The sequence below is a fragment of the Pituophis catenifer genome, unplaced genomic scaffold, assembly GCF_029215685.1.
Source record: "Pituophis catenifer annectens isolate HBS135680 unplaced genomic scaffold, rPitCat1.0.hap2 SCAF_2, whole genome shotgun sequence".
Taxonomy (NCBI): domain Eukaryota; kingdom Metazoa; phylum Chordata; class Lepidosauria; order Squamata; family Colubridae; genus Pituophis; species Pituophis catenifer.
In genome coordinates this window covers 247,330,843-247,475,021 of record NW_027256882.1, presented here as the reverse complement: position 1 = coordinate 247,475,021, position 144,179 = coordinate 247,330,843, and the positions used below count along the sequence as shown (strand labels likewise).

The following is a 144,179-nucleotide window of genomic DNA, read 5'->3' as shown; positions in this document are numbered from 1 at the left end:
GTATTGAAATGGAAGTGATTGCCACATGACTGTCAGTTTGGTCTGTCTAGTAAGAAAGGGAATGATTCTGCATACTAATGCAGAATCAATATTCAGTGCGTAGCCTCCCTTTCATTGGAAATATGGACCAATATGGAAAAACATGGCATGAACCAAATCCAAAACACACAAAAAGTACAGAGGGTGAAACCATCACACAGAACAGATTCTGCCCGTACCATTAAAAAACTGCAGTGGAGACATTGTGAGCTCATAGAGCAGGGTATAATATGCCATCTGTTGTGTAGGTGGGTAAGTGGGTAGGGAGCCTCTCCAACTAAAAATCCTTTTAACTCTGGGAGTTACCCGTTAACTTGGTGCTTGCAATTTTATGCACAGCTTGCAGTAGCTTCACAGAATTGTTGCTTCTGTTGAAAAAGTAATCAGAAGCTTATAATATTCTTCACATTCATTGTGTGTGAACAAAGAGTTTGTAGAAAGAAGAACAAACATTAATTAGTTTTTGGAAAACAAGCCAGCATGCTATAATGGATGGTGCAAAAGCTCTATATGCTGGCATATTTATACAGCGATTCCATTTTCTTTGCCAAAGAAAAATGACTAATTTGTGTTGTCATTTCTTATTTGTGGTCCTTCTTAGCTTTGTAACACAGTTCAAGAGTCCCTTGAATTCTTGATAAAGCCAAAGGCAGTTATTTCGTTTAATAGTTTTAATGCTCAAACTAGTTTCAGCAAATCAGGTTTTATTTCTTTATCTGCAAGCTTCAAAAATGGATGGAATTAAAATAAACATGAAGAAAGAATAGCTAACAGTATTTCTTGGCATGACTACTCAGAGGACTTCCTACTGAATTAAGCGGGGCTTTCTCATAAATAAATGCATATGGAGTATTATTATTTAGCCCATTGGAAGATACTTTATTGAAACCTATTCCTCTTTCAGAACCTCAGATCAGTCTAAATAGCTAAACGTGATTTCAGTCAACTGAAACCTAAGCCAGAATTGTATCCAATAAATTATGCATCTAACATCTTGCATTGAATACTCAATACAATAGTCATAATGTGTGGTTATCAAATTATATTCATGGGGAAAAGTACATTCTATCATACAGTATTGAATTTGCAAAGAACTCTTCTGGTGTTGAAACATCTGAAAAGCTGTAATATTTTACCTGTGTTGATTCAGTGCAATATAATTTTGTTACCCAAAAGAATGCTGTCATGGCTAAGCATATAAGAATATATGTTTCATGGGTTTGTTTACTTCCCATTAACAAACCCTATTATCTGTCATGGTTGGTTCCTAGTCTGATATAGAGAACTGATCCAAATAGCAAATTGCAAGTTTTCTCCATTATGAATAAAAAGAACTGCTTCTCCACTGGAAGAAATAAACAACATTTCCCCTATAGTACATAGGAATGTATTGGTTCTAAATGAGAAATAGTGAGGTTTCATCATATCATTTTGTGGTACCGAAATGCGGACTGTTCTATAGCTCTGAGAATAAAATTGAAAGCTGAATTGAACATGATGGAAACAAGAGAAATAATTTACCATAGAACGAACAAAAATAATGGGTACATTCCATACACTGTTTTTAAAGTATGAGAATGTGCTTGGATCCCAAATAACTAAAGATACGGTGTTTTAAGAGAAAACATTATATGCTGTCAAAATTGGAACTACTAGCAGTATTCACAGCCCGATTTTCAAGATGGGTCCATTAGTTGGGTTTTGGCAAGTACCATTGGAAAAACAAAGAACATGTTTATGTAAGTTTAGTTGGTAAACATTTGGAGCATATTGCTTGGGTTGGCCCTGGAAGTGTTTTGTCACACCATGCAAAAGCAGATGGAAAGCACTGTAGGGATTAAATATACACTTATATCAATCTCTACAGAACAACACAATCATTGATTAAAACTAATAGTAGGAAAAGTAAGATCCTTATAATTCAACAAAAACAAATCTTTCAAAGTTCAAGAAATGCAGTGTCTTGGAAAAATATTAATGAAATGTACTAAAAGTAAAACGATAGCAGTTCAGAGGAAATTAGGAATGATAAATTATGTCTCAGAATTGATCTCCAACCTGACGGTCTATGCCACTAATCTGAGGCCATTACTGTGCAGAGTCACAGTCTGGCACTGGACTGTAGAACATGACAAGAAGTTAAATTACATTAAAAATACTCAGTAAAGCAACCAGTGTACAGTGTTTTGTTCCACCTAAAAGAAGTAGACCATCTTCAGATGCATCCCCTAACAACTTGTATTCTATTTTATTTCAGGAACATGACCTATTTTGGGTGCCAGGTGCATATACAGCATGTGCATTATCCCTCACAGAGTAAATTTGCAGAGTTAGAAAAGGAAATTATAGTATAATTGTTGAAAACAATGTTGAAAGGGGGATACTTCACAGAAGGAAAGCTGGATAATTAGAAGCACTTTAATCCTGAACGTTGCGTAAATGCCATGAAGCTAAGCCATTCCAAGAGTCATTCCATGAGGAAAAAAAAAAGACTTGCTGGGGTTACTGCTTTAAATCTGTGAACAATTGTTCTTTGTTGGTATAAATATGTGTACAATCAGAATTACAGAATGCAAGAGTTGAAAAAGCTGTAGAAAGTCATTCTACATGTAAGCATATACAGTATAGAATGCTTGGGAGAAATGCATCTTTTTATGATTTTGTAGATATAAATATTGTAGATCATCATCACTGGATAAATAGAAATGCCAAGGAATAATGCATTCATAGCTTTTAATGTATCTTCCATTGATATTTTACCCTTATCAGTACATATTGCTTGATTGCTATGTAATGAATGTAATCTTTTTCAAAGATGTACATCTCTTGCTACATTTCAAGGTTTGGAATATTAGAATAATAAAAAAAACAATATGAATGATAAAGAACAAAAGCCGATGGGGGTATCTTTGCTTTTTAAAAAAATTCTGATTACCAAACTTGTTGGTGAATAACGTAGTGGCCTAGTGGTGAAGATGCTTGCTTCCCACTCAGAAGGTTGAGAGTTCAATCCTACATAGCGGCAGATGTTTCTCTCCTAGGGTACTAAGAAAAAGAATCTTCTGCAAACTCCACATAGGCATCAAGAAGGGCATCCAGTCAGTAAACGCTCAGCCCCATCCAGTTGTTTCTAGTTGCCTCTACCCCAAAAATAGGGACTACAGGGTCATTAAAAGGGAGTGTTAAGGATTTTTAAAAATCAAACTTCTTGGCAGAGGAACTATTATATTAGTGAAATGTGTCCTAAATATATCATAGTATTTTTATCAATATTTTGGAACAGTGAGCTGGCTTTAAACTTAAATAGATTGCTCCCTTTTAAGTATATATTACATCAGTTGTGAATTCCAGAGTTAACTTTCATCCCTCTCCCTATGCACTTAGCCATTCTGTCCTAAAATACGTGAGAATCAAAATGGGTTGAGGATTGAAAATATTGAAGAGAGTTGAGGTCATCAAGCAGGTCATTCCTAAAAAGGGCATCACCTGCTGAGATGAAGTAATGCAAGGTTGCAAGATCATACTTATTCCACTGAGTTACCAATGGCAGAATTACAATAGAATGCAGCATGCCAACTTTTATTTCTGAGTTTTGTGCTCTTGTCCTCTTTTGGAAACAGTGTTCTTGGCATCTGGCTGCATCCCATGACGGGAGTCCAGAAGGTCAATGGACATGTGGTGAAAAGACCAAGAATTGAATAAAGTGGAGAAGGCAATAAACTGTCAAGAGTTGAGTTAGTATAAATAGCTTTCTTGGAAAAAAGGGAAAGATACTAAAGCCAGTATTTTATTGCTAACTTTTTGATTTAGGTTCGTATTTTTATATGTAGACAAAACTTTAAAACAGCCTGAAATCCTTTCAGTGGAGAATTAGGACTTAGAAGTCCATTGCCAAGCAATGGGAGTGCTTGCAGGAAATATCACTCTCCATGTTAAACATGAATCTCAATTATTGCATACACATAAAGTGAGATGGGGCTTCAATCATTACTTGCTCCTGCCATTTTGAAGCTGGCTGCTTCAAAGTGTGCCTCTGATAGGAACCAGACCTTAAATCCCCCTTTCAACCATTATAATGTATTCTTTCAGGTTTCTGTTTTATTGACTCTTTCATCCCTACAGAAATCTGGATTGATGGGAATCATCTACATGTACTGTATTTCTCCAAAAAGATGACCCACCTTGAAAAGAAGCCCTATCATGTTTTTGAGTGCATGTGATCAAATTAAGCCCTACCCACAAAATTAGCCCTAATTAAGACCCCACCCACCCCGTGGTGCAGGGGATGGGGCGAGGCACACAGGTAAAAAATGAGCTAGGTGGGGATGCCCTACTTACCAGGTCTCGCAGACCCCGACACCTGTTACATCGGCTACAGAAGGCTTTCCGGAAGGTATCTGAAGGAGAAACGGAGGCTGGGGCAATGCATGCGAGTGGCAGCAAGCGGCTGCAGAAGAAGTGGGCTAGCAGCGGGCTCCTGCTGGGTGGGGCTGTCAGTGCCACTGCTGCAAGGTGAGTCAATAATCAGAACCCTCCAAAAAGAAGGTCTAGCTGTTTTTTCTGGGGTCAAAAGAAAATAAGACCAGGCCTTCTTTTGGGAGAAACACGGTATAGTTTGCAAACTTCTAAAATAGCCTCCTTTTCTTGGCAATGCACTTGGAGTTGTGATAAAACAAAGAAATATTGGGGCCAGATTTTTGTCTTAGAATCATCAAATCATAAGCCTGGAAGAGAACTTGGAGGTCTTCTAGTTTTCTCAAGTATCTTATACTATCCCAGACAAATGGTTATCCAGTCTGTCCTTGAAAACCTCCAGCTATGGAGCACCCACAACTCTAGAAAACAACCATTGACTAATTGTTCTCATTGCCAGGAAATTTCTCCTTAGTTCTCTCTTTAATGAGCTTCTACCCATTGCTTCTTGTCCTGCCCTCAGGTGCTTTGGAGATTAAGTCAACCCACTCTTCTCCATGACAGTCCCTCAAGTATTGGAAGACAGCTACCAATCCTTCTCTTTGATAGGCTAGACATACTTAGATCCCTTAACTGTTCATCATATATCTATGGAGATACTCAGTCATCCAGGTCATGGTTGTCCCATGAGGCAACCATGACCAAGAGGCAACTGGACTTTCTGGTTTTTCTTTGAAGACATTTTGTTTATCATACACAAAGCTTCTTCAGCTTCACGATGAGAAGCAAAACATCTTCAAAGAAAAACTAGAAAATCCAGTTGCCTCTTGAAAAAGCACCTTTGGGATGTTCAGCATATGGTTTAGCCTCCAGACCTTCAGCCTTATTATCTTTGTTGCTCTTCTCTGCACACTTTCTAGGGTTTCAGCAGGAAATGGGTTGTATCTATTAGAAATGTAAAGCAAAACTTGAGGTTGCAGTTATATTTATATTATACTACACCAAAAACATTTAGAAGTCAATTTCCTTTTTCTTTTGCATTCTTTTCCTCTTTCTGATCTTTATTGCCATTTGTACAATAAACTCTAATAAAACCTTTTTTCAAAATTGCTAATACACTGGCCAATTTTATGACATATTTTAATAAGTGTTCATATGTTTCTTTCTAGGTCAATAAAACCCCAGTGAGTATAATTTTAACCCCATCTGCAATTTCCTAACACACATACACTCTGTCAGTCTCCCCAGAATTGTCATAGGAAGGCTGAGAAGGATTGGAAACTAAATCCTGTTCCCTTCTCAGTTGGTACTTTGGTTGAAATCCCCTCTCCCTCTCCCACATGGAAATTAGCTGCTCTCCCCAGTATGAGACATTTTTTAAAAAATTTGAATTGCTTGAATGTTGGGAATGATGCCATGAGAGTAAATATTGACTGGAGGTCATTTATGGCCAATTCCGAATTAAAAGAAGGCTGCTCAGTTGTTCTTAAGTCATTAGATGCCTAGTGTGGTTGAGGTCAGCTCCATGTTACTATCTTGTTTTTCAAGAATATATGATTGTCTTCTGCTGTGGGTCTGTGTGTATGTAACCATTTGAGTATATTTTAATATAAAATACAGAATGGTGTTTTCAATTTGAAAAAAAAAATCATATAATAGAAACTTTTCATTTTTCCATAAACTATAGCTAAAGTTTGAGATTTTAAAAAGACTCTTCTTCCTTTATCTGGCAATCATGAAAGCAATCTGATAGTTGATCCCATCTGCTATAAAGAAGCTTGACAAGAATGATACCAATTATGACTAATCATGTCAAAAAGCTAACTGGAGGGAGGAAAGAATATGAGAAGTGATTAGATTTTATAACAAGACTGTAATAGTTGTAAAGACTATAACAATGACTGCAATATGGCAATTTTGGGAGAGGCTGGTGATAAAGAGATTATGTGCTCAGTGTTTAGCTATGATAGCTATAATTCCCTGTGATGGAGAGCTCTGAGACCATTTAATAGCCTCTGGCCCAGCCAAAGTTCCTACAGCAAATGCAGAGAAAGGCTGAATGTTGATGGCATACATTGTTTGACTATGCAGGGGAAAAAAATAGGAGAGAGGTCATAGCATTCCTTTCTCTGATTCTCCCAAGTTCTACCAGAATAAAAGTCATTGTAGAAAATAAATGCTGGTGTAATTGTGAATATTATGCATATTAATTTATAAAATTATTTTTTTTTATTTCAGGACACAATTCCATAATTCACTCTATTGTTTGCATTGTGTATTATCTTGCTACATGATACATTATTATTGTACGTGACAGAATAGAGGAGCAAAGCACTTTGTACCATCCTGTCATGTAGTTTCCCAAACAGACCTGTACATGTAGTTGATATGCTTGGTCTAGGAAAATATTAGGGATGTCTGTGGTTTTCACAGAGAAAGAACTTCTCATGTTGGGTGTATAAAAAGCTGAAATGTGTCAAAGATCTAGCAAAGAAATAGAACTGCCATTAAGACTTCTTGAGAAAGTTAGATTTAACAGTTTGGGTTGCTGAAGAATTGCCTATTCCACAGTAGACCGAAGGCCACTGATGAATTCTGGAGTGATGGAAAAAATACCAGAGATGAAGGATCATGCCTATCCTTCCTCTAGAGAGGAAGAAGATCAAAGCAAGACTCAAGAAAATCTGCTAACTATGAGAGATTCCCAGATAAGGATAATGTCCTGTCCCAGGTATGACACACACTCACAGATCCACAAAGGAGTATATTTCAAAGGCTTTACTTGATTTGAATCATTACAGTAGCATGTAGATTCCAAACAGTTCCAAATCCTTTGAAAACTTTCAAGCAAGGTCCCAGTAAGCCAGGGGTGTCAAACCAGTGATCTGCGGGTTGAATGCAGGTCACACCCACCCTAGCTCCGCAAAGGCAAAAAAGTCACAATATGTCACATGACATTACATGACGTGATCGAGTTTGACACCAGTGCAGTAAGCAAAAGTTCCAAAAAGCAGGTAGAAGCATCATTAGTCTAGCGATTGTAGAGTCATTGTATGTCATCAGCTAATCCAGGTTCAAAATCACTGAGTTTTCACAGGCAGATTTTTCAGGGCACAAAGAAACAGCATATCCAGCAAGCAGATTAATTGTTCCTAACAAGGTAATCTGAGGTAACATACTGATCCTTCAATTCTTCAGAGTGAGAGCTAGCTGTGACAGATAATTAATATGCGTGATCAAACTCTTAGATGGAAATTTGTCCATAGCCACACCTGTGCTGTTTTATAAAGTAAATAAATTGACATGGTAGTAAAACATTACTTCTGTAGAAAGAGAGAGACTTTAAGCTAGGAAGGAAATCAATCTATAAATCAAGTTGGGTCATTCCAACCTCTATTTTGAAGTCTTGGCTGGCTGGAAGGGAAATGTACTAATTTGCTTAAGGTACTTATTTGAATTGCACTCTCCTGTTTTTGAGTTAAGTCATGAATAATAACAATTTCATATGAAGGGCAAACATACTAGTGAATGGAGACAGAACTCGGACATTTCAGATCCAAAGAGGAGTCAGGCAGGGATGTCCCCTATCCCCCTTACTTTACATTCTAGCACTAGAGGTCCTACTTAGAAAGATTAGAGCAAATGAAGATATCAAAGGCTTAAAGATTAGGAAGGAATCATTTAAAACCCAGGCTTTTGCGGACGACGTCGCCTTTATAATTGAAGACCCATTAGACACCGGCTCAAAATTAATGCAGGAAGTTCAGAACTATGGAGAAGTCGCGGGCCTTAAACTTAATAAGAACAAAACTAAAATAATCGTGAAAAATATGACAAACCTACAAACGAAAGAATTAGAAGATCTACTAGGCCTCCAGGTAGTTAAGAAAACAAAATATCTGGGAATATGGATTACCGCAAGACTATCTTCATTAAAAGATGATAATTATATTCCCTTATTGCAGAAAACCAATCAAGACCTCGATAGGTGGAGGAGACTTAAATTGTCCCTGACCGGGAAAATTGCAGCGATCAAAATGAATATTCTACCGAAATTTCTATTTTTATTTCAAAACATACCGGTATCACTGGATAAAAATTTTTTCCTGGATTTGAATAAATATATCAGGAATTTCTTGTGGGAGGGTAAGAAATCAAGGATATCTCTTAAGACACTTCAAGGGAAAAGAAATTTGGGAGGGTTTGGGCTCCCTGATTGGGAATTATACCAAAAGGCGGCAAAAATAATTTGGATAAAGGAGTGGATTAAATTAAAAGAAGGGAGAACTCTGACACTAGAAGGACATGACCTCCACGAAGGATGGCATGCTTACCTCTGGGATATAAAGGATAGGAGGAAAACGTATTTTCATAAACATAAAATAAGAGAGACATTGATTTGTACGTGGCGGGAAATTAGACAGAAGATATATACCAAGGTTCCTAGCTGGTTGTCGATTATGGAAGCTCTAGTGGTCCCAAATAGGAGAGGAAACTATAAAATGGGCACATATAAGGATATCTTGGACGAAGAAGGGAAGCTCAAACCTTTGGAAGCATTGAGGGACCAGGGGTTCAACCTGGATTGGTGGAACTATCTCCAAATTAAGTCTAGATTTCAAGAAGATAGAGATAGAAGGGGTATTGAAATGAAATATGGATATTTTGATAAAATTATTTGGGGCCCAGATAAGAAAATGCTATCCAAAATTTATAACTTTATATTAGATGAGGATAGAGCGGAGATGATAGCTAAAAAACAGTTAAGCATTTGGGAGAAAAACTTAGGATATGGCCTTAATTTCAATGACTGGGAGACAGCTTGGAATAGGAATCTCAAAATAACAAAATCATCAACATTCAGGGAAAATCACTACAAAATGTTGCATAGGTGGTATCTAGCCCCGGACAGGCTGGCTAAAATATTCCCAAACTCTTCTGCTTTATGCTGGAAATGTGGAAAAACGGTCGGCACCTTTTATCATCTTTGGTGGACTTGTCCCGAGACCAAAAAGTTTTGGTTAAAGATCCGACTCTGGCTCTCTGAAATAATGGGACAGGAGATAGTCCTGGCCCCGGAATTCTTTCTCTTAGGTATGACGGAAGATGGTCTCAACAATAATAAAACCCATTTGGCAATTCAAATTATTACTGCGGCTAGAATAGCCTTTGCGAAACTTTGGAAATCTAAATCTACCCCCTCTGAGGAAACATTAATAAATAAAATCCTAGAGTGCGCAGAGATGGCTAAACTGACAAACGAGCTAAAAAATGAAGAAAATTCTAAGCACTATGAAGTATGGGGAATTTGGTATAATTGGTTAAAGAATAGGATAAAAGTATGATAATAGGCTATAGTTGCTTAAACACCAGAAATGGACTCAATTGTATAGAAATGTAGAGGAATATATAGTATTGTATAATATAATGTATAGTGATAGTTATGGATGGAATCCATCCAATATTTGACTTATGAAATGTGTAAACACCGTACCCCGGATCAAGATTGAGATTGTATTTTGTCTTTTTAAATATTGGAAAACTCAATAAAGTATTTAAAAAAAAAAAAAAAAAAAAAAAAAACAATTTCATATGAAGGGCTTTGTTTGCTAGAGTTGGTGTGGTTGAATTCTGAAGATTCGGTTGCTGGGCATGTTACAGTTACAGATGAGAGCTGAGCACTGGGTAGCAAACAAAGGTGAATAAGCAGCCCTAAAAAGGGCACAGCAGGTCCTTCAATCAAAAGTACCAACTCTCCCTGAACAGAAAAAGCCACAACACAAGGCATTTGGAAAGTCAAACTATGATGAATTATCACCTAATGGATTAGTGTCCACTTATAATCATCTAACTAGGCTGCGGAAAACAAAAGTAGATGGAGAAAAGGATATATGTGCTTTGAAGGGGGGGGGGAAACCTCTCAAAAAGTGTTTTGTACTATGTACTATTAAATTCTGAGAATAGACAATGAAAAATAGGCATCAGAGGTGACAAACAAACTTGCAGAACCCCAACCAAAACATGCTTGTGTTGTGCAATATTAAAAATATCTGATCACGTTGCTTTTGAAGGTTATATATATTATTTTACATAAGTTGGCTTTCTTCCCACGTCCTTTTTCAAGATATTTATTGTTGCTTCTTGTATTCCCATATAACAGCTTTCTCTGCTATCCTCCAGATATATTAGACTTCTATTTCAATGAGCCAGCATGAATGATACTTTAGGGAGTCACTAACGGGTACATTTTTATCTGGAAGCAAAGGGCCCTCAATATGATTTCAAAGCAATATGTGAAAAATGTTTATGTTTTCCTATGCTGTACTTCCAGTATATGAAATTTATCAACAAATGAAGGAATTCTGCATAGCAGGGCAGCTAAGAAAATTATGATACAGGCTTGTTCTGAAGTGTTGCTATAGATTTTTTGTTAAGGGTTGAACTGATTTGTTTAACAGTAAGTAAAAGAGGACTTCCAAGCCACTTGGTCAAATTTTTTTGGGGATGCATTCATCTATAACTGGGGCTTATGCAGCCACCCCAAATTAAATAAAATAATTAGAGGCCAGTGCAACATTATTTGGTCACATGGTCAGTCCAGGAACTCTGTAAGAAGGGTTCAAACAATATATGTCTCTAACTTTGTATTTAAATTTATATGTATTTATATTCTTACAAATTACAATTCTTAAAAAATTGATATATGTAGCAGTGGTAAAATGTAAAATTTGTTACTATGGGTTCTGTGACCGTGGCTTGGTGGGGAGGGTAATATGACTGAGTGGGCATGGCCAACTTTTTTTTTTTTTTTTACTTTTAAAACCATTTTTTCTACAACCTCTTCAAGAGGTTGAAAAGGTTGTAAAACAAACGCTTTTAAAGCCTCTGATGATCCCAGCTGATTTGCCTGATCGTCAGAGGCTTTTTTTCCCCTTTAAAACCATTTTTTCTATAACCTCTTCGGCCGAAGAGGTTGTAGAAAAAATGCTTTTAAAAGCCTCTGACGATCCCAGCTGAGCCGCGCGATCATCAGAGGCTTTTTTTTTTACTTTTAAAAGTATTTTTTTGGCCAAAGAGGCTGTAGAAAAAATGTTTTCAAAAATAAAAAAAAAGCCTCTGATGATTGCGTGGCTCAGCGGGGCAATGGGGGGGAAGGAATTTTGTTACCAGTTCTCCGAACCACCCGCCTCCATCGCTACCAGATCAAGCAATCCGGTCCAAACCAGCAGCATTTCACCCCTGATATGTAGTTAAATTATTAGCAACTGCTCCTTATCTGTTAGAAGTGCCAATTTTAAAGAGATATGGAGAGTACAGGTAGTCCTCGACTTACCACAGTTCATTTAGTGACTGTTTAAAGTTACAATGGCACTGAAAAAAGTGACTTATGGCTGTTTTTCACACTGACGATCTTTGTATCATCCCCATGGTCACATGATCAAAGTTCAGATGCTTGGCAACTGACTCATATTTATAGTGGCTACACTGACTTGGGGTCATGTGATCACTTTCTGCAAACTTCTGACAAGCCCAATTAATGGGGAAACCAGATTCACTTAACAACCATGTTATTAACATAACAAGTGCAATGTTTCACTTAACAACTGTGGCAAGAAAGGTCATAAAACTCACTTAACCATGGTTTCACTTAGCAACAGAAATTTTGAGATCAGTTGTGGTTGTAAATTGAGGACTGTATCAGGCAGTGGCACACAAACATAACCAAGATACATCTTGACAACATTTATCAGAGGGGGTAAAAATCTGCAAGATGGTAGGTTTGGTGCCATAGTCCAAGTACCATCCCTTTTGTATTTGCATGTATATGGAAGTTAAAAGCTGAGAAATCTAAGAAAGGAAAATAGCAGGAAGAGGGGAGAAAGTTAAGCTGTAAAATGTCTGAGAGGAGAGAAAATGGAAGGAGGAGGAACAAGAGGGAGTCACATCTCACTCTGAGGAGAGGAGGAAACATGCAATATTCCATGGATTCTTTCTTTCCATTGGATTTCTTCAGACTAGACCAGTATTTTTCACACTTGGCAACTTTCAGATGAGTGGACCAACTTCTAGAATTCTCCAGTCTGTAGAAGGAATTCTGGGAATTGAAGTCCAGCCATCTTAAAGTTGCCAAGTTTGAAAAACACTAGACTAGCAAATGAGAAAACTAAAGCTACCATCAGTCCCTGGCCAAGTAGATATCTAGACTACAAATGACTTACTGTTCAAAGCTTTGCCTTTTCTGGAAATGAGCTCTTCTGTCCATCTGATTATAATAAATGGAAATCCCTCTTACTTAAATAGCTAAGCAGAAGGAGAAGTGGAAATGATCAGGAAGCCAATGTTAACTTGTGAAGTTGAATAGGAGCCTAATTTTCTATATACATTGGCTACACATATTGCCTATAAAGCGATAGGTACAGTATTATCTAAGAATACCTAAGGGCCTTTGTGGGGCAGTTACGTTCTTTGAAATAAAAAAAAATAACCCAAAGGCTGGCACTTTGCATTGCAGTATGCCAAAAGTACCGGGTTATTAATTTAATTAAAAAGGTTTTAACAAACAGAATAATGTGGAACAGGAAAGTTGGCAGATGTTGTGAAGTCTCAAGGGCTCATTTAAATAACCTCAGGATGGGGACATGTGAATCTCAGGAAATATCATTCCGATGATGATTTACAGTATTAAATTTGTATCCCAACCAACTCTCACCAGCTCAGGGGCTATGGGGGAGAAGGCCTGCTTCATTCAATCTCATTATTCCAAGTGCCATGTAAATAACTAATAACAATGTTATTAATATTCTTCCGCTTTCTATAAATGAGTTATTGGCTAGGAGCCATAGCTCATGCCTCCAAAACTTAAAAACATATGGAACTTTTCTGTTGCTGTTCCTACCCTTTGGAGCATCTCAGTCCCCTGAGATTCAGTTAACTCCAATGCTGTCTCCTTTTTGGAAGGCATTAAAGACTTTTTTTTTCCTCCCCCCAGCACTGGGTCTGAAAATGGTCTGATGTGCTGGAGGAGGATATGTATGTATGTGCTTATTTGTGATGTTTATGTGTTTTTATGTTGCTCCTTTTGATTCTGTTTTTAATATTTTATTTCATTATGTCGTTTTTCTTTATTATTCCATTATTGATGCCACCCTGGGTTGTATAATAAGTAGGGCAGCTATATAAATTGATTAAATAAATGGTAAATAAACTCTGAGAAAAGCAATAACCTTGGATTATACAAACTGAATAGCAAATGCATGAGTTGAAAGCCAGGAAGCATAATTGGATGAATCAGGTTCATTTTATAATATTTTGCAAATATTTTTAAAGAACTTTCTCAGAATTTTTTTTAACTCAGTTAAAGAAACTCAGTTCATCCAAACTATGAAGCTACCAGCTACATTAAACCAGTGGTGGGTTGCCCCCGGTTTGGACCGGTTCTTGTAAACTGGTAGTAAAACCAGCGGGAGGCCACGTCCACTGCCCCAAATGTTGTCATCGGCTATCTGCACATGCGCAGATGTAAGGCACATGTGCGAGCGATGCAAGCACGCGAATCTGATCCCGTTGCAAACTGGTAGTAAAGGTAAGTAGAACCCACCTCTGATTAAAGCTGGATAAACAGACCAAAACTATACTGAATATGCAATCCAATATTTCTCAAAATTACCTTGGCATTGTCCACATAGTAAGTTTCATCCCCACACAATAAAGGATCTCAATACTTGTCAAGATTTCAATATTAACTCTTAAGTGCAAAGATTACCATAACTGAATTCTGAAGTTCCTTATTTTACCCAATGACTGTAGCTGTAATAAAGGCCTAATTATACGTCTAAAAGTATGAAAAGTTAAACTCAACTTTTCCATCTTTGGCAATTTTTGCAATTCAAAAGCCACAGGCGATTTTGCTGAATAATTGTTTTCAGTATTCTATATGTGATGGAATAAACAAAGCAGCGAAGGGTAATCACTTTTCCGTTCTTACCGCATTGGCAGATAATCGCCCAGCTGCCTTGTTTAGGGTGACCCGCTCCCTTCTCCATCTGGAAGCGCAGGAAGACCCCTTGCAAGGACGTGCTGAGGATTTTGTGCATTATCTGCATGATAAAGTCGCTCAAATTCGGGAAGGCTTGGACTCTGACTGGGTGGGTACAGGCGGGTTGTCCGAGGTGTGTCTTGAGAATGTTATCTGGGATGAGTTTGACCCTGTGACCCCCAAGGACGTGGACAGGATGCTGGGGAGGTTAAACGCAACCATATGTTTATTGGACCCATGTCCCTCCTGGTTGGTGCTGGCTACCCAGGAGCTTACACAAGGCTGGCTCCAGAGGATTATAAACGCTTCCTTGAGTGAGGGTTTCTTGCCTCCCGCCTTGAAAGAGGTGGTGGTGAGGCCCCTCCTCAAGAAGCCCTCTCTGGACCCAGCTGTTATGGCAAACTATCATCCAGTTTCCAACCTTCGCTTTCTGGCGAAGGTTGTTAAGAGTGTGGTGGCGCGACAGCTCCCGCAGTACCTAGATGAAACCATCTATCTGGATCCGTTCTAGTCCAGCTTCAGGCCCGGGTACTTCATGGAAACGGCATTGGTCGCGTTGGTCGATGATCTCTGGAGGGCTCGGGACAGGGGTTGCTCCTCTATTCTGGCCCTATTAGACCTCTCAGCGGCTTTTGATACCATCGACCATGGTATCATGCTGCGCCGGCTGGAGGAGTTGGGAGTGGGAGGCACTTGTTTACGGTGGTTCTCTTCCTATCTCTCTGACCGGTCGCAGTCCGTATTGGCTGGAGGGCAGAGGTCGACCTCAAGGCACTTGGTTTGTGGGGTGCCACAAGGGTCGGTCCTCTCGTCTCTTCTGTTCAACATTTATGTGAAGCCGCTGGGCGAGATCATCCGTGGTTTTGGGGTGCAGTGCCATCTGTACCCTGATGACACTCATCTGTACATCTCCACCCCAGACCACCCCAACGATGCCCTTGAAGTGATGTCCCGGTGCCTGGAGGCCGTGCAGGTCTGGATGGGGAAGAACAGGCTCCGACTCAACCCCTCCAAGACTGAGTGGCTGTGGTTGCCGGCGTCCCGATATAGTCAGCTGGTGCCATCGCTGACTATTGGGGGCGAGACATTGGCCCCCACGGAGAGGGCGCGTAACTTGGGTGTCCTCCTGGATGCACGGCTGTCTTTAGAAGAGCATATGACGGCCGTGGCCAGGGGGGCTTTCTATCAGGTTCGCCTGATACGCCAGTTGCGCCCCTTTCTGGATCGGGACTCCTTATGCACGGTCACTCATGCCCTCGTTACTTCCCGCCTGGACTACTGCAACGCTCTCTACATGGGGCTCCCCTTGAGGAGCACTCGGAGGCTCCAACTGGTGCAGAATGCAGCCGCGCGGGTACTTATGGGGGCGACATGGCGCTCCCACGTGACACCTCTCCTGCATGAGCTGCATTGGCTTTTAGTGGTCTTCTGGGTGCGCTTCAAGGTATTGGTTCTCATCTTCAAAGCGCTCCATGGCTTAGGGCTCGGTTATTTACGAGACCACCTTCTGCCACCGATAACCTCCCACCGGCCAATACGTTCCCACAGAGAGGGCCTCCTCAGGGTGCCATCGGTCAGGCAATGTCGGCTGGCGACCCCCTGGGGAAGAGCCTCCTCTGTGGGGGCACCTGCCCTCTGGAATGAGCTACCCCCAGGGATACGACTGATCCTGGACCTCCTTATCTTCCGCCGGGCTCTGAAGACTTTTTTATTTCAGCAAGCTGGGCTGGGTTAAAAATTTTTAATTGGTGAATTTTATGGGTAAGGGGTTTTAAATTGGGGGAAGCCAAAGATAAATTTAATTTTGTTTTATAGTATTTTAATGTTTATATTGTATGTTTTTTAATTTTGGTTGTTCACCGCCCCGAGTCCTTCGGGAGAGGGGGCGGTATAATAAATAAATAAATAAATATATAAATAAATAAATAAATAAATAAATAAATAAATAAATAAATAAATAAAGGAAGATCTCTCAAAATGTTAGCAAAATTTAAAATTAAATTCAACTTAACCTCATTTATCTTATCACATTACTCAAAGGAATTCTGACAATCTGTCTACATTTTCTTTCATTTACATCAGCATGGGATAAGTTTAGAATTACCAATTAAGAAAGCTGTCTGGGAATTCTCATACCAAGATGAACAATTCTCATAGCCTCACATCAAGATAAATAAAGAACATAGTCTAACTTCCCAATCCTTAATATATCCCTAAACTGTTGCCATGCTTCAGTGGTTTTGAATCTGATTTATTTCAATTTATAGAATAACAATGTAGGATACCAAACTTATGCATTAATGAAATGGAAAAGAGGAATAAAAATCTCTGGTCTATCTCTAAACATACAATATTAATGACATAGAATAAATTTATGCTCTGTCTTCTCCATTGTAATTCCATTCATGTTTTCAGAATTTCTAATTATACACCAAGAGGTTCTAAAGCCACATTAAAAAGAATGGAAGAAATGGGCCATTCTTGGTATGATTTGGACATAAATATTAGCAAGGACGAAGAGCACTGTTAATAAATCACCTGTGATGTAGGTGTTGATTGGAACCTATTAATCAAAAATATAAAAGATTAGGAAAAATCAAAATAAGCCAAAACCTACTCACAAAACTTTACACCTTCTCCCCCCAAAAATTCAAAAACTTTCTGAAAGAAATGATGGGTGCTGAATACCATATTTTGTGTTAGAGCAAGAACATCATTTAAAAATCTTATACTATCAGATTTTTGGCACTCCTCTTTAAATTCAGTTGTAACTGAATGCACAACAGTTGGAAGAACAAACTGTAATCTATGGTCCAAAGTACTCTTAAAAACATTTTCATTTCTGAAAGAAACAGGTCTGTAATCAAAATACTTTCCCAGTTCATAAATGATATAAAAGTTGCTCCATTAAAACTAAAAAGAGAGTATCTGAAAAAGTATCATTGTGAACCTAGGTGGCAGCAAACAGGAGACTTTGTCTGAATTCAGAGCTAAGCAGGATGGGTTTGACTAGTACTCGGATGAGAGATAACTAGGCTTTACCAGAGAAGACTGAAAAGTTGAAACACATCTGGGATGAAGGCAATGGCAAACCACTTCCATGCTATTGATAAGAAAATGGTCTTAAAATGTTCATGGAACAACTAAAATTGAAGCTAAAATTGAAGAACAAATAGCAAAGCAGCCCTATACACACGCACGCATGGGGGGAGAGAGAGAGAGAGAGAGAGAGAATACCTAATGTACTAATTCATTGGAAAACAATCAGTATGGAAAACTATGTTCCCCCCAACCTCATAGTTTTAATAGAATAGAACTGAATAGAATTTTTATTGTCCAAGTGTGATTGGGCACACAAGGAATTTGTCTTTGGTGCATATGCTCTCAGTGTACATAAAAGGGAAAAAAAGGAAAAAGGAAAGAAATATATTCATCAAGAATCATAAAATACAACACAGTGATAGTCATAGGTTACTAATAAGCAATCAAATCATACTAGGAAACAAAAAGAACAATATAAATCGTAAAAATACAAGCAACATGGTTATAGTCATGAGTGGAAGGAGATAGGTCAGTGTTGCAATCAACCATAGTATGCTTCTTGGTCATCTCTGGGAATTGGAGATGGGCAACATGGACTTATGCTTGTTCTCCTCCTTCCTCCACAGCTGGTCCCTGTTGGTATTGATGTGGGGAAAGGTCCAGCTGGTGACTCCTCTTTTATGGAATGCCACAGGGCGGAGTAACCTCTCCCCTCTTGTTGCCTTGGCCTAGAACTCCAACTCTGAAGGAGACACTCCAACTGAATCAGTAGAATGTCAGCTTCAGGATACACCAAACTAAGAATCACCTGAGACTAATCAAACATAGACATTATCAGAAGAACTGGAGCATTCAGATGATGATGTCTGACTGCCAAGCAAGCCCTTGGATTCAGCAAGTAGAGAGTGGAGGTCAGAGCAAAGACACTCACTGAAGCTCCTTGCCAAGCAAGAGAGAAGCAGTCTTAATTGAAGATAGCTGGCTACACCCAGATTTAAAATGCAGTCCTGACCCATGATTCTCTGTTGGAAACAGCGGGTGGTGGGATTCAAGTAATTTAACACCCGGTTCTCTGCCCTAATGATTTCTTCCAACAACCAATTTGCCAAACTGCTCAGAAAGTTAACAATCGGTTCTCCCAAAGTGGTGAGAACTGGCTGAATTCCACCACTGGAAACAGCTGTATTTGCTTTAGAAAATTAGTCATTAGTAGGACAATATGAGATGTTGGTCACCAAATTGGGTAAGTGTTTAAAAGCAGCCTTTTCTATCTGATACAACTTCTTCAACAATATATTAAATCATCTAAGTAACAGTAGATTTTCTAAATACTGTAGCATAAAAACACATCCCTGTATTGTAACAAAGGCCAGTAAAATACTCAGCTGTCTTATTAAACTTGATGATGAATTGAGATGACCTTCTCTTTTATATCCCCCTATTCATGGAAAGTGCAGATTATAAATGTACATCTTCTTTTATCTTCCCTTGCCTTTTTTGATGATGGCTTTCTCTTTTTCAATGCATCAGTGACCACCCTAAAAGTCAACCAGAGTAGTAAACATTCTCTCTTAGCACAGCAAATTAACATGATGAACAATAGCCTCATTCTAAAGTTGTTACTGTGATAGACAGAAAGATTACATATTTTCAAAGAGATAGAGTTTAATTATCTAGCAAAGCTTTCAAAGAGAAAGTGTTTACAACATTTTATCTTTTATGCAAGGGATTTATTAGAGTCACATGATTAAAACGATCTGAACCCATTATTTTATTTCTACTGTCACTAGTGATATTATTTAGATGGATGCCTAAAGAGTAAGAATATGTGTGTGAACATTTGCAGCTCAATTCTAAATATATTTATGCTCACTCAAAACTAACTTTCACTATTTTTAGTGCAATTTTACTGGTAACTGTGCACACATAATAGATAACAGAGTTTCAAACAGAGCTTCAGACAGTAAGACAAAAGTCTGAGGCATTAATTTTTATGTGTCCTTGATCAAAGCAGTAAATGAGAACTCATAAACTCAAGTGTTCCCTTATATAGTAGAGCAAGAAATTTATTAAATAAGTTTAAATTTATTAAACAATGCATCCAGCAATATATTTAAATGTTGCATATGGTTATGCTTAAATAACATATTCTATTACATGTTTCAGTAGAAGCAACTATGCACTTTGAAATGAAAGAAAATAAAATATGTCTTCAATTTGGTTGAGAGCAGTTATGTAAGAATTAATTTGATGGGCACTTATCTGGAAGTAAGCCTACTGAACTAAATAGGCTCAGGGTGTGCTTATCAGATATGTGATTATAATGGCATTCCTGCTTAGTTAATGAAAGCCCAGTTAACTGAAAGAATAATTTCTTGGCCCTTTCCCATTCTGCAAATGATTAGCTTGTTCCATCTCTTTCCAGAGGCTTGAAAGAGGTAGGTTCGTATGTTCATATAATGGAAACCTCAAGTTGTGTAGCATTTCTGGATATATTTTGAACACTTGGCTCAATAGCAGGAGAGATTACAAAGACAGGGCAGCGTTTGTTTCCAACTTGTATTAAAAAAAAGGATGAGAAGCCAGTGTTTGAAATCTCAATCTGAGACCTTATTATGTTTACCCAGAAGTTTAATCTTTTGCCTAAACTGGATTCCATTCTCCCTCCTATTCAACACTTGTAGCAGATGGAGCATAGCAGGTTGGGTGTTGCAATAATATTACTTTCAAGTATGCTACTGTGCTTATGCACTTGAATTATGAATTGGATTTGCATACCAATGTCGGCACTGATACAATAAGAGACTGGAGACTTGAGATCTCCTTTCCCAGGGCCTTCTTTCCCGGCCCTACCTTCTGCTCTGGGATAGTTCCCATCGATATCGTTTGATATATATCACTTGATATCAGATTGATATCACTAATGTGGAACTCTCCCATTGATAGTGTTAAATTTATGTTTTACCGACAAAGAAATAAAGGGAGACTAGTATTATGGGACAGAGCATACGGCTTCCATTTTGGAAGTGGAAGCGGAAGCAATATGCTCCATCCCATAATTGGGTAAACCAGGTTGCCCTGATAGACCAGTCCCACCAGAGAAAAAACACTTTTTCCCATTGATAGTTCTGATTGATATCACTAGTGTATAAGAGAGATAAGAAGGTCAGATAGTATGGAAGGAAGGAAAATTGATTATGTGGTGCAAAGGCTTGTGATTAGATCTGTGGTTCTCAGATTGTGTCATAGCATCCCAGAGTGTTACTGTAAACTTTCAGGGATACTGCAGTTTAACATAGTGATACTGGACATTTGTTGGACACTGAATGAATTGCAAGACTAGGGATTTCATGAAAAAATTCCAGAGCTGCCCAGATTATAATAAACCGTATGCTTTCAGACAAAAACAAACAAACAATGTTACAAATGACCTGCTTTGGTCTCAAAGACATATAAAAATGGGTTTGATGATAGAACATTTTCTTTTTCCCCCACCGCCCACATTCATTGATGGAATTATGTAAGAACGGACCTGTCTTTTTTGTCAAGTAAAATTGACAGAAAGTCTTCCCTTTCCCCCTTTTTAGCCCATGTGATAGGAAAATGATAAAGCTGTGAGCTTTTTTAAAATTTTGCTTTATCATTCCAGGACTGGTAAAGGGATGGGGGAACGTACCTATTTAGGAGCCTTGGGAAACACGTTTGGACAGACCATCAAATCATTGTAGCCAAAATGAAGAAAAGGGTTTTCAGCCTCTAGCTGGAAACAAGTAGTTGAAGGCTCAGTAGCAGAATGTACACACATATTGTTTTGTATGGGACTACAGTCTTGGCCAGCCTATTTCTTTTCTTTTCTCCTTCAAATCTGTAAGATGGAACGGGACCATATGACTGGGGAGGGCTGTTTAAAGGTAGGCTCCTCTCTAAGATATGTTTATTATTGTTGCTACTGTGTTTATTATTATTATTATTATTCATTAAACATAACATCCCAGGTCTTATAATTTACATTTCTGAACTGTGAATAAATCAGAATGTACTAATCAGTAGGTCAGAACAAGGTGGATTTCTAGAACTAGGGGTCAAATTATGAAACAGGTCACATTCTTACATAGTCCTAGTTCCTATATCTAAGGAATGAGGTGTGGAGAAGTGTGGACTATTTAGATAAAAACAGCATAAAATGCATAGAATAGTATTCATATGATTGCATTTCAAATGGCCGCTATGCTTCACAAATGTCCTTCAGCTGAGTACAGATTGTGCTCTTAAAGATTATTCTAGATTTGCACATAATTAAATCATGCTTTGACTGGCCATTATGTTGTCCAATAAATTACACGCTAAACAACTGGACTTTTCCACAATAAGTTTGTGTTAAAGCACTACAGTCAGCAAATATATTTTAGCGGAACACTTCAAGGGTTTTCTAATATAACAGAAAGCTGTTGAATATTCTTTTTAATCTGTATTGTGCCAAACTGACACCCAAGTTTACTGTCTTCAGTAAATAGTTTAGAAAATAAATGATTACTTAGCCATAACTTTCTTTAAGGAAATAGTGCTATGTTTGAGTAGGATTTTATAAGGTTTTGTTGCCATATATTAAACATCCTTAAGAAATAGTTAGATAGGCAGAATAGAATCACAGAATCAGAGACTTGGATGGGGCCATTTACACTAACTCCCCCCAGGTCCACTCAATGTAGGAGTCTAAATTAAAAATTCCCTGATAAATGATTGTCTGTCTCTTGCCTAAATGTGTCCAATGAAGGGGAACCTATTACTTTTCTGGGTATCTGATTCCACTATAGAAAAGCCTTTTTTTCTTTGGAAGGAATGTTTCAGTAACATTCATTCTTGCAATTCACCTTCCTATAACTTAAATCCACAATTTGTCCTGCACTTTGGAACAAAGTGGAAAGCTGCTCTTCATCTTTATTTTTGTGAATAAATATAACTCATATATTCTTTTCACAAATCATTTTCAGGGTATCAAAGGGTAAGAGCTATGGTGGTGCAGTGGTTAGAATGCAGTATTGCAGGCTGATTCTGCTGACTGCCAATTGCCAGCAGTTCAGCACTTCGATTCTCAGCAGCTCAAGGTTGACTCACTCAGCCTTCCATCCTTCCAAAGTCGGTAAAATAAGGACCCAGATTAGATTGTTGTGGGCAATATGCTGACTCTGTAAACCTCTTAGAGAGGGCTGTAAAGCACTGTAAAGCGGTATATAAGTCTAAATGCTATTGCTATTGAAGTTAGACTGACTGGTCTACAGCAGTTTGGATCCTTCTTTTCCCCTATTTTAAAAGATAGGGACAACATTTGCCATCTTCAAATTGATTGGTATTGTTTCTGTTCCAGTATCCACTGTACTCAATTAACTGAATATAAATATTCAAACAGATTAATCTTCAGTATCCTAAGGAGAAGTTAATCTAACCCTGGTGTTTTATACCAATCGCATCACAATTCTGTCAGAGGCACCGAGGCCCTTGTGGGTTGAAAGGATTAGCCAGTGACATCACATTGCCCAGGAGATAATCCAGTTGGGGGCTCCTTTCAGGTTCCCAGCAGCAACTGGAGTGAAGCACAAAAGATCAACCTGCCCCATAGTAGCATTTGGGACTGGAACATGAGCTTGTTGCTTATCCAGCCAGCATCCTAACCACATGAGCCACTATGCTCCTATTTTATACTGATTCAAAATAAGACCTGACCATGTTTCTATCAATCTCAAGCTTTTAATGCTGCCTTTAATGTTACTTTTCAATATTTCCTAAAAGAACAATTTCTATCACTAATCTTGGAAGTGGAAAGTCAAAACAATGATTGAGTAAAAATGCATTGAATAAGAATATACAATCTTCATTGAGCAGTATTTATTTATTAAACAGCCACCTTGTTCTGAAATAGGACAAGTCTATTACAATTTATACAGACAGAGAGAGACACACAGAGTAACTGTTTGCTATTAATGCAATCATTTAATAAAACTTCAACAGTCTATAAACTGAAATATTAGCTCACCATGAGAAAGCACAGTTTAAATTTGAATTTAAATTCCAAAGGAGTTTTTTCATGGGACCTACAAAAAAGTATAAAACAATCTCTTCCCTTTGATTTTAATAGATTTTATAGAAATTTTTTTGGTAGGCTATAGCCATATTTTATTAAACTAGGTTTAAAGGAGGGTAAATGTACATGACATTTTCTAAAGTTGTTTGTGAAGATAGTGAGTGTTCTTCACTAAGATTAAGATCCTTAGATGCTTTAGTGAACTACTATCTCCAGGGTTCTATAGTTGAGCTCTTCAATGATTAAACTGTCATGAACACAGAATAAATGTGCAGTAGAGATTCACTTTTTTCTGTGAATCTTGTTCTTCCGCAACATTTAAAAAACTCTGTGAATGTGCCATGGAAATGGTACAGTGGGAAGCACTAACTCTTAAAATGAGCTGCTAAGCTAAAAAGCTAGTATTTTATAAAACTGTCAAAATGGGGACTTCATGACCTCAAAAGGTTAGGCTATATTACTGTTGACAGCACAATGTAGCCAATAGGAATTTGCAGTAGTTTTGCGCCTGCGGTGTGGATTAAAATGAAATCTATTAGGAAAGTAAAACAGTTTACCATATTTTTCAGAGTATAAAATGCACTGGAGTATAAGACGCAGCTTAGTTTCTGGGGAGGAAAATACGGGGAAAAAATCTGCCTACCAGGTATTCATCTGGCTAGCATCCTTAGTTTGGTCAGCTTCCCCTGCTTGGGGATAAAAAACAGATTCTAAGGCACAGCTGAGAGGAAGCAGTAATGAGAAAAGCAGGCAAACACAGGGAGATCACTTCACTCGGCTAGCAACTGGTTCGGGCTGAAAAAAAGCTAAAGAACAGCTGAGAGTTAGAGCAAAGCATGGAGATCGCTTCATTCACTAGAGCCTCATTAAAGTGCAGCGGAGAGTTCAGGGAGCAGGCAAAGCTGGGAAGATCAGTCGCTAGCACCTCGTTAGCGCCTCATTAGGGCTGAAAAAAAGCTTTGAAAAAGCTACATTCGGAGTATAAGATGCACCCAAATTTTCAGCCTCTTTTAGGGGGGAAAAAGGTGTGTCTTATATTCCGAAAAAATACAGTAGTTCAATAATTACACAGGATCCCTGCAAATAAGCCTAACAAGATTTTGAAAACAGTGAATATAAGTTACAGGAAGGTGAATTGCAACATTAATTTCTCCTTTGCTTAGTTTTACACAGAGACTTCAATTTCAAAGTTTACACTAGAAATTGGATTGAGTGTGGGAAGATGCTGGGGAATAAATAAGTACTGAAAACCAGGCAGGAGTGTGTGATGAAGACATGCATTGCATTGAGCCCCAGACAAAAGTATTCCTGCATCTTCATGTGCAGTAAGAAACTTACATACTCAGTTCTGACCTGTGGTGGAATTCAATTTTTTTTACTAACGGTTCTGTGGGCGTGGCTTGGTGGGCGTGGCAGGGGAAGGATACTGCAAAATCCCCATTCCCTCCCCACTCCTGGGAGAAGGATATTGCAAAATCTCCATTCCAACCCCACTCTGGAGCCAGCCAGAGGTGGTATTTGCTGGTTCTCTGAACTACTCAAAATTTCCACTACCGGTTCTCCAGAACTTATCAGAACCTGCTGAATAGCAGTCCTGGTTCAGACTAACTGGCAGATTCCCGTTGCATCTAATCATAGAAAGTGTTGGGAAGCAGTTCTAGGGATTACTAACTGTGAACAGGTTTCTTAAAGGAAGACAAAAAAGTGCATGACCCTGAATTGTGCAGTCAATAATCATATGGGACAGTTTATTGGTTTTTGAATATGGCCACTGTTATCCAGGCTTCACACTTTAAGAAAGAACAGTACAACTACCAAGTCTTCTGACGCATGGAAAGCAAAAGCCTTATGTGTTGATAATTATGAGAAAATTAAAGCATGTTGAAATGTCAGTTCTTTGAGGTATGCCAGGTCAGGAAATAGACACAAGAATTAGACTCTATTGTCACAGAATATACATTCATTCATTCTTTCTCGTTTTTTCTCCCTCTCTGTTGCACAAAAGAGAATGAAGTTCGAGCAGTCTTGAGCTTCTAGGCTAAGCTGATGTTTTTGTAATGGTTCTTGAGAACTTTCTTCAAGCCATCACTATCGTCCTCTACAATTGCAATGAACAGAATACCTTTCTGTAAGCAGCTGGGCTTTTCCAGAATTTTGGGATAACTCTTTTGAAGACTTTCTCAGGACATCTTCTACATTTTACCAGTCATAGCAAAAGGAATCACGTACTACTTGCCAGCAACCTGGAAAATCCTTTAAAACAGCTATGCTCAGCCTTCTGGATAATGTATCTGCCTTAGTGCTTATGCAGGGAACATTTTGTTCATGTCAAAGCCCTTTCAAAAGTCCCCCTTTGAATGCACCTCACAGTCCTCTTAGAAAGTATTTTGAACAGATTAAGTAGCCAAGTATCTTATTATATAGCACCTAGCATGAGTATGCAATTTACAATAAACCATGCTGTAGGTCAGGGGTGAAATCTATTTTTTTTTTTGCTACCAGTTCTGTGGGCGGGGCTTAATTAGTGGGCGGGGCTTGGTGGTAAGGTGACTGGGTAAGCGTGGCCAAGTCAATGTCACTTCTTTTCCCTTTTTTAACCTACAAAACACAACACAACACAACTGGCTCACCCACAATGTAAAAGCAGCTCTGCTAGACCCAAAATGGCCCCTGCAACAAGCAGGAACCTCACACAGCCATAAAAAGCCCCCAAAAAACAACTTTCACACTTTACACACACAAAATTCCACATACAGCTTTGTGAGATTTTGTGTGTTTGTGTAGTTAGAGTGAAACACTACAGAAATACACTAAATCTCAGAAAGCTGCAGAAATATTATTTTATTTTATTTTATTTTTATTTTTATATAAAAGCAGCTAAATTTAAAACTTCCTAAACTTTAAATGGTTAAGTCTAAAAAAAGAACAACTAAAAAAAACCCAATTAACTATTTTTTTTAAGCTCCCAAAGGGGAAAAAAACTTACCCTATAGAACAGGGGTCTCCAACCTTGGCAACTTTAAGACTTGTGAACTTCAACTCCCAGAATTCCTCAGCCAGCTTTGCTGGGAGTTGAAGTCCACAAGTCTTAAAGTTGCAGATAGAGCTGCTCACCGATGAGCTTGATTGCAGGCAGGGAGATTCAGTTGCTTGCAGATGCAATGGATTGCAGGTATTACAGCAAGCAAAGCAAGACAGGGGTTGTGACCAGCACCTAAGGTAAGCAAGCTGGAGGCTGTGGGGGGGGGAGAGAAAAAGAAACTTTTTTTTCTTTTAAATGAGTCTGACAATCCAAGCTGAGTTGCCTGATTAGCAGACAACTCAGCTGGGATCGTCAGAGCCATTTAAAAGGAAAAAAAGGCTCTGATGATTGCGCGGCTCAGCTGGGCATGGGGGGTGGGGGCAGGGATTTTTGCTACTGGTTCTCCGAACTACCTGCCGCCATCACTACCTACTCGCCCGAGCTGGTCCGAACCAGGAGCATTTCACCCCTGCTGTAGGTGTTTGCAGGAAGGAGTAGTTCAGCAAAATGTGGTGAGCCCAAACCCTCACTCTGGTTTAAAATAACCAAACATGCAAACTGTGTAGGAGATGAGAGGAAGAGGAAGTGGTGTGGTGATTTAAAAAGCATACTTAGCTGAGTGCTCAAAGTGCACACGTACCTGCGAATGCACACGTGCATGTCCAAACCCTCCAAATGCAATGCGAATACTGCCCGTGCATGCGTCCTGGCCCCTGTGCCCTGTTTTGGCTTCCTGGTTGGTGCAGGAGGCTCTCCAGACCCAAAACGGGGCTCGAAAGGGCCTGTGCCTATGCCTCATTTTGGGCCTGGAAAGCTTCCTGCACTAACCTGGAAGCCAAAACACGGTGGGCGGCTACTTCTGGCCCTTATTGGTGTAGCTGGGCACGACTCCACCCCGAGACACTGACCTGTTACCGCAGCTGCCTCCTTGCTGGTGCGAACGGCCTACACTCCAGCCTCTTTGCCAGCGTAAATGGCCTGCCACTGCAGCCTCTTTGCCAGCGCAAACAGTCTGCCGCTGCAGCCTCTTTGCCGGTGCGAACGGCCTGCACCCAGCCTCTTTGCGGCATGAATGGTCTGCCACTGCAGCCTCTTTGCTGGCACAAACAGCCTGCCACTGCAGCCTCTTTGCTGGTGTGAGGGGCCCCCTGTGCCTTGTTTTGGGCCTGGAAAGCTTCTGAACCAACTGGAAACCAAAATGGGGTGCGGGTGTGCCTCTCACAGTGCCCTTGTGCTCAATTTTTGCTTCCAGGTTGGTGCAGGAGGCCTTCCAGGCTCAAAACAGGGCACAGGGTGGTGCACATGCATGCGAACCCCCAAAATGCAATGTGTGCACGACCCTTGCATGTGCCCCACTCCCCATACATAAGCCCCACCCCCATGCATGGGAGTGCATCTCCTGTATGCGCCCTGCTTCCCACACATGCGCAGCAGAGACCCAAAGACCAGCTGGCCGGCGGGAGGTGCGCACACATGTGCGGTGGATCTGGGCTGGGGATTGGCTGGCATGCCCGCAGACAAGGCTCTGCATGCCATCTGTGACACACGTGCCATAAATTCACCATCATGGCTCTAGACTGATTCTGCCTACTCACCTAACAAGCCTAACCAGATTAGGTGAAAAATGAAAACTGAGATCATATATATAACCAACTTTGCTCAGACTGAAGAAGTTGCTTGGATAAGCAATAAAATGTTTCGAACCAACAAAAACAAATTCCAGTTGCAATGACTCAACTTCCAGACAACTTTATTTGGATGACTGATAATCTTCATTGACATGTAGACTGTGGATATTATTTTATGTATATAAATTTTAATCAATGCCCAATTTTTAATTATTTGGAAGTTATATAAATGTTTTATAGACATTAACAATATTTCATCACAGCAAATGGAAATTAGTCTCCTTCACAAATTTAGGAGACATTTTTGGTAATGTTACTTCTTTAAGTTTTACAATGTCTCTAATATCTTCAACAATATTCATAACTTGAGAGAAAATCAGTGCAAAATGCCAGTCTGTTGAATCTTACAGAGTAGCTCAAATCAATCTAGATGATACAATCAAATTGAATAAAATCAATATTAATTTTTCCTCAGGTAATAGCAAAAGAATTTGGAAGATAATGCAGCATTCTTCTTGAAAACAAAATCTGAACTTGTTTGTTTTTCATCCAATCCACCATTTTCATTCCATTACAGCAAGTTACAAAGGTTTTTAGTTAACAATTGTTTATAGGAAACACTATCCAGTTAAAGTGAGTGCTTAATGAAAGCTGTTAGTTATATATTTCTCTACTGAAATGAATCATTCTCTTTTTAGAATCAGCCATTCCAAAGGTTTTGTTATATTAAATTGGTACTATGTATAATTTGGCAGTTTAGTTTATAATGCAGGCTCATTACCATACTCATTATTGTGAATTATAGAAGTTGCTTGGTTTGCCTTCATTAACCATCTGGTAACTAAACACTGAAGTGTTTTGTATTTTTAAAAAGAAGTTAATTTTAGGGAACCATCTGAATATATACCAAAAATGCTGATCTCATTTACTTTATCATATTTTGGGAGATAAGGTATAAGAAGCGTTCTTCAATCACTTTATCCCAAAATTACATGGTCTTTTTGTCTCACCTTCCTTTATTTCAAAGAATAAACTCAATATATTATCATAGAAAGGTAAAATACTGGGGGAGGGGTGGGGAGCAGCTCCTTCTTACTCAAATTTTCCCGTGACATAAAAATAATCAGTTTCATATAGGTGATCATTCATTGATCAACAAAATGTGTCAAGACTGCTGGAATTGCCCCAATTTGATTTCATTTGAAACCTGATTCTCAGAAGTTTACAGGTACATTGTAATACTGATATTTAGTAATGTACCAATTCCAGCTGATGTCTCCAAGTTTATGATTCTATATCAGATTTCTTTGAAAATTTCAAAGGAATTCAAGAGTGCTTTCAGAACCAATTTATCTTTCTCTCTTTTTAATGTGCCTTTATTCAAACCATAATCAAATAGATTTTTAGCATTATGATGCCAAATCAATGTCAAACTTTCTTTTCTCTCTCTCTCTAAAACTGTTCTTTCCTTTTCAGAAGTTTTGTTATAACTGGTAATGAAAGCTATCAATTAAGTGTACCTAACAAAAAGAAGGAACTGGTCACTTAGGAACAAGCTCTAAGCTCTGATCTGATATGCCTCAGATAATTTAGTAAGATACAAAAACCCAATCACAAAAATCTTAAACTTGGGAATGATTCAATTAAAAGATACTCAAAAGGTAAAGTGACTTCTCAACATAATTTGGATGGTCTTGTTGTAAACTAATTGCAGCGCCTTCCCTTTTATTCACATGGCAGAAAAATGGCTTGGATGTAAAATTAGTGGACATTAGCCAAAATGTACTGCTATTCATGTAATATATTCCTCAAAATTTTCTTTAGTTCTTGACCCAATTTATTCTTATGCCATTTTATGGGAGTGAATAAAAATCTGCTTTATACTTCTTTGAATCAAAAGATGCATTATTTTATATCTCTATATCTATGAATTACTAATTAATTACATCTACATTTCATCCTTTTAACAGTTGAAGATTTTCAGTCATAACAGCAAGAAAAACACCAAATGTTCATTACTGGTGTGAAATATATTCTATTTTAAACAAGTTACAGATATGTTTTGCATTCTGTATAACAATGTGCTCAACTTACTTAGAATGCCACTCATATAATATTGCTGATTCTTTATTGTTAATGTATTAATCTTTGGCACAGCCTTGTTTCCTTGACAGGATCAGGAAAAAAAACCAATTTTCATTTGCTTGTTAGCAACATTTAGTCAGCAGATTGAGTCATAACAGGTCACTGTGTTATTATACACATGAGCACTGAAGCAATCTATCCACTGGTTTTTCTTTCTATGCTACTTGCTATTGAAAAATGTAAAGTCTACGGAAGACATAAGAATAGTCTTCTTAGAAAAAGGCTCTTATGCTGCCTTCATGCCCTCCTGTTTGAGTCTTCTCCCCAATCTCAGCAGGGCAGAGTTGCTAACAAGGCTCAAACCTTGAAAGAGGCAGGAGAATTGAAGAGATATGTGTTTTTGGAAGCTCTGCAACCAACAGCAAAAAAAGGTAAAGCTGCTGAGTTTTTTTTTTTCCTGGTGGTAAATGGTCTGAAGGAAAAGAAGTATAAAGGCATAGCAAGGAAAAAAGTACAAATATACTGTAAAAGCATAACCTGCAAAGTTGCAAGTATTATACATACAGTTCAGTAAGAGAGAAGAAAAAAAAATTCTGAAATTCCGGAGAGAGGTATTAAGGCAGAACAGTGGTTGTATTAAAAAAAATATTGTGTTATGTTAGTATTATTATAGAGCGCTGTATTGTACTTGACTAGTAATACAATAAGCGTAATTGTTATAGTAATTAGTGTAGTAATATATATTAATAATTGTAATAAGAATAGAAGCAGTAGAAAATGCATATAGACTTGTAAGTTTATATTCTTTTTTTGCATCTTGTTTTTTCTTAAAAATAAAACATTGCCCAAAGTTTATAGGGAGGTATAAAAAAAACACCTGTCCAGGGTGTGGCTGTTTTGAGTCCCATTGTACTGAAAAATAGTGTTGAAGCACTATAGGCCCTGCCACCAGAGGTGGGTTGCAGCAGGTTCTGGAGAACCGGTAGTGAAAATTTTGAGTAGTTCGGAGAACCGGTAGTAAAAATTCTGACTGGCCCCACCCCCATCTATTCTCTGCCTCCCAAGTCCCAGCTGATCGGGAGGAAATGGGGATTTTGTAGTAACCTTCCCCTGGAGTGGGAAGGGAATGGTGATTTTGCAGTATCCTTCTCCTGCCACGCCCATCAAGCCACGCCCATCAAGCCATGCCACGCCCACAAAGCCACACCCACAGAACCGGTAGTAAAAAAATTTGAAACCCACCACTGTCTGCCACTACCCCCAGGCTGATGCTGTGTATCTGAGTTATATATTTGTGATGGAGGAACCCCCGCCAGGTAAGGTAAGCTAGGGTTAGGAAACTCTGGGGACTCAGGGATGGGTTTTTGCATCCTAGTGGTGATGGCAAGGGATGTTTCAATGGGAGACAGAGGGCAGGCTGCACCAGGAAAGATGCCCCCAATGTCTAATATTAGTGGTGTGTTCCATCCATCTGTGTTCACACCCAAGGTGCTGGTCTGCAGACCAATGGGGTCCAGGATTTTTGACTGTTGCTACTTAATGCCAGATTGATCAATAACAAGGGTCCTCTTATTAGACCTAGCTGGACTCAGGAAGGAGGGACTGCCCTCTCAGAAATATGCTCAGTTTCTTTTGCAAGTGTAAATATATTTTCATCTCTGTATAGAAAAACATATTGTTAATTAATTTGTATATTAAGTAATCACCTTTAATGATTTGCTTGTAGTATTCTCCTGTTTTTCCACCTTGCTCAACACTGATTATTTCTGTAATTGGTATTGTAATGATTTTTGCTATTTGTTGCTGTCAAGGGCCAGCAATTCCCATGCAAAAATAAAACGTTTGAGATTTGAGCAGCTTTATTTTCAACTATCAACAATTAGTTTATACCTTTCAGACAGGAAACATTTGAAATCTACTTACAAAAGTTCTGTAAATGGCACATTGTGCCTTGGCTTTCTCATTTTTTCTAGGTCAAATGACTGGGTCAACTTTGTAACTTTATATATGCTTTCACATATACATTATTATCTAGGGATACTGTTCATTAATGCTGTCAGCATTGTATGTCTGACATAGTTTTATTTTTTCATGTTACAATATCTGCCTTTTGGCAACTAGTGCTGCTTCTTTGAATCAAAATTTTACACTCCATGTATTTGGGATATGTCAACATTTTAATGACTACTTTCAGAAATGCTTAGAACTAAATTAATATATTTAGATTAGCCAGTCTCACCCAAATTGGCAGATGTTTTTATACTAAACTAAATTTTCTAAATTAGAAAGTGTTAATGCTATGAAAGGACAGGTCTAGTCAATTCAATAACAGCACTCAGAACTAACTTTCTCCCAATACTTCAGCAGTCCTAATCAACAATGTATATTTCATTAAAATAAGAGTCACTGCTTTGAAAGTTTTAAAAAAAATGCTGGACACTTACCAATAAATGCATTTAAACATCTTTAGGGCAGCATAGATTTTACCATTTACAGACAGTATAAAATTATGTCCTACTAAGTCTCATTTTATAGTGAATGTGGTTTCATTTGAACCTCTTTTGTAAGTTTACAGCATGCCATTTTTATATATTAATTTAAGTAAAATTGGAACTCCAATAAAATTAACATACAGTAGCTTCTGGTTCAGCTGAAAAGAATACTGTATATCAGCATATTCCAATCCTACATACATTCACACATGCGATTACACTTATATTGCAATTTATTCATGGTAAAAATCTATGTGCAAAAAATGTCTACAATTTTGGATCTTGCAATGAAAACCCGGTAAAACCTAATTTGTTGTATATGTTTGAATTTAAGTTATGTGAATGTGGTATAGAAATGAGATCCCAGCTCATATCAATACAGTTGATAATTTATAAAATTAAATTTTGTGCATGCAAAATGCAATGCAAATTCAGTATCACAGTCACATATACAATATTCGTAAAATAATTGTTCTTATCCTTCACAGAACTGTGCTTTCTCAATAAATAACGGTTGCTACTCACAATCCTCCTATTTAGCTATTCTAACTCCCCTGATTACTCTAAAGTATGCTACCTAGCTTACCTTTGGTTTATTTTCTCTGATAATTGATTACATTTCCAAACAACCAGTACATTTCAGCCACTTACCCACCTTTCAGTTCTTTGTGATTTGGCAAATGTCTTTCTCATGCTGAACTAAATAAGGGATAGTTCTGAGACTTTCTGCATGCAAATCAAGCACTCTATCACCGAGCCATAATTTTTCCCCTTCAACAAGGAAAGGGAAACCTGTATTTAAGTCCCACTGGACAAAGTTAATCAAAGCTTTCTTTCCATATTTGTATACGGTAGTAACTAATGTAGGAAGCCCCCCCCCCAGATAATGAAATATTTTGGGGGATATTAAAAGAGGTGGAATATTATATTTCCCCAAAGGAGAAATGGAGAAAAATATTAACAAAGGCAGAAAGCAGTCCCAGTCTTCTTGCCATAGCCTTAAGTCTTTAGAGATGCATATTTTGTACCTATTAAGAAAGACTGGGCCAATCTATTCATAAACAAAACGCCTTCAGCCACAACTCCCACAGAAGGCTGGAGCTGATGGTATTAAGAATTTACATTCCCCCACCCAAATTCTAAGGACAGGACACAATAGGATTTACCCACTACCATTAGAATAGCAAAAGACACAAGACTCACTACATTGCACAACCCCCTGGAGCATCTCAATCACCAAACCCCAGAACTCTATAAAAATCCATCCACTCACTCAGCCATTTTGTCAGCCACCCCAAAAACATGCTGCTGTCACTGAAGTTTCTGAACTTCACTGAAGTTTGGCAGCATTCCACGTGAGATAGGTGGGTGTTGATAACCTTCCTCTGAAAGACTGTTTATCAAGCCTTGCAGACTGTAAATGAAAATAATTTATAGCCATATGAATTAAAGAGGTTTGCGGGACTAAGTTTGTGCTGTTTAATTTCTAAGGAAGCCTAGGTCAGAACAGTAGCCAACCCCCAACTGCCTTTTTACTGCCTACCTCCTTTTTGAGAAAACACAGATAGACAAGCAATAGACAGAGCTCAGAGAAGAGAGAGATCTTGCAACCTTTGTTATTATCAAAAAAATAATCACCATATCTCCTAGGAAACATAGCTATTGTATTATCCTCTGCTTACCAAGTATTAGAGAAAAACTTCAGTCCTATGTTGCCTGTTAAGATGAAACATATGTTGAGCAAAAGATCTGTACTTTCCTCTTTACATTTCTGTCCTCTGCTCTTTAATAGGAAATTATGTTCTTCAGTACAATTAGGGGTGTCATCTATAGTTAAGGAATGTCTGGCTTACTTTCTACTACCTTCAGTGCATCCTCCTTATTGTTCGTTACCTGCATTTTGTATCAAAAGATTTTTCTTTGGAGAAAAGAAGAATGGGGAATTGGCCCAGAAAAGACTAAGTAGATAGATTTGCTGCAGAAAGGATACAAATTTTCACTTTACTATGATCCAAATCACACAGTTTTATATCATCATTATTGTTAAGTTTAGAGCTTGTGGACTAACCATTTGTACACATTTGGTTATTTAGTTATTCCCAAAGCAAACACCGAAAGTGTGAAAACAGAGCATGAATATCCATGTATCCAGTAGCAGCATATCTGGAAGTTTTATTGAGGTGTAGCTCAATAAAATGTATATGCAGGCTTTAAAAAAGATAAACACCAGTTTCATGAAATATGAAGCTACTACTGCAAATGTATTGCATCATAAGTATTATATCTAACCATTTCCTATGTTGAAAAATTGAACCTAGAGGTAGTCCTTGAGTTATGAACCACAAAATGAACCACACAACTATGTTTGTAACTCATCATGGTTGTAAAATGGGTTACCATGTGACCAGATTTTATTTTATAACCCTTTTTTTGAAACAACCATTAAGAACCAAAAACAACCATTAAGCATGGCTGTCATAAAGCAAATGCCATGGTCATTAAGTGAGCACAGCGATCATTAAATGAGGATATTGTTTGCTACAGAGTGTTGCTCAAAACCAGAAGTAAATGCCAGTCACTAAGTGATCAGTTTTAAGTTGAGAACTACCTTTATAGAATGTTACCGTAGCATCATGTCCTTATGTATATTACCTCAGGAAAGGTATATTACTTCAGAAACTGTGCTGCGTTACATAATTAAATCATGAATTTATGCCATGTTTTGAATAGCCTTACTAACATTTACAACACGAGTCTCTGGGTGATTGTTAAGAGATGTTAACGATTCACAGTGGTATTTGAAATTGCTACAATTAATTCCCTAGAGAAAATTTGTCTTTTTATCTATAAAGGTAATTGTGCTTCGAAGTAACTCATGATTATGAAATGAAAGACTATCAAGGACATCTGAAATTTTAGTAATTGGAGATGGATGGCCTACAGTATATTATTTTGCACAATTCTTAGTTGTCAGAAAAATGGTCTCTTACACCATAAGGCTGTGGTGGCATGTGAAGCCATGTCGCCAGGCACGTGCAGCCTTCCGGGTTTCTGGCCTGCATGCGCACGCGACAATCAGCTGTCCTTCACGCATGTGGCAGTGCCAAAAACAGGTGTGCGCATGCATGCCAGCCAGCTGACCATCATGCGCGCTAGAACCCGGAAGTTCGGCTTTTCCGGAACATGGCCCCGACGAGCACGCATGCATGAGTGTGACATTTCCGCACAACCTTTCTGGCACTCGGTGCCAAAAAGGTTCACCATCACTGCCATAAGGTATGGCAAACTATTTATATACTTTATTATAATAGTGTTTTATTTGTATTCCACGGAAAATCTTCTGTATTTTCATCTAGAATTCCTTGGTTATGCTTTATGTTGCCCATTTATTTTATTTGTAAAGCATTTTCCTTTTGTTCCTAATAGACCTTTTATTTTTGCAGAGTGTATAAGACTCCTAGCAAAAGTTGTGTTACATTTCAAAGATGGTAGATTATGACATCATAATTCCTGTGATTTTAAATAATTGTATTTAAAGTTTGCAGTCTGATTATAAGCACATTTATGGATATTCCATTGCTTTCTATACAAGGGTGATTTATTATAGATATATAGAAATAATAAGTACAGAACCCACTTTTTAACAAGCGCCCTTCCCCAAATATCTTGTTATCTTACCACTGTGCCCTAATTAGGTTACAAATAAGAAGGCTCTGCAATGGCTCTCCTGCTTCTCCCTTTTCTCAGCCTAAAGATGTAGCTCTTCTGCCTTCTTCAGAAGATGAGTTCCTACATACCAAAAAAGCAAAATATTTGTAAATCAGGGTTTAAATGAGGGGTCCTTGGTGCTCTCTGAATTTGGTTGTTTTCTTGCAAATATTTCATTACCCGATCTAGGTAATATCATCAGTGCTAGTCTATCACTGATGATATCACCTAGTTTGGGTAATGAAACCTCTGCAAGAAAACAACCAAGCTACATTAGATTCCACATTCTTAAAAAGACACAGACTTCTCTTTCAGAGAAGAATGGACAGCTATCAGCTAATGTAAAATGATTTCAGTTTTCTGTTGAGACAGCTCCATTATAGCTTACCCAGCAGGGTCCAATTATTTCTGCTGGGAGAAGTCAACAGGCCAGCCCAATTGACTCCACCCATTCTTTGATTGTTTCTATTTCCCTTGCAAGTTCTAAGTTATAATGAGACAAGTTACAAGGTGTTCTTTAACTGGAATCACATTGCTTACGGCTAGTTCAATAAAATCCAAGAATCCAGAACGAAATTGTTAAGCATAGGAATGGGATATTAAAAAACAAAAAAGACAGCAGGAAACATAGTCAACAAATCTAAATACCTGGCAAAATAGCATTGAAGTAAACTTTCAAATGAGCTTATGTGGAAAGGAAGTTCAAGAAATGGGAAAGCTTTCTTCAAATACATTTTGGTTTTTATTGTCATGGGTATTTTATTGGAAAAAGACAATAGTTAAAATATAACTCTAGCAAGGTCAAGATCACATACATTTATTTGAACAAGGTGAATGAGATTTTATAGGCATTATGAGAAAGGAGTCTGGGAAAGAAGAAAACTTTCTTCCAATAAGAGAAGGAAGATTGGTCCATTGCATTCTGTGTTAGTACATTTACTTTAAAAAGATGACATACAGTTGTTTAAGTTGATACTTGTTATTATTATTTGTTATTAATTTAATTTGTATACCGCCCTTCTCCCAGAAGGGACTCAGGGCGGTGAACAGCCAAAATTAAAAAACATTCAAATGCAAAAGTTAAGATAATTAAAAGAATTAAATCACTGGCTACCCAATTTAAAACCCCAAATCCATAAAATTTAAAATCCCAATTAAAAACCATTTAGGCTAGGCCGGCTTGATGAAATAAAAACGTCTTCAGGGCTTTACGGAAGGTCCAGAGGTCCGGGATCAATCGTATTCCAGGAAGCAGCTCATTCCACAGGGCGGGTGCATCATTATCAACTTGTGAAGAATTTATGCTTAAAAAATAGGCATATTAATTTTCTGAAACAACAAACCAGATTTTAAGTATGTATGTATGTATGTATGTATGTATGTATGTATGTATGTATGAGTGGTGGGTTGCCCCCGGTTTGGACCGGTTTGCGAGAACTGGTAGTAAAACCGGTGGGAGGCCCCACCCACCACCCCGGATGTCATCATCAACGATCTGTACATGCGTAGAAGCTTCACGTGCGATCCCGTTGTGAACCAGTGGTAAAGGTAAGTAGAACCCACCCCGTTATATATATATATATATATATATATATATATATATATATATATGTATGTATGTATGTATGTTTGTATGTATGTATGTATGTATGTTTGTATGTATGTATGTATGTATGTCAAAAGTAACAGCAGATCATTGAGGACAAAACTAAGAGATACATTAATTTTAAAGGGGAAATATTGTAGTTCAATGTTTTTCAAAAGAGGACAAAAAACACAAAGAATTATCAAAGTAAAATTTCACAGAGGTCGAAATATGTTATGAATGCAGATGGTGCCTCATACTGGGATTATACAGTAGAAAGAAGCAAATTTAATCTATGCATATATAGGACTTTTAAATCTATTTCTATTCTTGTACATATAGTATATTTCTTTGTATTTCAGGTTGGAGATCAGAATTTCATTCAGATTCAACAATTCAGATAGAAGAAGATTTCCTTCCTTCAGTCTTTTGAGTGCATTTATAATCTTATTTTTATTGTTCTGTATAACCTTGCTAGAGTTATATTAAGATACTGAAATATGCAGTTTTTAAAAAGAATGGGAATGTACATTATTTTGTTTCATCCAGCTTCTGTGCATATAGTTCTATAAATTACTCTTGGTATTTTTGTGTTTATTTCAAATTGTAGAATTGCTCGTATATAAAGAAAGACCTCAAACGGGTCTTTCTTTAGTTAGCTTATCTTCTCTGATTATTTTTGAAAATCTGTTTTTTTTTTAAATAAAATCTCTTCAGAACTCTTTCTCATACATTACAATTTTTAAAAGAGGGAGAGAGGATGTGATTTCTTTTGGTATAATGTCCTTCATACGTTGTATCAATGAGTACAGAGGTAGCAATATGAGATAGCGATAGCGACAAAAGTCTTGCTTGAGTAGCCGAGGTGACTTTGTACAAACTGAGACAAGGATGTCTGGAAAAGGGAGCAAAACCACAGGACAAAAATGCTAAAATGCCAAATAAAAAGGATACAAATGTAAATACAATGCAAAAGTGAGAATTAGAGAGAATCTAATTCTGAAAATCTGAAAGGAAAATGTAATAAAGTTTGGAAGCTGGGAAAACGTGTCTGTCTGTCTGTCATCTCTGAGCATGTGTGTGTATGATTTCTCAAGCACTGATTGGCAAAATAAACCTAAGTATTTTTCCAGCTTTGATGTGCTTAAAGGTTCTTCTAGGATTCCTTATAAAGACCTCTGTTTGCAAAGAACTTTAGTACTTGGTGGAAAACTTCTTGCCCCACAATTTTATTACATCCTGTTCAGAATATAAGACAATTTAGTCTTCGATTTCTTTTTTTTAGGCCATTGGTAAGCAGCACATTGCCTCCCTGGTGTTACTGAACCTCAATTCCTGTCATTCCTTCCATTGGCCATGTTGCTTATAACTAATAGCAACTGGAAATCCACATCCAAATGGCCTCAGGTTGCCTTTCCCTGCTCAAGACAGAAGAAAAGAGCCAGCTTAGTCTGATATTTCAATCAACTTGCCATTCAATCAACTTGCTCTTATAGTGTTAATAGCAATAGCAATAGCACTTAGATTTTTTTACTGCTTCACAGTGCTTTACAGCCCTCTCTAAGCAGTTCACAGAGTCAGCATATTGTTTCCAACAATCTCAGTCCTCATTTTACCAACTTCAGAAGAATGAAAGGCTGAGTCAACCTTGAGCCAGCCAGGATCGAACTGCCGGCAGTCAGCAGAGTTAGCCTCCAGTACTGCATTCTAACCACTGTGCCATCATAACTCACTTAAACCATTCTTAAAAACATGTAGAAAAGGAAAATCTATTGAAATGTTAATGCTTTGAAATATTATTATATTCAACAGATATTTATGGATAAGTATGGTACATTATAAAAATGCCAAATTTTGTAGTGAATCTGAACCTTAGATAGGGCTATCAGAAAAACACCAACAAAAACATTTTGTTGCCCCCAAGGTATCATTCAGATTTCTTCAGGTCAGATCTGATAGTCCATGTCCATGTTCAAAAATGGAGCATAGACACAAAATAATTACTTTAGAGCCAAATATGTTAAGTGTACATTTTGATCAATGTACATTTAAAAATTGGTATTTTGTTTTTGTTGTTACCCACTTTGGATATTTCCTATGGACTAAGAATTAATTCTTATTCAGTCATCAGCTAGTAATTGCCTTGAAAGCATTTGTTATGGGATTACAACTACCATCCCTCTTCCTATTTTTAATTCCTACTTCTTCAGGGTTAGTTTGTAATCTGTGGGGAGGCAATTGAGTTACAGTATATAAGAAGAGTTGGAGGAATATTCCCAGTTCCCATAGATGGAAGCTGCCCTTCTCATCCCACTAAGTGACCATGGATCATATAATAAGGTGACCAGATTTTAACATTGGTAAAGAGGGACATTGTGGGCGTGGCTTATTTTGTGGGCGTGGCTAGCTGGTCATGTGACTGGGTGGGCGTGGCTAGCTGGTCATGTGACCGGGTGGCCATGGCTATGTCTATAGGGTAAGGTGAACAGATTTTAACATTGGTAAGAAGGACACCATTGTGGGCGTGGCTTATTGTGTGGGCGTGGCTTGGAGGCCATGTGACTGGGTGGGCGTGGCTACCTGGTCATGTGACCGGGTGGCCATGGCTATGTGTATAGGGACTACTCAGAGGGCTGAAAAGTCATTTCTGACAGGTCCTCACACTTTTGACTGGTCCTCACACTTATGACCATCCTCACATTTATGCCCGTGCAGCATTCTTAACAACCATGTCACTCATTTTACAACTGCTTCTCTTCAACATGGTGACAAGATAGGGCAAAAATGTAAAATGTGAGGACAGTCGTAAGTTCGAGGACTGGTCAAAAGTGTGAGGACCAGTCAAAAATAACTTTTTCAGCCCTCTGAGTAGTCCATATGCACAAAAGGACTAACCAGAGGGCTGAAAAAAGTCATTTCTGACAGGTCCTCGCACTTTTGACTGGTCCTCACACTTATGACCATCCTCACATTTATGCCCGTGCAGCATTCTTAACAACCATGTCACTCATTTCACAACTGCTTCTCTTCAACATGGTGACAAGATAGGGCAAAAATGTAAAATGTGAGGACAGTCGTAAGTTCGAGGACTGGTCAAAAGTGTGAGGACCAGTCAAAAATAACTTTTTCAGCCCTCTGAGTAGTCCATATGCACAAAAGGACTAACCAGAGAGCTGAAAAAAGTCATTTCTGACAGGTCCTCGCACTTTTGACTGGTCCTCACATTTATGACCATCCTCACATTTATGCCCATGCAGCATTCTTAACAACCATGTCACTCATTTCACAACTGCTTCTCTTCAACATGGTGACAAGATAGGGCAAAAATGTAAAATGTGAGGACAGTCGTAGTTCGAGGACTGGTCAAAAGTGTGAGGACCAGTCAAAAATAACTTTTTCAGCCCTCTGAGTAGTCCATATGCATTAAAGGATTACAGCAATAGAGAGGGATGAAGGAATGGAAATTAGAGTAGGAGTGAGGGTAAGAGAGGGAGGAAGAGAGGAGGAGAAGGAGAAAGAAAGAGGAAGTAGGGAGGAGAAAAAGAGGGTGGGTGGAAGAGAAAGTAAGAAGGAAAGAAAAGAGAGAGGTGGTAGGTTTGAGGAGAAAGATTGCTGTACAATAAAAAAGATGAAAGGGAAGAAAGCCAACCCCAAGCAAATATAAAGATATTAAGATAAAGAATGAATTGTTAAACTTTAAAGAATAAAAGAGAACAAATATGAATAAATAGCAATAATTAGAAACACACATATAAACATACAATGTATTTTCTTTGAACAGAATATTTGGCTGGTTCACAAATTTAAACAGCGTTTAGTCATTTCAATTAAATTTACAATTTCTATATTTCCTTTTTGCCATATTTATTCCTCATCTATTTTTTTAAAAAACCAATATTACCCTTCATCCTCATCTCTAATCTTAATCAAATTCAATTTTTCCCTTCTATTCTATATTATACCCCTTCCCATTGTCATCTATTTTTATATCCTTCCTCACATTGTTTAATTATGTAATTATGTAATACAGTTGTTTAATACAAATTCAACATTTTAATATAAATCAATTAGTTATAAAACTATCTTTTTTGTATATTAATCAATATGAACATGAATATTCCAATTATTTCCATGCAATCCAATTTCTTACAAATCAATTAATTATATTTACCAATAATAATAAACCAAATAATTTCTCCCATATATTCCTCCGAACCACAACTTAACCATTTCTGCTTTCAACACAATATACAATTAATAGTATCTCAATTATTACAATTCCCTAGTTAAATACAGCTTTTTTTCCTTTGTGTTTTAAAATCTTGAACTCTCCTCCTAAATTTCCAGTTTGCAGTTTTTCACCTACCTTTTTTGGGGAGGAAAAATAAAAATAAAAATAAATCTCTCTCTGCCTCATTTTGTCACACTGCACCAAAGACCCTGGTTTCGGTTTCGTTTTCGTTTCTGAAGCTTAGCTAGGGGAAAAAAAAACTGCTTTACACTGATTGCCTGTAGGGCGGCCCTTTGAATCCCCGGGCAAGAGTTTAAACAGTTTTTTTTTCTTCTAGCCATCAGCTGGGGCTCAAGAAAAATCGGGACTTTTTTGAAACGCCGCGGGACGCGGGACAAATTGCTCAAAAGCGGGACTGTCCCGCCAAAAGCGGGACGTCTGGTCACCTTATCATATAAACTAAAATGGTTTAGAGACAGGATGCCCGGCGAAGCCCTTTTTTCTTTCTAGGAATTCTTGGGAAGAGGTTCATAGGGAATCAGAATTAGAACTGTTTGGGACTAATTTAAACCTACCCGGATAACTGACTGTAAACCCTGCTAAGTAGATCAGTCAGAAAATCAACTTCACAAGATATCTACAGCTATTTTTATGAAGATTGATCATAATAATGAATCTTGCAAATGTGGTGATTCTGTATCTTGTGCTCCTCCTAATAATTCAGTGAATTAGAGAGACATCTGCCTGAGCCACTTCCATATGTTATTTCATTGTTCTGGACTTTTAAAAAATGCTTGAGCCCTTTTTGCCTAATAATTTTTGTTAAGGTCATTTTCCTTACTCTCTACACTGACTGGGTCAATTAGCTGAATTATGGAATATGATCCATGAATCATTTATGCAAATAATATAAACCTAACTATACTTTGTTTAGATTGTTTAGATAGCTTTGGGAATCTTTCTGGATGAAGAGCATATTTTTAAACATCTTGCACTAATGTACAATAATTAAGTACACAAATTTAGAGATTATAATGCTTCTAATGGAGTGGCCTAGGTATCCGCCACCTGAGGCAGCCCATCTCAATAGGTTAGGGCAGATCCTGGCAACTGAAACACATCTATCACCTTTTGAGTTAATTGTGTCTACTTCCTGTGATGGAGTTCACCTCAAATGGTAGCTCACCTTTGCTCTGGTCAATTTGCTCTCCAGTGTACCATGTTTCCCTGAAAATAAGATCCTGTCTTATATTTTTTTGAACCCTGAAATAAGTGCTTGGCCTTATTGCCATGCACTCAAAAGCCCGATTGGGCTTATTATAAGGGGATGTCTTATTTTGGGGGAAACAGGGTATATTGTATTATACTACACAGCTCATATAACACCTACAGTACTTTCTTCCTTATCTCCAGTCAAAAGTCCTGAAATGGGAACACATTAAAAATAGAATCACTATGCAGTAAAGAAAAGATTCAAGAAATGTACATGCTTTAAAGCAGAAGAAAACCACCAAAGACAAAAATAACAATACACTTTCACAAATATTTAAATGGATTGCGGAAAAGTCTACATTAACAGGCTTCCTAAGAACCCTATTAATGCATTTTATCAATATTATCCACTCTTGTGAGATGAGATTTATGCTCCAATGGAGCATTTTCTGAAAGGAATGAGATTTAATATAACACACTCACATAAATCATTATGTTAAAAAGAGTGTTAACTTATTTTGTTATTAAAAATTAAATATATTTATAGTTGGAGAGAAGTCTGACTCATTTACTTTTCTAAAAAATCATATCCTTTATGGATTCAAAATATGATTATTGTCTTTCTAAATAATATGTTTGAAAAGGGGAAGATTAAATAATGTAAAGAGAACTAATAGAATTTGTGCCATTTTGCATTTCTATCATAATCTTAGTAAAGTGAATGAAATAATTTGTTCCATTTTGTCATTCTTATTATAATATTTGTCACTAGAATGAGGTGTCAAGAAGCATTTATACTGCATTCCATATTTTATGAATTAAAATACTCTTGTCATAAGAGTATTTTGTCTTGACTTTTTAAATATTCTGGTGTTTTTCCTTTCAGTATTTGGAAATTTCTCTTTTGGTTGAAAATGCATTGCATTACAGAACAAAATAATCTGATGAGGAATTCTTATTGCATAATTCAAATGCAGAAAAAACAATTAGTAGAATCAATCAATTTTTATTCTGCCCCATTATTTAAGATAAAATTATACAAGTGCCAATCTTTGTGATAATGACCCTAATGGTTATTATTTTATTTTTTTTACTAGAAAGATCATTCAAATTTTGTTCTACTTTTTAAATTTAAATTTAATTTAAATGTAATTTAAAATCAGGTCCCTTTCTACTTGATATTTCTGTGTGCACAAATTTGGAAGATGTGCGATCAGATTTGTCTGTAGGATATTTCTGATGAACCTCGAAGGTAAGATGGGAAAGAACAAAGTACTTAAAGACACACTGAAGTATCAATTAACCAATATTGGAATAACATGCTCAGGTTAGTGCAATAAGTGGTGATATTGCTGATTGTACATTATGGTTAGAAATAATGTGCAGATTCAGGATTCTATTTTTAGAGAAACTCACTAAAGTTACCATGTAATTGTACAGACTGAGCCTTGGTCCTCTTTAATTATAGAAGAGGATGAAGGAATGCAACATTAAATTCTGCAGATGGCAAGCAGAGTGAAAATCTGGATTAGTCAGTCATGGTATTCTGCATATTCTGGAGCCTGAACTCTTTGTCGTTGCTAGTCCTAAAAGGTAATATGTTTTTTTTTTTTCCTTCTGCACTGTCAGATTTAGCAGCTATATTTTTAAAAGAAATTCTGAGTTAGGAAACTTACTTTCTACATTCCGATTCCATCTCACCATTTATTCCATTCCATACAAATTTGACCTGGAAGAAATATTTCCTTTGATAAACTGACTGAATTCCAACTTTATGTTAAATCATTATTTTCTTAAGCAGGGTTAAAGGATCCACATTCAATTTGATATACAATACACTAGCTATAAACCATAATTTACAAACCGCAATGCTCGAATTTCTTCAAGCTACAGCAAAGCAAAGAAACCACATTATGCTGTAGCACCATGTGTGAGCAGGCCAATGGTAGGAATTCTTAAATTTAATCAACCTTAAATATTCCGTAATTATTCTAAATCAGAAATAGGTTAACAACTAATAGGATTCACTATGAATAATACTAGAATTAAAGTTAGAATATTTGTTCAAATTGAATGGAATATTGAATTATTTTATCTTCATTATAATTTGTGAGGTTTTAACAAAGTATTATAACTTCACTGAATATATTAATTGCTCTAATTCAATAATCTAAAGTGCTAACATTGATGATGTATGCAGAGGAAGATGTAAATTTAGTTACTGCTGATCATACATTTGTTAACAAGGTTGCAAAAAGCTTATGGGTACATAAAACGTATTACAAGTATACAAAATGTATACCTTTGTATGGCCTGTGACAAATTTACCCATAATTTATCATGATTATCTCAGTTATATAAATATGTCTTCCAAACTGTCCATAAGGAAATTACTAAGACTTTTGTTCATAATTTCTGCTAACATGACAAAATTCATGGCAAAGTAAAATATATTGTTGCATATATTTTTCCTGCACATTGTAGGAAATTAGATGGCCAGTTTTATAGGTTGCAATGAGCTTTTTTTTCATGAGTTCATGCAAATTATCAATTTTCTAGTGCTGAGCAATCAGTATCCTGGGGATTTTTGAAATTTATCATCTTACAGGTTGCCAAGTGTTGTCCATATCAGCAAGGGCAGACAATTGGAGAGGATCTGAAAAAAATCCACACGCAATCTACCTCTGTGCCATAATTTTGCCTTTCATGCTTGCTTGATTTTAGGAGTGTCAGATTCAAATGGATTTTTTTCTTTTTTCTTTTCTTTTGAGGTTGAATAATTACAATGTCAGGCCTTTACAGGATTTACTGATTTATGCTATAATTGAAGTGAAGGTGTGAGAGTTAATTCTCACAAAGAGAAAAACAATCTGTTATCAGATTTTATTTTTTTCCAAAACAAGAGATAGTTTGAAATTAGGCTTCCTGCCTCCACTTACTCCATTGCTGTAATGGTATGTAAAAATGACCTTGGGAGACAGGGACACTGCCTGGGGAATGGTCAGATAAGAGACAGCATAGTCCACAGAGGGATAGAGATCAGAGTAAGAGTCTCAGAAGAGATCTTCCCTAATTTCTCAAGGTGCGTGTGTGTGTGTGGGGAGGGGGAAGAATTGTACATTCAGATTTGAAATATTCTGTTAATGTAACCTTATAATAAAGTAGAAGAACTCTACAGCCTCCATGAACACATGAAAGAAAGAATCCTCTCATGAAAGAAACACATCCTCTCTGAGCTTGCTATTAGGTAAGGAAGAATGAATGAATGAAGAATGAAGATTCCTCTAAGAATGAAGGAAGGGGAGATGCTGTGACATTTACTTTTTGCACAGAGGAAAATAATTTGATACCAAATCTTTCCATTATCTATGTGAAACAAGGAAAACTTGGCTTGTCTAGAAGATCATTGCATAGCTTGGCCAATAGAAAAGATAAAGAAAATATGAGCTTTGATTTTACTATGAATAGGAGAGGGTTTTGATACACATTTTCCATACATAGGGATTGTTTTTATAATGTCTTTGCTGCTTTTATATAATGTTTACTAATGAGAAGTTGCTGGACTGTAGCATGCCTATTTAATTGGTTCAAGCTTGGTCTTGCCGAGGAGAAGCCTGAGCAGAGCTTGTTGTTATCCTTCATGATATTGCACAACAAAGCAATAATAATAAGTTTTCACAAATTAGATGTGAAGAAGCAGATATAACAGAGGTGAATTAAACTATGTTGGAAAAACCTATTTCATTTCAAACTTTGCATGAGTTTTGTTCTCTAGCTTCATAAAGAAAGGGGTCATGGCTCTAGTATTCAAATACATACAGAATTCCAAGTAAATGTAAATGACCTTAATTTTGCTAATTTGTTTTTAATCTACTTGAAAGTTCAAAGTAGTTAATTTTTAGAGAATATGCAGAAAGACATAGTGAATTTTTGGGTCTACTAACTACTAACATATACTAGTCAGCCAACAACATATAGAAAGGTCTATTTTCCTAATGGTTATAAATGTTTATCTCAAAAGAACTAGCCCTAGATATAACATCACAAAAGAGCTTAACATACAAATAACAAGATCTCACCCAGCTTTTGACCACTTTTCCAAATTACCATGTGATCTAGACTGTTTAACACTATCAGAATATTTATTTATATTTATTTATCTGGGATCATCCCAGAATGGTTTTTACATTTCCCACAGCAACATCTGGCTTCCACTTGTTGATGATTGTTTCTTCTGGATTTGAATCATCCAGCAAAGTCACATAACACTATTAGGGATGCTTAAATTTAGACCTCTGCATTGAAAATGGTGTTTGCCTTTATAAACTATATTGGATCTTTTCACCATATGATCTTATGATCTAAAAGTGGGGACAATGGCTTTCCACTCGATACTTCTCCCTCCCTCCCTCAAATTGGGATCCAGAACAGTGAATATGACCTTTAGTCTTTTTCATTTTCCATGTGATTGGTGGAATCAGTCAACAGGGGGAATGTGCCTGGAGCTAGTAGAAATGGTACCACTTGTCCCATCCATAAAATTACAACTGTGTACTATGGGATGTCCCAACATTCTACTTTAGCCAATTTTGTTCTCTTTTCTGTTTTTCTAGGAAACCTTTAATGGCTCAGCATCATGCCCAAGGACATTTGGCAAGATCCCTGATAGAAATATGTTCTGGCAATATCTGCTCCCATGACATTGCCTTCATCTGATCCCAGACAAGAGTTTTCTTTATATCATCCTCAGATATACTTGTGTTAATGTATTTCCCCCCCTTATTCCAACATGGCAAGGCAGCCGTAATTTATATACAATCTATTAAAGTTTTTCACCCTATGTCTGACAGCAACTGGGAACAGAGACATTAGAGTAGGACAGGAATTGACAATGAGAACAGCAAATTTTATGCCAGTATAGTTTCCTGATACCTAAAAGGCAGGTGAAAAACAGTGGGAACAGTCCCAAATGCAGATTTGGCTAAGACTCTGTTTCTCTGTGAGCCATACATGTTCCCAAATTAGTAACACTGAACATATTGGGCTGGGAAGAGAGAGAATGTTTAGGTGGACAAAGTAGATCAATGGGCATCTAGTTTGGGCTTGGTAGAAAAATGTTCCCTCATCTTATTGATTAAATATAAGTTCATTTAGAATGCTAGCTTCTGATAGCAAAGTCACCTTGTATGAATCAACTGTGAGCATGTGTAAGGGAAATCACTCAAAAACATAAATCAGTAATTCTATCTATCTTTCTTTGCAAGGGGACTGCAACTTGAAATCACTGAGGATGTCTTAAAACAGTGGTTCTCAACCTGTGGGTCGCGACCCCTTTGGGGGTCGAACGACCCTTTCACAGGGGTCACCTAAGACCATCAGAAAACACATATTTTCAATGGTTTTAGGAATAATTTTATGGTTGGGGGTCACCACAACATGAGGAAGTTTATTAAAGGGTTGCGGCATTAGGAAGATTGAGAACCACTGTCTTAAAAGATCATGTAGGATTTGCTTGATTCCTTGTGGAGTTATAAAATGTGAATGACTACAGCATTTAGCCCTTTACCACTTGTGTACTGATTATTTGCTCTTGATACTGTCTTTGCTGTTCACATTAGCCCTCTTGATATCTGTTATTCTGGAGTTTAAGACGTGTGTAACTCTCTGCTAAGAGGATTCACGGTCACTGTGTGTTAAATACTTTATCCAAGCATTCTGTATGCGGTAAGAGATATCTGTGCTATTGGTCCCAAGTAACAGCCCTTTCAAAGTAATTTCCTCTAGATGACTCCAAATGAGATGGCAGTCTAAGCTAATCTTTAAATCACATCAACACAGACTTAGTTCCTCACTACATCACACTTAATCAATGGGGAAATGCACAGGAGGGACACAGATAGACAAGCGAATGATCAAATGCTTGGATTTCATTAAGCAAAGAAATTGGATGAAGATGTATTTACAGGTTAACATTTTCAAGGACAATAAAAAACAATTTGCCAACTTACTGTTTAAAAGCAGTGGATCTAAGGAGTGTGTGCAGCTACTGTTGGGCTAGATCTCATTGTTTTTATTTTATTTCAGCATGACATCTGAAAACATCTTGAAAATTAAAGGCAGTAGATTTATACACCTACCATAACTTGCATGATGTGCTGACATGTCTAAAAAAAAATATTAAAAAAGAGCAGTTTCTTATCAAAGGTTTAAATTATTTACTTTTTAAAAATGATTTTTATTGATTATGTGCCATCAAGACAGCATTACTTTTAGCAATCATTCAGATATCTTCTCCAAAGGTCCACAGACTGACCTTTAAGTCTCCTAACAGTATCCCATCACCACTATAATCAAGGCCATCCTACTGAAAGACTGCAGAAAGAACAATTTCAACCAGCCTGCCTTCCATAGAAGAACTGAATCTTGTGCTGATCAAAAGGAAGACTGAGAAGATATCTGCAGATGCCTCACATCCTGGACATAAACTGTTTCAACTCTTCCCCTCGGGACAGCACTATAGGGCATTGCATGCCCAAACAACTAGACACAGGGACAGTTTTTTCTCTTGTGCATCACTCTGTTAATTCTCACAGTGCTGTCTAATGTCTATGTGTATTCACCCATGTAGTATAGCTGTAGTATTATTATTATTATTATCTTCTTTATTCCGATATGTATTCACCCCTCTTATAGGTATGATGATGATGATTTGTCATTTTGAATGTACACTGAGAGCTTCTGCGCCAGAGACAAATCCTTTGTGTGTCTACCATATTTTTCGGAGTATAAGACGCGCCTTTTTCCCCCCTAAAAGGGGGTGAAAATGTAGGTGGGTCTTATACACCGAATGTAGCCACGCCCACCCACTGGCCCCCACCCTTTGGCCTCTGCCTCCCAGCAGTTTACCTCCTTGCAGCAAGCAGCAAGAAGAAACAGCTCATTTCAGCTTCAGCACAGCCTAATTAGCACAAGTTGATTGGCTCGGCCTCCCAACTCTCAGCTGTTTTGTTCTCAGCTGTTTTACACAGGGCTCTGCTGCTTGCTGCAAGGAGGTAAATTGCTGGGAACAGATTTTTTTTTTCTTGTGCTAATCAAGCTATGCTGAAAACGAAAATGAAAGTAAAGCAGGCTATTTGCTGTTTGCTGCAACGAGGCAAAATTGCTGGGAGGCAGAGACAGAGGCAGATTTCTTTTTCTTGTTTTCCTTACCAAAAAGGGTAGGTGCATCTTATAGTCCAGAGCGTCTTATACTCCGAAAAATATGGTAATCAGACTTGGACAAATAAAGTATTCAATCACTTCAGTCATTCCACCTACAGCTGGTCATCCTTTTCTTCTCTTTCCTTCCTTAAAAATCTTATCATCAGACAAAAATTATATCCAGAACTCAATTAATCATATCAATTAAAAATAGGTCCTGTCCTTAGACTTAAAACTTTTAAAAGGTGACGGAAGAGACAGGACAAGCAAGAAAGAAGTCATGAAAAGTGTTGAATTAGTTTGACTAAGCCAGAATTCTTCCACAAAAAGAATGCAGTTGATCCACCATGTTCTTCTTTTAGCCAATGAGCAGATACCAGCATATGCTAAATTATAGTAACTAAGCCCACTTTGATGTCGGATGACGGCAGCAAGATTTTGAGTAGTAGAGAGCTACATGTCATGGCCTGCTGATTCCATCCAGTCTAGATAGCTTTTTAGAATTGGAATGAGAAGGTCTATTTTACTCTTCATGTCAGGATACAATTTGTTTTTGTGTCCTGATATCACTATTGCTGTTTTTATTGGATCAGCCTGTGATCAATGGTTTTATACAATATATATATATACTTGCACATTTTCTTTATTATTTAATGTTATGCTAGACATTGAAACGGCAGAATAATTTTGACATTTCTCTCGTCCCCCATACACTCATATTCTATGGCCTAAAATCCTTTGCTATCTAAAGACTAATTCCTATTTATTTTACATTATGTCTGTGCTTCTTTGATTTTATATTGTAAGCTGTCATGAGCTTCAAGGAGCGTGTAAGTCTAATGTGCAGTAAATAAATATTTCATTACTATTTTACATCAAAGTATTTTCTTTCCGATGAATGCAAAGAACAGCATGCCCGTTATGATTATTCACAGAACTGATTTTGAAGTTCCTTTATTAAAAAAAGATGATGTGGAATTCATTGGAAGTCTCATATTCATATTAATATAGGCTTTTTCTCCCATCTGTGAAAAATCTATTGAACATTATTTGATCCTTGGTATTTTACATCATAGTCACATTTCAGAAATTAACCAATGTGACTTGACTTTTTAAATGAGTAGAAATAATGACCAAATTTATATGTATTGGGGCAGTGAATAATATTGGCTGCATTCCTAAACACATATATTCATATAAAATTCTTTTCAAGTCAGGGCCAGGAAAAGCAATCAGAAATAACATTGGATATATATACATAAATATATATGAATATGAACATGAACATGTAATTTATATGTATATTATCTCTTCTCGCTTCAATGGATGGTATTTATTTATTTATTTATTTATTTATTGGTTCAATTTATATGCCGCCCTGTATGTGTCTTCCTTAATTTTGTTTTGAGGGTTTGAGAGTTCTGCATAGTATCCTATCTGTTTCTAGCACTGCACTCTTCTGAACAGAGAGCTCTGATGTTCTTGGAACCTTTGGAGCCACTCTCCCAGTTTAGGGGTGACTTCCCTGAGTGGTCCTCCCATCACTGCAACCATCTTGGCTTTGACTTTCCACATTTTCTCTAGTTTCTCTTTTCAGGCTGCGATTTTTCTCCAGCCTCTCATATTGTTTCTTTCTGATGTTGCTATGATTAGGCACCACTACATATACTGTATCATCCCCACTATCTTCTGGCCTGGGTCAACTACCACAATGTTTGGTTGATTGGCTAGTCCTTGCCTGTTCACCTGGATTTGGAAATCTCACAGAATCTTAGCCCTGTTATTCTCCATACTTTTTATAGAATCTCACATCTGGACTTGGGAGAGTATAGCCAATACACTGTGCAGATGTTCCTCTGTGCAATGCTAGCTACTTGGTCATAGCATTCAGTTTATGCTGATCCTACCTGCATCTTATACCTTTGCCATTATATGTTGGACTGTCTCTGAGGACTCTCTTTGCAGGGTCTGCATCTTGGGTCCTGCCTAGTGTGGTAAATCCCTGGCTTCTATGAATCTGGTGCTTTATGCCTGTTCCTGTGCTGCTATCAATAATCCAGTGCTGTTGTGTAATCTAGTACTTTCCAGTCACTGATAGGATTTCACAGCTATCTGTCAATGGCACTTCCCATGCAGATTCTTGTTTTGCCATGATATTTCCTTGATGTTCCTCCAATGGATGTTTGATATTAAGCATTAATAACAGGTCATGTCTTTTCCTCTTGTAAATTCTGCAGTGTTTGGCAATCATTTCTATAACCAGTGCATATTGTCATTGAGATTTAAGCCAGAAGGATCATCTTTATCCCAAAATAATAATTTGCAAAAAGAGGAAGACATGAAGGATACAAAAGAATACTGTGATTCTTTACTTTCACATTTTTTCCTTTATACTCTTCAGTAAGTTGCTTAAGGATAAGTCTCCTTTAAGTCAAGCTTGATTCCTAGTGTCTTCATGATTTTTTTTTCTTCTGTTCAACCATTCCAGATTCTTGGAGACTGCCTAGATAAATCCCTGAAGTTTTCTTGGCAGTATTTTTTCCCCAGTGGTTTGCCATTGCTTGCTTTCTATGGCTAAGAGAAAATGATTGGCTCAGGACATCCAGTGATTTTGTGTCCAAGGTGGACTAAAACTTGCAGTTTCCCAATTTCTAGCTTGATGCCTTACCCACGACAGCAAACTGGCTCTCTCCTACATGATTACATCTATACAATTTTCTTGGCAAAAATATAAAAGTGGTTTGCTGCTACCTTCCCTCAGGATCCTTTTTGTCTTCCCAGTCTAGCCTGTAATGCTGTTATGTGGTATACATTAATGTATGCATTATATTACCAAGCCTGTAGGCTGCTCCAATCAGAACTGATTCATAATAATATTTACTAGTGGTCTATCATCCAAGTACTAGCTAGATTCAGCATATTTAGCTTCAAAATTCAGGCCAGGGCTCTCATCTTCTTCTTTTCAAAAATGAATATGGAAGAGTAATAAAATATGTATTTACACTATATAATGTCATAATTCATTCTAGAAAACTGAAGTAATTATATAATATGAACCCAGGTATGCCCAATTAAAAGTTTAAAAACACTAACACTGAATGCAGTTGGACTTAGTAATATAATTTAAGGTTATAACTTTGGCACGTAGTAAAGGAAAATAAATATATATTCTGTACCTAGATACATTCTGGAATTGCTGTTATGATTCCTATACAGGTGATCATTGATCTTGAAATACAATAGCAGGATGCAGGGACTGTTATCTCCTTGTGTTCTTTTTCCATTTTCCTTCTCACTCTTTGATTTTACAAAACTGGGCGATTGTTCAAAAGTCTTTGTTCTTCATAAAGAATCATAGTTGTGTTCCTTCATTAATTTCATCAGTTTAAAGGGCAAGATTCTTACTGCTTATAAACAGACATTAAGATTGCTGGTCTCTGATATTTGTCTCAAGAAACTTTTTAAAAAGGCATTAGACTGAAGAGGTCTATAGGAGAGAATCTTGAAACATCTTAGAGAAACAGTACACTGTAATAATAACAAAACAGAATGCCTAATTGCCAAGGCCCATTTCCTTTAAACTCCATCAGTCGAACATATGGGAGAATGTGGATTACATTCAAAAGAATGCACTAGAGAACTAAAGAAGTTATACAAACCAACTGAGATAGATTTTTCCAAGCCACAGGGGATAGAATTGCCACTCTTCTTTGAAGATAATTGCAAGATCCACTGCTAACAAGATGGTTTGGCTAGAAGCTAAGATTTCCTCTGAGAACTGGCAAGACTTTTACAACAGGCTATACAGTTCCTTCTCCATTAGTTCTTGCTTCTTCTCACCCTTTAAATAGTGTTCTCTCCATCCCAGCTGCAGCATTTATCAATGAAAAATGAGAAAGCAAAGCCCCCAGGAGTGATCTAATACTTCCTACACTCTTGAAAAACAATGTCATTGGTGGGCTTTCCCATTTGCTTCCCTCCTCCCTAAACATTCAATATATAACATATATTAACAACACATTCCAAATGCCTTAAAGATTGGACTTTTCTATTATTGTCCCACTATTTAACAAAGGCAACAGCATTACCACCTGATTTTCTTAAGTGTTCCCATTAAACTGTAGGCAGATCCAAGAAACTGTGTGCTACAGTTTGTGAATTGGCTAGAACAGGAAAAATGTCTTGCTAATAAATAAGTATGCAGTCTTATAGTTCCTAGCAGAGAAATACCCACATGCATACCCCTGTGTCATTATTGATTTTAAACCAGTTTTTGATCCCTTCCCTACAAAAAAATCTGGTGGAAATTCTTTCATTCATCCATAGATCAGAGATTACTTTGCTTAATTAGGATGGTGCACAAAAACATAGTTATACAAGTTAGATGTCAGAGTGCAAACAGACCTGTATTATGGCCTTTCTTCAGTATTTATCTGAACCAAATGGCCAGTACCTTGATCAAAACAGAATTCTAACACTACAAGCTTAACAATAGACAGCAAGCCAGCTTCTTTATGCCAATGATGCAGTCATTCTCTCCTAATTCAGTTTGGCCTTAGAAAAAGTTTTGGGGCTCTAGCAGATGGGTCAAGGGAGAAAAGGCTCCCAATAAACTCTTCTGAAACCAAGATCATGGTTTTCTTGACTGAAATTAGATGAAATTAGATGATTAACCATCAATGGCAGATACTAATAATAATTATTAGATAATAATAATAGCCATCAGATAATAATGGCAGATAATAACCACCAATGGCAGATAAATTAGTACAAATGTCATTTTTTTTGTAATATTCCAACCTTCTGTAATCTGCAATATGTCGTGAACAAATTAAAGTATATTTCTGATAAGGCCAACAACTGTCCCATGACCATACTGGGCTTCTTTCACACCCAAAGAGTCAGGAACAAATCTCTTGCCATAAAACTTTTAAAGCAAAACCCATAAACCCGAATATAGGCATATACTGTAATAACCTAAAGCCCTTAGAAATCATCCAGTCCAGATTCCTAAGAGTGCTACTCCAAGTAGTAATTTACTGTGTTTTTAATGTAGCATTCCATTTAGAAACTGGGATTATATTGTTGCATTTGTCAACTATATTCTGGCTCACACTTCACTTCTTAGAGATTCCCTAGCTGCTGTGATTTTGTTAGATTTTTTTTTTCTTTCTGAAAAAAACTAGAATTCAGAATGAACTATACCAGTGCAGCTTCTTACGTAAAGGTATTCTGGCCATAGTCTATTCAGAATTAAAGACACAATCTGGGAGCAGATGTTATAAACCTCCAAGTACAGCAGGGCAATTTAGGCAATCAATACTGGCAGGATGTAAGCAGAAATTGTTCATGTCAGCAAATTAACTATTCAGTATTAACTCCCCCATATACCTCAGAGCTTTCTCCTTAGCCTGCTTTAATGCCTTGACCTCTACAATATTGGAGGCAAAGTATAACAATACTCCTTTTGCCCTGTGACCTAGAGGAACTTGAGATTCTAGTCTATCCCATTTATTCCTTCAGTGTTCCTCTTCTATAGCAACTCGTGCTCTCCCTTCAAAATTTCACTTATATAAGAACTTTCATTGATTCTGAACAAGATTTCATTTGCTTTTCATTGTTGGATCATAATTCCAACATCTCCAAGAGAATTCAAAATTTATTTTAGCTGTCATTGCATTACACTGGAAAATACTCTCTCCTAATTTTACAATATTACAGGTAAAACATTTTGCCCTTAAGCTTTCTATGCTGTTTTGTATTTTTTTATGTCTTTGTTACATCTCACAGGTCTGTAATTACATACAAACACATTCACTTTGTAATTTACTATTTTATTTCCAAAGCAGTTTTTATAATTTATTCAATTAGTTTAAGTATTATTTTTTTAGTATTCTAATACTCACATTTATAGTTTTATAGTTTGAATCACTGTCTTTATTTATTTTACTTATTCTCAAAATGTCTATGTATTGGACTCTCATAACACTTTTACAAAAATTGTATAAAATGCTGATTGGTAACAATTAAGATAGTGTTACTGAATAATATCAACAAACAGATACATGCACACACAAACACATCCATGTACACACACACACACACACACACACACACACACACACACACACACACTCATAAAGAAACCCCAGAGAAATATAATAAGAAATTAAACATAGATTTATTCAACAAATTAATGTACATAAGGACATGGTGAATAATTTAGAAAATCAATATGAAAAACCTGAATAATTGAAGGGTGCATAAGCAAAGATCTCTGTAGGTTAATGTTTAATGTAGGCCTATTTAGTGACCTGTATACTAGCAGTAATTGTTGAACCTTAATTGCATGAATAATAATCACAATGGTTGTAAGGAGAAAGCTGAGAAAGAGATAAGCAGGTCACAGTCCAATACTTCTATGAAAACCTCATGAATTCTAACTGAATTTTCTTGCTAAATTAATTCAAATTAAAATTGCACCAAAGTACAAGTATTCAACAAGATTAAGAATTGGTATCATTTGTGTTTTAGAATGTTAGTTTCTAGAAAATGTTAGGAAAAAAAACTTAAACATAATTTGCACATATTTTAATTTTAATTCATTGAAACCATAAGCTTCTGTAAAATAAGATTTTTTAAAAAATGAAAAAAAAAGATGATAATGAGATCAGAACCTAAACTGCAATAAATCATATGAACATGATGACACATACACAATATTGTTACACAAACTCTGTCCTTATGGACATGACGATAATAAGTCAATTTTTTGCATTATTTTGTCACAGGTCACATTTTGTCATTTTCCCCTGCTGTCTCCCTTCCCATGAAAACCTCTGATTTCTTTGGGCAATGTATTCATTAGATAGACTAGGAATTTCAGCTTTGGCATTTCCTCTTTTTTTTCTCCCTGGATGTTCTGCCAGGTGTTTGGCATGGAGAAAGACATGGACATAGACATGTTTCAGATGCAGCTTTTTGCCAATTTTTCTCTCTGCAGATTACACAAGACTCAGTGCAAGGGTTAAAGTTGGAGACATGGTATTGCAGTAGTTCTATTCCTTCTTGAGCAGGATGGTTGTGAGTTCGGGAGTGGGGAGAAGTTGGCCCTCCTTAGTCACTATGATATGAAGTGGTTCAAGGTTTGGTCCATTCACTTATCTTATTCAACACCTACATGAAACTACTATGAGAGGTTATGTGGATGATGTATCATAAATTTGCTGATGATGCTGAGTTATATAACTCTATCCCAGGTCCACTGGGAATTGCGGTCATGACCCTATGTCTATGGGTTGTCAGGTTTCAGATCAGGGGTGAAATCCAGCAGGTTCTGACAGGTTCTGGAGAACCGGTAGCAGAAATTTTGAGTAGTTCGGAGAACTGGCAAATACCACCTTTGGCTGGTTCCAGAGTGGGGTGGGAATGGAGATTTTGCAATATCCTTCCCCCAGAGGGGGGAGGGAATGGGGGCTTTGCAGTATCCTTCCCCTGCCACGCCTACCAAGCCACACCCACCAAGATACACCACGCCCACCAAGCCACCCCTACAGAACCAGTAGTAAAAAAAATTGGATTTCACCGCTGGTTCAGATGAAACAGGAGCCAAGTGGGCAATACTGTTCATTGAAGAAAATGATCTGGTTCTTGACAATTACCAGGACTTTACACATAAACTCAAAGAACACTTTGGGGATCCCAGCAGAGAACCACAGACACATGAGAGATTTGGAAGCTCTAGCAGGGATAGTGGAGGATATATTTCAGACTTTTTTCTACTTGCCATTGTAGGGTGGAATAACTAAGCCCCAACTGACCAGTTCAGAGAAATGATGATCTTTGAGAGGAGCAGGGGAAATGAAGCACCCCAAATACCCTGGAAACACTGTGTAATTATAGCTTCCTTACCGGAAGAGTTGAGTCATGGGAGGAATGGAAAGGGGAAAAAGAGTCTACTGCTTCCTGTCTTCCCCCATACCAGTTCTCTCAATGACTTCCTCAGAATCCAGCATGGGACAACTCATGCAAATTGGAGCAGCCAGTAGAGCCCTGTCATCAGGAAAGAAACAGGAAGAGATCAAAGACTGTGCTTTTAATGTGGGACCCCTGGACATATAGCTAGATCATGCCTGGTAAAAACATGAGTGATGGTCACAACAATAAGATACAGAACTTGTAAACTGATGGTGCACAAAGCCAACAAATATCCAGCTCGTTCCCAAACAGCATCTCAGGAAAACTTTACCAGCTTTGCTCCCCACAGTTCTAAAAGGCAGCCATTCACCATTTGAGGATACCTCATTATCCCAGGCAGCCGACAAAAGGCAAGCACACTTAATTGCTCCTGTTATTGTTACTTTAGATTCCAGGCAGAAAGTGAAGCTTTCCGCTCTCATAGACTCTGGGGCAACTGCTATTCTCTCCCTTCCCCCAGCAAAGTGGCAAGCAGTTCCTTGGGTCAACAGAAGAGCAGGAACAGCAGGGAACTTCACCAAGGCTCTGCTGAGGGTCATGAGGAGAGACAAAACTTCCCTAGTGTACATTATATGTGGAAAGAAAGATGACCCAACATATTTATCTAATATTTTCCTAAATATTAGATGCCTTTCAGATATTCAATTGAATGCAGTCCTATCTATTGTGACTGGTAGCATTTAGCCTGGCTCAGGCTTTCTTATTACCTGCTACCTGACTCTTTCATTTGAGATATCAGAGACTGAAACAGAGGCATTTGGTAGGCAAAGCATGTACTCCCCCACTGAGCTATCAATGGAGATTCCACAGACTGCACTTTGGCTTCTATAAAGAGACAATTGTCCTCACTGGTGTGTCTCTTGGCAGCATCAGGCTCTCATTTATTAATGAAGAGTCAGATGGATTTTTCACGGGGATGGGGAAGAAACTCAGCAGGTGTGTTCATATCTTGCTGACACAGTGATAAAAGTGATAAAAAGGATTTCTATCGTGCATTAAAATATTTGGCACTCATATCATAGAACAGATTCAGCCATAGCAAAATCACAAACCTTGATAGGAAAAAGGAGCAACCAGCTAAATAACATTTTACCAGATTAACGCATAGAAATCACCAATTAAGCAAAGTATTTCAAGAATAATGAGAAATTCAACATGTGCTGTATCTACAGAGACCACGGTACTTATGTTATAACAGCATTTATTGTATAATGTATAAATGTCTAACACAATTTAACATGTAATTATTGCCTTTATCGCCATGTTCTATTATCTTTGTCCCCGAAAATCTCTAATATTCAGATTTTCCTAACCTGTTCTAGTCCAAGTACTTTACAATTAGTAGTCCAATATATTTGGAAAGTAAAAGATTGACAAAGATTTCCAATTCCTTTCCTTTCCTTTCCTTTCCTTTCCTTTCCTTTCCTTTCCTTTCCTTTCCTTTCCTTTCCTTTCCTTTCCTTTCCTTTCCTTTCCCTTCCCACCCCTCTCCTCCCCTCCCTTTCTCCCCTCCCCTTCCTTTTCTTTCTTCATCATTTCTAAGACCAACATTTTAATAATAACATTCAGAATTGCCTGAATACTAGACATTGTAAAACATAAGTTTCCCATTTTACACCCTACAATTGCTGAAATCTATTTTGAATTAGGAATTGTTTGGGGGTTTTAATTGATTCTGTAAATTCTTTTTGCCTTAAATAACTGTTTATGGCAAAGAGAAATAATGTAATTGTGGCAATTATAATAGTGGGGGATATAGAGATCTCTATAAAAATAATTATATAGGATAGTCCTATTTTCAACTTTGTAATATTGGAAGCCAATAACCAATGGTGAATTTATATGATTTGCACTCTGATGTGATTCTACTTGGTGTGAGTTACACGAAATGTTGTACAAAGCATGACAAAAATTGGACAAAAAGTTTATCAGTATGGAATGATAACCACAGTGCACCAACGTGGTGTAATGGTTAAAGTTTTGGACAAAGAATGGGAAGATCTAGGTTCTATTCTACCTTCAGTCATAAATGCGCACTGGATGATTTTGGGCCTGTCATTCTCTCAGTTTACCTCACAAGATTGTTGTGGAAAAATATAAGACTTTGCACAGCACTTAGATTTAAATGCATATTAAAATTAGTACTAAAATGCTAATTGATAGTCTCTTGTTCAGCTTCAATATTGTGAAAGAAAAGCTAAAATAATATTTTAAATAAACAAATTTGGTAAGAAAATAAGTCTAAAGTTAGCATTTGTTTCTTTATAAACCATATGTAATACAAAACTGATTAATAAATTAAAATTTTATTTTAAGACATCAAATCTAATAAAACAGTTCAAACGCTTAAATTAAAAAGGAATATGTATTGTTTTTCCCTTTTAATTTAAACATTTTGAACTGTTTACTAGCTTTGATGTTTTAAAATAAAATGACAATCATGTACTTGCAGAACACTGTGCCAAACTCCTTCCAGTTGCAGAGTGCCTGAATCTCTATTACATGATAGCACAGATGCTGCAACAGTCATAAGTGTGAGGACTGGTAATAAAGTTATTTTTTTCAGTGCCATCATAACTTCTAACAGTCACTATACATAGCAGTTGTTAAGACAGGACTATCGATAACTTTATAGTGGGATAGACTAACCTTTTCAACTGGTGTCCTTCAAACATATTGGGGCTACAGTTGCAGGGAACTCCAATACACATTGGTGTAGATGCATGACTGTAAGCAGTAGGCATGTAGGGTTTCTATGGCTCTTTTTGAAATCTACTTGGGATATCAAAAATTAAACCTGATACCTTTTGAATATGGTCATTCCCGATGCTATTATGATAAATAGATAAATGGAGAAAAGAAAAAAAAGTAGTAAACTGACTTTAGAGGCAGGTGTATTTGTTCTATATACAGGTGGTCAATTGCCTAAGAATAGCAGATGGTGGTTCTAAATTAAACAATTTATATGTTAAATGACTTTTGAGTCTCAGCTGGAAGATACCATAAAATGTTTGTTCTTTCTGCTAAGGACTAATTTTTTTAAAAAAAAATTAAATGTGTATTTACTTTTGAAAGTTTAATAGTTTCAATATGGAAACTGCAAAGAAAGTATTATAGGCAGAAATTAATCTGAAAATGAAATCAGTTCTCAGACCCATTCTGCTGGAATATACCGAGTTGGACTGGATAGGAGTGGTGGGTAGACTGATTAGGATGGATATAGTCATCCATAAATTCTGTTCTGGGATCATTTATTGCAAATTTTTTAAAAGATTTTTTTCTTTTAAAATTGCTATTCTTTTTTTTTTATTGAAAAAGTTTTACAATTACATTTTCTCCCCAATTTCCCCCCCCCCCCAACCCTCCCTGGCCTCCCTAACCCTCCCTAACCCCCCCTAACCCTCCCCTCCCCCCCGACTTCCGCCAAATATAATCCAAATCAAAATCCCCTTTTTATAAAGCTTGAACCCGTCCACCCCCTGTATATTTTTCACATCTTCACAAAATTCTATTATTCTATCCCTATATAATACTTTCAGTTAAAAGCTATCTGATATTTCCTAGTTTGATATTTATTCTGCACATAATCTATCCACTTTTTCCACTCCCATACATAAGTCTCTTGTGAGCAATCTTTTAAATATGCTGAAATCTTTGCCATCTCTGCAAAACTGGCCATGTTCAAAGTCCATTCTTCAATAGTAGGCATAGCTTCATTTTTCCAATATTGACCTATCAGTAATCTCGCTGCTGTTATCATATACAATATCAACTTTTTTCTTTTAAAATTGCTATTCTTGATGGGTTTTTTTGCTTGGTCACAAATATTGGTGGCTTCTTGATTCTCTGTAAAGCTTCAGTAAATGACCTAGCTGAAAGTCACCTAGAGCATTAGTGGCAGAAAATAAGGAATCAGTACAATCAATCATGGTTAAATGTACATTTTAGGGAGTATACTATAGTGATAAGAATGCCAAAGTGCGACCACGTCTCCACAGATTGCATCTACACATTCACCTACAGTAGTCATTTAAAGGTTACCTAAGCCTTCTGGGTAATGATAATAAAAATAATCTCTCTTCAGGCCACTGTGACATGTCTGCAAATTTTCTTGAGATAAAACTGCTTACATTCATTCTGTGTTACATGTCTCTTGCACAAAACCTTGCAAGATAATTGGGGCAATGTCATGTGAACTATCTGGTATTCTTCTGGGCTTGTAGACTGAGATATGAATATGGTTTTGTGGCATCAGTTTTATCATTTCTGAGCTGGATCTCACAATGTTCTCATTTGGTTAGGAAGATTGTTCTGCCCCAGCTACGGATCTCAAAGAACACAGCACACATAAACTCTGAACAAAACTTAGTTTACTCAAAAATACAGTTTTAGCAAATGCTGGCTGTTAATAAAGCGTTCTTAACAGCCTGCCAGAATTCCATAGATAAGATATTCAGAGTCTTACTGGAGTTGGCAGAAAGCCCAGAAACAAGGTTTGCAGAGACATCCAAACGCGATGGTTAGCGAACTAAAGTTGTTTCCTGCAGCTTGTTACCAGCTGTGTACTTTCTTAAATAGGCTAAGGGAGTGGCCAATTAGCCCCAAGCCTTACTCTCGAGGAGACCTCCTCCTGAGGAACCACTCCTGCCTTTTGGCAGCTCTGTGTGCCCGTGCATTGAGAAGAGGCTCCTCCTCTTCATCCTCTTCACTTAAAGGAGGTTCTGAAGGCCCTGACTGAATCCCTGCCTCTGGCACCACCTCTTCTTCAGCCTCCTTGCTGTCCGACTCGAGCGCCAGCTGCACAGGCTGCTAGCACAGCACCACACCAGCTTCCTCATCGTCGGGATCAGCAACAATCCATGCAGGCTGCTGGCAAGCCACAACAAACAAAGATAGACATGTTGTGTGCAAAAATTCAGGAGATTTTAAGGCTCTCTGTAATTGGGAAGTTGATACTATTCGCCCTGAAGAAGAAAGAAGTATACACTTCTTAAAGACACCATTTCTTGATCTAAACATTAGATGATTCCCACACAAATGTTCCCTTTTGGCTAAGATTTTGGAGAACATATTTGCAGGATCTCAGAAAAAATTGCTTATCTGAATCTGTTTTATGCTCCAATTATTCACTGGACATGGGAAGAAAACAATGTTACTTGCTACTGGATCTTCTGAAATGTGTCTTTCCTGATCCTATTACATATCTTGGCAACATTTGATATAATTGATTAAGGTATTAGTTTTTCAGGCTATCTGCAAAGGTTGAGCTTTGGAAATGACATTTTATGGTAACTCTCCTTCCTCAAGTGGTTTCAGTTATTGAAAGGAATGGTTGAGTCATTGGGGACTCTACATGTAGCTTTCCAGGACTTGGTCCATTTCCATATGCTATTTGATAACAATTGGGAATGTCATCAATGTTGTGATGATATTCTTGTTGATAATTACCATTCCAGACTGGCTAGAGATCTCTGACTTGGCATTCGGGGTCAATGAAGAACTTAAGGGGACAAAGCTAAATTGTCCCCCTCTCAAAGAAACTGCAGCAGAGAGGAGACAGATCTTCATGATAGGATGGGAGGTGGGAAGCAACTGAGGGAGCTGGGGAGTAGAAATAGGCAGGGTGAATGTTGCAGTGGTTCATAAGAGCCTGGTGGCGCGGCAGACTAAAGCACTGTTATTAACAGTTATTAACATCAGCTACCTGCAATTACTGCAAGTTCAAATCTCACCAGGCTCAAGGTTGACTCAGCCTTCCATCCTTTCTAAGGTAGGTAAAATGAGGACCCAGATTGTGGGGGCAATAAGCTGACTTTGTATAAATATACAAAAGAATGAAGGCTATTGCTTAACGCATTGTAAGCTGCCCTGAGTCTCCGGAGAAGGGCGGCATATAAATCAAATTAAAAAATAATAATAATAAGGATGAGCGACTGCTGTAGTGCTGCAACATTTGTAATTTCTGGACTGTGTTATAAATACTTGGGGGGGGGTTATTGCATAACTTCAAATGGTCACTAAGTGAAATGTTGTAACACAGAGATCACCTGTATTGGGGCATAGCACTGAAATTGATGGTATCCTTCTGGAGTGGCTTTGGGGGCTGGAAGTGGGAGGCAGTGGTTCTCCTTCTTCCATGGCCAGTTCTAGGGTTCTAGCTCCTGCAATATGGGGTGCCCATATTCCAAAGGATTTTGCACCCTTTTTAACAATTAAAGCATATGAATCTGCTAGGGGAGTCATCTGTTGGAATAGGGTCCAGTATTATCACTATATTGAGGATACCCAATTATAAATCTTCATCTCTAGACAAACAGACAGAAATCTCCATCTCTAGACTGGTAGTGCTGGCTTGAGTTGCCTGGAGGCTGCAAAGGTCTGGATATAGATGAACTGGCTTCAACCCAACCCTGGCAACACAGAATGGCTCTGGTTTGTTGCCCATTTCCCCTTCTTCCTGCCGATCAAGATGATATTTTATCTTTGGATAGGGTGACACTTTCCCGGTCTGAGTTAGTATGCAACTTGGGAGTCCTCCAGGACTCACTGTATCTGTTCAAGGAGGAGATGGCAGCTGTGGCTAGGGAGGCCTTTTTGCACAGACTCATCTATGGTACCAATTATAACCTTTCATTGACCACAAGACCTTGCTCATGGTCATTCCCATGCCTTGGTTATCTCTTACTTGGATTTCTATAATTTCCTCTACATGGGACTGCGCTTGAAGTCCACCGAGGAATTTCAACTAAATTAAATGTAGTAGCAGCACACAATGATGAGTACTATCTAACGATTTTTTTTTTGCAAGAATTGCACTGGCTTCCAGGTGTTGTTTTTTTTCCTGGATGCAATTCAAGACACTGGTCATCACCTTTAAAATGCTGTTACAGTACAGAGTGGGGTCACCACCCCTTCTTAAGGACATCTACCCATCCACCAGATTATTTAGAGTGGGCATGCTCCTAGGAGCTAAGAAGTGTGCTTTTTCCATGTCAGCTCTTGCCCTATGAAACACTCTTCCACCTGAGGTTTAGCAAGCTTCTACCCTTCCAACCATTCCATAAGGGATTAAAAACCTGGCTTTTCCCCCAAGCACTGGAATAAGATGAGGTGTACATCGGAACTAGACTTGATTTAATAGTTTCCATATGGTTTATATATTATTTGAGTTTTTGATTGGGAGCTGCCCAAAGTTTTTTATAAGATGGTCAACTATATAAACTTTTCAAATACATACATGCATACAACTAGTCTTTAAAGAGCTACAAAACTTTATGATGCTTTAATACTAGATTAAAGTTGGAGGTTAAAAAAAAAGATTGCATAGCTATAATATGTTTGCATTTTACTCATGAATTTGTGATGCAGTGCTCAGGTTGGAAATATTGTTCCGGTGGGAAAATGTATAAAAACAATGAATAATTTATAGAGAAATGGAAGCAGTATATTTTTGTATATTTATTAAAAACCAATCACATAAAACAAAAATTAATAGAATACAACATGAATCTAGCTTAAGATATGTTGCAGTCGTATTTCCATTCAGGTATAATAATAATAATAATAATAATAATAATAATAATAATAATAATAATAATAATAATAATAATATAATAGAGGAAGTTAAAATACAGTGGAATTTCCAAATACAAACTGCTAAAGCCTTGGCTCATAGTGTACCAAATTTAGTTATGGTTAAAAAAAGGAAAGTGTGGATAATTGATGTGGCAATACCAGGAGATACTGGAATAGAAGACAAAGAAAGTACCAAAATCTGAATATCAAAACTGAAAGATTATGGCATAAACCACCATAGTGGTTCCGATAGTTATTGGCACACTGGGTGCCATACCAAAACCTCTTGGAGGGCTCTAAGAAAATGTGCACATTGAAAAAATTTCCATCTGTCAATTACAAAAGACAATACCACTTGGATCCATGCACAAATACTACACCAATACATTATGACATCCTAGGTTCTTAGGAAAAACTCAGTGCACATGAAGGAAAACACCAGCTAAAGAACTAGCAGCTGTGATTCAACACTATTGTGTATACAATAATTTTTTAAATCTAAATGAGCCTGACAGACAGTGACTCTGGGCAGATTGCATGTTAAAACTTTTAAAAATATAGAACAATATAAAAAACAGAACAGTACAAGAGAAAAGAACAATGGCAAAAAAGCGAACAAAAAGGAAGAAAACGGCATCAGTTAAACTCTCTTAAGGCCCTTTGAAACACTGGTAAGGTGGGGAGCACTCAAACTTCAGCGGAAATCTCATTCCAGAGAATGAACAAGAACACTGAAAAAAAACAATCAATTTGAACTAGCAGGGCAGTTATTTTTTAAAGACTCTTTCTACTATGCAAAATGAAGGGTGTGGGGTGGGGAAAAACACCTTCTGCTCAGAGAGGCTCACCTGGCATCTTTACAGCTTTTTGGTGAACTTTGCTTTAGATAAACCTTGGACTGTAGCACTTTTACTTTAGTTTGTTTATAAAAAACCTTAGCTGCTAATCATTTTGTTCTGCCTTCCCTAGAAGGCAAATATCACATTCTGTTTGGAAAGCTTTTGTGCTAATTCTGGAAAATACAGTCCAACCACTTCAACACTAGTGGAAGCTGGATTGGGGATGGCTATGAGCCAATCACTAACTGCAAGTTCACTTGTTCCTGCTCCTACCGATGGCAAACTTAGGCAATTATTGACAGACAGGAGTTAATGTATGATAAAAAGCGACAAAAATCTGCAGTAAGAATATCTGTGTCTATGCTACAGGTCACTGTGAATCAAGCTTATTAACTTGAGAATTACAGAAATGTCAGATTCTTACTTCTATCCTATGCAAAAATGGCCATGCTATGTGTAGATAAATAGAAACTGTACAGAGGATATCATGAGTCTTATTTAGGCATGGAATGAGGTTTAGAAGTTAGCAAATTGATGTCCTTCTTGATTCTCATCTCTAGCTATTTGGCACAATTGTCACCAGTGGAGGCTTTTCTTATTTATGGAGTCTTTGTATGTTGTTTTGGTTAAAGGCAATTATTATATAGATGTATACCACGTTTTGCACCAACTACCCATTATTTTGGAAGAACCAGAAGCAGCAGCTGTGAGTTAAACTCTTGAGAATATAAAACTCTTTTACATATCAGTACTAGCAGTGGGAAATTAGGTACTATGTATGATTTCAATCTTGTCTATAGAAAATATTGTAATCTAATTTAGCCACATTTCAGAATGTTCAGCCAAGCCAAACTTTGACAAGATGATTTATGATTGATTGCAAAAAAAAAACAAAAAACAAAAAAACAAACCACATTTCAGACAGGTGCTATTGCAAAGTATTATAACTAAAGTAGTTAATATCGTTTAATCTATTTGTCTTGGAAACTACTTGTTTTCCTCTTCTACACAGAAATGATATAGACTGTAAATCAAAGCTTTATCAGCATTCTCATGTCTTGTAATTGAGATGTGGTATTAATCTCTTCCTTCTTATGCTTGTTTGTATAATTACAACTCCCAACTCTGACAAGAAATTATTGCACTTTTCATGCTGTTAAATCATAAAGTTGCTTAGCAACTGAATGGACTCTTTTCAGTTCAGGCTAATATATTTGTATATACTATGGTCTTTGCTGAATCTGCAGCATTCAGACAACTATATCATTTCTAATTCAGAGAAAGAATATTAGTGCACTAAAAAGGTAACATATATTTAGGCATTATTTGGGAATATTGTTAGATAAAATACATGTGTAAGGAATAAGACCTGAGCTAAGAACTGTGAACAACAGATAAATGAAATTTTCTGCAGATTCTGCAAAACAAATCAGTCAACAAATGAAAATAAGTAGCAGAGAACTGAAAGGCTATGAAGGCTTTTTCTATGTGGAACATAGAAAAGAGAAAGGAAAGTAAATATCAACATTCAAGAAAAAATGCTTCCATCCACATTTCCACCAATTGAAAGGAATTTTATTATGGAGGATGGACATGTTATTTAGGAGATTCATGATAGAATCTCATAATATATTTTTTCTATAATTCAAATCTCTGACAAACAGCTAATTCAAATTTAGGGAGATGGAAAAAAACAGCAGGAAAGAGAGAGACAATATTTAGACTCCCCATCCAAGACATTTGCTAGATAGAAATCCTGCTCCTTTAATGCTGCTACTGTATTAGCTCTTATCACATTTAACCTTGACACTGGTGCTATTGTTAACTCATGTTAACAATATTGTATCTTCTTTGATATCTTTGCTAAGCAAGCCTTCTATTTTTTTATTCTATATGAATTCCAATGTTATGTGCAAATGGTATTCATGCAGTTAAATGAAGTTTATGTCTTATTATATGAAGCCAATCATGCTTAACTCAATGAAGCCTAATTAAAAATTAGCTCAATACCCTATTTGAATCCCAAAAGAGAGTATTAATTCTTTATACAGGTTATATTCATTTAACAATGGTAATTGGGCCTGCACCCCATTGTGTTAAGTGATGTGGTTGTAAAGTATGATGTCACATGAATGCACTGACTTATGACAGCAGTTGCAACAGTCCCGGTTGCTATCATTAGGCAAATTCTATGCAGTCACAGCATCCAATGGTCATGTGATTGCAAACTCCTGCTGACCTTCCCATTGACTTTGCTGGTCATAAATTGGCAGTGAAGGCTTCACAGACAGATTACACAATTACAGGACACTGCAACTGTCATAATTGCAAGCTGGCTGCCAAGTGCCTGAACTGCATCACGTGACCATAGGGATGATGCCGTGGCTGCAACTATCATATGTTCCTCATGTTTAGCCCCATTGTAATTTCAAATGGTTGCTGAATGAGAAGTTGTTCAATGAGAACTACTGCCATCATGAACACAGGAAATGAGTACAAATAAATGGGGACAGTAGAACAGGGACAGTAGGCATTCTGGTGCACTTATGCACACCCCCTTTATGGACCTCTTAGGAATGGGGGGAGATCCACGGTAGACAGTTTAAGGTTGAAGCTGTGGGGGTTTGAGGATGTAACAATGGAGTCAGGTAGAGAATTCCAGGCATTGACAACTCTGTTGCTGAAGTCGCATTTTCTGCAATCGAGTTTGGAGCAGTTTCCCTTGAGTTTGTATCTATTGTTTGCCCGTGTATGGTTGAGGTTGAAGCTGAAGTAGTCGTTGACAGGTAGGATGTTGTAGCAAACAATTTTATGTACTATGCTTAGGTCAGACCGTAGGCGGCATAGTTCCAGATTGTCCAAGCCCAAAATTTCAAGCCTGTTGGCATAAGGGATTCTATTGTGAGCAGAGGAGTGGAGTACTCTTCTCGTGAAATACCTCTGGACACACTCAATTGTATTAATGTCCGATATATAGTGTGGATTCCAGGCAGATGAGCTGTATTCGAGAATTGGTCTGGCAAAGACCAATTTGTATGCCTTAGTTAGTGGTACAATGTTACCGGAGAAGAAGCTTCACAAAATTAGGTTAACAACTCTTAATGCCTTTTTCGCAATGCTGTTACAGTGAGCTCTGGGGCTTACTTAGATCGTTTGAGATGAGAGAGCTCCTTTTTGGGTGGGGGTTTGGCAGTGGAGTGTTTGCCTGGCATGGTAGGTTTGCTGTGGAGGCAATGGTGCAGTTGGTGAGGAAGGATTTTTAAAAATGTGTTTGTTTGTTTGTTTGTTTGTTTGTTTGTTTGTTTATTTATTTATTTATTTATTTATTTATTTATTTATTTATTTATTTATTTATTTATTTATAACTGTGCGGCTGAGCACCTCTTATTTGCTGGATTCCACTGGGAGGCCAGATGGTCAAATTCCTTTATTATTTGCTGGATTCCACTGGATGGCCTATATATATATAGTAATATTATATTCAATATATATATATAGTAATATTATATTCAACAATCCCAAGGGGTAAAAAAAAAAAAGAGTATTAGGGGGCCTTGCTTTCTCCTTTCATCATTTTACTTGACAATTAGCTATTAATTAAAATATCAGGGATACAGTGAAATATTAGTGGTATTCGAGGAATATGGGAATATCCTAAAAGTCTGTCTTACACTGTACTATCTTCTATAATTTTTATTTCCACTTCCTTACAAGAGCATCCTGACAGGAGTAAAATATATTTTAACATTACTTTGAATTTTATTAAGGATTAAGTAACAAACAACACAAATTATGCAAAATGTATCTCTGTGCTGCCAAAATTATTCCAGTGCAGTATGTTATGATTATTTTTATACCATACATTAAAATATCTTATGCGAACTGAAGATTTAAAATCTAAAAGTGATTTTACTACTATTTTGCCTTTTTTAAAAAAGTAAAAATTCAAACAAATCAATATAAGATTAATAAACTATTATGTGCAGGTGATATTTGCAATCCTAAACTCAGAGGAAAAAGAAAACTTCCCAAGTCACGCTAATAGGCAATTTAGTTTCAAGACGTTTATCCTGGCAACACTAGTATCTCTTTTAGTTTGATGTTAATGTTGCCTGTAGATATAGTCGCAAGCTAGTTTCACATGCAGTAACTAAGCCATGGTTTGCTAAATATGCTACAAATGCCTAATAATGATTTTATGATTTATAGCATAAATCACAGTGAATTATGTAAAAATTATAATCAAACTAAGAGCTAACATCCCTGAAACTGTCAGTTCAAGAACAGTGTATCTTTCTAGCAGCATTTAAATTGAGAGCTAGAAAAAAAGCTTAAATTTTATTTATTTACTGATTTTATTATTTCTACAGATAACTCAAAAGAATTGAACATATCCAACAACCTTCCTCCTCCTGTTTTCCCCAGCAACAAACCTATAAGGTGGGTTGGGCTGAGAGAGAATGACTGGGCCAAAGTTATCCAGATGGCCATCATGGCTGAGGTAGGACTTGGAAGTCACAGTCTCCTGCTTTTTAACCACTATTGGCTTGCAGCATTATGTGTACAAATCAGTCATAATCATGGATGACTTAATGTTTGTATTCAGACAACTGTAGTTTATTCAATAATTCATAGTTTAGTGCAAGGTGTCAGATTATCTCTTTATATACTATATATATATAAATACAAACTTGTGTAGTCAAGAAACAACTTTAATTTGTTGACTGTAATCATAAGCAAACCTGAACTAGCAAAAACTTGCTCAAACTTTAGAATGCAAGGCTGCATTTTTAGCAAAAAGAGTAGTGACAGAAGTGGCCTTATAAAGAAAGGCAGGTTTTCAAGTGAGGGATCGAAAAATAAACACATTCTGGGAATGCCAAATTATCAAACTATGTATCATGGGCTTTCACTCTAAAAAGAAAATCTACAGTTTTTAAGAATCTAGCCCGTTAGTTCTTGGCTGTTGTGCTACCTTCTCTTTCAGATCTTCCTTTTCCATTTACTTTGATAAGTAAATGGAAAGTACCATTTACTTTGATAAGAAACATTAGGCAATGTTGACATTTCAATGTTGAAATTTTACACTGCAGAACTTTAACTCAAATGTGGCACATATCCAAGGAAGAAAGCATTGTATTTTCTGATGCAAAGAATGCAGCTGAAATGATTGTACAATAGTAATGTTTATTCCAGCAGTTTCAAGTCACTTGTTATCTACCAGTAAGCTATGTGGAGCCAAGTGGATTTCTTTCAGTTTCAGAAAAGTTCTGGACAATATTGGTCAATTCAGTTGCTATCCAGTTTCTGAAACAACTAAGTCTATGTTTGGAATGTGGTTGTACCTGACTAGCCTCCATGTGCAATTGCCCAGATTTTGTAAGCAATGGAGTAAGTCATCAGCATGTTTATGCAGTCTTAAACTTTCTAACAGTAAGTGTGCTTAGCATTCCATTGTTTTGGAACTCAGCTAATGAGATTATAGCTAGTCCTCACAAGTTGCCTCATTTAACGACCATTCAAAGTTACAATGATTGGCTTTACAAATGACACACATTTATGCCCATTGTAGCATCCCACAGCCATGTGATTGTCATTTGCATGCTTCCCAAGCAGCTTCTAATAAGCAGCTCTGTACAAATCATGCTTCCATTAATGTAATATTTCTATGTAATTTTTTTAGTTACTTTCCATCACTCAGAGATAGGAAATGCTGCTTTGCAGATCATTTTGACTTAAATGAATAAAGCAATTAATCTATAGGAAATGTCTGGGAAATTCCTGCCTGCCTCAAACCCAGAGGTTATCTTAGAGATATCTTCCCCAATGTGATCATACTCGTTTATGTTTTTGACCTATTATTTATATTTTTAGAAAACAGAGGGAAGGCACCTACCAATGACAGAGTGGTAACTGGGGTGGTTGGTTCAAAGTAAGGGGTTGTGCAACTATTACATACAATGTTGAGTCTCAGTTTAAATGGTAGATACAGCGATCCTACCCATAGAGTTCAGTCAAACTGTACCTACAAAAAGGCTTCAGAATACTTATAATGGAGTTTAAATTTACTGCAAACATTACAAGTAAGAATGTGTATCACACTTCACTATTAGACTTTCAGGATAGAACCTGAAAACATCAATACGTCCTCACTAACTGACCACTCATTCAACAACTATTGTTGTGATAAAGTTGTGATGGCACTGAAGGAGTGGTTCTTATACCAGTCCATCATATCACCTCCATGGTCATGCAATCTTGATTCAAGCACCGGTCAAGCAGCTTGCGCTTACAATGACTGCAGTGTCCCAGTCATCTTATTGCCATTTATGAGCTTCTCTGACAGCTTCCCACAAGTGAAGTCAATGCAAATCAAGAGCCACCCCTGCTTCCCCCAGCCTTCGTAACTCATGTGGAGCCATACCCTGCTTCCCAACTGGCCTGCATTTTTGTGGAGTCGCAGCCTCTTTTCCTCAATCTCCCTATACTTGTCTATGTTTTGTTTCTTCCTGCTTAATGATCTGGGCACCTTGGGTTTACAATGGTAACCAAGACTGCTAAGATTGCCATTGTTATGTGAGGCCACACTTTATGACTGCATGGCTTAGCAATGGCAATCCTGGTCCCAACTGCTATCATAATCAAGGTGTACCTGAACATGAAAAGGCTGTAAGTAGATAAATTAGGCAAAATTCATGTGTAACTTCAGAAAAAGTTGGGCAGGGGAATTACATTAATTGAGTACAATGCTTTGTCATTGGAATACATATTTTGGAGCAGTTCTTCCTGTATCCATTTAAGGATTTATTTTTGATTAAATATACCTATGCTAAAATCTTTCATCCCTACTTCTGCATCCTACTGTTAGTAATGAGTCTTCTAAGAAATCAGTAAGAGTACAAGGAAAACAGAGAGGGGGGGGGGAGAGATTTTCTTTCAACAGAGATAGGCCAGGTGCCTTGCACTTCCTTTGTGGTTTGGCCTTGCAAGATACCAAGATATTAATATACTTGTTGCAGACATTAGTAAACAACTAAATTATTACTTTTTAGGAAACCTTCAATCACCAATTAACCTCTCATGGATCCAAATTTTTACATACAGATATTGCAAGAAAATTCTCTCTTCTGTACTGAGGAAGCCTTGTGAGGTAAACCATCTACAGAAAGTCTGAACAATTTTTTGGTACTGATCTCCTAAACTAAAAAAAGAAAAAAAGAAAAAAGGGTGGGGTGGGGAAACCCCAATGACAATTTATGGTTAGAAAAAAGTTATCTGAGGGAGGCATGACCAAGCTGTATAAATCATTAATTGCACAAGGTGAAGGATTTTTACTCTTATCAAAACACTAAAGCAGGGGTCTTCCAATTATGCTAGCTGGAATACCACCTTAGGTGGCAAACAAAAGAATTTCTTCGCAGTCTAATTAATCAGAATTCATTACCACAAAGTGTGATGATGAACCACTATAGTGATTTGATACATTATTGGAAGAGGAGTCTATCAGGGCTACTACTTTTGAAAATTCAGTTTCCAAATATCCCAAGTAGGGGAGTAAAGGCAGCAAACACCCCAGAGATATCTAGCATAGCCAGTGTGAGAAACAAAATGACAGACCAAGATGGGCCCCATTCAGCAGGCTTATCCTTACCTTAAGACAATTTAGAGCAGTGTTTCTCAACCTTGGAAGCTTGAAGATGAGTGGACTTCAACCCATCTTCAAGCTACCAAGGTTAAGAAACACTGATTTAGAGAGTGAACAAGTAAGGCCTTCTCTTCTAGCTATGAGCAGTCACTGATAAATGTGTCAGCATGTCAAATATAGAATGGTGGGTGCTGTTTTATTATTATTATTATTAACCTGCAGAAAAGAGAAAGAAAACGCCCCAATTTGTGTCCCATTGCTTAATAAAGGGCGAGTAGGCGGAAACATCAGGCGTTAAGGGGACACCTTGTTCTATCTAGCCTGAAAATAGTCGAGAAATAATGCTGGGCTTCTGCGCCGCCCACATCTGCCGTGGAAACTCGAAAGTAGTAACAGCTGGGGGAAAAAAATATCCACAGAAACTGCAGCCGCGGCAGCTGCTCCCTTCCCAGCCTTTCCAGTGTACAAAAGGGGCTTTCTCTCGGCCCCGACACGTTTGCCAGACTCCTTCCTTCCTTCCACGATTTTTTGCGGCCGTCCTCAGGCACGCAAATGTCCCAAGTGTAGCTATGCCGGCCGTCTCGAGCGCGGCGGGTAGCGCTGCCTCACAAACGCATCCCGAGCTCGGTGGGCGCGTGTCCTAGTCACAAACACACACACACACACACAGGGAAGTCAAGCAGCGGCGCCCGTAATAGGAAAGCGAAGGGAATATATAGCCCTCGGCACACGCCGCGCTCTAACTAAACGGTATTTGGGGGGCGGGCGGAGGGGTCTAATCGCAGAGCCTGCGGTCGCCACAGGGCGAAACGCCGTCGCCTCTCGCACCCCCCCCCCCATCCATGACTGGCGGGCCAAGCGCTGCTGGGGAGCTTCGCCGCCGGTTAGGCGGTGCGCGCGGCGCTCTAGCCTAAGGTTGCCGCCATAGCCGCGGTTGCTGTTGCTAGGCGACGGGAGGGCGGGAAGGACGGGACGAGGCTCCTCCCCGTTTCCTTCCCTCGCGCCGCCTTGTGGGTTTGTGGAGTCGCTGCTTCTCGCTTCTTGCCGCCAGTCCTGCTCGCGGGAGGCGAGGGAAGCTGGCGTGGCCGGGTTGGCAGCCGGGGTTTCGGTGTGTCGAAAGCCCGGGCAGGTTTCCCTTCTGCCGGGCCCCTCTCTATCCGCTCCGACGAAGCGCGAGTCGCGTCCGCACCCTTTCCGGTAATTCCCGGGCGGATCTTACAACGGGGCTCGAGGTTTGGACGCCTTTTCGGCCGTCTAGCTCACCTCGAACGCGGGAGCTGAGCTGAGTTACGGCGGCATTCAGAGAACGGGTTGGGGGGGCGACCCTTTTGTCCCGGCCCCGCTTGCAAACTGTCCGGGCCCGGGAGGAACTTTCGTCCTTCCAGCCACCCGCCGGGTAGGCAGCGGGGCCGGGACTTTTCACCAACGTGGCCAGAACTTGATCGTTGGCGCTGCCGTTGACGTTGGGCTGGTGCGCGTCGGAGGAGACCCGGGGCTGATCTCTTGGGCTTGTTTTCCGCCTGGCGTAGGATGGCGATGAAGCTGAGCCGGCAGTTCACGATATTCGGCAGCGCGATCTTCTGCGTGGTGATCTTCTCCCTCTACCTGATGCTGGATCGGAGCCACTTGGACAACCCCAAGAACCACCGCCGGAAAGGCTCCTTCCCCCAGGTGAGCGAGGGACGGGAGGCGCCGCGGAGCGGGGTAGAAGGGGGCGGCTTTGGTGGGATGGAAAGGGGAGGCTCGTCCGGCAAGCTGGGACGCTTCGGGGAAGGGTGGGGGGGGGGAGGCGGGGGAGAAAATGCAGAGCGCTCCAGCTGTAAAAACGGGGGGAAAGTAGCGCGGATGACTCAAAGCAGAGTAGGCATATCTTCAGAAAGGAAGTGCGGGGGGTTGGGAAGTCTCCTTGTCTCGGATTCTGGGAGAAAGGAAACGGTGGACCTCAAGCCCTTCCATCAAAGCAGGCTTGCTGGGGATGTAAAGAAGCTTAAGCTTTCTTCTTAGCTAAATCTTGACCGTTTCTGTTTAATTGTGGGGCGAGCGAGCGAGCAGCCCCCTCTCTAGCAGATTTTAAATGGAAGCTCAATCGTAGTTGTACTGGATAGATTTCACACGAGCCGGAGTCCAGTCCCGGATCCGGATTTTAAAGAACATACTTGCCCTAATCCGGCAGCCTTTGCCTATGAACCACTGCCTTTTGTTACATCTCCAGCAGTGATTACGGATGAAGACTTAAGGGAAGGATTTCCAGAGAGGGGGGGTCGCTCTGATGCCCTGTAGGAAAAGGGTAAACCGTAGGCAAGGCTAGGATGTTGGCTCTCAAAATATAAATCAGCTGTTTTATCAGGTGCTCTTTTCTCCCATGACTTTGAGATGAAACTTCGTTTAAGTCTGGGAAGTGTAAGTTTGCTTGACTGTTAAATGAGTTTTACCTCTGGTCCTGGAGTATAAACTACTTGGTGTTCCCCCCCCCCTTTCATATTCTTCTTTGACTTGTGGATAGTGGAGTAACCCCTTTCCAACAAAAAGGCTACATTCTTTTATGGCACGGTATAATATCCAAATTTCTAGATTAATGGGTTTCATGAATAAACCCAGCCAATTGTGTTTTGTTTATCGCATAACTGTAGTTTAAGATGCTTTGAGGGCACACCCTGAATTCTTTGAGCAGCCTGTGTGATATATGATGAGTGGAAGATTGGCCCAGCACTAGACCTGAACTCAGGAGTTCAGTGACAGTAGAGAGTTCCAACCACTGCATCACTCTGATAATTAATTTGTATAAGAAGTTAACAAAGTATGAAAGTTTAGTGCTTTCTATAACTGTTTTGTTCTGTGCATGAAAATAGAGTTGTATATGGCATTGAGGTGGTAATTTGTGTTGTTGAGTTTCTACAGTTTTAAAAAATATGTAATGCTAGGTTTGCTTGCTTTTGAACTAAGTCTGATACAACTGGTACACTCTCCAAGTAGGATAAATAAAACATTGCATTATAAATATTATTTAGAACTGCCAGATTCTGGACTATTTAGCAAATATATATTTACAGAATGTATTATGGAGAGAAAGGTTCATGGTCTTGCCTAATTTTGTGGTTCTAAAATTCCAATTCCTACTTTTTTAGGTTTATTTTTAGATTTTTAAACAATTCTTTTATAAATAATGCAAGGTGATTAAGATATTTTTTCCTCCTATTTTTCTCACAACAACCCTGTGAAGAGTGAGTTGAACTAAAAGAGTGACTGGCCCAAAGTCACTCAGTGGGCTTTCATGCTGTGATGTAAAACAACCCCCCCATCCTTTCTGGTACCCAGGACAGTTTTGGAAGAAAAATTTTCTTCCATGGATCGGGATGCGGGGGAGGGCAATGATTTTGCATGCTACTTAGATCCTGTGCATGCACAGATGAAGCTTTGCTTGCTTACCTGCTGCTTGCGCAGTTCGGTTTCTGACAAATTGCAGACCAGTACTGGTCCGTGAGGGGTTGTAAAGGAATCTTTCTTTTAAAAGTAAAAAAAAAAAAAAAGCAATTTATTTAAAATGTATTGCTTCCTATGTTGAAGCATCTCAAAGTGGTTTATATAAAAACAAATTAAATACATTAAATTCAAACAATGTAGAAGAGAATTTAATAAGGTGTGTTCATTAAAAAGATAAGGCAGCACTGTCAGAACCTAGGTACTCATTTATGTAATACAGCGGTTTTAAAAGTAAGTCGAATATGTGAGCTATAAACTGGTAAGTTTCACAGTGTTTTGTGCTTTATAGTAATGTTTTAGAAAGTTTTTATTATTGTATTTTTGCAACAGAGTACATGTAAAAAAATGTGTTTGGAAATGAAAAGATTCAGGTGATTTTGGGGTGGGCGGTATCTTTGTTTTCTATTTTGAAAGATCTGTTACTTGATAGACTGGAAATGATGAGTATCTCTTTACTGTTAATAGTTTTACAACTGTGACTAATTCTACCCTAAAACATTGTAACACCAATAAGTGCTGCCATCTGTTGAGAGAGTAATAGGAATTCTTCCTATGATAGGATTTTCAGTTAAAAGAACCGGTTAGGTTACTGAAGGCTGCATGTTCCCCTTATCCATTATTATTTATCTCAGATAATTGGGTGCTGTGCCAAATAAAAGCATTTATATGCAACGCTTAGCTAGAATTGGAACATTGTTGGCTTACTTAACCCACAAGTTAGTATTATGATTGCTTAAAGCAAGAAAACATTAAGTACAGCCAGAGCAATAAAAGGAACCTAAATTTTCTAGCTTAGTGTTTGCCTGTGGATAATATGATAGGCAGATGCTTAAGCTTGCTGAGAAATGGATATAAACAAACCATCCAGGAATCTCTATTTGGCAGAACTGTGCAGCTGTAGATTTCAGTTATCTCCCTGACACAGGCCTCACAATGGCTTAGGTTGCATGCAAGCTGTAAACTTGCCTGGAGGCACAATCTGATTCAGAGCAGTAGATCAGGGCAGAATTCCAGCTTGCATTCACAGACAATAAACATGGTAGATGTCTTGATGTTGTCTGGGTTGTAAGCTAACAAATTATAAATGCAGTGTTTTTCATTAGGAACAGAAGCACACAGGCCATGTTAATATAGATGGACTTACTTTGAAGGATGATACACAGTTTTTTAAAAAAGGGAATTCATTTTTTGCAAGGGTGACATTTAACTTGAATGACTTATCATGCTGTTAAGTTTGCATTGCAATTAAGGCTGCCAAAAAGTTACTGTTCTCAATATACTGTAAAATGTCTTTATCTTGAAATACTTAGAATTTTTAGTGGGATTGGAATTATATTTATTAGAATGTTTTAAAGTCTTGGTTAAATTTATAAAAGTGAAGTAAATTTAATCTTCACTATTTTAAATAAACACTACTTTGTCATCTGAACAGAATATTACATGGTCACTTTATTTTTTGATATCTATAACTGCTATAGTTACCCAGTCTTACTTCTAAGAATTGCCATTATTAAACTTGTTCGATGTTAGGGGGTATTTTCACTTAAAGACAGGTCCTATCTCCAAAAAGTGTATAGATGCAAGATTGTGGCAACATTTAAATTAAAAATTGTACTTAAATATGGTGAGGGTATGAATTAAAACATATTTAATCTGCAAAGATGGCATCTTTGAATTTAAGATTCTGCCTACTAAGGAAGAAATAGATAGGCAAAAAATATGAATGCAGTCAAAAAATTATTTGCAGTGCCCACCTTCTCCACCATTTAAGCCTTGGGGTTTGAGTTTCAACCAAATCAATTCTGGAGATTCCTCTGTTCTAATGTGCCCTTGTGACATATTTTTGTGTGTGTGTCCATACTTATCAGCCAGAAACCATATAGAAAAAATACATATGTATTTTAAATTACTACATTAGCCTTTAAAACAATTATAAAATGAATTAATGCCTGTGGAAGAAAGGATGTGTGCTGTTTGGATTGTTAGTATCCACATTTCCCATTTCCTGTAACAGTCCTGCTCTTATTAAAATACTGAGCCATCTCTTTACAAATGCTGGGCTGTGGTGCAAATTGTGAAAGAGCTGAGGGAGAAATGAGAATATGAAAAGAGTGAACAAAGAACCAACCATAGGAATAGTCCCAAAGACGTGTGTAGCTCTTATGAGCAATCCAAGCATAATTGCCAAATAATCCAGATTGCTACCATTTTGATGAGTTAAAACCTTCTCAAGGTGTTGGTTATGGTCAAGCTTATGGAAGCAGGCTTGAAGATGTAAAGCCAAGACCAGTGCATATAGCAGAAGTGAACTGACCGAAATTAGGAAAAAATACTATTCTAAGCCTTGAGAAATATGGCACACATTTAAAATGTATGTTTTGATTTGCCATGTTAATTTAAGATAGTTTTGGGTACTGAACATTTTAAACTGTTAAGATTAGTGTTTTGCCAAGCTGGGGAAAAACATATGGCTGATACATGATTTTGTAATAGTTGAGCAGTTTTTTCTTTTAAAGGTTTGACAATCCATAAAAAAGCTGTAAAATTGTTTGTAGGCAATCAGATATCAGCCACAAAATATTAATTTTATAGGTAGAGGATTCCTTTTGTAATAACTTTCATAAATTATAGTAGTAGGTAGGAATTACATAGAACTAAAAATTTATCTTTTTGTCTAGTTTGCTTAATATACCACTAGGGGGCACAAAATGATACTTCACTTGTATGACTTTCTAAACTTTTTCCTCAGCATTGTAATAGTGTCCATAATTTCCTTTGAGATTATCAATCTTTACAGATTCAAATATGATTTTAAAATATATGAATTATAGTACTTGCTTAAAAACCACCCACTAATTTGGAAGCTTAGTTTAATAGAAATTTGAAGTATGTTTAACAGATGGAAATCATATAAAATTGGAGAATTGCTTCAGTGGTGGCTGATAAGTCATGAAAATGCTCTAAAAAGAAATATATAAGCTACTTTTCCCAACCTTTTTTCCAGATATTTTGGATTTCAATTTCAATAAACCCCATTCAGTTTAGTGAATGGTAGTACATTCTGATCACTGGATAAAGGGATACTAAATGCTGTTCATGCAGGAATACCAGCAAGATACCACTTCATTTTAGCCTTAAAAAGAATAGATGTCTCTGCTCTATTACATGTGTAGGCAAGGCCTGATTTATTTTTCACAGATTATCTGAAACGGGAGATAAAACAATAATAAAATAGTTAAAACCTGATTGGTTAATGAAGTTAAACCATGTCAGCCATGTTGGTTGTTGTTCCAAAGGCTGAGACCATAAAAAGCTGTAATGAACACACATCAGGCAACTATTGAATGATAGGATTATGAAAACAGTTTTATTTGAGTTGAAACCATTGCAATTAATAGAACCTTGCTAATATGTAACAAAAATATAACATCCCCACTAGTAGAAATTAAAATTTTAAGAGAATAGTGATGCTGCAGTTATCACCTTGCATTTGCAGTCCTTGCACAGTTATTTTGATTAAAAAGGGGTGTAGCTTCAGTCCCTTACTTGCACATGCCATTTGGATGTCATTGACTTTCCCTGCAGACACCCTCTGACACATTGTGAAGTAACTCTTTTAAAGGATTTGTACAGCCTTACTAGAACCATTTCATGGTAAGGTTCTAATCCTTGTCTTTGAAATATTTATCTTGTCTTCTGGAACTTGAAGATATTGAAACTGAATTGTATGTTGTATACAATAGTTGGGATTATTAATAAATGTTGATATCATATATTGTTTAACATATTTAATGTTTTTCTTAATACTAAACCAAATACTAAATTTAGTTTGTTTTAAACTAAAAAATCACTTCAAAGTAAATTTTATAAATAAATTGTACTTGAGCCTTTCTTTAACACAAATACAAAGCAATAAAAAATATCTGTACTATTTCCCCCAAAAAAGCTCTGTTTTACTCCAGATTACAATATTTCCTACACTTGTCACCTAATGTCACCTAAATACTTCTGGTTCATAACAAAAATTGCTGCTGGTTCTGAGCTGATGCACAGCTCACTGTAGCTATGGGAGTGTTGATTAGTGTGGGACTGATTCCTGAGTAAACTTGTTTCAATTTGCAGATTACTTGCACAATATAGGGGGGCTTTGGCCTTCTGGTATGCACGGTTTTTTTTATTGACTAGCTGATAACCCGGCTTTGCCTGGGTATTTATTTATTCCAATCCTGTATTAGGCAGGAAGAGCAACTTCACCCTGAGCCCTGATTTTGGCGAGAATTAAATTAGTTAAAAATGTTTTGCCTGTGCCCCCAGAAGCGTCAAGTAACATGATACCAACTTGTTGTTTTGGTAGCTGATCCATGATCATTTGGTATGTTTTTTTCTGATCTTGATTTAGAAGTGGCTTCTTGTCCGTTATATATGCACTAAGCTGTTTGACGGTGTAGTTCTTTTCTTGTATGTAATCTGCATGTAGTACGTTGTGTTGGTCTCGTAGTGGCGCAGGCAGGCCGAGTTGCAGTAATGTTTTCCAGAGTACTGCTCCTGCAGTCCATAGCTGGGTTCCTTCATCTTCAGTTCCTTTTGACTGGGTGATCTTTAAGAATATCTCTCTCTTCGCCCTGTGGCCACGCCCACTGCTCCCATAATGCACCAGTCTTTTCACTCAGTCACTGAAGACTGGTGTGTTTTTTCTCTCTTCGTGTTCACCTTGCTTGAATTAGCCTTTGGCGTTTAGGATTTTATTTATTTTTCATTTAGTGTTTTTTCTCTCGGTGAGAGCCTATTTCAAGAAAGCTGCAGGGAGCTAGAATCGGAGCTGGGGCGCCAGTCCGTTCTCCCCCCGGGGCGTCTGACGGCCGTCAGACTGCAGCAGGGGCTTTCCGACCCTTCGGGGCGGTTCCCCGTCCTTGCTTATAGCCGCTGGTGTGAGCGCGGGGTTGCGAGTCGCCGTGATCACCCCCACACCATTCTATTTAATTTTGTTTAAATTGGCTCTCGTAGTAGCGGCTCCGGAGTCGTGCATGGTTTGCCCTGCAGGCTCTGATGTTAATTTCTCGACGCTAGCTTGCTGCTGCGATTACTGGCCAACTCAGCCGGGGCCTCCCTTTAGTGCCGAATTTGCTGTGCTGACGACTTTCTTCGAGCGTCGATCTCTGGAGCTTCGCGCTGTCCCAAGCTGCCGGCGGTGAGAGATCGAGGCGCCCGACCTTTGGGCGGCGCCCCCTTTGAAGTTTATTGCCGGGACGGAGGCGCGTGTTGTTGTTGGTGCCTTCGCTTGGTGTCCGGCACCCCTCCGAGTCATTAGCCGTCTACCCAGCGCAGCCAAGAGCAGCGGCGGGCGCCATTTTGGAACTGTTCGAGCGCGCCCTGAGCTAGCCGCCTTTAGCCCACGCAGTCCCCTGCAGCTGCGGGCGCCATTTTAGAACTGTCATCGTTCCGGCGGCCATTTCTGGCGTTTTTTCGGCAGGCCTTTGATCTCGCCACGTTGAGTGCTTGGGACGCTCGTTAACTGTCTCCGCCTCATTGCTGCCCTGCGGTGCGCGGGCCAGAGGCAGGCCTTCTTTGATCTAAGCCAAACTGTTTGCCCTTGATATTGGGGGCTCCTTAGGCCTACTCCTTCTGGTCGCATCTCTCACGCCCCATCTTACGAGACTTTGGGCGTCTCCTGTATATAGTTTTCTTGTTGTTATTTAAAAAAAAAAAAAAAAAAAAGAAAAAAAGATACAAATTCAAAATCTCCAAAAAAATTTATTAAAAAAAAAAAAAAAAAAAAAGAAAGGACTATAATAAGCCTTGTACATACATAAATTTATATTCCTTGCCTTCCTGAGATGGCGGATTCCTATTTGTCCTCTGACTCGGAGAGGGAGCCCAGTCCACCTAGGGCCCCGTCCAAACACAAGTCTAAGTCACGAGGGAGGTCTACTGCCGCTTCCACTGAACCTCACCAGCGTAGGCCTTCGTCAGCGGCGGAGAAGGACGCCCAGCGCCGGCATAGGGCGCTTGAGAGGCAGTATGATAGAGCCAGACTGGCCACTTCGTCCTCTGTCTTTGCTCCTGCTCAACGGCTTTGTCCTCGAGAGGACTCCTCTGTGACACCTGAGGCCACTCCTGGTCCCAGTGAGGATCGTGGCACTTCCGCATCTCGGGCCCCATCTGGTTTGTCTCTTTCTAAGAGGGCCTCAATGTCCTTACCTGACGTCTCGACCGCGGGCCTTGCAGAGACTCATGCTCCTGCTTCCAGTCGGGCTGAGGCTACATTTACACCAACCGCTGCTGGCTTACGGGGCCCGGATGGTCAGTTGTTGGCCCCCCAGGTGGATTTACAGGCGGCGTCCAATGCCCTGTCCTCCATATTGGCTGCGGGGATTCACCAATCTGTCCTTCAACAAACTCTTCCAGTTCAGACCTGCTCTTCCCAATCAGCAATTCCTGGTCGTTCCAGATCTCCATCTCGGTTGGTTCACATTTCCTCTGGGGAATCCGAGCAGGATGAGGAGCTACCTGAAGAATTGGAATTCTCAGAGGATGAAGACCTTCCACCGGACACTCCCACCTTCTCCGGCTTATTCCGACCGTCGCTATTTAAGTCTTTGCTGCATAAAGCTCGACAGACCACCAACATGGGAGTTCCACTTGCTGAGCCGTCTACGTCAGCAGCCCCTCATGAGGCTTTGTTTTCATCATCCAAACCAGGGAGGGATTTTATTCCCTGCCCTCAACTGTTTGCAGATGTTCTACAGTCCCCCTGGTCTCAACCGGGGTCTCTGATGGGCCCCACCAGCCTGGACAAAAAGTTATATTGTGGGGCTCCTGAATTGGACTCCTTATTGGCCTTACCTGCGGTGGACCCTCCAATTGCGAGCCTTTCATCCTCCTCACTGTTGTCTTCGGACGCTTTGGACGTTCTTAAGTCAGAGGACAGAAAGACTGAGCTTTCCTTTCGTAAGGAACATCAATCCCTTGCTTGGACAATTAAGACGGCGATGGCCACGTCGTTCTTTAATAGGGCCACATTGATATGGCTGAGGCAGCTTCAAGAAAAACTGCCACCGGAAGACACACGGCTTCACCAAGATATAAATAAGATCGTAGCGGCCACCGAATACTCGGCAGACGCCTCGTTAAACTTGGTGAAGTTTGCCTCAAGGGCCTTGGCCTCTTCTGTGACGTCTCGCAGACTATTTTGGCTCAGAAATTGGAGAGCTGATGCCAGAGCAAAGTGGAAATTGGCGGCAGCCCCCTTTAAGGCCCCGAACCTTTTTGGTCCTGCTCTAGACCCTGTCCTGGTCGAGGACAAGGACAAAAGGAAGGTGATGCCCGCGTCCTCTTACCGCAGACCAGAACGACGCTACACGCCCTATTCCCAACGTCAGCCCTTTCGGACTTCGTCGGGCTCAGGGGGGCCCTATCCGCAGCGTGGTTCGTTTCCTGGACCCGACCGCTCTTCGGATAGGCAGCGTTTTCGAGACAGATCCAGGGCCAACAGCTACAGACGCCCTTTCCATGGATCGGGCTTCCGCCAGGCCCGTCGGGGCAAATGACTACGGGTCGCAGGATCCCATTGGGGGGCGTCTTCAACTCTTCAGCCACCGATGGGAACGCTCAACCAAGGACGCCTGGATTCTTCGGACGGTATCTCAAGGCCTGGCCATCGAGTTTCTGGGACGTCCTCCGGTTCGTTATGTCTGCTGTCCGGCCCACCTCTCCCCCGACAAAGAGGCTCTTCTGAGGAAGGAGGTCCTCCACCTACTCCTTATCCGAGCAATAGAACCTGTTCCTCGGGATCAGCAGGGCAAGGGCTTCTATTCAACCCTATTCTTGGTCCCCAAACATTCGGGGGGTTGGAGAGCCATCTTAAATTTAAAGCAGCTGAATCTGTCGGTCCGCTACCGCAGATTCAAAATGCACTCCTTGGGATCCATCCTTGCAGGTGTTCGACGGGGCGACTTCCTCCAGTCTGTCGATCTCAAGGAGGCTTATCTGCACGTTCCGGTCCTTCCGGCCCACCGCCAATACCTACGTTTCCAGATTGGGGAGGACCATTATCAATACTGTGCAATGCCCTTCGGCTTGTCATCTGCGCCAAGGACGTTCACAAAACTGGTGGCGGTTGTGGCGGCTGCTCTCCGAGTGTTACCTGTAAGGGTGTTGTGCTATCTGGACGACATTCTAGTCCTGTCCTCCTCCAGAAGCCAAGCCTCTCGGGACCTGGACCTGGTCATCGAATCCTTTCAAGACCACGGGTTTTCGATAAACTTCCCGAAGAGTCATCTACACCCGACCACTGTTCTCCAACACTTGGGGGCGGTGATCGACTCCGCTCGGGGCCAGGTCTCCCTATCCCCGGACAGGGCAGAAAGCATTCGCAACCTGATTCGGCTCATTCAATCCAAGCAGACTGTTCCCCTTCTACATCTATCCCAGTTGTTGGGGAAAATGGTCTCGTGTTTTTCGATAGTGCCATGGGCGCGCAGACACACGAGGCCATTGCAGTGGTTCCTGCTACCGTTTCAACGCACGGGTCGCAGCGATTCTCTCCACAAGGTTTCGCTCCCCCCTCAAATCGCCCTGTCCTTCAACTGGTGGACAGGCCCCAAGCTTCTCCTCGGTACACAATTTCTGATTCCGGATCGGCAGACCTTGACCTCAGATGCCAGCCTCTTGGGCTGGGGAGCCCATCTCAACGATCAGATGGTGCAGGGCCGCTGGTCTCTATCGGAACAGACGTTGAGCATCAACCTCTTGGAGTTGAGAGCGATTCGCCTGGCTCTCTGTCACTTTCGCCCCCTGTTGCAAGACCGGCATGTCCTCGTCCTCACGGACAATATCTCCGCCAAGGCCCATATAAACAAGGAAGGGGGCACGAGGTCGAGGGACCTGATGCTGGAGGCAGAGAAGCTGTTCTCTTGGGCCGAGGGTCACGTTCTGTCTCTGAAGGCCGATCACATCTCGGGCGTGGACAATGTAAAGGCAGATTGGCTCAGCAGGCAACTGGTAGACCAGTCGGAATGGCAACTGGACCCCGAGATTTTCCAGGAGGCTGTCTCCATCTTCGGCCTACCTGTTGTAGACCTCTTCGCCAGTCCGGCGAACGCCCAGCTTCCCAGATTTGTGTCACGTTATCCAACTCAGATGGCAGAGGACCACAACGCCCTACGGTGCCGCTGGCCTCCCGGCCTCTTGTACGCCTTTCCCCCACTTCCGTTGATTCCTCAAGTCATTCGAAAGTTGTTGGAAGAACGTGCGGAACTTCTGCTGGTGGCTCCCAGTTGGCCTCGTCGGCCGTGGTATGCCGACCTGGTGGCTCTGTCCATACTCCCTCCGTGGGAGATCCCACCGAGCCGTCTCTCTCTACGCCAAGGAGCGGTGTTCCACCCAGATCCAGGATGGCTCCGATTGGCCGTTTGGCGTTTGAGCGGGTCATCCTGCGCAAGGACCGTCTCCCCGATTCTGTCATAACCACTATACAGGCGTCTCGCAGACCTTCGACATCGCGCATATACGAGTCCTCGTGGCGGGCTTTCTGCGCCTGGTGTGCTGACAACTTGGTGGACCCAACATCGGCTCAGGTCGTGGACATCCTCTGCTTCTTACAGTCTGGCCTGGACAAGGGCTTGTCACCGTCTACCCTTCGTCGACAGACTGCTGCTTTGTCCACTGTAGTTCGCTGTCCGCCTTACTCGTCTCTGTCTCACCATCCCCAAATCAGAGAATTCTTGCATGGGGCTATGAACTTACATCCGCCTCCAGTTCGTCGGTACCCGACCTGGGACCTTTCCCTGGTTCTTCAAGCGCTCATGAGTCCCCCTTTCGAACCGTTGGGCTCTGTGTCTCTTAAGTACTTGTCCTATAAAGTCGCTTTCCTCTTGGCGATCACATCCGCCAGACGGATATCCGAACTTTCAGCTCTGTCAATCCGGAACGACTTGTGTATTTTCCACGCTAATACGGTTGTTCTTCGCCTGGACCCGGCCTTTTTGCCGAAAGTGAACTCTTATTTTCATCGCGCTCAGGAATTAATCCTTCCTGACTTCTGTCCGTCACCCAAACACCAACGAGAGAGGGATTGGCACACGCTTGACGTGCGCAGGGCCCTCCGGCGTTATATTCGCAGGACTGAGTCATTCCGGAAAACGGAGGCCCTTTTGATATCTTTCCATCCAAGATCCTTGGGTCAAAAAATATCTCCATCGACTGTGGGCAGGTGGCTTAAGGCGTGCATCTCCACCGCTTATGAACGTCAGGCCAGGCAGGTCCCATCTGGGATTTTGCCTCACTCTACTCGTAGTGCGGCAACGTCAGCTGCTTGGGCCACTCAGGCATCTGTTTCTGACATTTGCCGGGCTGCCACCTGGTCCTCTGTGACACCTTTTATTAGACATTATAGGGTGGATTCATTTGCCTCGGCGGAGGCTTCCTTTGGCCGTCGTGTCCTGCAGAGTGTGCTAGCGACGCAGGACTCCGGGGGCCTTTAGTTCCCACCCTTGTTTTTTTCTGAGCTTGGGTATATCCCAGCTATGGACTGCAGGAGCAGTACTCTGGAAAACGAACATTGTCTTACCTGAATGTTCCTTTTCGGAGTACTGCGACTGCAGTCCATCCCCTCCCTTGTTTTTTTCCTTTTCTTATATTATTGGACTATTGATGTCTGGACTTGTTATTGTTGTCGGCCTATTGGTCTTTTCTTGGACTATGTTAGGTGGTCGCGCCTTCGTTCAAAGACTGGTGCATTATGGGAGCAGTGGGCGTGGCCACAGGGCGAAGAGAGAGATATTCTTAAAGATCACCCAGTCAAAAGGAACTGAAGATGAAGGAACCCAGCTATGGACTGCAGTCGCAGTACTCCGAAAAGGAACATTCAGGTAAGACAATGTTCGTTTTATTGATCATGGCCATACATTTGTCCTCAAGAATAATCAAAGCCTTGTTGAAAATGTCCAGACCAAACGTAATTTCTTTTTTTTTTATTGAAAAAGTTTTACAAATACATTTTCTCCCCAATTTCCCCCCCTAACCCTCCCTAGCCCTCCCTAACCCCCCCTAGCCCTCCCCTCCCCCCAGGACTTCCACAAAAATATAATCCAAATCAAAATCACATTTTATAAAACTTGAACCCCTCCACCCCCTGTATATTTTTCACATCTTCACAAAGTTCGATTATTCTATCCCTATATAATACTTTCAGTTAAAAGCTATTTGATATTTCCTAGTTTGATATTTATTCTGCACATAGTCTATCCACTTTTTCCACTCCCATACATAAGTCTCTTGTGTCCGATCTTTTAAATATGCTGAAATCTTCGCCATCTCTGCAAAACTGGCCATCTTCAAAGTCCATTCTTCAATAGTGGGCATAGTTTCATTTTTCCAATATTGACCTATCAGTAATCTCATTGCTGTAATCATATACAATATCAGCTTTACTTCACCCAATGTGAAACCCTTAACTATACCCAATAAAAACAATTGTGGAGAAAACTGATTTTTTTTCTTTAAAACATTCTGCATAACCCACCAAATTTTTATTCAAAAAGCCTTCACTTTCTTACAAGTCCACCACATATGATAATATGTGGCATCTAGGCAATCACATCTCTAGCATTTTGGTTGAACATTAGGATACATACACAATAACTTCTTAGGATCTAAATGCCACCTATAAAACATTTTATAAAAATTTTCCCTCAGTTTCTGTGACTGTGTAAATTTAACATTCTGGACCCATACTTTTTCCCATGTTTCCAACATCACTGGTTCTGCAAAATTTTGTGCCCATTTTATCATGCAATCTTTAACCAATTCAGTTTCTGAATCTCTTTCTAGCAAAACATTATAAACCCTTTTAATATGCATTGGACCTTTCTCTTTTATATGTCTAACCAATTCTTCTTCATGCATCATTATACCAGTTTTTTGGTTCTCTTTCCATCTCAATTGAAGTTGATTGTACTGTAACCAAGTTAAATTAATCCCTTCTTCCAACAGCATTTCTAATGTCTTCTGTTGCCATCTGCCCGCATCTGTAAAAAGAACTTCTTTATATAACACCCCCCCCCCCGAGTGACATTATATTTGTATTCCACATGATATGACCAAGATCCAGCCATAACGGTATTTTGTAATCCCATTTGAATCGGTGCTTCTTCCAAACTCTCATCAAAGAGTTTCTAAGTATGTGGCTTTTGAATACTTTATCCACTTTGTTCTCATAAAATAAGTATGCATGCCATCCAAGTTCAAGATCATAACTTTCTATATTCATTATTCCAGTCTTTTTCCTTCCAAACCAATCACTTGCTTGCGTCAAAGCTGCTGCTTCATAATATAATTGTAGGTTTGGAAGTTTAAGGCCTCCCCTTTCTGGAACATCTTGCATAATTTTCAGTTTGACTCTCGTCTTTTTCTCATTCCAGACAAACTTGTTCACTCCTCTTTGCCATTCTCTCAATTGTTTATCACTTTTTAGCACCGGAATCATTTGAAACAAAAAAAGAAATCTTGGCAAAACGTTCATCTTAACTGCTGCTATTCTTCCAAGTAGAGACAGCTGCAGTTTTTTCCAGGTCTCCATATCTTTCTGTATCTCACGCCACAAAACCTCATAATTATTTTGAAACAATTTCATATTTGATTCTGCAACCTGAACTCCTAGATATTTAACCTTTGGTACTATCTCAAAACCTGCCTTACTTTCAAGTTCCTGTTTTCGATCGTCATATTTTTGACTATCATCTTAGTTTTTTTCTGATTCAATCTAAATCCTGATACCATACCATATTGTTCTATAATGTCTTTCATCTGGATTATTGATTCCATCGGCTGTGTTAGGGTAACAACCAGATCATCTGCAAATGCCCTTATTCTGTAATCCTCTTGCCTTATCACTATTCCCTTCAAGGTGCTCGAGTCCCGTATTGTATTCAACAAGACTTCTAATGTTAAAATAAATAACAATGGGGATAACGGACAACCTTGTCTTGTTCCTTTTTCAATACTAAAATTTGTTGTCAAACTTCCATTAATAATAATTTGTGCCTTTTGTTCTTGATAAATTGCTGAAACCGCCTGTATAAACTGATCCCCAAAATCCATCTTTCTTAAAGTCTTTAATAGAAAGTTCCAATCCACTCTATCAAAGGCCTTCTCCGCATCCAAAAAAACCAGCACTGCAGGGATCTGTTTATTCTTCTCAAGATATTCCAGTAAATCTATAACTTGCCTTACATTATCCTTCATATATCTGCCTTCTATAAATCCCGCTTGATCACAATGAATCACCTCTTGAATAACTGGCATCAACCTGTTGGCTAATACTTTTGCAAATATTTTATAATCATTATTCAGAAGAGATATTGGTCTAAAATTCTCAGGTTTTTTAGGACCTACTTGCTCTTTCGGTATCAATGAAATATAAGCTGTTTTCCATGATGGGGGTATTTCCTTCCCTCCACTATCAATACTGTCGATGACCCGTGTACTCTGCCTCTTCCTTAATGTATAAGCCAACCATCTGCCCGGTTTGTTAGCGTTACAAAATGTGTTATGTTTCGCAAATTGTAAATTTGTTGCTCTTTGTTCCGCCATAAACATTTGAAATTGATCTTTCAGAAGTTTTATAGCTCCTCGTATTCTTTCATCTGTTGGGTTTTTTATAAGTAACTGTTTTTTATTCTTTATTTCTGCTTCCATTTCCGATCTTTTCTTTTGTCGATTTAATTTGTGTTTAGAGTTCATATGAATGAGTACCCCTCTCATATATGCTTTACTCGCATCCCACATGATTTCAATAGGGGTACCCTTATTCAAGTTCATTTCAAAAAATTCTTTCATCTGCTTTTTAAGTTCTGTTATATTCTTTTCATATCTAAACAAATTTTCATTTACTCTCCATGATCTTCTCTCACTCTTTCCCATCTCGATTTCTATCCATACCGGGCTATGGTCAGTTAAAGTCCTTGGAAAAATCTTTGTTCTTTTCATTTTTACAAGTAAATCAGTTGATAATAAAATAAAGTCAATCCTAGAAAAAGATCTGTGTCTATCTGAGAAGAAAGTAAAATCCAAATCTTTTGGGTTATGTATTCTCCAAATATCTTTTAATTCCAAATCTTCTTTCATATCAAAAAAAGTCTGTGGTAATCTAATCCTTGACTTTGCCGAACTCTTTTTATCTATTTTAGAATAAATTACTCCATTCCAGTCTCCCATAATTAAAATAGATCTATAGTCCCATTGCAATATTTTAGAATGCAAAGTTTTATAAAAAATTTCCTGTTGTTGATTAGGAGCATAAATTCCGATCACCAAGATTGGGCCACTTGCTGTATAAAGTTCAATTGCTATAAACCTGCCACAGTCATCTGCTTCTATAATTTTAGCTGATTTAATTTCTAATTAATGTCTAATGTTGGATTTTTCCCCTTACCAGAGGGAGCCCCCTTGTGGAGTACTGTGAAGCCATTAGCATGGCAACTCCACTGTGCTGTACAGTAAAAGCCATTTTAAGGCACAACAGGCTATATCTTTAACAGAACACCCCCCCCCGAAGGGTGTTAGGGATGTCTTACCCCCACAGTATTTCTTTCCAGAGATTAAGTCATCTGTGTGTACCAAGTTTGAAATTGCTCGAGGCATTCCAGAATTAGGCTGGAACACACACACTCATACACATTTAGATAGATAGATAGATAGATAGATAGATAGATAGATAGATAGATAGATAGATAGATATAGATTGCATACATAATCTGAAAACAAAACTTTTAAAATGGACTCTGCATAATTCAACATTGTACTGGCCTGATCTTAAAACAGCTTTTCCAAACCTGAAGCTCTTGTCATGAGATTCTTTGAAAATTTGAATATCAAGGTAAAGCTACAAAATATGCGTAACATCTTTGATATTCTGAATAATAATCTTGGCAATAAATCTTGTTCCTTGATTTCATACTTTTGATAATAAAAATAAGTGAATTTTGATAGAAGCAACAGTTGACTATGTGTTAAGGATATACAGATACCAACCACATAAAATTATTTGGAATTAAATAGGAAATTTGCTTAACGCATTGTAAGCCGCCCTGAGTCTCCGGAGAAGGGCGGCATATAAATCAAATAAAAAAAAAAAAATCAGGGAAGATTTTAGAGTACAGTGGTACCTCGGTACTTATCCTTAATTGATTCCACAAAGTGCAACTAGTACTAAATACGAATTCCAAACAAACCACGTGACTCGCCATGTGTCCTTTGTTTCAGCTGGAAAGAACTTCCTGTCTGTCCCTTTTCCTATGTCAGGGACCTTCCCAGCATGGCCAACTTCCTGTTTAACCTATGCAGCTGTCCCCCACTACCTTTTGCAGCAACCTTTCTGGCATGGCCAACTTCCTGTCCGTTCTCTGCAGCCATCCCCCTCTTTCTATCTCAGTGCATCAAGTACCAAAGAAATGAGTACTGGAACAACTTTTTCACATCAAAATCTGTCAAGTACCAAATTTGACAAGTTTTGAAGCAATTGAGTACTGAGGTAGCACTAGTGGTATAATGCATTCTATAGTTAATCCTTCCAAGTTGTTTAAAGCTGCATAACAATTATGTCAAAGATACATGTATTATTTGTAGGGTTTTTCTTGTGCCTTTGAGACAGGTTTTTTTCTTAACTCTAACTCCAGCAGTTATCTTGGCAAGGCTTTTTCAAAGTGGTTTGCCATTGCCTGCTTCTTCAGACTAAAGAAGAGTGATTGGCTCAAGGTCACCCAGCTGGCTTTGTGCCTAAGCAAGACTAGAATTCATGGTCTTCTGATTTCTAGCCTAATGCCTTAACCACTACACCATTATATGCACATAGTGTTGTTGAAAGAACATTGCTACTGCTCAGAATTTCTATATATCATATCAGGGGGCCCCAACCCCTGGTCCATTGAATGGAACCAGTCTGTGGCATGCCAGCAACCAGGCCACCCAAACAAGCGAAACCCCATCAGTAGGATGTAGGCAGCATGCAAAACCATGCCCCCTCTGGTCCATGGAAATAACTTTCTCCTTGGTGCCCAAAAGGTTGGTGGCTTCTGATTTATATGGAGGGAACAGGAAATATAGTGTACATGTCTATTTTAAAAATCTAAGAAAATATAAAAAGCCTGTGTTTTTGTTAATTCTGTTAATAATGCATTATTCTTCTAATTCTTGCTAAAACCTGTAGTTGCAAATAAATGTACTAAATGAAATGAAAAGAATATTCTTTTATGCAGGTAGAGCTACCTGTATATAGGAGGTGCCACAGCAGGGAAAGCGGCAGGGTGGATAAAAATCAATGATTTTTTTTTAAAAAAGCAAAAAAATCGGATTTTTTTATTTAAATCAGATTTTTTTGATTTTTATTGAATTTATTTTAATAAAAAACTTTTGGGGTAAAAATCTATTGTAAGATAGTTTTCTATTTAAGATACATAAATAATTTAGTTTATTCAGCATGAAATGGAGCTTAGTTATATAGCACAAGGCTATATATTCTGCAACACTGGGACTATTGGTGAGTCAACAGCAGGTCAAAGGAGTAGCAGAGATGACAGTTGCTCTTTAAAAATTATGATTTAAATCGAGTTGATTTAAATCAAGTCTTTTTACTAGTGATTTAAATCATGATTTAAATCGACTCGATTTAAATCAAATCCACCCTGGAAAGTGGTATGATTGTTATGATAGGGGATTGCGCTTTCAAAAATATGCATGTAACAGTAGTAATACTGTGATGAGATACAATGAATCAACAAGGAAATGTATATCTACTTCCTGGAAAAATAAGAATATAGATAAACCCTCACTAGTGAAAATTGTTTTAATCTGTTATTTCAAACTACAGCAAATAGTTCACTTTCCCCATAAAAAGTTTTGAAGTGATCATGTATCTAGACTGCAATTCTGTAGCTAAAAAACGTTCTCTGAAAGGCTGCTAATTATTCCCTTTGATTTTCTGTTCCAACAGTATTTTGTAATATAGCTAATTCTTAATAAATAATGCCATTGTAGCCCACTAAGATATCATAATAGTATAATTTTGAATAAATTAATGGTGGAACAATTTTAGAACTTATTCTTGAATTCATAGTGGATTTGGGAGAATGAAAATTAGGGCTGGTTGTTTTTTTATGTTTGCAGCAAAATAGAGTACCACAGTTGTTCGCTTTTTTCAGAAAATTTCTAAATCCTACATGAATTCACTTTAATTAAAGAATGAAAGAATCTTGAATACTGTTTTCTGAGAAAGTTTCTTACACTGATTTGATGATAATTACAAGGTCTTTGCTATGATATTTAGAACAGGAAGAGGAAATAAATATATTTCTACTATAAGGATATTTAGATGTCTAATTGTGTATTTTTCAACAGGGTCAGCTTTCAATACTGCAAGAGAAAATAGACCACTTGGAACGGTTGCTGGCGGAAAACAATGAAATTATTTCAAACATAAGAGATTCTGTGATCAATTTGAGTGAATCTGTCAAAGATGGACAACAGAGTCCAGAAGTGTTAAACTTTAATCAAAGAAATTTTTCAGAAGTATTGCCTCTTGCCACTGCATATCTTTCAATTGAGCCTGAAGATTGTCAGTTTGCTTCAAAAATTGGAAGTCAAGCTTCAGATGTTCAAGTAAGAATCAGTTGAATATTAGTTATTATCCTTCATCTGTTTTTAGTCCTCTGCCTAAGAAATACAGACATTTTATGTAGCCTTTCGGATAGTTATACTTGGATTCCTAAACTATGAAATAATTGACTGGTGGGTTGATCAAACAAACATGCAGATACTGAAATCACTGGATGGCCAATGAAAATGCACTATGATATGCAAATATGATGGTTTAAATCAGGTATGTCAAACTCACATCATGGCAGCGTCATGTAATGTATCAGGACTTTTTCCCCCCTTCGCTAAACCGGGCATAAGTGTGGCCAACATGTGATGCATCCGGCCCATGGGCCGGGAGTTTGACAGGCTGGTTTAAATGGCTTATATGTTTTGTTTAAGCTTAAAAGTAATATATTCATTTGTAATATGTGCAGTTTTTGCATATGAGTGTAAACTGGGTATACTTGCTATTGACTTTTCCCCTTACTGTTTTATTTGAATGATTTTTTAAAATTATAATTTGGGACATTCATTTCAGATTGAATGACTGTATGTTATTGTTTGATACAGTTGATTTCTAGTGGAGAAATTGTATTTAAGCACAGACAAAAGCATTGTAAAGAATTTTCAATACAATTTCTCCTTCACTAGAGAGCAACTGTATCAAACAATAACATACAGTCACTCAATCTGAAATGAATGACTATTTCAGAGAAAATTCTTTACAATGCTTTTGTCTGAGTGATTTGAACTATTTTTTAAAAACTGTAGATTACAATTAAAAATAATGCTTTCTCCATAGCTGCAGATTTTATTATATTGATGTTTACTATATCAAATGTTAAAGTAGGCCATGGTTTAGAGATTACAGGTAGTCCTTGATTTACAACCACAATTGAGCCCAACACTTCTGTTGTTAAGTGAAACATTTGTTAAGTGAGTTTTGTCCCATTTTACAACTTTTCTTGCCACAGTTGTGCAGTATCCCTGCAGTGGATAAATTAGTAACTATAGGTTGTTAAGTGAATTTGGCTTCCCATTAAACTTTGCTTGTGAGAAGGTTGCAATAATGATCTCATGATCTTGGGATACAGCAACAGTCATAAATAGGAACCAGTTGCCAAGCATCTGAATTTTGATCACGTAACTATGGCGATGCTGCAAAGGTTGTAACTGAAAAGTGGCCGTAATTCACATTTTTCAGTACCATTGTAACTTTGAACGGTCAGTAAACGAACTGATTTAACTTACTGTGGAAATGCTTACCTTTTTGAGAAAATATATTTGAAAATAAAGCACTGCTAGAGGCTAATAGCCAGTAATTTGAGTTTTTATTTCAAATCATTGTGAAAACTAATCTCTGACAGCTGTTGTTTCTGGCCATGTATCCTATCTTTCCCTTAGTTCTCTTTCTTCCAAGTTCCCAAAAGTCTGGTCTTTTCTTTTTCCTAGAATTTGCTTTGTTCATTTTTCCTATAACTGGTTGGGATTCATCACTATTAGATCCTTGTTGTTCTGAGATCAAGATAGCACATCCAGTTATGAATCAGATCAGTGTTTTGCTTATCTTTTTCCACCATTAGGGAAGCTCAGTAAATTACCAACAATGGCTTGCTCAATAAAATAAAAAAAAATATGAGTTTTACAACTTAACTGTTGAGAGGCCAATTTGCATGGAAGGTAGAGACTACGTTTTTCTTGATTTTTTTCCTCCTAGATTTCAACTTTTTTTAATTTGCTTGAATTGTCTGTCTGTTTGAGGGCTTACAATACAGTTTCTGTTCCAAAAGTATGAGAAACTATGTCACAAGAATTTTGAAATTTGTGGCCAAAGGGACTCTAATGATTGCACATCAGCCAGGAGCCTCATGTTAGGCAGCCGTGTTCTATATGATGGCTAGTATTTCATATCATGCAAAGCTTTTGAAGGAGCATTCATTCAAATACATTCAAATCAAATTTATTGAAATGCCAGGCCTTGTATTCAGGTTAATGTCTGAATATATACACTTTGCACTCATGATTACACAAATTAAAATAATTAGGCATTTCCTAGAATGATTTCTTTGGATATGCATTTGCATGATTTGAAGTGCTTTACTGGGATTGCAGTTCATTGCGGTGTCATCAACTTCTGAAATGTGTGTAGATGACAGTGCTACAACTTCATTATTAAAGGTAAGAGAATAGCTTCTTCCTTGTACTATTGGGACTAAAATTCCTCAAATCCTTGGCCAGTTATGATTCAGAGTATGGGGGAATTCCAGCTTTCTCTTATTGTGAGATGTAATAGCTGTTTACATGCCTTTGAGTATTTAATGCAGGATAAGAAACCTATGAGACTCCAGACTTTGCTTATGACTAAGAATGTTAAGAATCACAGATCAGGTTGCCTATTCTAATCTGTTACATTTAACTATATAGTAGCTACAAGAAATTGTCCAATATTCCACCAATTTTCTGTCAAGTCTACAATTCTAACAGATTCTTTGAGATGATATCTTTCCCCCCAAAAGTAGAATTGGCAAGTAATTAAATTGCCAGCACGCTTACTGTAACAACCTTTGGTCTGTTAGGGACTATGGGTGTGGTTTGAATAGCTGAATTTGTTATATAGTACCTTGTTATATAGTGCCTTGATTAATGTATTTTTACTTTTTAAATATATATATATATATATGTTTTCTCAGGTTTTCGCGGGTGTTTGTATGTAGGTCTTTGGTTATTCGGGTCTTCTCCCACGTAAAATTGGAAGTGTCTTGGCGACGTTTCGACGAAGTCTCATTCGTCATCTTCAGGCTGGTGTTCTCGGCTTCGTGCTTCCAGGAGCAATGAGAGATCGCAGCTGTCTCTTCCTTTTAACTGCTAGTGGGGGTGTGAGCTGATTGGGTGGGAACTTGGCTGTGTTCTGATTGGGTAGAGGTGTGTTCTGATTGGTTAGAGGCTTGGCTGTGCTCTGATTGGATGGGGGGTTGGTTGTGCTCTGATTGGCTGGGTGTGTGTTCTGTTTGGGTGGGGGCTTGGTTGTGCTCAGCTTAGTCTGAGTTGTAGGGGGATTTGAGCTGGTGAGCTGCGTTGTTGTTGTTTGGCTTTGTGTTTGTGGCCGTGCGAGCTCTTCATGGTGGGTGTCAGTCTGCTTCATGTATGGATTGGAGGGGTTTAAAGTGGCTAATGATGCAGCTGCGGTCTGGCTTCTGGTCCTTGGTCGTGGCTCATTATCAGTGTGGGTTTGAGTCTGCTTTCTGCGTGGATGTGTGGTGGTGACATCCTGTGTGGCTCTCGTGAGTGTGGGTCTGGTGTCATTCGTCTCCCCAAGATACACAAAGAAGGAACCCCACTTAGACCCATAGTCAGCTCCATAGGCTCACCTCTACAAAACCTAGCCAAATTTCTCGCCAAACAACTACAGCCCTATGCAGAATCCATCACCTCATACGTAAAAAACTCATTCCAGTTCATAGACATCATAAAGCAACAAAACTTACAGCCCAGTGACCTACTCGTGAGCTTCGATGTCATATCCCTCTTCACCCAAGTACCAATCAAAGAAGCCTTGACAGTTATCCAAAACAAATATAACCCCCCAAAGCACATCTTAGATCTGACCAACCACTGCCTATCCAACACATACTTCATCTATAATGGACAGAAATACAAACAAACAGAAGGAGCACCCATGGGATCACCCCTCTCACCTGTCATTGCCAACCTCTATATGGAATACTTTGAAACCCAAGCTCTAGAAAAATCTGATCACAAACCTAAACTCTGGCTCAGATATGTGGATGACACCTTCATAATCTGGCCACATGGGAAAGAAAAACTGGACAACTTCCTCACACACCTCAACAGCCTACACCCCAAAATACAGTTCACCATGGAAACAGAAGCGAACAACCAACTTCCCTTCCTGGATGTCTTAGTCTACAGAAAATCCAATGGCTCCCTAGGACACACTATCTACCAGAAGAAAACACACACAAACCGCTATCTGCACGCACTCTCACACCACCACCCTGCCCAGATCAACTCTGTAGCCAAGACACTCATTTCCAGAACAAAACGCTTAGCTGACGAACAACACCTAAAAACCGAACTACACACTCTCACTAACGTACTAACATCCAATGGATTTCAAAGAAATAAGATCACCAACCTAATCCAAAAAGAAACCCCCACTAAAATCCAAGACAGAGAACAAGAAAACGGCAAAGCCCTCCTCCCATACATAAAAGGCACCACAGACAGAATAAGCAAAATCCTCCACAAACATAACATCAAGACAGCATTCTGCACAAACCGAAAAATATCCACCATCCTAAGGAACCCCAAAGACAAAATTGAGTTAGAAAATCAAGGAGTATATGAAATCCCATGCACCGCCTGCCCCACCACATACATCGGACAAACCAACAGACGAATAAGTGCACGCATAGAAGAACACAAGAACTCAGTCAGAAAAGAGGAACCAACTTCTTCCCTGGTCCAACACCTTAAAGCCACAGGACATGATATTGACTTTAAAAAGACCAGAACTATCGCCAAAACTGAACACTTTAACAACAGAATAATCAGAGAAGCCATCGAGATAGAAAAACGCCCACACAGCATGAACAAACGAGATGATACCTCCCGCCTACCAGCCATTTGGAAACCCGCCCTTATTGACAAACTAGTCCCTAACACGACGAATGACACCAGACCCACACTCACGAGAGCCACACAGGATGTCACCACCACACATCCACGCAGAAAGCAGACTCAAACCCACACTGATAATGAGCCACGACCAAGGACCAGAAGCCAGACCGCAGCTGCATCATTAGCCACTTTAAACCCCTCCAATCCATACATGAAGCAGACTGACACCCACCATGAAGAGCTCGCACGGCCACAAACACAAAGCCAAACAACAACAACGCAGCTCACCAGCTCAAATCCCCCTACAACTCAGACTAAGCTGAGCACAACCAAGCCCCCACCCAAACAGAACACACACCCAGCCAATCAGAGCACAACCAACCCCCCATCCAATCAGAGCACAGCCAAGCCTCTAACCAATCAGAACACACCTCTACCCAATCAGAACACAGCCAAGTTCCCACCCAATCAGCTCACACCCCCACTAGCAGTTAAAAGGAAGAGACAGCTGCGATCTCACATTGCTCCTGGAAGCACGAAGCCGAGAACACCAGCCTGAAGATGACGAATGAGACTTCGTCGAAACGTCGCCAAGACACTTCCAATTTTACGTGGGAGAAGACCCGAATAACCAAAGACCTATATATATATATATATATATATATATATATATATATATATATATATATATATATATATATATATATATACACACACACACACACACACACACACACACACACACACACACACACACACATTCATACAGCTTTTAGTATATTATTTTTTATTGTTGCTTCTATATTCTCTCATTGTTAGCTGTCCAAAGTTAATGTACAAGTTAGACAGTTATATAAATTTTATAAGTAAATAAATAGCAAATGCTATATGGACACTAATGAAGTTTAAGAACCAAGCATTGCAGTTAGTGGTTCCTAGTAGGCCTCTGGATTGAGGCATTCAGTATAATCTCTCACTTATCTGCTACTCTGGTAGAAGCATGTCAAAAGCAATTCAAAAGGGTCTTGAAACATTTTCAAATGGCAGCAGCTACTGCAAAGTATAGAGTTACATAGAGTTCAAGGGGTTAAGGAAGAACCTTTCTGATAATAAAATAGCTTTCCAGAACAAGAAACATTTTTCAAAATTGCAATCAGAACCAGTAATACATTGCTGGTATTTTCTATTTTCTTGAGATTTTACAGCTTTGTTCTGCTTGTGCAGCTTTATATAGTATCAGTTTCTTTAAACATACCATCTTGTGGGGGAGAAAAAAACCCTAAGCAGTGGATCCAAAATCACAAGAAGTAATGCCCATGCATACATGCACACACAAATTTCAGAAAATAGCTAGTACTTGCTTATGCCATCAATTTTAAATAATAAAATATTACAAAGAAATACACCTTATAGTTCAATTTTAAAAAATGTAGCCAATTTTACTGTCTGTTCATTTATCTGATGTTGAAAGGTCAAATTGAAGCATATGTTGAAAGAAATAATGTTTTCCCTAATTTTAATTGTTGGTTTATTTCTTGTATTGGATTGTAGAAAGAAGCACAGTAGTGTACAAATTGATCCCAACCCCTTCCTAATAGAATTCCACTGCAAATTGTCTGAATATGCCTAAAATTTCCTTTATATCAGGGAAACTGCAATCATGGTAATAACGTTTTGTAGGTAAATACATATAGAATACATACAAAAACCATTGGCATTTTAATTATTTTGCTTGTTTGGATTTTTTTCTCCATCAAATGCAAATATTTGGGGTATGTGTTGTGTCTCTGAGAAAGAGGAGAATGCAGTTTGGGGCAGCATTATACGTAAAATAATTGTTTTTCTTGGAATAATTTGTTTATCAGAATTTCTAAGAATTAGCTACATTCTTAAAGTTTTCTGATAAGAAATTTATTACTCTTAAAAAATATTTTCTACTGATGTAACTTTCATGAAGAAAGAATCCAATTTGCTCAGAGCAAGTGCCAGAGAACTTAATTGAACTTTGTTTCTCTTATGTATTGGTCTGTCAGTTTGGTGGAAACTGTGTATTGTCTATCTTTACTTTGCTTGTAATTCATTTTTATTAATTTATTTTTATTTATTAAATTTTTATGCCACCCATGTCCCCTACAAGGTGACTCTGGGCGGCTTGCAAGTTATAAAACAAGTAGCAAATAGCTAAAAAATTAAAATGACACAGATTACAATATTATTAAAACTGTACTAAAACTGTTTTGACTTTTAGTGCAAATTTGAATTTGTTTAATAATTTGTTTTGCATCTGCTATTGGCAGATTTAATCTAATACATATGGTTTACCTGAAACTGCAGTAAAGGCTGAATGTTATTTATTCATGATCATTAGTGTTACGTTAAGTGATACTTGGATATTTTTATGTGTACAAAATAAATACGTGTCTTTGTGGCATGTGTTTTAATCGTTGTAGGAAGAATTAGTTGAACATTAGGAATGTTGGATATAAAATATGTGTATGTTTATAAAAGGTGATGAGTGCCATACTTTAGACTTATGGCCGATCACATATGTATAATGTTCAATTTATGCTATCTAGACAAATAATATTCATATAAAAATCTATGAAAAGTATTCTTTGAATGTAGTATTCAAGCAGAACTTTGGAATGAGGCTCTTTATTTATTTATTTATTTGTTTATTTATTCATCCGTGCCTTAGGGGTCTTTGCTGACTCAACTGCCTGGATAAATCTTTGGTGTGCCCTTGCTTGTTTCCTAAACCTGAGAGAGAGTGACTGACTCAGAATTACTCAGCTTTACACCTAAGCAAGGCTAGAAGTCATGGCTCCTCATTTCTAGTTCAATGCCTTTTATCACCAGATCAAACTGGCTCTCAATGATTTATTTGAACTTTGTTTAATAGTAAATTAGTGGCCATAACCATACTTGTAGAACTATGTGCATCAACCTCTTAATTTTATATATCATGGTCTATTCTTTTTATGCATTTTAGATGCTGAAAGTCTATGACATTCTTCCTTTTGATAATCCAGATGGTGGAGTTTGGAAGCAAGGGTTTGACATCACTTATGATGAACATGAGTGGGATGATAAACCTCTTCAAGTTTTTGTTGTACCTCACTCACATAATGATCCAGGTAACAGTTCAGAAAGCTTCAAAATATGTTTGGGGCAATCATATTTGTGTCCTCAGCTCCATGAAACATAATATTTTATCATCATATAGCTTTCTGATTAATGTATTTTCCTTGATTCCACTGCTATTAAAAATACTTTATGGGTTACAGAATCAGCAGGTAATCACTCTAGCCAACTAGATTTCAGTACAAATTGTACAGAAATAACCAAATGAGCAAAAATGAGAGACCAGTGACATACTAAGCTGTTATTACAAAATTCACAACAATTTCTGTTTCCCTTAATCTCTGTACCTTAATCTTTCAGCCTACCATCAATAAAGGATTGGATTTTACAGTTCAGAATAAAGAGATTGTACAATATGGTTCTGTTGGCACTGGCTTCCAGGTAGTAGCCAGTAAATACAGGGTTTGCAGACAATAGACTCAAATAAGGGTGAATGCCAAAAAGGATTTCTTTCATTTTGAGTAAATATTAAGAAAATTGCAAGAGAAAAAGAAAAGAAACCAGACTACATCATCTCAGCCTGTCAAGAACCCCAAAATGATGGCAAATGGGCCCTCTGGAACTGGCTGACAATTGCATAATACCTTCCCAGATTGTTAGATCTTTGCTAAAGTTTACAGTTTTAGTATTCTAAAACAAAACAAAACAAAAAAAAAATACTTGGCAATATCTTAAGCCTGAAATTTGATTTACAGAAGATTCAGGCTGTTGGTATACTCCTTATTCACATAAACATTCTATGTCTTTCAATCTTATTTAAATATAATACATAATTATATTATGTATTATATATATACAATAGCCTGTTTGCACATTATATTAAGAGTTATGCCATATTAGCTAAAACCTAATTCCATATTTCAAGTAGTTTATTGTATAAAGATTTAAGTTATTTGAAAGAATAATTCAAATGTTAAATATAGATGCCAACATTCATCAAATTAATAACAGTTATTGCACGCTCATTACTCTACAACTAGGTCCTTGCATTTAATAAATGTATTTAAAATTATGGGATATCTGTGGAAGTTTAAATCTGTGGCCTGAGTCTTGCATAATTACAGTGATCATATTTTTATGGAAAAAAATAAAGGGCAAGACCTGAAAGGGAGCAAATCTGAGACAGGTTCATAAGGATAAAAAAAATTGTTTATAACTTTGTTTTACAAAGGAAATTTCAAGAGTAAAACCAAGAAAATAAGTAAATTATATAAATCTAAAAGGCAGCTTTTTGAACTAAAGAGGGCATATGGTCACTGTATCCATAATTCAAGACTTTAATGCTAACAGCTGACACGATTTTCAGGACCTATATACAATAGTTCCTAATGCTTTTCTACTTCCTTTTATGTTGCCTTTAGTGGTTAACTTAACCAAAAGAGGGCATATTAAATAAAAGCTGAGTAGCAGTGGATTGGCAAGAGATACCATCTATTTCATTTTGTTGTGTTTTGCTATACTAATTCTTCTCCCAGAAATTCTGACAAATACTTGACATTTATTTTTTAGTTATTTCTTCAATACAATGGTTACCTGACTTCTTCTTGTCCCTATATAAAAAAGACAAATGTTTGTATATTCATCTGTTTTAAAACAATCAAGCCGCTATTTTTTTGTCTGAAGGAAGATTATTGTACAATTCAGATAGATATAATAGTAATAAATATCATTGTAGGCTCTGAAAAGAAACCAGCATCTTTTATAGCAATTTATTTTAATTACGTTCTTAAGTTTGCTCATACATTTCATTCCTTTTAGATTAGTATTTTATATTCCTCGTTATGTTCAAATTGTGGCCTTTTAAAATCCCTGATATTTGGAATTTCATACATGTCTAAGCACATATTAATTTTAACTGTCCCATTCTTTTCTTTTAGAAAACTCAGTGACTTTCAAAAATTTTGTTCTGAAGAGATTCATAACTCTACTTAGTTTCTAGCGTAAGAAAATAATTTTCATTTTGATACAAGTGAATAAAACCACAAAGACTTAAATTGACTTCATTTTTCAGTACTGAAATTACATTTAGTTTTTTATTGATTTTTTTATATAACATTTGTTTCCATTTGCATTGACTTTGTGGAGGTTTTTTTGCCTTCATTGTTGTTTGTGGTTGCAGCAATAACAAGGTGATTTTATCTCTTATTGGCCACTGTTTTGTTCTCAGAATTCTATGAAAGTGTTAAGAGCACTTTAGGAATCATTATTTTTTCTGAAATGTTCTAGAATGGCATGTTTCAGGAGCTTCTAAGGAAAAAAAAAAACTGCATGCATTTGCTGAGAAAATAGTTTATTACTTCCCCTTAATGATATGGCTGGAACAAATTTGAAACAAATCCAACATATGCACACTTATTGCTTAAGTTGTTTATAACAAAAGGCAGTTGAACTGAAGTGAACCCCCTTGGTACTTTTTCTTAATATTAAATAAAAATTAATACTTTCTTTCGCTTTAAAATTTTAGAGCAATTGACTTCCTCTATAAGATATTACTATTATCACCATAGTTTATGCTTTCAAAATGTTTCCAAGTTATTTTAAATATAGATATACTTCAAAAAAAAAAAGTGTGTTTTCTTATTGCTCAATTCAGGTTTGCAAGCCAGTCAGAGTCTACTTTTTGTTCTAGTTTTTTTAGTCACAGTCAAATTTTTGTTATACAAAAAGCAGTGATGATTCTTTTTGGGAAACCCTGATATTATCACAGTGTATTCAGTTTAATTTGTTCAGCATGTGATATTATGTTTAATAGGTTGGCTGAAGACATTTGATGACTACTTCAGAGATCAGACACAACACATTCTCAACAACATGGTTCTTAAACTTCAAGAAGATAAAGGAAGGAAATTTATGTGGTCTGAAATCTCTTATTTTTCAAAGTGGTGGGATGGAATAGATAGTCAGAAGAAGGATGCTGTGAAAAGGTTGGGATATTTTTAATATTGCATGTATATATTTTCTTTCAACCTATTGATGCCCTAGTAAAACTGCATCAGTATATTCATTGTCATTGTGACCCATTTTTGTATAGGTTTATAAATTACAGTGTTCTACTACATAACTAGACTTGGCCTTTATTTCTTAAAGCACAATTTAGCTTCATTTCTTTTTAATGTTATGATTAAATTACCAAGCTTCATAAGTGAACACTTTGTAATAGAAATGTTAGTTATAGCTAAGGTCATTTCTGTTATAAAAATAGTGATGCTGGTTCAGTTCAAAACAAAGTTTCAATGAAATAATAATTTGGCTGTCTACTGAAACTTCATTATTAATATTCATTTAATAAAACCGGCAAGTTTCTCCCAACAGACATAGTATGATAACTAAATCCACATTTCTCTGTTGGCAGTAATTCACATCATTTTACTTCCAAGTCAGTGGAATAAAATGGAAAGAATAGAGAGGAGAAAAAAAATGGGACAAGATAAAGGAACTATAATAGTCTTACCACAAGATCTAATTGCTTCAGTTGTAGTCTTCGCATCTCATATCAATAAATATCAATCTACACCTGCATATACAGATGTATCTATCGATATCTCCTGATCCATGCAATCATGTTTCCTAGTTTCTTAAAAAGAAACTAAGCTATTGAAGTGGTGAACCAGCGACTACATTCACCCCCCCATCCCAATTTTAAGGCTGCAGAGTTATTCTTAGAGAGTGTTTTAATTTTTCTCCCAACTTCACATAGTCTTCAAACCGTCTTGTAAAATTAGGGGTCACACATTTTTCTAATAAAGATGATACAAGTGATTTTCTTTCTTTCTTTTTCTTTCTTTTTTTTTCTTTTTTTCTTTTTTTTTTTGAGAAATGAAGTATTTGCTAACAGTATTTAAAGATGACTGGTTTTATTGTTTATAAACAAGCAATATTACAGATGATTTAAAAAAGTAAACATATATTTCAGGTTAATAGAAGATGGCCAATTTGAAATTGTAACAGGAGGTTGGGTCATGCCTGATGAAGCTTCTCCTCATTATTTTGCTTTAATTGACCAATTGATAGAAGGACACCAGTGGCTAGAGAAAGCTGTAGGTAGGTCCATGTAATTTTTGTCTTGTGAGTTTTGCCAACTCTTCCATTTGAATACAGAGGTTTAAGCGATGAATGAATCAATTATTTTCTTTTATAAATTGTCAAACCACAATTGCCAAAAATGTATATAATATGCTTAACTGGGTTTATAGTAAAGACAGATGTCAGTAAAAACACTTGGAGAACTCTTTTCCTAAATGTTATTGCAATAAGTTCACTATGGCTTCTGGATTGGTATAGTAATATACTGAGTTTGCAGTGCTAGTTTTTCTGTCTGTTGTTGATTATCCAAGTTGAGAAGAGAGTGATTTTGAAATTTGGAGTCCACCATGTTCACAGGCTGTTCTGTAAGGTGCTTCATCCTCCTAATGCTTTATTACTGCATTTTTAAAATAAAAGGCTGCCCTGCTGCAGAGTAAAAGACTGCACTTATTTTTATTCTTAAAAAATATAAATGATAGGAAGTCAAGATAGGTAGCATTCATTTTGTATGCCTGCATTTTTTTTAATGTGTCTAATTTCTTGGAAAATTTACTAATTTGTGTTTGTAGAAAAAAAATGTAATTTTACATTTGAGAGGTTAGATAGCACCTTTGCTTCATACTTGGGTTCTCCAGTCAGTTTCTTCCTCATCCATGTAATCATGTTTCCTGTTCCACTGAAAAAGAAACAGCTTTCTATGAGGCAACAATTTATCTTTTAGAAATTTTTGTTTGCTTTAGAATTGACTATATGCCAACCATTGCAATTTGTGCACCAGTCTCCAAATATTGAGGATCCCATGTTAATGTGTAAGAATAAATGCTATGTGTTTATATAGTCTGGCATTATGTTGCTTTTAACACACATTATTTTTATTAGGAGTAAAACCAAAATCTGGCTGGGCAGTTGATCCATTTGGACATTCCCCAACTATGGCTTATCTTCTAAAACGTGCTGGATTTTCCAATATGCTAATACAGAGAGTTCATTACTCAGTTAAAAAACATCTTGCAACCCAGAAGGCACTAGAATTCTTTTGGAGACAGAATTGGGGTAAGTATTACTTTCATGAGCTCATTGCAACAATTACTTCGGAGTCCTTGGTGCTTGTTGCGCTTCTTCGTTTGCTTGCAGACATATAATTATCCTACTAAGTTATATCCTCAGTGTAAGTGTAGGGTTTGCTGCCTACATAGTAACTTGTCCTGCCAAGTTTGGTGGGGGTGGGGTTTCCCCTTGGTCATTCTTTGAATAAGTATTGTCTTCTCCTTGATTGTTTGTCTGGTGATAATCCTCGCTTAATCAGTGCTGGCTGCTAAAGAGGATATGTCTTTGTTTCCTTCTGAGTTGCTTTATTGTCTCTGTTGGATTGTGTAAATATGGTTTATTTGTATGTATCTATTGATGACTGATTTGTCTGAATGTCAAGTTTCCAGTAATTTCCTAGTGTTTTTGATTTTAGCTTGGTGTAAAATGCTGAAGTTTTCCAGGGTTAATTTTGTCTATTTATGCTGAGTTTTCTGACTGCTGGTTGCTTTTTATTTGCTAAAAGCCATCAGTTTGTTTTGCCAGAATTTAATAGTTTGGTTAAGCTCTTAGAAAAATTATGTCCTTCATTTCCTAACAAAATGGATGCAAATTTCAAAACTGAATACTGGAATTGAAAGTATAGCTTTAGTTCCTTCAAATATGTACTTTGGTATTATGAAGATCTTGATGATAAATGAGTTACAATATATATAACTATAATGTTTAACTTCTTGCTAGGAATGAACTTTTTGTGCTTCAGTTTCTGTTGCCCAGAGTAATGTAGTGTCAGCTCTGAATAATCTTGTATTTTATATTTTAAATTTTATGTCATATAGTGTGCCTTATTTTAATTGTGATGTTTCTGACACAAATAAACAATCTCTGAATAGACATCTTTATCAGCATTTTGTGTTGTAACATAGGTTATACCATCAAATCTGTGTTACCGAAATAGCAAGATCGTTGACTTCTTTGTTGTTTTCTGCTGTAGATAAAAATTCAGATTCATCCACCCTGCACTTTTGGAGAACCGGCAGTGTTAATGAGCATGATAAAGGACTTTACAAATATGTTATTTTAAGGAAGCCTAGAGGAATAGATGATGCATTTACCCATTTTTATTTATTTATAGGGTTTTTTAATCCTCATCTTTAGCCATATGTCTCCCATAGCGAATATAAGTAGTAAAATATAATATAGCTTATAATCAAAACATAATATATGAATGGAACAGGAGGAAGGATATGTAGAGAAACAGGTTGGATATAATAATAATAAGCTCAGCTGGAAATAGTCAAAATAGAGTAGCAGAATGCTTGCAGGCTAGGTGATATTTGTGAGAGAGTAAAAGTGAGCTCGTTTCTTAACAGGAAGCAGGGGAATACTGTTACAGTTTTTCTTTTTCTCTGTTTTGTATTTTGAAAAACCTTTCAAATTGCCTTTCTGAAGTCAGTTCTGAAGCACATTCCTACTTATAGTCAGTATCTAAATTAAGTAATGTTTTTAAGGTAGGTTTCTCCAAGGTTTACTATACCTTTGCTTCCTAAACCTGTTTTAGCTGATGTTCTATTTAGTTTGACTTTTCTTAGACATTCTGAGTCTCAGAAAGCATACTAACGCATACTTAACAGTATGCTTTATACAGCATTACTAGATTTCTTTTAAAATTCATAGTATATAACTTTATTAGACTTCTCTACACATAGACCTCCTGAAGTACTTGATTATCATTCCCATATTAGCAAGAATCATTTGACTATTAAGGTGAAATATAAAGGGTTTGAAATTGCATGTGAATTCTTGGCATATGGCAATCATTGTTAAGTCTGTGAAAGCAACAAACTAGTAGGCTTTCAAGATATACTAGTATTGAAACAGCACAGATTATAAACTTGTGTTACCTCTCAGTATACCTATTAAACAAAAAGTAGTTCTAATTCTATATATGGCTGTCAATTGTAATCTTGATTATAAACTGAAAAATGAGTATGGTATGTAAATGCAATTTAATATTAATTTCTGTCATCTGATGAGATAGAAGATTGGTTTTTTTGTGACGTAACATCATCCATGGATCAAGCAACTTTGTGAATGACCAAGAGGAAAGACATATAATATATATTTTATTATATGACAGGTGGCTTATAGGAAAGGAAAGGAAAGGAAAGGAAAGGAAAGGAAAGGAAAGGAAAGGAAAGGAAAGGAAAGGAAAGGAAAGGAAAGGAAAGGAAAGGAAAGGAAAGGAAAGGAAGAAGGGAGGGAGGGAGGGAAGGAAGGAAGGAAGGAAGGAAGGAAGGAATGAAAGAGAAAGAAAGAAAGAAAGAAAGGAAAAAAGTATTTTTGGAATTAATTGGTGATGGAAGAAAAACTCTCTAAGGCCTGAACTTGGGTGATACTGATTCTAAGAGATCTGGTTTGTGATATATGTAAAAGAATTTATTTTTATATTTATCTCGGTATTTTAATTTTAGATTTGGGATCTGATACAGATATTCTCTGCCATATGATGCCTTTCTATAGCTATGATGTTCCTCACACTTGTGGGCCAGATCCTAAAATCTGCTGCCAATTTGATTTTAAGCGACTTCCTGGGGGAAGAGTTAGTTGCCCCTGGAGAGTTCCTCCAGAAGCTATTCATTCTGGAAACGTTCAGCACAGGTAAGTGTATAAAAATATCAATCAACAATAGCAATAATGCACTAACTATAAAATGTGAACATTTTATAATTAGACAAAAATATTTTTCGCACTAATACAATTTTGGATTTTTTAAAACATTATTTCAAGCATTTTACCTGGCACATGAGCCAAAACCGGATATCAGAGTAGCTTTCGAATTAAATGAAAGAAGGCAGCTCATCTCATCTCATGCTTATGATCTAAAGAATGACACAAAAGGGAAAAGAACTTAGCAGGATGGAAGATGGAAGAATTCACAGAAGATGGAAATTTTTTTTTAAAAAAAAACAGCAGTGGTCTCAGCTATATAATTCTTAAAACCATCAGTTGAAACAGGAGGAGTCTTAAGTGTGTTGGAGTAAAGAACAATTAAGCTGTCAGTAGGACTAAAATAATAGCCTTGCTGCTCTTCGTTCTGCCCTGGATATAGCCGGATGGAATTGTAAGCAACCATATCCAGACAGATCATTATGACAACATGATCCAGTCTCTATCTCTCAGTATCTGTGTTCTGGCATTACAACATACATTTGTAGCATTCCACGGGCACATGACTGCAATTAAAAAAAATATTTTTGCTGCAAATTGGTCTTTCCATCCAGTTTTTGGGGAAAACTGCCTATTGGGTACAATGGGTTCATTTAGTGACCATAGTGTTCACTTAATGACTCCTACAAAGGTCTTAAAATCAGTTGTGGTCATTTGGTAACCCAGTTAATGACCAGCATGATTTATGACTGTAATTCAGGGCTCAATTATGGTCATGAGCTGAGAACTATTTATAATCGCCTTAACTATATGTACTGTATGGACAAAAGTAAGAGTTGACAATTCTTTGTTAGACATTAAATCACTGTTGTCTTCTATGTGGACATTTGCATCCACAATAGAAGTTGCTTTGTCAACTTCTGAAGGAATATTACCCAAACTGATGCCCTCCAAATGTTTAGGGATTGCATCTTTGGAATTCTGAGTCAGTTTGAATGTTTCAGATTTAACATGTCTGAGGAATGCAAATAAGGCAAAATGGCAAATAAGAAAATGGATGACTGAAATATAGGTCACTTTCTGAGAAAGACACTTTATTATATATTATCTTACTCTTTCCTAATATGTTAATTAAATTAAAGATTTATATCATTAGCATGATTTAAAAAATGAGGTACTTTACATTTTGCCACTTGAACTTTTTTTTTTACTGGATTCTGTTTTATGCTTGAGCAACTCCAGCAGTTTCTGAAATTGAAGGGCTTCATAATTGCTGCTCCTAGAGCAGTTTCTTTTTCAACTCTGTGACAAAAGCTCATGGTTTATTGCAACAGGGTTGATAAAACAGGAGAATGTAGAAAAGCCTTCTTTGCATAGGTATTCAAGTTTGCATACCAGAGTAGTAATGTTTTTGTTTTCTCAAGGAACCTTGAGTTCTGGGGTTATTGCATTTATTATTTTATTGTATTGTATTTATACTTTAATTATTGTTTCACTGTTCTGATCCTGACCTATCTGTAGGAGATTCTCTAAACGTATTCTATTATTATTATTATTATTATTATTATTATTATTATTATTATTATTATTATTATTATTATTATTATTAATTATATTTCTATACCGCCTTTCTCCCGTAGGACTCAAGGTGGTGTACAGTCAAGAAAATTATAGACACACAAACATCATAAAATTGCTAATTAAAATTATTACTTAGTTTGGTCAATTAAATAAAACCCAGAATTAGATAACATTTTAAAAATCATTCACATGTTCATATGTTTAGCCCCGCCTGTTGGAACATCAGGGTTTTGAGGGCAGGGCGGAAAGCACAGAGATCAGGGATATTTTGTATGTCAGGGGGCAGTTCATTCCAAAGGGTTGGAGTCCTCACAGAGAAGGCCCTCCCCCTGGGAGTCGCCAGTCGGCATAATTTGACTGACGGTACCCTGAGTAGTCCCTTCCTGTGAGAACGAACTGGTCGGTGGGAGGCTGTTGGTGGCAAAAGACGGTCTCGTAGTACCCAGGTCCTAAGCCATGGAACGCTTTAAAGGTGATAACTAACACCTTGAATCGCACCCGGAAGACCACCGGGAGCCAGTGCAGCTTGCGTAGGAGAGGTGTTACCTGGGCGTAACGAGCTGCGCCCATAATCACCCGCGCGGCTACGTTCTGCACCAGTTGGAGCCTCCGGGTGCTTTTCAAGGGGAGCCCCATGTAGAGAGCATTACAGTAGTCCATACGGGAGGTAACTAGGGCATGAGTGACTGTGCGCAAGGCATCCCGATCCAGAAAGGGACGCAACTGGCGGATCAGGCGAACCTGATAAAAGGCACCCCTGGCCACGGCCGTCAAATGATCTTCTAAAGATAGCCGTGAATCCAGGAGGACACCCAAGTTGCGGGCCCTCTCTGTGGGGAGCAAGATCTCATCCCCTATTGTCAGTTTATTTTATTTATTTATTTATTTTATTGAATTTCTATACCGCCCTACTCCTGAAGGACTCAGGGCGGTGCACAGCCATGAAATAAAACACATAGATATACAAAATTTAAAATCGAATAAAATGAATTAAATAAATTTAGCTGAATTAATACCCATAATTTAAAATACCCATATTTTAAAATCCATTAAAAATTTAGAATTTACACTTAAAAGGGAGAAGATTTAGGCGAGGCTAGCTTGATGAAATAAAAGCGTCTTCAACTCGCGGCGGAAGGTGCGCAGATCCGGAATCCTCCGTATCTCTGGGGGGAGCTCATTCCAGATCGTCGGTGCCCCCACAGAGAAGGCTCTCCCCCTAGGGGCTGACAGCCGACATTGTTTGGCCGACGGCACCTGGAGGAGCCCCTCTCTGTGGGAGCGTACTGGTCGGTGGGAGGCTGTCGATGGTAGTAGGCGGTCCCGTAAGTAACCAGGTCCCAAGCCATGGAGCGCTTTAAAGGTGGTAACCAAAACCTTGAAGTGTACCCGGAAGACCACCGGGAGCCAGTGCAGCTCGCGCAGGAGAGGTGTCAGTGATGGTACCAGCTGACTATACCGGGACGCTGGAAGCCACAGCCACTCGGTCTTGGAGGGGTTGAGTCTGAGCTTGTTTCTTTTGGGAGTGAAGTAATACATAAGTGTTAGTAAATAAAATGAATCAATATTCAATAAATTTTTGTTGATTGTAGAGTACTTGGGAAAATTTGTGGATATTTTAGAATAATGAGCTATGCATAAATTTAGCCATAGATGTAATCTGTAATATTAGATGGGTGGGTGGGTGGGTGGATGGATGGATGGATGGATGGATGGATGGATGGATGGAGTTAAAAATGGTGAAATTAATGAATGCTATGGATTTTGTATGCTCCCATTTCATTGACACAGATTTTCTAAATCTGTTTGCTCAATCATACTGATTAAATATAAATAAGCTAAATATCTCATCATTTTATATCAATTGATATGAATCTTGATAAACCTTCATAGAATTGCATATTTAATTAGAAGGAGTAGATTTTAGATAATCAGACTATGAATTCAGAAATCAAATTTGGTTGCATAAATCTTTTTTAAAAACATTAGTAATTCAATTCAATTAGTAAAATTTTGCAAATCTATTATTTTATTTCTAAGGGCATGGATGATTTTAGATCAATATAGAAAGAAGTCAAAGCTTTTCCGTACCAATATTTTATTGGCTCCACTAGGAGATGATTTTCGCTATAGTGAAAGTTCGGAATGGGATCAGCAATATCAGAATTATCAGAAATTGTTTGATTATATGAATTCTCATCCTGAGTTCCATGTCAAGGTAAGAAGCAATGATTTTAAGACACCCATTTTCCTTTTTTTACTAGAAATTTTCTGTTATCACTTCATAGCTAAAACATGATGAAACTATATAAGATACAAGGTAGACTTACGTAGAATTTATATAACCTTGAAATTATTTAGATTTGAATGAAAAGTCATTAGATTAACTGCTTTATGATTTGCTATTTCTTAAATTCAAATGTAGAGAATTTTGAATTATAAGCATTTTATATTCGTTCTATGTAAAACAACTAAAAATCTTTTATGGACTTCAATGATTTCATTGAAATGATTATTTATAGATGGTTGCTTTGAAATTATAAGAATTTGTTGCCCAGAGCATAACAATTCTGTGTGGCATCTCCAAGAATTTCTTAATCACATATAAGAAGCATATTATTTATCCTTAAGTGTAATATAGTGTTATTCACAGTTTTTGAACTGCACTGTTTTAGTTTAGGTTTATGCAACTCTCATTCTTTCTTTTCCTTCTATGCAAAAGAGAGGGATTCTGTACATATTTTTCCTCAAGGTTTTGATGTCATTTTAAATAATATGATGGATATGATGGTTTAAGACAAACTCATGTCATATTCAAAGTAAGTGAATTTCAAAACATGGGAATGTAAGATGGGATAGTAAACTAATTTCAGTTTGTTTAAACACACAGATATATACAGCTTTTGTTGCATGCAAAATTATAACGTTCCAAATTTTTCATATGTAATTCAGGACTATATTCAAATCTTTAAGGCTTACTTAACTTTTAATGCTTTCTCCCTGCAAGCTTCACACAAGCAAAGATTTTGCTAGTATGAAGAAGGCAAGGAACATAAGCATATCAGCAATCATATCATTGCCTTCCATGTTCCCTATTGACTTTGGGGAAGCTGTCAGGCAACATTGAAAATGAGGATCATGTGTTCACGGCTCACTGTGGGAGCTGCACTGAACAGCAGCAGTGCTACAGCGCCAAAAAAATCCCCAAATTTCATTCCCTCTTGAGTAAAAACCATTTGAAGTACTTTTTTGACAATTTTTTTGTCCTATAATGCAACGTTTGCCCAATTGAAGGTTACAAAGTATCAAATGGATGCAAGAGTTTTAGTAGTATATAAATTTATGATTTAGATAAATGGTGCTGCTTTATTATGCTAAGCATTGCTCTAGTATCTTCAGAAAAAGAATGGTACATGAATAAGATTAATTGCAATACATCATAATGGAGACTTGATCAATAAAGTCTTCTAAAATTATATCGGGAATGAAAACTACTCCTGCAGCAGCTAACTATGCTTGGGGAGCCACAAGACTGGTAATAGAAAAATTGTTCAGGTTTTATCAGAAAAAATATATGATTTTTCCTAGACATGATTTTCTATGAGTTTTTAAAATTTAAAAGATACAGGCTGACTCTCAAGTCAAAAGAAAGAAGTTCCTGCTTCATCTGTGTTATGTTCCCCACTACAGTGTTCCCCATTTGGATGATTCATGATTTGCATGCAAAATATATACATCAGTCTTCCCCATCTCATCTGTTCACCTGAAGAATTAAGAAGCTATAGTAGCGAAACTGAGATGGAAAAAGTTATTTTTGTATAGAGAAAAGAAAAATGAGGGGGAAAAAAACTAAAGTAGGTCAACCTAAAACAACAATGAGAAAATCACAGCTACAGGAGTGAAACAGTAGATTTTTCAAAGTTTACTTGAAGAACAAAATTTGTTCTAATTGAATGCATGGTAGAGAATTTATACCACATTTTAATTTTCTTTAGGCTCAGTTTGGAACGTTATCAGATTATTTTGAAGCGCTGCATAAAGCTGGAAAATTGGATGGAAAGAGCGGTAATTCAGTGTTCCCTGTTTTGAATGGAGATTTCTTCACCTATGCAGACAGAGATCATCATTATTGGAGTGGATATTTTACATCACGACCTTTCTACAAGCGCTTTGATAGAGTTCTAGAATCATATTTAAGGTAAATAGTGTAATTTTGAATATTTATGCTCTTATGCTATCAAGTAACACATGCTTTTGTAATTATGTTGTTATATTTCTATGTCAATCCAGTAGCATTTATTACTTATAGATTCTACAACAGAATATTGCAACCAATCTTGGCCTAAATGTTAACTACTGTAGAATCTGATAAAAGCTCTTGCATAATTAATATCTTCTACTGCAATAATGAAGAGAGAGAGAAATAGATGGAGATATATATCTATATCAGAGAGAGAGAGAGAGATGGCATTTATAGAATAGGTATGATTACTAATATTATAAGATGGATTCATTAACTTTTATTTTTTTATTATGTTGTGCTTCTATTCAAGAACTATTTCTTCTATAGTCTCTCTCTTTTCCCCAAAATTTTATTTCATTTTGTTAATGTCTCATACTTTTTCTAATAGATAACTTTTGGTTGGTATTAAAATCCTGGAATTTTCTTTTGACTTTTTGTTTTGACTATTTGTTTTTTGGAGTGATTCAGTAAATTCTCTTCTATTCAAGAAATAATCTATTCAGACAATGAAATACTTCTCCTTGTCAAGCAATGAATATTATAAAGTCAAATGGTTTTTTCAGATCCCAGTTTAAAAATTGTAGGAGAAAGTACATATCCACCTGTTGGGTAATTGCAGTTAAATCTATTAAACATTCTCTGATGTGCTCAACAACTTGATAAAACTGTTTTTGTTAATTTAATTACATCATGAATTCTGGTTTTTAAAATAATAATTTAATTTAAAGTACATTTATACCACTTCTCATTGCAGTTAATCCTGAAGCAGTTCACAAGCCCTGTAGATTGGAACAAAACACTTCATTCATAAGTTTAGGGGATATAATGATTACAGGTAATCAGCCTACAAAGTGTAAGACATTCAAACACATAATTCCAAAAGATATGTAAACAATATCCATTTTTTTACTTTTTCCATTTCTGATTATGACAGGTTCTAAGTTAGCAACATTCAATAGAAATTTTCAGATCTTAGCGAAAGGGAACTTTTTGTGGCTGTGAGAATCAAAACGTGTGATTGTCAAAAAGTGCATGCAAAGCATTCAGAAAGGTATTTCCCATGAACAAAATACTACTTCATCAAGTTGTAAACATACAGAAGTAATACAGTTGCTGTGACCCCCAGGAAATAGAAGTGTAGAGACAACCAAAGAAAATGGTTGTCTCATCATTTTGGGATTTTCAAATGCTATTCATGCGTCATCCACTCCAAAAGATTATGGTAATCATGATGATGACAAATGGTTAAATTTATACTTTGCCAAAAAGCCCAGTGAAGTAAGTCAAATCCAATTTTAGGTTTATAGGAATTGTTTGTTTGTAAAATGTTTACATTGCCTGAATCCCAGTGACTTCACTTAGCCATTAAACAATCTTATAGAAGGCCTAAGATACCAGAATATAGATATATTCATACTTAATACAATGCATCCCAAACTTTGTTTTTCAAGCTATTTTTTTTTTTTTATGAGGGCGAGCTTTCCATGTGTGGAAGGATCAAAATAATGCCTCTAATCAAATATTTTCCTAACACATCTAACAGCACTTGAGTGATTGTATGAAATATAACTCAAAATTGCAAAAGTTGTCCAACTAAAAATGTATTTGTTTAGCTAATTATTCTATAATAAGCAATCTCTTTAATTTCAGAACTGCAGAAATTCTATATTCTTTGGCTGTGGTACAATCCAAAAAGTTTGAGAAAACAAAAATGTTTCCTTCAGTAGACTACTATAGATTGCTGACAGAGGCGAGAAGAAATCTGGGACTTTTTCAGCATCATGATGCTATCACAGGAACTTCAAAAGATTGGGTAGTGGTAGATTATGGCACAAGGTGAGGATTAAAAGCCTCAAAGAGCCTTGACAGGTTTTATTCTTTAAGGTGAATCTAATTACGGTATCTGGAGTCTTGTTTTATATCACTAAAGATTGTTCGCTTGTTTTAAGTTTAAGCAGTCTAATGTTTGCATGTCAATTTTAATACACAAAATAATTCATGGCATATTCATAATTCATGAAATAATTCTTCATAGTTGGTGTATTTATTTTATTCACAGGCTTTTTCATTCATTAATGAACTTGAAGGAGATCATCACTGAATCCGCTCACATTCTTACTCTGAAGGACAAAGAAATGTATAGCTACAACTCAGCAACACCATTCTTTACAATGGTGGGTTTCACAAAGCAGCTAATGTGACCATGGTAACTTTTAACAGAAGCCATAAATTGTGCTGATGAAAAGATAGCTTTATATAAATATAAACTTGAACTGGTCTTTTAACCAGGAAATAGAACAGCAGAACCTTTATGTATACAGGACAGATACATATATGCACAACATGCCTTGTCACACTCCCAGGATCTATTTTCATAACCTCCGAGATACGGAGGATTCCGGATCTGCGTACCTTCCGTCGCACGCTTAAGACGTTCCTATTCCAGCAAGCCGGCCTGACCTAAACTTCTCCGCTTTTAAATGGGAATTTTAAATTTGGTTTTAAATTATTGGGGTTTTAAATATGGTTCAGCCAAATTTATTTAATTTGTTTTATCTCTATTTTAAATTTTGTATTTCCATGTTTTATTTTTATGGCTGTTCACCGCCCTGAGTCCTTCGGGAGTAGGGCGGTATACAAATTCAATAAATACTAAATACTAAATACTTCCCTGTTTCCACTTTAGCCTTTTTTTTTTTGGTGGGGGCGGGAGAGGAGGGTCAGCTGGAGTACTTTACTTAAATGCAAACTGACTTCCAACTGCCTGTTTTATTTTTTAAGAATACTTCTGTCTTTATGAGTTTAATACTTGTTCATAGGAAAGAAAGGTGTTAATGAAAGGAAATGTTTATTTTGCTTTGAAAAAACAATCTGAGGTAAAACATAGAGGAGATATTCTGGGAACTTTGGTGCTGCATGGGAGTTGTATTGTGAACTCCCAAAAATGGCATTTCCACTGAACATACAATCTGAAAATAAAATCTGAAATAAACTCTTCAGTCTAAATTACAAAAAAATTACACTTTGTGATGGTCTCAGTTTCAAATATCCTTTTTCGGTTAGACGTTGGCTGTATTTCTCTTGGGTTGTTCTGGGCACAATGGATTCGTTTAGCATCTCACAATTGACTGTTTCAAAATGACATTCAAAATAAATATTTTGGTGTGAATCTCCCTTTACCCAGCTGAATATGTTTTCCTCATTCTTGAGGAGGAAGATTTATTCTTGTCTGGCATATTCTCTGGCAACATTGTTGCTCACTCAGCACAGATAAAGCCTGACTAGAACTTAAACAGAAGATTTGGAATTTAGACATGTAAAATGTCAAAACCAAAATCACCAATCCTCATTATAGGACAGCTGCAGGCTCTCTTGGACTGTTCCTAGCTCTGTTTTTTTTTTTTTCATATGTTGCATCAGTAATTAACCAAAAATACTTTCCCTACTGGTAGGATATTACTCAGTCTTCACAAGACTCTTTGCCACATAAGACTGTCATACAGCTGGGAAAACAGCCAAGGTAAATATTTGGTTCTTTAATATTTAAAAATATCTAAAAATGTTAGATGTTTCTGTGTTGTGTATGTGTGAATGGGAAAGCATGCATTATTCAGCACAATCATCGTTTGCTCTAGTTTATCCATTTCCAGCATTTGCCCCTCCCGGCATGTGCCCCAACCCAGATTACTTGCACAGATGTTACTTTTGATTAGCAGTAGACCAATTTGTATTATAAATGGTTAACTATGTCATTCCTGAAGAAACCTGACTATGAAATAATGCTTCTTGAATAAATAAATGCTTAGATTCATAAAAATAATTTGAGTTGCATCTACAGTTCTATAAAGCAGAATTCTAAAAAAACAAGCTGTCATCATAGAAAGATGTGCAATTTTTGCTTCTGGGCAATTGGACACTTTCCAAGAGAATATGCAATTTCATTGGAGACAGTAAACGAAAAAGAAGACTAGTGGATTTCCATTCTCTTTTCCAACAAAAAATTCTTTTCATTTGTACACTGTCAGATTGAACTTTTTTTTTTTTAATTGTAAAAGTGTGTGCTTTAATGTATCTTGCTTTGGCAGCCCATCAATTGATTATAATAATACAATGTAACACTGTAACATTCAAATGTTTGTTGCATTTGAACTACTACTTGTATAAAACAAATATAAGCCGGAAACAAAGGAAATGCTAAGAAAAATAATTACAACACAAACATCTTTTATTGGTTGCAAGAGAGTAATAAATGCACATTTAGAGGTCATTAGGACAAAAAAAATGTTTAAAACATTCAAACAATACTAAAACAATATTTAATAAATATATATCTAAAATGTATGATTTTTTAAAACAATCTTTAAATCTTAACTTTCTATTGATTTTATTTTTTAATTTAATCTTTAAATTGAAAGATTGATTATTATAGTGTTTCAGAAAATCTACTTGCTATTATTAGTTTTATATTAAGATTCAATCGATTTAATTAAGAAACAGTAGCAACATGAAATGAAGAAGGCTACCAATGTCTTTCTTAGCCAATAGATACAAAATGATAAACCAAAATATGAGCTTCATCCTGTTGTGCATTGCATTTTCTCTTTCTGCAAGTAATCTCGGTAACAAAACCATATATTCATACAAAAAAAACCTGTCTACAATTTGTTAGCTTTTTTCTGCTCATGTGAAAAGCAAGTAATGCAATCAGAGCATCGGACATCAACTTGTAGCATGTTCACAAAGCTTTATATCAGTTATAAATAAGCTGAGATGCATGCACATTACATGGACCACAGTGGAATAAAGTAAATTAGATTAAGCTTGACTATTGAAAATTAATCATTGCTAACAATGAAAGTTAAAATAAAATATTTTAACTCCTAAGGGCCACAAGTAATGAGAATAGAATTATAAGAGTTAATTCTTTGAAACCTTGCTCACATTCTATTGCTGTTATTACTATTATTATGGCCATCATCTAAAATTTATATGTCATCTAACTCCTAGCGATGGATGAAAGCAGAGATTTAAAAATACTTGCTTCTGCTAATATTGCTCATAGCTTATGGCTCAGGGCAATGGAAAATATGTGTGTAACTTGCTGTGCATATTTATATAATCTTTCTATTATAGCACTCCCAATTTGTATGGTCAGTGGACACATTTTGACAACATTGTTCTGGGCATGGTAGTTACTTTGCATTGGAGGGGGGGTTGTCCATTCACAGAACCACATGGCCCAACACAGACAAGAGGGCACGAAGCTGAAAAGGGACCAAAGTGGAGAGCTGCAGGCACAATAATGAGAACCATAGATCTAATAGGGTTCCAGAAATGAACATAGTTGGATGTATTCTTTCTTACAGTGTTGTTTAGATATAAATAGCAGATTTGACATCAAATAGTTTTAGGTACAATAAAAATGAAAAAGATACCAATTGCAATGTAACCAAAAAAAACTAGCTCTGAAATAGACTTGTTTGCACATTTGTTGAACAAATGATCTGTGATGTCATTATTTAAGGTGAATATTACCATAATACTGTAAGAAATTTTTTTTATTACAAGTACTATGACTCTATGGGCAAAAGCAGTACAGGTAGTTCTCAATTTATGACCACAATTATGCCCAGAATTTATGTTGCTAAGTGAAAATTTTGGCCCATTTTATGACTTTTCTTGCCACAGTTGTTAAGTAAATCATTGTAGTTGTTAAATTAGTATCACAGTTGTTAAGTGAATCTGGCTTCCCCATTGACTTTGCTTGTCGGAGGGTTGCAAAAGATGATCACATGACCCCGGGACAATACAACCGTTATAAATATGAACCAGTTGTCAGCCAGCCAAATGTAAATCACGTGACCGTGGAGATGCTGCAATTGTCATAAGTGTGAAAAATGGTCATAAATTACTTTTTTCAGTGCCGTTGTAACTTTGAACAGTCACTAAATGAACTGTTGTAAGTCGAGGACTACCTGTATTATACTGGGATATTTTTAAAAATAGAAAATATATTGTATGCACTTATAAAGTTTAAGGTTCAGAGCTCATTCATAAGATGTAGGTAAATTTTTGCTATGTGCTTTTGATTGAACTGCAAGATTCAAAATAATACTCAATTATTGTTAAAGGCTTTCTCTCTCTCTCTCTCTCTCTCTCTTTTTTGGAGGTTTTTTTCCAACTTTCTCTGGCCTTGTTGCCATTTTCAAGTATGTCTTCAATCATTTAGTGTTTAGAGATTTTTATTTTTATAGACAGCAATATGTGTGTGTTGGTTTTTTTTAGGATTCCAGGCTTTATTATGACCTCAATTTCTTTTGGTACCATTTATGGATGGTACTATAATTTGTGAAATAATTCATATATTTTTATGATAATCTGTGGATTTTGCCAATTGTTTCTCCTGTTTATGAGGAGAAAGGAAGCAAACTGTCTCTTTTTGAAGATCTTGCTCACCTACCAGTTATATATTAATGCTTTTTGAAGAGATTATGTTTTAGCATTGAGGGTTTCAGTTATGCTGCAATGCGCGTTTGATGCAGTTCAGTTTTTCTAGTTAAAAAAAGTTGAATGACATAATGTTTAGGCATATTGGTATGAATTTTTCATGGAAGTATCTTTGATACTAGAGGTAAGTAATTTATTTTCTTTGTAAAGGTTAATGGTTGCAGTTGTCTGTTTCTGGGAAATTACTTAGGGCATTTTTTTAAAAAAACATCTCTGTTGTTTTTGTTAGCATGCAATCAATGCAATGGTTCCACCAGATTTTTATAGTCTTCCTGAAAGTTCATAAAGGGAGGTGGTATTTTTGCAAATGAAAATTTCAGTGCACCATCCCATTGCTTAGGATCATACCAAGTAGATTTTTTCCCCCTTGCCAAAGTGGCAGTAAGAATAAAACATAATTTGATTGAAATTTTGGAGAGCACTTTAATGCTGGAATAGGCCAAGCCACACTTCTAATTCTAGGAAAAAAAATGTTCTGACTGGAAATTTTTTTCTTCAGGGTCTTTCTGGCTGATCGAAACAGGAGAACAATTTTAAATTTTTGAAGGAAGAATCAATTCCAGCATAAACCCAGAGGCCAGTGCCACAAAGAAGTGCTCTGAATGGTGAGAGCAGCATAGCTGCCTATTGCCTCTAAAACAGAGGTAGTTGTTCAATTTTTTCAAGTTCTCCAGGAATTTAAATGGGGAATAACTTCCTTCAATAAACCTGCCACTATGCTTCAGGATTTTTTTTTTTTACTTTTTAATTCATTTGTGATGAGTTATATTTGGTCACTGTCTTCCACATGAGTGGTGTTCTGTGCTAAACAGAATGAGTAGCGTCTGTTGTGAGTGTGATGCTTTGTTATCGTAACTGATGCTTTGATTATTGTAACTATGATATTATAGGTGGCATAATATCATATACATGCTCTAAAACAGTATGGTAGATTTATGTTAGTCATAGCTACAGTGGACATATTGTTGTGTATCTGAAAAGCAAACTTATTAACTGGAATATCTTGTGGCTTTATTTTTTTATTCTTTATTCTTTTCCAAAATTGTAAACATACACTTGAAGACTACTAAAAAGATGTATTCCTTCTGCTTATAGCAATATCACTTACTTATATTCCGCTTCACAGTGCTATAAAGCCCTCTCTAAGCAGTTTATAGAGTCAGCATATTGCCCCCAACAATCTGGGTCCTCATTTTACCGACCTCAGAAGGATGGAAGGCTGAGTCAACCTTGTTCTTAGCTTTTAATTTTTCTCTATTCCCCAAAACATTTCTCTCCATGATAAATTAGATTCCCCCAGTTAATTTATGTTCAGGTGTCATAAATTAATTTAGTGATGTTTTTCTTGGTGGTTCTGTTCAGAATAGATTATACAATTTGTCCTCAACTTATGACCAGTTCTTTAATGACTGTTCAGAGTTACAACAGCCTCAGGAAATGTGCTTTCCATCATAAAATGCTGCATGCTCCCCCCCCCCCCCCGGCAAATGTTTGAGACATTTTGGCAAATTTTCAGTATTTTTTGCCCATTGGGAGAATGAGTTGCTTAATGACCACTGTAAAAACAGTCATAACATCAGATCTGGTCACTTGAGTGCCTTGACTTCCAACCATCATGATTTATGACCAAAATTTCAGTTCCAATTGCAGTTGTAAATCAAGGATTACTTATATTGCTCTTATTTTTCTGCATCATTATTAGTCGGATTGAAAGTTTTCCCATCTCCTCAATTTGTCTGTTATGCAGATTATATATTAGCATATAGATTGCATGTCTCTTAGATACAGAAATATATACATTCCAGTTTGTATCAGTGACAAGGTACTAAAATATATCTGGGTTCATAAAATCCACTAGTGGGGATATGAATTAGTTTTAAATCAGCAAAATAGAATTAATCTTAATTTGAGAATGTAAACTTTTTTAGATATGTAACTATATAATAAGAGTCTTTATGGATTCCAGCATTCTATTCTGATAATGGCCAGTAACATTCCTATTATAAGCTACCTTATAAAACAGAATATTAACTTAATAGTACTCTTCTGATTTAATTTTAAAGATGTTACATTCTTCTTCCTGAATTTCCCAAATTTCAACTATATTTGATCCTGGATTTATTATTATGAATGTCCTTATCTACTTTTGTAAACAAGAGTACAATATAAACAATCTTAAAAGTTGGAATTAATTATATTATAGTGCCTGATTACACTAGCATCCACAGATCTTATATTACCTACTCTGGTGTAAAACATTTACATAGGCAAAGCATAGAACAGAAAATCGGCTTGAATGATTTCTATGTAGATCTTTGAATTATTTTGTTGTCTTGGTTCATAACAAAATCGTATACTTCTAGACATTGATAGAAGAAGGTGATTCAGGTTCAGTCGCAATTAAATGTTACTTGGAGCTATATTGCTGGTAAATACATACACTATCCATCCATCCATCCATCCATCCATTTTCACACTGTTTATTATATAATGTCACACTTTTTATTTTTCTGGAGGTATTTGAGAAGAATACACATCAAAGCAGATGTTTTCGTTCTGATATGGACAGATTAATTTTATAGGTATATCAATTTTGTGGAATGTACCTTACTCTTGAAACTTAGTTGCTTTTATTCTTTTGTTTTCTGTAAGTATAGAATACACACACATACACACAATCTCAATGTATTCATTTTGACCTTTGCAGCTGGTACTTGTACAAATTTGCAGAGGAAGTATTTCTGTAATGAAACCGATTGTAGAACATGATAACAAGACAAGAATGGTGCCAGAAATGCCATGTCTAGATATACTATTCTAATAATAAAACTATTTTTTCTGGTAATTTGTATAAATATAGAGTTAAGTTTAGAGTTTCATGTCCATTGATATATTAATTGTGGTTTTAACAGTGCAATAGCATTTCTGTAGCTATCTTTAGATTCACCAGATTTGTTAGTTCAATTTGGATAATCACCAGAATTTAAGTTTTAGCCCCAATATATCTGGATGCTGCCAAGTCAGCAAGCTGGTAAACGGTGGGTTGAATCTGGCGAGTTTCCTTCATTGGAAGATGTTTACTTTGGAAAAGCTTAATTTCATCCAATCCTGTGCTATGAATTTATTTCATTTTAAAAAAATAATAGTACATTTATGCATTGTAATTTTTTTGGTTGCTTATTCAAAGTTACTGTCAAGTTTCCAAAAGATGCCCTAATTAATTCATGAGCCATGACCCAAACTTCAAAGGAAATATATTCATTTATTAGGAGCAACATTCCGGCAATACTCAGATGCACTTAGGACTGATCCTACGTAGATTTACATTCCCCTATGACCCTGTCTCTCCCCTCCTCTCTGGCCATGTCATAAATCACATTCTCCAATTAACCACTTTGGCTGGCTGTGAAACCTAACACCCTCCTTCTGATTGCGGTCAGAAAGAATGTATGGAATTCACTTCAGTTCTCCCTCCCTCCTGCTCATGGCAACTTGAAAGCTTTGCAAGTTGACAGTTACAATGTGCCCCCCCAAAGCTACTTAATAACTGATTCTGAAGTTCCAATGGCTGCCTCACCCCCATGGTCACATGACCACATTTTGGATGGTTGGCAACTGGCCCTCATTTACAGCCATTTGCAGTGTCCCTTTGTTATGTGACCGCAATTTGTGATGTTTTTGGTGCCTACTTCCGGCTTGCTTAACAATCACAGTGTTTGCTTAACAACTGCCAAAAAAAAGAAGATGTAAAGTTGGGTGGGTCATGTGATGACCTGCTCTGTTGGCCATCATGGCTTACAACTGTAATTTGCAGGCCTAATTATGGTTGTCGGTCAAGTACTAATTCATCTTGATCAGGGACTTATTTATCCTCAAAATATATAAAACTATGGGTTTTTTTTAAAATAAAAAACAGGCTGGGTTCATACATCATAAGCCATATTTATTTCATGTAGGCAGATGGAATAATAAGAAAAGTGTAGATTATTTTTAGACAATAAATAATCATTTGAAACTGTTGATGCAGTTGCTTTCTTTTGTTATTCTGTTCCATTGTATTTGATTCTTGGACACTGTCTGGACAAGTCCTGCAGTTTTCTTGGCAAGGCTTTTCAGAAGAGGCTACCTTTTACCATTGCGTCATTGCTAGAACTGAGAAAAAGTGACTGGCCCAAGGTCAACCAGCTGATTTTCTGCCAAAGGCAAAACTAGAATTTAAAATCTCCTGATTTCTAGCCAGATGCTTTAACCACTACACCAAACTGGCTCTCAGTTGCTGTTTAGCAATGTAACAAGAACCCATTTTTTATACTTCAGGTGCTTTCCCCAACCCTTTAGGCAATCAATAGAAGTGCATAGAAGAGATAAAAGTAGTGAAGAAAAATCATGAATTGTCCAAACAATTGATGACTGCTTTATTTCTCTACAAGATTGAATCTGATTAATGTCTGGCTTGTTCAAACTATACATAAAATAAATTATGGCTTAGTCCAGTTATGAACCCAGTCATGAATATAATTGATCCCATTTCTAATGATTTCTTGTATCTGTGGAATTTATTTTTTAGTGAAGCAGAATTATTTGACCAAATTACAAGGTTCATCAATTTTCTTTCAGGTACCTTTTGATTTATAATCCTGTGGAACAAGAACGTTCATCAGTGGTTTCACTCTATGTGAATACGCCTAGAGTTAAAGTACTCTCTCCATCTAGAAAAGCAGTTGTGGTCCAACTTAGTGCAGTATGGGATGGAACATCTAAAATATCACATGATGCATACCAGGCAAGCTATTTTAATACATATGTCTACATGTTCTAAAGCAAACTTAATTTTGGAAAATGTCCTACTAATTGAAAACTAAAAAAAATACATTTCAGTCAATAATTTATTAATGTTGATAGACAGTGTCTTCTGGATTGTCTTTTAAAAAGTCCAAATACAACAACAACAAAAGAAATATCTCCCTTACTGCCTCCATTCTGAGGCCCTGAAAGTTCTGGAACTTTTACAGTTAAATCCAAAGAACCTTTACTTAGAAATAAAACTTATTGGGATTAATGGATCTATTCTCAAATTAAAAACTCAATGTGAGATTGCAATTTAAAAAACAATATTGATAAACTGATAGATTTCCCCCCGCCCCCATTTCAACAGTTTAAATTTGAATTTGATAAGAAGATCAGAATACAGATTTGTTGGTGCAGATATTTTTTTAACTAGATATTTTATATAAAAGTATGCAAATAACTTCTCTTTCTGTTTTGTGGTAGGAGAAAAACTTTAATTTCACTTTTATTAAAGTATTAGTTAAGCAGATGTTCATACCTACTGGTGCTATATGCTTTGTACCTATTATGTCATGTAATGGGTTATATAAAGCAAGTAAGATGTATTTTGTCTACTTGAAATATACAATAAGGGTCTGAAACATAAAAAAGTTTAAACTATTAAATATAATATTTTGAGTTTGTTTCCTTTTCACCAGATAAATTTATTATTTTTATTATACCAACTTATTTTACCTGTATAATTCTTAAAATAGGAAATAAACATATTTTAGTAATATCTGTGACAAAAGACTACTTAGGAAGTTGCAGCTGTAAACTTGGAAACTAAGCATAAATCTGAGAAATGTCCACAAAATTCTTGTGTGGGGATATGGAATAATCAAATAAGACAGTACCACCTCCATAGCTTTATCATGAAAACTACGTGTGTCCATGGAGTCATGAGGAGCTTGGCTTACCTGATGGTGTGTTTACTATATGATGAATGTAACAAACTAAAAAGTGTAGTTAATGTAAGAAATAATTATTCTGAATAACATTTGTTCAATTGTTGTTCTTTTTTAGTAGTTCTTTTGACTTATCTCTAGTGTTGATTTTAAGATCATAACTATTGGTTGTTTTGAGAACCAGAATATTTTTGATGCTTGGATATCTGCTCTTGAGATCAAAAATGTAACATTTTCTTTCTTTCTTTTTTTAAACAGATCTCTTTCTTGGCTCAATTACCTCCTTTGGGTTTTGGAGTTTATGAGCTTCTAGAGGGACTGAATTCAGAAACTGGACTTGCTGATTACAATCTGTATCATAATGATAAAGCTAAGTTAGTCAAGCCATACAGAATATTTACTGTTAAAGAGGTACAGAATGCTTTGGATGAGATCATGTTAGAGAACCATTATATGAAAATCTGGTTCTCTGGAAATTCTGGACTTGTTGAGGTATGAATGTAAACTATTTTTAAATAGTGTTAAATACTGTTGATACTGAAATTATAATGAAGATTAAGCTCATTAATTGCTTTCCCTTTAGAAAGTAAATACAAAAGAAGATAATAAAAACTATCGGGTAAAGTTGGAATTTGCTTGGTATGGAACTACCAGTAACAGAGATAAAAGTGGAGCTTATCTCTTCTTGCCAGATGGAGAGGGCAAGGTAATATTACTACATTTGCAATGTACATTTGGAGTTTATGTAGGAGGGAAGTGAAGTGACAGTTGATATATTCACTTGGAATCAAAGTTGACTCCTTCCTAGTAAAAATAAAATAGTTCAACTTAGTAAAAAAAAAACGTTGAGAAAACTGCCTCCAGACTAATTAAAGGAGGGTGGGGGAAGAATGGTTGCTGAAATTACAGGTGTATTTGATGTAAGTAGTTTGCCTGCTCTTTGTTTTGATGAATAATCAGGCAAATTAAATGAAATAATACGTTGTATACTATACCCTATAATCTCATTCATTGTATGGTTAGTTTAGGCTTGGATTTAGAATTTCAGAAGATTTAATTTTGGGATGATTTTTCATATTCTTATTTAGAAATTGAGATCTGCTAGCAGGGAGCTAAAAGGTGAAAGGGGGAATTAATAATTGTTCACTCAGTTAGTGTTCATTCTTAGTGAACAGTGACATGGAGAAATAAAATCAGCCTTAATACAAGTAGTCCTTGACTTATAACAGTTCATTTAGTGACCATTCAAAGTTACAATAGCACTGAAAAAAGTGACTTATGACCATTTTTCACACTTATGACCATTGTAGCATCCCCATGGTGGATGCTTTACATGATTTACATTCAGATACTTGGCAACTGGTTCTTATTTATAATAGTTGCAGTGTCCTAGGATCATGTGACCATCTTTTGCGACCTTCTGACAAGCAAAATCAATCGGAAAGCCAGATTTACTTAACAGCTGTGTTGCTAATTTAACAACTGCAGTGATTCACTTAACAAATGTGGCAAGAAAAGTCATAAAGTGGGAAAAAACTCACGTAACAAATTTCTCCCTTAGCAACAGAAATTTTGGGCTCAATTGTGGTTATAAGTCAAGGAATACTTGTATTTACTTCATGGTAAAATACTTGAATGGTTTAATCCAGGGTTCTTCAAACTTGGCAACTTTAAGATGTGGGCATGCTGGCTGGGGAATTATGGGAGTTGAAGTCTACAGGACTTAAAGTTTCTAAGTTTGGAGACCCCTGGTTTAAACATTTGGAGGAACTAACTGGAATAGAAGTGACAATGGGTTCCCCTTCCACTTATCTCTTTCAAGCAGGACCATGAAACTTGAAACTAGAAGGTACAAATTTGTTTACTTTTGTCTTCTTTCAGCCGTATGTTTTTTCTGATCTACCTATCATACGAGTGACACATGGGATAATTTTTTCTGAAGTTACTACTTTTTTCAGTCACGTGACACACACTGTACGACTTTATAAAGTTCATGGTAAGGTAAATTAACAAATGTAGTTACGGTAGCTCTTCTGTTCTATTTAAAGATAATACATATTTTTTTCTAGTGAATAGATGATTATAACTGACTGGCATTTGTTCGTTTGACTTGCTGTACTATTGACCATTAAAATCTGTCAGTGGTTTGCAATAAAACCAAATTTCAAATTAAGGAATTAAAATCAATTTGATTAACAATAAAACAAGTAAAATCAATTGCTAAAATTAATTAATCTACAGTTAAAAAGCCTCACCAAAAATATGTCTTTTAAAGGTTTAGCTTTCTGAAACACCTGAATGATATTGCATACTTAGCTTCTGCTTCTGTGAGTACCATGCTGCTGGATAATTTTAGGAATTTAAGTTCACAGTGCTGGAAGGTATTCAGAATTTGGAAGGCTTAGATGTGTGTATGGTTAGTTGGTTACTTACTTAGTTATATGCTTATTTATTAATTTCTGTCCTTTGGCCTACTGTTTCAGAATAGAGGACATCGAACATAGGATGATAGAGTTGGAAGGGACCTTGGAGGTCTTCTTGTCCAACTCCCTGCTCAAGCAGGAGACCCTATATCATTTCAGATAAATGGTTGTCCAGTCTCTTTTTGAAAGCATCCAGTCATGGAAAACACAACACTGGTAGTGGTAAATTGTAATGGTAGGAATCAACAACTCCGCAGGAAGAACTCTAGAGGCATAAAAAAGTAGTATTCCAATTTTACCAAAGTAGGAGATTATGAGACACTTGTATCCACTAGGTGTATGGGTTTAACTAATCACTATTCTGAAATGCCATGTCAGTGTATTATGAGATACCTTTTATATTTAGGATTAGAAGGTCAGTCTCTTGAAATATCCAATATTGTGGACATAAGAGGAGAATACAATCGTGAGATTGCAATGAGAATTTCATCTGATATAGAAAGCAATAATAAATTTTACACTGACCTCAATGGATATCAGGTAATTCTCATGAATTAATGGATACTGTACATATATATTAAGTCCATAAGTTCCTTTTACATATTTTGTTGAAAGTAATTATATAATAAACTGCCTAAAATCCAATCTGAATTTTGAGTCCCAAAATTTTATATAAAATTAACAATTTATTTTAAACACTGAAAAGATATATTTCTTTCTTAGTGAATATGAAGAAAAAAGTCTTTGCTTTGTTCTAGAGAAATAATATTTGGGAAATTTTGATGGATAAATGTCTCTGTGTGTATATGTATATGTGAGATGCCAGCATAACAACAAAAATTGAGTAAAGGAACTTTTTCTTACAAACTCTTAATTTTTTATAGGCTTATGGGCATTTGTTATATAACAACAGTGTTTACTGTTCAGACTTTCAAAAAATATATCATTAAAAATGTAGTTCAGCTAATGTAAATAACATCTTTGCCTGGTCTTTTTGTGGCTGAATTTTGTGGAAATATTTTTATCAATCATTTTGGTAACATCTAAGAAGTAGTGTCAACATCTTATTAGTGTCAATTGAGATGCCTCATGTTAATAAAAAATATAAGATAAAGTCATATTCACAATTAATATTTTTGTGAAGCAAAATCAGTTTTTCTATTTGTATTATTTACATTCTCAACATTCACTGAAGTTACATTTTTAATTTAGATTCAGCCTAGACAGACAATGAGTAAATTGCCTCTTCAAGCAAATTTTTATCCAATGACTACAATGGCGTATATACAAGATAGCAAGATTCGCTTGACCCTTCATTCTGCTCAGTCTCTTGGAGTTGCAAGTTTAAAAAGTGGTAAGAAATGGTAGTAACATTTACAGATAAAAATCACAAATTTATTTTAATAATGCCATCATAAACTATCATCTAAAACTCTTTTCTGTTTATCAAGCATTTGGGACTGCTATTTTGAGTTTAACAATTTATAACAATATTAATTTAGGGAAGTTTTAAATCTCCTATTTTGTAAATATCCTGTATTATTGCTTCAGACATTTAAAACAGTTTCTGGGAAAATTATTGTAGTAAATTTTTAATAGCTAACGTGTAGAAATAAAATTGGTGTTTGTTTTTTTTAGGCCAGTTAGAGGTTATCATGGATCGTCGACTTATGCAAGATGATAATAGAGGTTTAGGGCAAGGTGTACAGGACAACAAAATAACAGCTAATCTGTTTCGACTTCTGCTGGAGAAAAGAAATGAAGTAAATATGGTAAGAAGCACTTTCATCATCTTATAGGCTGCCAGCTATTAAATACAGTATATTCACTTATGTATCATCAATATATTCCACAATTTTTTTTATAATCTGATATTAAGCAGTCATCTTAAGTGTTCAAATTATAGTTAATTTCATCAGGATAATTGTATTATTCTTCTAGGCCAGGGGTCCCCAACCACTACCACTACCTGATCACAGCCTGTTCAAAACTGGGCCACACAAGCAATAGGCAAGAGCACGCAAAGCTCCACTCCACAAGTGTCCGTTGCTCCCATGAGTGGAGCTTCATGTTCAAGCACAAGCGCCCTCCACTCGTGCATAAACTTACATTCATATGAGTGGAGAGGGCATGTGTCTGCCACTTGCACTAATGGAGCTGTGTGCACATGCATGCACCTGCCACTCACATGCCCCCCCCCCATGCCAGCCAGGGGCCACCAAGCTGGAAAGGTTGAGGACCACTGTTCTAGGCCTTTCTCCGAAAGCTCTAATTTTATTATGTGGTGGTACCTGCAAATGCAGCTGTTTCTTGACTGCTCAGTGCTTTCCTTAAAAGAAAGACATTGGTTTGATATAAAACAACTAGAGTTATGTGTGCAGACACCTCAGTAGGTTCACTGAAAATGCATAGTTAATTCAAGGAAATGTTATTTCAAACTTCTGTTTTCGAAGCAAAACTGGGAAAGGGTTTGGACCTTATGTTTGATTTTGTTTCTTGGTTCCCTGATTTAAGTTATAGTACATAAATACTGTCTTTCGGAAATACATACTTTAATTTATGATGGTATATAATTTCAGACGCTTAAGAAGTGCAACACTGGGCGGGGGGGCTTCTCCAAAAAGGCCCAATATCTCTTTACCAATGCACAGAATATGGGGAACAAATAGGAAAAACTTGAAGTCTTAATGCAATCAAGAGATTGCACTACAACTACAGATTGACTTTGCTGAACAGCCATTCATTCAGTGACTGAAATTACAGTACTGACAAACGGTAGATATGACCCCATCCTCAAAGTTGCAACCATTGTAACATCCCTCTGGTCATGTGATCAAAATCCAGGTGCTTGGCAGCCAATTCACATCTACAACTACATTTCAACTCTCCCTAATTTTCTCTCCTCCCCCCCCCCCCGGTGCCCTTTTGGCCTCCCTGAACTCTGCTATTGCCTATTCATTGCTGATCTTTGCAGACTTCCTCCTCCTCCCTGGCATGGGGGCTCTGTTGATGCTGGGCTTGCCACTGCTGCCCCAGCTGCCAGGCTTCAACATTCTTAGCCCACCACTCCTAACAGCAAAGTGCCACCTCCTGGCTGCCATGGTGTTGCAAGGTTTAGTTTTAAGGGGTTGGCACATCCCCGGATACGAGAAAAAGCAAAGCAAAGTAGACAAGCAGTTACAGATTGTCAGAACTTCCATCACTTAAGCATTGCATCAGTGACATTTTGTCTAATGCGAAGCTTAGGGTTGGACATTCCAATTCCAATTAGGTTGTTAAGTGAGAACTACTTATATAATGGAGTGGAAACAACTGAGATATTACAGAGGTGGTATAAAGATCTGAATAACATTCTCTTGAATCAGAACTTTCAGGGGAGTGAGGCATAGTAATAATGGAAGAATCGTAACGAGTTGGGGTAAAACGTGTCAACAATTAATGCCCTATGTGCCATAGTAAAAGAAGAAAACAAAATAAAGTGCTGCATTCTTTAAATAATGCTGACTTCAAATTGAAATCAGCATTTTTGCTGATTTCATTCTTATATAGCATGATCAAGTCTGACAGAGGCAGAAAAGTTGATAAGGGAAAAATGTAAGTAACACTTTGCCCTGAATCCAAGCAGTAGATATATGAATGGACATTACTGTGACAACTGGGCACATATAAAATTTGCACACATTTAGCTTTATCCATAGGCCAATGTATCAGTATAAGAAGATGTAAATATACCCACTATACCACATGGGGAAATAGCTAATTAATTTTTTTCTGCTGTTTAATAGAAAGAAGAACAGTCACCTGTCAGCTACCCTTCTATAGGCAGTCACGTAACATCATCTTTTATAAATCATCCTGTGATTCCAATGATTACTTCTGCGGGCAGCTTTATCCCTTCACTTTTGAATACTTTTTCTCCTTTAATTTCATCTATGCCATGTGATATGCATATAGTTAACCTGAGGACAATACAGTCAAAGGTGAGTTCCTAATGCACACTCTTACAAATTCCCAGTATTCCTGTAAATATAAAATGTTTGTGAACTATTATTGATACCAAGTATTCAGGTGGTGTTCTCCAGAGCAGGGGTCTCCAACCTTGGCAACTTTAAGACTTGAGGACTTCAACTCCCAGTGTTCCTCAGCCACAAGTCTTAAAGTTGCCAAAGTTGAAGATCCCTGCTCCAGAATAGTGGAGAACAGGCATAATATGCTTGCAGACAAGACCCACAGTTTCTTACTATGTGTAACAAGCATAATACAGTATAGCTGCCTCCTCTTAATGTGCAATGATTTATAGATGCAGTTCTTTTTTTTCTCCTATAACATAAACTGCATTTCACAATGAATTTAATTTGCTGTATAACTGGGCTGCTATTATGTGAACCTGCTGAAGGAGAGAGTGATAAATGTCTTGTGTCTTGTAAATCACAAACTACGATTTTTGTAATGGTAACAATAATATTATGAAGTTATCTGGCTAATAATGTATGTCACTGAAGCACTAAGACTCTAAAAATATGCTAAATTGGTGAGATAATGAATTAGTACTATGATCACATTAAGCCTGACAACATATGTCACATATTTCAGTAACCAGGAAAGAGTGGTACATATTTCCAACAGTATATGTCATGACATATACATTCTTCTTTAAATTAAGAGTAGAATATTATGGCATATGCACATTCCTTTTGACAGTTTTGAATAGATTGGAAAGATTGGCTGAAGACATTCTTTAAAATAAGTAAAAGTTAAAAAGAAAAATACTATTCCTTTGTGAGTAGTAGGGAGCAAACGTCGGGTTTTACTTTATTGTAAGGATTGCTATCAGATCTGTTAAAGATATAGTTTTCCTTTAGAATGGGCATTAACTTAATTTGGGGTAGTTGTGATGTCTGTAAAATTTCCAGTTTTGTGCCCTGTGGACTTTCTACTGAACGTAAGAAACTACATGTTGGATTTAGTGAATTTTCGTCTGATTTACTATAGCTCTTTTGAACAACAACAAAGAATATAACCTCCAACGAGATTTTGCTGGAGAAGTTCTGCAATGTTTTTTTTTCCCTAGCAGTTGCTAATTGAAACTACTTTCACCATTATTTTGTTACAAAATAATTTGTTTTATATTACTGGTATATGTTCAATAAATACAAACATACACAGGAACTTCTAGGGAACTGACTTTTTATTCATTTTGAGAGATAAATGAACATTTATAATATTTCTTAATAGTGTCATTGTGTATAAACTGTATGGAAGTTTGCTAAATCATTAATATATTTGGATCTATTTGAACTGGATTTAATCTTTTATTATTTGGTGAAGATATTTTGGTTAAATATGTCATCAATTTTTACTGAAAGGAGATTTTATCCTTTCTTTTTTAAACTATTTGAAATATTAATTCAGAACCTATTTTATATATCATCTAAATTACCTTGTTCATGCATTTTAGGATTTTACCTGCTATATAACCACTGTTGTCTAACTTTTGTAAATAGCGCACACCCTATAATAACGTTCAGGACTTCAAGTGTATGTGTATTTTAGTCTAGCATTATACAGATTAGACAGAACAGTGTTAGGCTGTAGAATACCTTGTAAGCTGCCTAAACATCATATAACATAAGTTGCCTAGTAAATAAGTTGTCTAAACTTCCTAATTGTTTTCCAAATTTGATTTCAGACAGATTCGGGGCCATCTGAAGAAGCTGCCTTGATTTTTCACAGAAAGGGTTTTGATTGTAGATTTGCAAACACAGACTTAGGCCTCCTTTGTTCCACCACTCAGGGAAAGGTAAGATACAGTATTTTAATAAGTTCTGTATACTGGTTACCTGGTTTCCAGTTGGGTATGCTCAATGGAGTTAATATTTTTTAAGCAGTAAAGCTTCATGCTATTATCACAAATCAGAGCTTGAATTTCTTTTGGAGACCAGATTTATAGTAGACTTTATAGTTTTTACATATTACATTATGTTAGGGTGCACATTTCGGTATCCTTAATATAAGTTATAGAAAGAAAAAATTGTTCAGCTTGTGAGTTAATTCTGAACATATACTGTCAATTAAGAATGAGGTTTGTTTTTCAATCAGTAGTACCTAATATTAATTAGCTTTTTATTACTTTCTGCTGTCATAAGTAATCATAATTTTAAAATTCTGTAAGGAAAAATATAAATTTAGTTTACTGAATATGCTTAGGGTTCCATTGAATTCTCTAGATTTATACTTGTCAGAATGGCATTCAATTTTCCTTTACAGTTTTAGTTGGTTTATCTGCTGTCCTTAAAAACAATATACACACAAACACATCAGTTATTGCCTTATGTAGTATGGGATTACTTATTTATCAGATTTGTATAGCCGCCCATATTGCAAGAAATTACCCTGGGTGGCATACAGTAATCAATAAAAATAAACAATAATATGTAAAATATATATTTTAAAATCCATGAATAGATAATTAAAACTAAAATATGTACTTATCACTTTTGTTGTATCTGTTCCCTGTAACTAAAGTGTGGCTACTAGGCCTTGTGTGAAGCTTTGGTTCTCATCCAGGCTTGGCAACAGAAGAGCATTTTGGATCTTGATTAGTTTCCTTTAGGCATTCTAGGCAAACTCTATCCTTGCTTTTAGCAAAAGTAAGCATAAGTGCACTAGCCCTATTTCAGGTGACTTCAGTGGAGAGTTTTTTCTATCCAGAGAAGTTCTGCATACAGTTTAAAAACTTTGGAAGAATAATCTTTAAAACAATGAAATGAAGTTTGCATTGAACTGGATGTTGGCAGTAATTTATTTTTTGTCTTTTTCCATTTTCAGTTAAAGGTGTACAAACTCTTTAACAAATTCCATGTGGAAAGCCTAATACCTACATCCCTGTCTTTGATGCATTCATCTCCAGATGCCAGAAATATCAGTGAGATTAATATGAATCCTATGGAAATTAACACATACAGAATTCAATTGAGATGAAATCTGATGTTTGGACTTGGATACTAAAGAAGAATATACAATTCTATGTCTTCTCAAAGATTAATGTGCAATAAGAAGCACATTTTAATTCCAGCTTCTAGATACTGTGACAATGCATTCATTTTAGAATCTATTTGATCTTAAATGCCATAAAAGCCATGATGCAAACAGTTTTTCTTATTCTCTAATAAAATGCCAACACCAGTATACATGAATACAAGAACTGAGGGAGAAACAAAGGATATTATCTCTCATCAACAAAATAAATCTCAGGTTAAATATTAGTTTATGACTTCTAAGTTCATAATTTGTACCTGAAAGGGAGCTAACACTGAATTTAAATTGTTTTCTGATCCCTAGCTGACTCTTAAATACATACATTGTTGAAATCACAGTTTGAGATTGAACCTGAAAATTCTCTGGTGAAGCTATTGTCCAAATACTTGTAAAGACTTCTATAAATTATTATTTCAGCTTTTTCACAAGGAGTCTGCATTTATCCCACTCTATCTAACTCTAGAGTGAAATCCAAGAATCTTTGAGAAATGTGGAAGATTTTAATATTAGTCAACCATCTTGAACTGTGGAACTTAATTCTGGAATTATACATCTTTTTTGGAAAATACATTAAATCTGTTTTGTTACTTGACACATTGGGATACGTGCAATTACTCCAGAATACAGAATAAGGAAGATGGAAGTCTGAGTACAAGTTTTTTTTTTTACTGAATACTTGGATACTAATGCTCTCTGAATTGTGTTTTCTATTTCAATTTAACCTTATCAAAATAAATGTGCCTTATTTTTTTGTATAAGTGTTGTTACTTTTTATGTGTCCATACAAGAAACAGGACAAAGTGGGGTTAACAGTTAAAAGAAACTGTACCTTTTATTTGACAGTAATGGCCACATTCTGATCTACTGCAGCCTATGTGACCTAATGGTGCTGTGAACACTATGAATGTAGAACAATAAGCTTATAAAACAAACACATAAATAAAAAAATGAAAAATTAATCATTTGCTGGCAAATAAACATTTGAAGGCTGGCAGAAATTTGTCATGTGCATTACAACATCATGTGCCTCTCTTTAAAATATTGTTGTACAAACTCAGTATTTATGATTATGTAGCCAATTTAGTTTCTTTGCATTAAGCATTTTATGTTAAGTTCTTGAAGCCATGTGGCTTTAAAATTTTCATCTCTAAAGCTTTTTTTATTCAATTATTTAAAGCTGCAGTCCTATAAAACCATTGAAAACGATTGCAATCTAGTAACTTCTAGGTATTTTAGACTTCAGCTGCTGTCAGTCCCATTGAAAAAAGCAAACAAGAGGTTGTGTGTGGAAGTTGTAGTCCAGAGTATCTAAAGGACGTCAGTTGGTATCTTTTGCTGTATGAAATTAAGTCCCGCTGAGCTTAATGGACTTCAGTCAAGAAATGTACTGTATAAGCTTGCGCAATAAATTGTAGTTCAGTACGATTCTAGTTTATTTCATTTTTTAAGTTTCTTTAAAACAAATAACTGGAGTATTGCTTTCAGGTTCATATATTTTGTACTCTATTCAATCTATGTGTGTATTAATTTAGCCACCATTCCAAACTTTTAATACATTTATCATATTCAGTGTTGAAGTCCCCATTATAGTTTCTCTATTTCAGTTATAGGAGAGTGTCATCTGTGCTATTAAAAGTCAGAGAGCATAAGGAACTGAAAATAAATTTATGCAATAACTGTACACTTTTGAATACTTTTATTTAAATGGAATTTTAAGTGCAGAACCTTTCTGTCACTGTTACTTATAGTTGTCATAGAACTATGTTTTATAGGTTGCCCCTCCCAAAATTATTCAGCATATTATACCAATAACCATTTCATAAGTGTTTATCTTTTTATTGTAGAACATTTTTATTTTTTTTATTTATAGGCCATCCAAAGTTGTTTAGGAGTTGGATCGCCTATAAATAAAATAAAATAAGTAAATGTTAAATAGTAAAATAAGTGCCAACAACATAATTATAGTATTCTAGTATAAACCTCTTCCCCAACCTAGTTCCTTCCAGATATTTAAAAGTTAGATTTTTACAGTCCTTGATATATGGCGGTTCTAAGCTAGCACATCTGGAAGGCATTGGAGTAGGTAGGATTGTAGCTGAATAGGAATGGAACTCACATGTTATATATACTTCCTGAAACTTTCTCTATGCCATATAGAAAACCAAATTACAAAAGATTTGCTCAATAGACTGAGAAATACCTAGTATTCTTTTAATATGTTATAAATATAACTCTGCAAATTTTCCTCCCCTATAGGTTATTTTATTATGCTAAAACACTGCCCACACCCAAATCTTGCAGTCAAAACTTAATTTTAAAAGATTGCATTGAAAATTTGGTCACCTCTTTTGGAGAAGCTAATTGCAAAGGGGATCTGCAGTTCTACCTTAAACCTACCTAATAATTATTGAATCTAATGTATCTTTCTAGTAAAGGATTCTGATCTTTGTTTTATGACTTTTAAAGTCTTAAACTGTACAATCATGTCTAAATTATTAATGATCTTTTGCTTTATTTCATAATATGGCCTTTTGCAATAATAATTGATTGTATACATTCTGAAATCCAATTTCTATTATTTATTTCTCTAGGAAATTGATAACTTCTCAAGTTTTTTGTGGTATAATTTCTAGTACCTATTCAGATATGATCCAGAGTTTGCCCCCCAACAGCAAAATTCTTTCATAGTAGGCATGTGATCTAAAAGAAGGAACTTGCTAATGAGTTGAGAGATCATTTTTGTTGATTTCTCCTTGCAACCTCTTTAAATCTGTTCCAGAAAGATTGGGAGTCTTTCTAGTAGTTTAAGTGGAATGATTAATGGGGAAGGGAATTGATGAAAATTGCTTTGCTTCATGTCTCTGTAAATGAAAGCATTATGAGCAAAAGTCTGTTCAAGGGATGCTACTGCTGGTAAATTCTGGATCCCATCTTGGGTATTTTAAGATCAGTTTGTATATGCCACATACTAAGCAGTTAAAAGATTGTATCTGCTGCCCTTAGTAAAGCTGAAACCAAATTTCTTCTGTAGGAATGTTGTGGATTTTGAACATTCCTTTATATTTTGATTTCTTTTGAAACCAACTGATTTAATTTGAATGATCATTTTTATATCGTTATTTCCATAGATTTTCTTTTCTTTTTTCCTTGCAGGGAGGAGTGTAATGTGTTTGCCAATAAAAATTCTGTTATGATAACCATGTGTGATGCTGTCTTGATAGTCATTTTAGATAAACCGATGTCTCAAAATAAGGTTGCGGTTCTTCAGGACAAATGCTTTACTATAAACAAGACCCATCCATTGTATACAGGTTAGGTTTATACATACTGTATATCAATAGTTCTGAAAGTTGGGACAGGGCTTTCCCACAGTATATGCTGTTTTGCATTTGAGGAAGGTGTCTACAGAACTGCCTCATGACAATTTTTGGAATATCAAAGTGTTTCTGGACTTCTCTGTTTATTTTCTATGGATAATATTTTCTCTTGTAATCTGGAATACAGGTAGTCCTTAAAACAGTTCATTTAGTAACCATTCAAAGTTACAACAGCGCTGAAAAAAGTGCCATATGACTGTTTTTCACTTATGACTGTTGCAGCATCCCCATGGTCATGTGATCAAAATTCAAACACTTGGCAACTACCGGTATTTCATATTTAAGACGGTTGCAGTATCCCGGGGTCATGTGATTACCTTTTTCAACCTTCTTACAAGCAGAGTCAATGGGGAAGCCAAATTCACTTAACAACCATGTCATTAATAACTTTAATGTTTTACTTAACAACTCTGGCAAGAAAGGTCATAAAATGGGGCAAAATTCACTTAAACGTTTCACTTAACAACAGAAATGCTAGACTCAATTGTGGTTGTAATGTGAGGATTACCTGTATATGGAGTACTATAACTTATAAAGCTCCTTGTGAAATTGTAGAATAAAATCTTCCATCTTCCAGATATTTTATCCTGACCTCTACCATGGATTCATCACTCTATGCCAGCAAGTTGGCCTCCAGTGATGAAGTTACACTGCAGAAAGAGCTGCCAGTGATGTTTTTCACACACAAAGATAGACAAATGTAATTATTAAAAAGTATAAATATTGTGAATCACAAAAGCCATTTTACGTTTATAAAGTAAAATCAAGGCAATAAAAACAAATTATGGTGTCACTGCGATTCCTTAAATATGTTCTGCAAGTGGTATGATCATTTTAGGCATTTTATTATACAAAATAAGACACTTAAGTTATTAAATTCCCTCAGAATCCTAGATTCTTCCTATTGCCTCTCCTCTTAAATCTGTGTTGTTGCTTTTGCTTTCAGCCTCAAGATCAAATTAAAATGCAGCCTCTAATCAAATGGAGTGCATCCCGTGATTTAAAGTAGTCACTATCCAAGCAGTCTGGCCATTAACAGTTCTAATACAATTACACCAAGGAAGAAAAGTAAATGTCTTCATTTTGACTATAACTAACACTTGTTAGAAGCAAAATGATTGCATAAGTTTTGATACTATCCCAGTCTATGGAGTTTCACTTCTCCACTGATCGCCACCATTCCTATCTTTCTGCAGTTGCTATGGCAATGGCTCTATTCTCTCCTTGATATTTCATCCTGGCTCTGCCTGTATGTAGGCTGACTTGATTTTGCATCCAAATCATCATTACAGATTGAAGATCCAGCTAACAGAAGATTAACAACATGTAATAAAACCACTGTTGTGTATGGCAAACCTCTATTTGAGGATAATGGAAACTGGACAGTCCAAATACAAAATAGCTTGATATAGATATCCACATTGGTAGATATCCAAGTAGAAATAATTAGTTCCACATAATACTTTATGAAGTACAAGAATACTTGGGTTTTGGTGTTTGGGATCTATTCAATTATCCTCAGTTTACATGGAAAATATATAATTAATGGGAATAAATGATTTCCAGAAAGACGAGAACATGGATACTATTACCTAGTTTGGGTAATGAAATGTCTGCAAGAAAACAAGCTCAGAGAGCACCAAGGACCCCTTATTTCAACCCTGAGCTACAAATATTCTCCTTTATTGCTACAAAAGGTCAGTCAACCTTCCAACTACCAATGTATTTTAGCCACATTACAGTTGTGGCTAAAAGCCATTTGTAGGGCTCATACCACAGTTATTGTGTGTTCTGCTTTCCACAATAATAAAATGGATCCCCCTTGTTGGGAAGACTTCCTGCATGCTATTCA

General features: G+C 37.1%; 1 protein-coding gene across 2 annotated transcripts; it reads left to right on the top strand.

Moving 5' to 3' along the window:
* Positions 1 to 75,878: 75,878 nt before the first annotated feature.
* MAN2A1 (mannosidase alpha class 2A member 1) lies at positions 75,879 to 142,147 on the top strand. Of its 2 annotated transcripts, XM_070938742.1 has the most exons (23): positions 75,879 to 76,005; positions 76,338 to 76,479; positions 95,680 to 95,940; positions 103,553 to 103,697; positions 106,457 to 106,628; positions 107,618 to 107,745; positions 108,607 to 108,780; positions 111,228 to 111,414; positions 115,045 to 115,222; positions 117,000 to 117,202; positions 118,898 to 119,083; positions 119,307 to 119,421; positions 120,700 to 120,767; positions 128,372 to 128,537; positions 129,748 to 129,981; positions 130,073 to 130,195; positions 131,371 to 131,485; positions 132,319 to 132,452; positions 133,125 to 133,266; positions 133,551 to 133,684; positions 135,698 to 135,892; positions 137,602 to 137,712; positions 138,741 to 142,147. In XM_070938742.1, the coding sequence occupies exons 2-23, from the start codon at positions 76,339 to 76,341 to the stop codon at positions 138,891 to 138,893; spliced, it is 3,465 nt and encodes a 1,154-aa protein (XP_070794843.1). In that variant the 5' UTR covers positions 75,879 to 76,005; position 76,338; the 3' UTR covers positions 138,894 to 142,147. The 2 variants fall into 2 exon arrangements, with proteins under 2 accessions (XP_070794843.1, XP_070794842.1); XM_070938741.1 differs by having other exon boundaries at positions 75,879 to 76,479.
* Positions 142,148 to 144,179: the final 2,032 nt, after the last annotated feature.

What these genes read in the sequence shown, in the direction of transcription:
- MAN2A1 (XM_070938742.1), top strand. Translation starts at nt 76,339, where the DNA reads ATGGCGATGAAGCTGAGCCGGCAGTTCACGATATTCGGCAGCGCGATC. An exon ending in GTGGTAGATTATGGCACAAG is followed by an intron (nt 119,084 to 119,306) that starts GTGAGGATTAAA and finishes TTTTATTCACAG; the next exon opens with GCTTTTTCATTCATTAATGA. An exon ending in ACGACTTTATAAAGTTCATG is followed by an intron (nt 131,486 to 132,318) that starts GTAAGGTAAATT and finishes TTTTATATTTAG; the next exon opens with GATTAGAAGGTCAGTCTCTT.